At 37.8% G+C, this 116,612-nt stretch overlaps 2 protein-coding genes and 1 pseudogene across 6 annotated transcripts; all 3 read right to left on the minus strand.

Annotated features, from left to right (window-relative positions):
* Positions 1–869: 869 nt before the first annotated feature.
* LOC101118060 (histone H3.3A-like) lies at positions 870–1,338 on the minus strand (annotated as a pseudogene).
* A 16,113-nt stretch (positions 1,339–17,451) lies between these two features.
* CRISP1 (cysteine rich secretory protein 1) lies at positions 17,452–89,663 on the minus strand. 5 transcript variants are annotated; one of them, XM_060403694.1, is made up of 10 exons: positions 89,608–89,663; positions 50,847–50,921; positions 45,695–45,772; positions 34,455–34,522; positions 29,085–29,213; positions 22,884–22,974; positions 21,444–21,592; positions 19,678–19,769; positions 19,404–19,492; positions 17,452–18,167 (listed from the first exon to the last, which is right to left on the minus strand). In XM_060403694.1, exons 3-10 carry the CDS (start codon positions 45,756–45,758, stop codon positions 18,040–18,042), a joined length of 810 nt encoding a protein of 269 aa, XP_060259677.1. In that variant the 5' UTR covers positions 45,759–45,772; positions 50,847–50,921; positions 89,608–89,663; the 3' UTR covers positions 17,452–18,039. The 5 variants fall into 5 exon arrangements, with proteins under 5 accessions (XP_060259677.1, XP_042092906.1, XP_060259678.1 ...); XM_042236972.2 differs by lacking the exon at positions 45,695–45,772; XM_060403695.1 differs by lacking the exons at positions 45,695–45,772; positions 50,847–50,921.
* An 11,019-nt stretch (positions 89,664–100,682) lies between these two features.
* DEFB114 (defensin beta 114) lies at positions 100,683–103,287 on the minus strand. Its single transcript, XM_027959192.2, has 2 exons — positions 103,221–103,287; positions 100,683–100,857 (listed from the first exon to the last, which is right to left on the minus strand). The coding sequence occupies exons 1-2, from the start codon at positions 103,285–103,287 to the stop codon at positions 100,721–100,723; spliced, it is 204 nt and encodes a 67-aa protein (XP_027814993.1). The 3' UTR covers positions 100,683–100,720.
* Between the last annotated feature and the right edge of the window lie 13,325 nt (positions 103,288–116,612).

Genomic DNA, 116,612 nt, shown 5'->3' on the forward strand with positions numbered 1-116,612 from the left:
GTTAATAAAAATTAAAAATAAAGGAACCAGTTTGTCAAAAAACAAAAAATTAAAAAATAAAAGCATGTAGTTTTAGCATAAAGACAGATATATAGTACAATGGAAAAGACAGAAAACCCAGAAATAAACCCTTAAAACATATGACAAAATGATTTTCAAGAAGGATCCTACATCATTCAATGCTATGGAGAAAGACAGTCTTTTCAACAAGTAGTGTTGGACAAACTGAATATTCATATGGTAAAGAGTGAAACTGTACCCTCATTTTATACTGTATTAAAAATTAACTCTAAATGGATTGAAGACCTAAACATAAGAGCTAAACTGTAAAACTCTTAAGGGAAAAGCTTCATGGCAGTGGATTTATTATAATTTTTTTTATAGTTTAATGTATTTTAATAGCAAACTTACAGGAACAGCACAGAAGACAGACAACATTAAAAACATGTGCTTGCATGTAGGCCAACTCAGTTAGAAAAGTATAGTGTATGGATGGAATCTATTGCATGATAAAAATGCTACAAACACCATTTACTTGCAGTCAATAAGAAATTTACTTGTTTTAAAAAAATCCAAATGCTGGCATTGTCCAGAAAAATTTAACAAGTTTATTTATAATTGTTATAAAGTTGAACTGCTGAAACTTGTTCACTGAAACATTTTGACTTTCATTAATGCTTTATGTCCCCGCATTTATATTAAAAATTCACACACAAATGAAAATGGAAAAACTGCCGATACCTGATTTCTGTCCCCTATTTTCCACTTGCAATCATATACCAGGTACCTTTTGATCCCATGGGGAAAAAAAAAAAAATCTAATGTTGAGAACTACCAATAACAGGAAGAAGAGAATTTTTTTTTTTTTTTAAAGAATGAAATGTTTCCCATCATGGATTCTTAAGCATGTTCTCCTCGTATGCGGCGTGCTAGCTGGATGTCTTTTGGCATAATTGTTACACGTTTGGCATGGATAGCACACAGGTTGGTGTCTTCAAAAAGGCCAACCAGGTAGGCCTAACTTGCCTCCTGCAAAGCACCAATAGCTGCACTCTGGAAGCACAGATCTGTTTTGAAGTCCTGAGCAATTTCCCGCACCAGACGCTGGAAGGGAAGTTTGCGAATCAGAAGTTCAGTGGACTTCTGATAACGTCTAATTTCACGGAGTGCCACAGTACCAGGCCTGTAATGATGAGGTTTCCTCACCCCTCCAGTAGAGGGTGCACGCTTGCGAGCAGCTTTTGTAGCGAGTTGCTTCCTTGGGGCTTTACCACCAGTCGGTTTGCGGGCAGTCTGCTTTGTTCGAGCCATGGTATAGAGACCTCCTTACTTACCCCTCTTCTCCTTCCGCTGGAGCTCGGCGAGCTAGAGATGGCAGTGGATTTAACAGTGAATTCCCCTATGAGACCTGAAGCACAGGCAAGACAGGAAAAACAGATAAACTGAAAAGTGAAAAAAGTGAACATGAAGTCACTCAGCCGTGTCCAGCTCTTTGTGACCCCATGGACTTCAGTCCTCCAGGCTCTTCTGTCCATGGGGATTCTCCAGGCAAGAATACTAGAAGGAGTTGCCATTTCCTTCTCCAGGGGATCTTCCTCACCCCAAGGATCGAACCCAGGTCTCCCGCACTGCAGGCAGACTCTTTACCTTGTGCACCATCAGGGAAGCCCCATCAAACCAAAAATTTCTGTGTAAAATGGACATAATAAACAGAGTGAAAAGGCTACTCATGGAATGGAAAACATTATTTGCAAGGTGTATATCTGATACGAGCATATAAAGAACTACTACAACACAACAACAAAAATCAAACAACTTTATTAAAAAATGGGCCAAGGATTTGAATACACATTATTCCATGGAATTTATAAAACTGGTCAATAGGCCCATGAAAAGATGCTCACTATCAAACATTAGAAAGATGTGAATCAAAACCTTAATATTTTGCCAGCTCATACTGTTGTAGCCATGCATTCCGGGAAACAAACTCGCTCAGAAGGACAATGCAGATAGTGGAGTGCAGTTTATTACACCAGCGGGCCCAAGGCAGAGTCTCCTCTTAGCCAAGGACCCCAACCAGCATTTGTGAAAATCTTTTATACCCCATGTGTACGTGTCTGAACCCACCACTCCAAATTCCTTGAGACTTACATAAACCAAGGAAAATACAATCCCAGTAACCCCATCACTCACGTGCTATGTGCTCATGTGCTCAGACAGTCAGACAATTAGCCAATAATCAATAAACCCGAGGTAACACTCCGATAGATACAGAAAAATTTATGGCCTGTCTGGAGGAAGGGGTGATTAGCGTATGTTTTCTCTTAGGTGATGAGTAACCTAGATGTGATCTTCAAGGTTCCCCTGTCTGGAGGGGGTCTTATCCTTCTGTTGTTTTCATAGGCACTAAACACAGAGTTCAGAGTCCATTGGAAAGGTGGCCGAGCATGATCAGCATGAACAGGCCTAAGATGGAGTCCTATGAATTCCTTCTTCAATATCCATAAGAACAGTTACTTTAAAAAAAAAAAAAAAACACAACTACAGAGTATAACGGATGTTGGGGAGGATATGTTGAAACTGAAATTTTGAGCGACTTCATGTTCACTTTTTTCACTTTTGTGGGTGGTAATGTAAATCATGCAGTTCCTGTGGAAAAGAGTACAGTTGTTTCAAAAAAAATTTTTTTAAAAATTACCAAGGATCCAGCAAAAAGCAGGAACTCAGAGACATTTGCTCACACATGTTCACAGCGGCATAATTTCAAAGGCCAAATGGTATAAACAACCCAAATGGTCATTGACAACAAGTGTATAAACAAAAGGTGGCATATTACATAATATGGAATTCATTAAAAAGGATTAATATTCTGATATACGCTACAAAATGAATGAGCACATATTTGAATGAATTTGCTTTATGAAATAAGCTAATCACAAAAAGACAAATACTGTATGTTTCCACTTATATGGGGAACTTAGGATAATCAGACTGATAAATACAGAAAGTAGAGTATACATTCCAAGAACTGGGGCAAGGGGAAAATGAATAGTTATTGTTTCCTGCGGACAGATGTTACATTTAGGAAGATTAAAATGCTCTGTAGATGAATGATCATGATGGTTGTACAATGATGGGAACTGGCTTTATGCCACTGAACATTAATGCCATATAATGGTAAAAATGGTTTGTTTTATGGGAATCTCTGTACAATAAAGGGGTTGTTGTTTTTGTTTAGTCGCTAAGTCATGTCCAACTCTTTGTGACCCCATGAACTGTAGCCCACCAAGCTCCTCTGTCCAGGGATTTCCCAGCCAAGAATACTAGAGCAGGTTACCATTTCCTTCTCCAGAGAATATTCCCAACTCAGGGATCGAACCTGCATCTTCTGCGTTGGCAGGTGGATTCTTTACCACTGAGGCCCCAGGGAAGCCCCAAGTCATATACTGAGGGAACCATATTTCACTGGATTCCAAATTATAAGTCATTTTCAGTTCTGTTCAGTTCAGTCGCTCAGTCATGTCCGACTCTTTGAGGCCCCATGAATCACAGCATGCTAGGCCTCCCTGTCCATCACCAACTCCCAGAGGTCACTCAGACTCACGTCCATTGAGTCAGTGATGCCATCCAGCCATCTCATCCTGGGTCATCCCCTTCTCCTCCTGCCCCCAATCCCTCCCAGCACCAAAGTCTTTTCCAATGAGTCAACTCTTCGCATGAGGTGGCCAAAGTACTGGAGTTTCAGCTTTAGCATCATTCCTTCCAAAGAAATTGCAGGGTTGATCTCCTTCATAATGGACTGGTTGGATCTCCTTGTAGTCCAAGGGACTCTCAAGAGTCTTCTCCAACACCACAGTTCAAAAGCATCAATCCTTCGGCGCTCAGCTTTCTTCACAGTTCAACTCTCACATCCATACATGACCACAGGAAAAACCATGCCTTGACCAGATGGACCTTTGTTGGCAAAGTAATGTCTCTGCTTTTCAATATGCTATCTAGGTTGGTCATAACTTTTCTTTAGTTATAAGTAGTTCAGCAAGTGTAATTTGCAATAAGATGGTAGAATGATTTCAGTTGTTCCCACCTTTTTGTCACATGTGCTTATAGCCAGTGAAACAATGTGTATATTTTCCAGTGCACAGTTTGCCTGTTTATAATAGTGACTATGTTCTCATCTGACGATGTCCATTCCACCTTCAAAAAATAGATTCATAGCAACAGCCTTCAATTGCATTGGACCATGAAATTCGATCTGTCCATTTCGAATGACTTCCAAAAATACACTGAAAAGAGGAAATTGGGCTAATTCTACAAAAATTGGGCATATTATTCAAGGATATTTTCTTGTTTTTATTTAAAAAATACATCACTGATCTTGTAAATGACATCCTATAAGAGAAAGCAAACTCAGTTGTATCTGTCCTGGCAATATTCTCTCCTGTCATGAATGAATTTGTGAAACTCGTGTTTGGAGAGGAGTTGGCACGCAAACTTTGCAATCAGATCAGTATTTTAGTCTGTGCCAATTTCAGGCTGAGCTGGATGGAAAAAGTTGAAAGCAAACCAGAGAAGCCTATGAGTTGTAAAAAGTGAAGAAGAACTAAAGAGCCTCTTGATGAAAATGAAAGAGGACAGTGAAAAAGTTGGCTTAAAGCTCAACATTCAGAAAACAAACATCATGGCATTCAGTCCCATCACTTCATGGCAGGTAGATGGGGAAAGAGTGGAAACAGTGGCAGACTTTATATTTTGGGCTCCAAAATCACTGCAGATGGTGACTGCAGCCAAGAAATTAAAAGCCGCTTACTCCTTGGAAGGAAAGTTATGACCAACCTAAATAGCATATTAAAAAGCAGAGACATTACTTTGCCAACAAAGGTCCATCTAGTCAATGCTATGGTTTTTCCAGTAGTTATGTATGGATGTGAGAGTTCGACTATAAGAAAGCTGAGCACTGAAGAATTGATGCTTTTGAACTGTGGTGTTGGAGAAGACTCTTGAGATTCTTTTGGACTGCAAGGAGATCCAACCAGTCCATACTAAAGGAGATCAGTCCCGAGTGTTCATTGGAAGGACTGATGTTGAAGCTGAAACTCCAATACTTTGGCCACCTGATGGGAAGAACTGACTGATTTGAAAAGACCCTGATGCTGGGAACGATTGAAGGCAGGAGGAGAAGGGGACGACAGAGGATGAGATGGTTGGATGACTCAATGGACATGAGTGTGGATAAACTCCAGGAGTTGCTGATCGACAGGGAGGCCTGGTGTGCTGCAGTCCACAGGGTCGTGAAGAGTTGGACGTGACTGAGTGACTGAACTGAACTGAACTGATGAGTTGTAACAAGGCTGGTGCCTTGAAACCAGCCACTTAGAGGTTTTCATCATGCACGCCCTTGATAGAAACATTTGTTCACTTAGCCATCCACTCATGGTGTGGGCTCCTGAGTGAGCATGGTATTCCAGGGATACCATGGATACCAAGGGTCTGCCTTTCCCTGGGATAAGAAGACCTGCATTGGTAATTCATAGATCTGAGTCCCACACTGTCTCCCTGGTCTACAACTGTGCAGTTTCAGTCCCCTCCTGCATCTCAAGCTCTCAATGGAAAGTGGCCATAACTGCCAGTTCAGAGCAGTTCATGGTATGTAGCAGTCAAATCTGGGGACTCCACCCAAAAATTGTCCCCGCCTTCATCTTCACAACGTCTGTCTCTTCTCTCAAAAATACTCGAACTCTTATTTGAACTCTCCACACCAAGAAAATGAATATAACTTTGAAGAACACAGAAACATGTATACATCCCTTGGCTTTAATACGTTTAAACATCTGCAGTGGCCAACTAATGTCATAGAGCTGCTTCTCTACGTCAAGCAATGCAAGTCTTCAGCAATCCAGGCGATGTAGATTTCTGCCTCACATCAGAAGAATATGAATTTGAGTAATTCAGAAGCCTGAGGTGAACACAGTGTGTCACGAAGGATTGTGGAGAGAAGATGAGAAAGAGCATCAGTATTAAAAGTCAGAGGTATTGTTTCCTGCTTCAATTGTTCCTTCCCTGTCCCTGGCAATATGCCTTCTCAAAAATGCAACCAGGATTAGGAATTCATTCCAATAATTTATAAGCAGTTTTACCTTGGGCGTGATTTTTGATCTCTTTGTATTTCAGTTTCTGCATCTGTAAATGTGACCCACTTGTTCATACTCAAAGTTTGCTCCAAAGATTTAATGAGATACCCCACGCAATACAATTGTGAAACGGTAAATGTGATACTACACACACAATTAATAAACGACAATTTGGATGAGAAGCAAGTACAGTGTTAGTATGTCGATTGACATGTGAAAAGTAAACATTAATAGCGAATACAATACACCAGGATCTGTTATGAATCCTGTATATAAACATTTCCCTTATTATTTCTTTGCAGCAACTCTACAAGGGAGGTGCTCTTATCTCCATTTCAAAAGAGGAAACTGAGGCTCAGATATGTTATCATGCAGATGTCAGCAACAGCTATTATACAAGATAAAGGAGAACCTCTTTATCAGCAGGTGTGGGGCAGTTTATCTACCTAACACTTGTTTTCCCATTGTGTACATCCACTTAAAGAACTGTCACTATCAGTTCAGTTCGGTCGCTCAGTCATATCGACTCTTTGCGACACCATGAATCGCAGCACGCCAGGCCTCCCTGTCCATCACCAACTCCTGGAATTCACTCAGATTCACATCCATCGAGTCAGTGATGCCATCCAGCCATCTCATCCTGGGTCATCCCCTTCTCCTCCTGCCCCCAATCCCTCCCAGCATCAGAGTCTTTTCCAATGAGTCAACTCTTCGCATGAGGTGGCCAAAGTACTGGAGTTTCAGCTTTAGCATCATTCCTTCCAAAGAAATCCCAGGGTTGATCTCCTTCATAATGGACTGGTTGGATCTCCTTGTAGTCCAAGGGACTCTCAAGAGTCTTCTCCAACACCACAGTTCAAAAGCATCAATTCTTCGGCGCTCAGCCTTCTTCACAGTCCAACACTCACATCCATACATGACTACTGGAAAAACCATAGCCTTGACTAGATGGACCTTAGTCGGCAAAGTAATGTCTCTGCTTTTGAATATGCTATCTAGGTTGGTCATAACTTTTCCTCCAAGGAGTAAGCATCTTTTAATTTCATGGCTGCAATCACAATCTGCAGTGATTTTGGAGCCCCCCAAAATAAAGTCTGTCACTATTTCCACTGTTTCCCCATCTATTTGCCATGAAGTGATGGGACTGGATGCCATGATCTTCGTTTTCTGAATGGTGAGCTTTAAACCAACTTTTTCACTCTCCTCTTCACTTTCATCAAGAGGCTTTTTAGTTCCTCTTCACTTTCTGCCATAAGGGTGGTGTCATCTGCATATCTGAGGTGATTGACATTTCTCCTGGCAATCTTGATTCCAGCTTGTGTTTCTTCCAGCCCAGCGTTTCTCATGATGTACTCTGCATATAAGTTAAATAAGCAGGGTGACAATATACAGTCTTGATGTACTCCTTTTCCTATTTTGAACCAGACTGTTGTTCCATGTCCACTTTTAACTGTTGCTTCCTGACCTGCATACAGATTTCTTAAGAGGCAGGTCAGGTGGTCTGGTATTCCCATCTCTTTCAGAATTTTCCACAGTTTATTGTGATCCACACAGTCAAAGGCTTTGGCATAGTCAATAAAGCAGAAATAGATGTTTGTCTGGAATTCTCTTGCTTTTTCCATGATCCAGCGGATGTTGGCAATTTGATCTCTGGTTCCTCTGCCTTTTCTAAAACCAGCTTGAACATCAGGAATTTCACGGTTCACGTATTGCTGAAGCCTGGCTTGGGGAATTTTGAGCATTACTTTACTAGCATGTGAGATGAGTGCAATTGTGCAGTTGTTTGAGCATTCTTTGGCATTGCCTTTCTTTGGAATTGGAATAAAAAGTGACCTTTTCCAGTCCTGTGGCCACTGCTGAGTTTTCCAAATTTGCTGGCATATTGAGTGCAGCACTTTCACAGCATCATCTTTCAGGATTTGAAATAGCTCAGCTGGAATTCCATCACCTCCACTAGCTTTGTTCATAGTGATGCTTTCTCAGGCCCACTTGACTTCACATTCCAGGATGTCTGGCTCTAGATGAGTGATCACACCATCGTGATTATCCAGGTCATAAAGATCTTTTTTGTATAGTTCTTCTGTGTATTCTTGCCACCTCTTCTTAATATCTTCTTCTTCTGTTAGGTCCAGACCATTTCTGTCCTTTACTGAGCCCTTCTTTGCATGAAATGTTTCCTTGGTGTCTCTAATTTTCTTGAATAGATCTCTAGTCTTTCCCATTCTGTTGTTTTCCTCTATTTCTTTGCATTGATCGCTGAAGAAGGCTTTCTTATCTCTTCTTGCTATTCTTTGAAACTCTGCAGTCAGATACTTATATCTTTGCTTTTCTCCTTTGCTTTTCCCCTCTCTTCTTTTCACAGCTCTTTGTAAGGCCTCCCCAGACAGCCATTTTGCTTTTGTGCATTTCTTTTCCATGGGGATGTTCTTGATCCCTGTTTCCTGTACAATGTCACGAACCTCATTCCATAGTTCATCAGGCAATCTATCAGATCTAGGCCCTTAAATCTATTTCTCACTTCCACTGTATAATCATAAGGGCTTTGATTTAGGTCATACCTGAATGGTCTAGCAGTTTCCCCTACTTTCTTAAATTTAAGTTTGAATTTCGTAATAAGGAGTTCATGATCTATGCCACAGTCAGCTCCTGGTCTTGTTTTTGTTGACTGTATAGAGCTTCTCCATCTTTGGCTGCAAAGAATATAATTAATCTGATTTCAGTGTTGACCATCTGATGATGTCCATGTGTAGAGTCTTCTCTTGTGTTGTTGGAAGAGGGTGTTTGCTATGACCAGTGCATTTTCTTGGCAAAACTCTATTAGTCTTTGCCTGCTTCATTCCACATTCCAAAGCGAAATTTGCCTGTTACTCCAGGTGTTTCTTGACTTCCTACTTTTGCATTCCAGTCCCCTAGAATGAAAAGGACATATTTTTGGGGTGTTAGTTCTACAAGGTCTTGTAGGTCTTCATAGAACCGTTCAACTTCAGCTTCTTCAGCATCACTGGTTGGGGCATAGACTTGGATAACTGTGATATTGAATGATTTACCTTGGAGACAAACAGATATCATTCTGTCATTTTTGAGACTGCATCCAAGTACTGCATTTCGGACTCTTTTGTTGACCGTGATGGCTACTCCATTTCTTCTGAGGGATTCCTGCTTGCAGTAGTAGATATAATGGTCATCTGAGTTAAATTCACCCATTCCAGTCCATTTTAGTTCGCCGACTCCTAGAATGTCAACGTTCACTCTTGCTAGCTCTTGTTTGACCACTTCCAATTTGCCTTGATTCATGGACCTGACATTCCAGGTTCCTATGCAATATTGCTCTTTACAGCATCGGACCTTGCTTCTATCACCAGTCACATCCACAGCTGGGTATTGTTTTTGCTTTGGCTCTATATCTGTGTGCAATTACATCACCAACAAAAAATGGATTTTTTTTTTAGAATTGTGTATAAATTATTTAGCTCATCTTTAGAACAACGTTTGGGAGACAAACTGGCTTAGATTTTCAGTTTTCCCTGGCACCCAAAGAAATTTTGTGTATACACTGCCATCTTTTGGTTATTTCCTAGAATTACCGTCATGTTACAGAATTTACTGAGCTATATAATGAAGTAACTCATTAGCCTGGCCCCAGAGTAAGAATGTGGTTTGCAGGTTTTAATCTAATCATACATGAAAATACCTGATTTTTTTTTTTTTGAAAATACCTGATTTTGTCTTGGCTTCATCTGACTGAATGAATAGATATCACATAACACGCTGCCTTTAGGTTATAGCATCACTCAGCTATGGGAATATCATTGTAATCATTAGGAGAGAAATCTTGCCTATTGTGAGAAGGTTACCAAATGAATAGGACTGGAACTTAACTGCCTAACTCACAGATGATTGCTTGAGTGGATACTGTGATGTGCTACTCAGGTTCCTTTCTACAACACAGGATGTACTTCCCCTGTAGCTGGGAGTTACTCACAGACAGCCCTACTGTGTGCCCCTCTAAGAATTAGCTTTGCCCATGAACAGAGTTTCCTCTCAGAGCAGCCCACACATAAGAACTGATAGCTGTGGGAATTGTAACCACCAGGCACCTCTCTCCACGTTGGGACAGCTCTGAAGGGCCATCCCAGTTTTATATTTACCTTGGGATTAGCCGAAGACTCTCTTGTGACTGCCTTCCAAGCCAGCTTCTCCAGGTGTATAATCCTGTTTCTCTCCCTATGTCCACAGGGATGTGTAAATCTGGAGATTTTCCCCCAGTAAGTGTCCTGCCAAGGAATCTCCGTTCCACACTCTGCCTACCTACCTGCAACTTGATATACATAGTTTGCAGTTCAGACCTCTTTGAGGGAGCTCTCCAGCACATTACCTCTGATTAATATTGGAAGGATATTCCTGTTTTGTGTGGTACATCTCTGATTAAAATCACAAGAGAATGTTCATTGTATTTGCTCCAAAGATGTGAATTCTGGCTTGAACAAATGATTCTGTTTAATCAGGTTCAGGATTAGAACCTGATTTTTCTTTCTTCTCTTTTTAGGAGGAGGTGTTTGTGTTTTTTCCTTCACCCCCATTCCTGTTCCTTTAATGTGTTGCTGCTAATTTTATCAATTCCTTCCCATATATGCCCTATGAGTTTTTACAGGACAGCTGATCTCCTATATTCCTTTTGACATGTTACATAGTTTTAAGAATGTTTTAATTTTATCATTTTGTTGATCTCTCAGACCTAATGCAAAGAGCTAACTCATTGGAAAAGACCCTGATGCTGGGAAAGATTGAAGGCAGGAGGAGAAGGGCACGACAGAAGACGAGGTATCACCAACTCAATGAATTTGAGCAAACTCTGAGAGATGATGAAGGGCAAGAAAGCCTGGTGTGCTGCAGTTCATGGGATCACAAAGAATCAGACATGACTTAGCAACTGAACAACATACCTTTGCTCCTTGACACTTGGTTTTATAGCACCTAGTCGGCTCCCTAGGAGGTTTATAGTGGAAAGACAAGTTCTCTGTTTATGGGATGCAAGGGAACTGGGAAATAGACTTGCCAACATTTACTTATCTGGTTGCACCGTCTTAGAATCTGGATGTCTTAATTCTCACAGCATCTTTGTCTCTGGGCTACTGCCCAATGAAGATAAGTCATGAAATGAATCTTGTTAACCAAAAATAACTTGTTAAACAAAGTTTGATATACGGAGGATATTGACTAGCCTCATATTAGCTGGGAGTGTGGCGTTGTGTTCACTCTAGATCTCTCAAATGAGGATCCCAGAGAATGGAGGTCGGGAATGTGTGCTTTACCAAGTTCTTCCATTGATTCTTAATACATTCAAATTTGAGAAGCACTGTCTAATGAAATTAGACTGTCTGTTGGAATTATTGCTCTGTTATTTGCTAACTGTATGATGTGGGAAAAAGTTACTTATGTCCTCTGGATCTCTGTTTCTCCTGAAAGAGCATAGCCTGGTCTGTGAGGACCAGACTTTAGTACAGGCATACCTTGGAGATACTGCAGGTTTGGTTCCAGACCACTGCAATAAAGCAAATATAGCAATATAGTGAGTCATAGGAATTTTTTTGTTTTCTCAGTGCATATAATAGTTATGGTTACACAGCGCTGTAGTTTATTAAGTGTGTAGTATTAGCTTTATGTCTAAACAATGTACTTGTGCATGCGTGCTCAATCATGTCTGACTCTTAGTGACTGTAGCCCACTATATTCCTCTGTCCATGGGATTTCCCCAGCAAGAATACTGGAGTGGGTGACCATTTACTACACCAGGGGATCTTCCTGACCCAAGGATCAAACTGGCATCTCCTGTGTCTCCTATATCTCCTGCACTAGTAGGCAAATTTTCTTTTTTTTTAACCACCGAGCTACATTAAAAATGTACATACCTTAATAAAAAAACATTTTATTGCTAAAAAATGTGACCATCATCTGAGCCTTCAGTGAGTCATAGTAATAATGATACAGATCAGAGTCCTTGGCCTTTCCCCAACCAGTAGAAATTAATAAGTGGCCAGATAAGAAATTCAAGAAAGTGCAAGTGTTAGTTGCTCAGTTGTGTCTGTTTGTGATCCCATGAACTGTTGTTGCCCACCAGGCTCCTCTGTCCATGGAGTTCCTCAGGCAAGAATGCTGGAGTGGGTTGCCATGCCCTCCTCCGGGGGATCTTCCCAACCCAGGGATCGAACTCAGGTCCCTTGCATTGCAGGCAGATTCTTTACCTTCTGAACCAGCAGGGAAGTCCAAGAAATTCAGGCATGGCTTTATTGGGGCCCCTGTTGCAGCAGAGGAGTGAGAACTGACAACAGGTTCCCATGCTCACTCCATGAGATGGGGCAACTTCATTCCTTATAGCAGGTGAGGGTAGAGGTGTGTCCAGGGGTCAGGCTGGAGGAGCGGCTTAGGCTACTTGCCCAACCCTTTGGTGTATTCTGTGCAGAGGGCATGCGCAGTACCCTGCTTTGGCTCCTGACACCCTGTTTTTGCTCCAGGCTCTTCAGAAGTGGCAGCTGGTTCTTTTGCTCTTTTTGTATCATGTCATCCGTAATTTTCCCCAGCAGTCCATGCAGAGTTATTTTGAGTCCCTCACAATTTATTTGTATTTTGTTGCTCAAGGAGACATGTGACTAAGTGCAGCCACCACAGCAAAGCGTCCCAGGTCTCAGACTGTCCCGGCGTGTAGCATCTCCTAGGCCTGGCTGTGTCTGCTGCAGATGTGTTGGTAGGCAGGGTGAGTCCCCAGCAAGGCTGATTCTGAGGCCAGGCCTGAGCTCTGCAGGGGCTCCAGCCACAAACTGCTGGGGGTGGTACCTTGGTGGGCTGGGCTAGACCCCGCTGGGGCAGGAGCTGCTTTGAGGAGCATTCTGGTTCAGTCTAGGGCATCTGCTGAGTGTGGAAAACCAGTCCCAGCCAAGGTTGCCCACTGGGTGTGGCAGGGCGAGAGCTGCTGTGGAAGAGGGCTGGCCAGCGGGGTGGGGGGGGGTGGGTTGAGGGGGGCACATGTGCAGGGGAACACTGGGCAAGGCAGGTGACCCTAGCCTGGTAGATGGCAAATGTCAGAAATGTACCCCCAGAGCCCGACCAGTTAGGCTGAGGGAGAATGAAAGATAAATGGTGCCTGCCAACTCTTGAATCCCTGGAGATAGCTCCAACAGACCCACACTCCTTGGCACTTTCTGTAAAATGAGTCAATGAATTTCCTTCATGTCTGGTGGAGGTGCTTTTCAAACTGCTGCCTCTGTGCAGGGACTTGCGAAGAGTGAGTTTGAGCAGAGGCTCAGTTGTGTATAGCCCTCAGGCCCTTCTGGACATAAGCCCTGTTGGCTTTCAAAGACTGTGTTATGGGGGCTCACCTTCCCACTGCAGGGGTGCCTAATGTGGGGTGCATACCCTTCCTCCTCAGGGAGGACCTCTACCCTTATGCTGTCCTCTCCTGCTCATGGGAGTGGGGGTCCTAAGTAGATTCTGTCTCTTCCCCTCTTACCTGTCTCAATGTGGTTTTTCTTTTTATAGAGCTAGTTGTAGAAGTGCTGGCAACCACATTTGCAATACGCATTTGTGATATAAATACTCAGCAAATAGAACAGAAAGAAACCACTTCATCTTAGTAATGGCCGTGTATTCCCTTCATTTCCATGAGAGACCCCAGTTCAGTTCAGTTCAGTCGCTCAGCTGTATCCAACTCTTTGCGACCCCATGGACTGCAGCACGCCAGGCCTCCCTGTCCATCACCAACTCCCAGAGTTCGCTCAGACTCATGTCCATCAAGTTGGTGATGCCATCCAACCATCTCATCCTCTGTTGTCCACTTCTCCTCCTGTCTTTAATGTTTCCCAGTGTCAGGGTCTTTTCCAATGAGTCAGTTCTTTGCATCAGGTGGCCGAAATATTGGAGCTTCAGCTTTAGCATCAGTCCTTCCAATGAATAATCAGGACTGATTTCCTTTAGGATTGACTGGTTTGATCTTGCAGTCCAAGGGACTCTCAAGAGTCTTATCCAACACCACAGTTCAAAAGCATCAGTTCTTTGGCTCTCAGCTCTCTTTATGGTCCAACTCTCACATCCATACATGACTACTGGAAAAACCATAGCTTTGACTAGACGAACTTTTGATGGCAAAGAAATGTCTTTGCTTTTGAATATGCTGTCTAGGTTGGTCATAGCTTTTCCTCCAAGGAGTAAGCATCTTTTAATTTCATGGCTGCAGTCACCATCTTCAGTGATTTTGGAGGCCAAAAAAATAAAGTCAGCCACTTTTCCCACTGTTTCCCCATCTATTTGCCATGAAGTGATGGGACCGGATGCCTTGATCTTTGTTTTCTGAATGTTGAGTTTTAAGCCAACTTTTTCACTGTCCTCTTTCACTTCCATCAAGAGGCTCTTTAGTTCTTCTTCGTTTTCTGCCATAAGGGTGGTGTCATCTGTGTATCTGAAGTTATTGATATTTTTCCTGGCAATCTTGATTCCAGCTTGTGCTTCATCCAGTCCAGAATTTTGTATGATGTACTCTGCATATAAGTTAAATAAGTAGGATGACAATATACAGCCTTGATGTACTCCTTTCTGGATTTGGAACCAGTCTGTTGTTCCATGTCTAGTTCTAACTGTTGCTTCTTGACCTGCATACAGATTTCTCAGGAGGCAGGTCAGGGGGTCTGGTATTCCCACCTCCTGAAGGATTTTCCACAGTTTGCTGTGGTCCACACAGTCAAAGGCTTTGCTGTAGTCAATAAAGTAAATTAGATGTTTTTCTGGAAGTCTTGCTTTTTCGATGATCCAACATGTTGGCAGTTTGATCTCTGGCTCCTCTGCCTTTTCTAAATCCAGCTTGGACAAAAATTGTGAATGATAAAAATAATAAAAGTTAATACCTAACACAACATGTCAGGATCTGTTAGGAATTCTGTATGTATTTTCCCATACTTTATCCTCACAGCAGCTCTACAAGGGAGGTGCTATTATTATCCCCACTTGCAAATGAGGAAACTGAGATGCAGATATGTTATCAGGTCTATGTCAGCAACAGCTAATCTACAAGGAAGATGAAAGGAAGAACCTCTTTATCAACAGGTGCGGGATGAATAACCTAACACTATTAGAGTTATCTTTTTTTGGTACATCCACTTAAAAGGGTGACCTATTGCCCACAAAGTGTGGAGGCTGTTTTATTTTGTTTTCATCATAGTCTTTTTATGAAAACCATTGAGCTACTTTTTAAAGAATAATTTAAAAATAGCATAACAGTTGTTTTTCCTTGGCTTCAAATGTTTAGTGATCATATGTATATGCTGCCATCTTGTGGTCATTTCCTGGAATTAGTCTTTATGTGAGTAAACTTTCTAAACTGGGATAAATACAGCCTGGTGCAGAGAAAAAAACATGGTTCTACAGCTTTTAATTATTACACACCGCAAGATATATTTCTTTTTTTCCTAGTATGTGTACTTTAGAAAATACATATTTCTATCAAACTATATATCCAACCAGTCCATTGTGAAGGAGATCAGCCCTGGGATTTCTTTGGAAGGAATGATGCTAAAGCTGAAACTCCAGTACTTTGGCCACCTCATGAGAAGAGTTGACTCATTGGAAAAGACTCTGATGCTGGGAGGGATTGGGGGCAGGAGGAGAAGGGGACGACAGAGGATGAGATGGCTGGATGACATCACCGACTCGATGGACGTGAGTCTGAGTGAACTCGGGGAGATGGTGACGAACAGGGAGGCCTGGCGTGCTGTGATTCATGGGGTCGCAAAGAGTCGGACATGACTGAGCGACTGAACTGAACTGACATGTGCATGAATGAGTTGAATTGACAGAAAATATCCAAACATGGTATAAGATTTTCTGGCAAAGAGAATACTAAGGCCATCAAGAAATCTTGCTGTTATGAACAGGCTGCCAAATGCTTAAAACAATGACCTCCAAAGTAAGCACTTGTCTATCTGCATATCTTGGAGCATTTTAAACACATGCTTCCGTATACATCTGCATAGAAATGAGTTTTTATTATAAAGGCTTTAAAATTGAGAATCACGATCTGTTACATTTGCCTGTTGCATTAAGCCAAGAGTTTTAATTTCCTTGTGACCTGAATCCATTTTTGTGCCCATTTGCTCTGCACTACAAACCCAACAACCTAACTAGGTTTTTGCCATCAAGGATGCTCTTTACTACCTTTGCTTTTCAGGGTTTCTGGACATCCATGAGCATATGTGCGCGTGCACACACACATCTGCTTGTTTTCTTTTTTTAAGTGAAAGCAAGTATATTTAAAGTGATACACATTCCATAAACAGAGTATGGGCTATCGTCACATACATTTGTTTTTAATAGAACAATGTATTTGAGTTCCTGAGTCCAGTCTTGACACTCCTCCTGACATAGACCTTGGGTATACCATGAAATTTCAAGTCCACAGGAAAGAGTGCTACTGTGTCAACCAACACTCCTGATAAGCTGGGGTCATTGGAGTGATGTTGGAAGTAGTCAAAAAGTTGCGCTTGTGAAAGATTCAACAGAAACCTCAACGGAGACTCAACGAGGGGAGCTTTCATGCCCTGCAGCGGTAGCAGAGCCCATCAAGAAAAAGAAAGCTCCCGCTTCCTTCCTTCAAAGACTCTCCAATAAAGAGCCATGAACTCTGTTTACTATAGTCCTCCCTAGTTCCTTTCCTCCCTGTAAAGGCATCTTCCTTCCTTGCCAAGTGGGGACTTGCATGTGGCTCCCCGTAGCTGCCCACTCCAAATTGCAATTCTCTGCTGATTCTGAATAAACTCATCATTGCTGGAGAAATATCTGGCAGTGTATTTGTTTCAGTTCAGCACACTATATGTTTGTGTCACACCTACTTGGAGATATTTCTCAGTATGAAGCTCGTTTGGGGTAACACAAAAAATTTTCAGTGTTGAAGTAAAACCATTTCTACTGCTTCTTTCTTTTACTTGGGATGGGAAATGATAAAAACCTGAGAATTGTCTTTTATATAAGCTTTCAGAAAGAAAGCACATTTACCAAAAAAATACCTGAAACGAAACAAAATACCACATATTGTGTTCTCTGTGTAGCCATACACTTCACTAGGTTTCTTTAATATTCCAGTTCAGTTGGAAATAAGGGAAAGAATATCCTCCATGCATGGATTACCCCTTGCATGTAGTCAATGCTGAATATTTATTTTGTTAAATTAAGCACTCACACAGTTTTCTTGCCCTCTTTACAAATGTGTATAGATATGGGAATGAAACAGTGAGACCTTCAAACCACTTCCCATTAACCAACATTTACCTTTCAAGTAATGAGACTGGACTCTTTGTTTGCTTTGTGGATTATTTTAATGGTTGATTTAAGGTAGAAGTGAAGTTAAGGAGAGATGAGTTATTAGTGTGTGTTAATTGTGCAGGGAAGACAAATACCAGGGAAGCTGGAGACCTGGGAAAGCAGGAGAAGAAGTTAAACAGGGAAAGACCCTTCTTTAGCACAGTTTACTGAATTAGTTATCCAATCCATTGAATCATGTCAACCTGAGAACTAGACATCACATGATTTAAATATGAGGCAGGTGTTGAACTCTTTCATATTTAAATCATATTTCACTCCATATTTCATAGTTTTATCACATTTCATCAATCATATTTCACTCCAGTTTTAAGAAAGTTTAAAACAATGTTGCTTCACAATGTATCAGAACAGGAGTGAAGGGCATTGTTGTAAAAATGATCCATGGGATTGCAGAGAGTCAGACACAACTGAATGATTAACACTTATATATGATTAGTGAAAATTAGTATCTCAGGTGTAATTAAAACCAATTGAAATGCATCAGAAGCTGCTGGAGCAAAGGAAGGTCAAAGATGATCCAACAGCATGTTACAGTTGCAAATAAAAAAGGCTATTTTATCTCAGTTTGACACATACAACTAGCTTTGCAGAGTCGTTGAACTGACAGGTGGTTGCAGCCAAGATGTTGAGTTTGTGTATTACAGTTATTGTGTTCATCGTAGTAGATGCAGGGGTTCGCTGAAAGGAAAAAGCAAGGTTACGCTATATTGACTCAAAAACTCATCTCTCAGCTTCTTATGCATTTGTAGGTGAGTAAAAGGCTTAAGAGAAGTATATTCTGTTATAGAGTCAATACTATTAAGTAATACTTATTTTCTTTCTACTCTCATTTTACTTCTATGGCATTTTCCATTCCATTCTAGACATTGCTTTTGTCTCTTGGATAAAAAAAAAAAAACAAAAAACAAAAAACAAAAAACAAAAAACCCTACCCCATTACTCTGTAGCAAAGATAATTAGTAGATATTTTATCTTTCTCCAGCTACATTTATTTTCAGAAATGAGTTACTGAAACTGACAGGGAGAAGAAGAAGGAAAAGAAGAAGAATGACAGAAAAATTGATAAAGGAAAAGAGATTGCATTTTTCCTTGATTTAAAAGCAAATGGAATAAAGTGGTCAGGTGAAGGAAAATAAACCTTTCAGTCTTCCAAATCTGCAGACAAAGGATATTTTTTGGTGGGGGGGGAGGTTTATTATTGCTCCATAAACTTACTGAAAATTAAGTTATAAACATATTCCCATGGACTAGTAAATTATGCCTGAAGGAAACTTCAGAAAAAGACACTTTTTGTTACCTAAGGAAATGAACATGGAATTGGAACCCATTTAGTTAATACTACATTTTAGATAAGATTTACTTAAGAAATAAAAAGATGTACAGTAAATAGACAGTATGATCATCAGCTCATGTCTTCCAATGTGTCCGTGGAAACTTAAAAGTATAAGGATCACCCAGTAAAAAATTACCACTTGCTCTGATAAGTGGACAGGCAGGTAGAGGGGTTATGGCCAAAGAGCAACCTGAGAACCCTGGTAACCTGAAAGCAAGATGTCTAACTTCAGGGCTGCAATAACAGAGCCAAGAAACTCTTTATATAAAGAGCAGAAAAAAATTATATTAACGTCTTATCCAAGATGCCCTTATTATAGGGTGAGAACTTTAAGTTTTAGGATGGAAAGTTGACTTTAGACCTGGATGTTCTAATTTCCAATCCAATAGATTTACTCATTGGTCTTCTGGGTCACTTTGGGAGTGGGAGAAGGGAAATCAGATAATGTTAATTATTCCTTTGGGATGATTGAGGAAAAAGTAATATTATAGAATTTATAATATTATTAAACACTTGATTTTAATGACCCATAGCTCCTAGATCAACGATCAATATTAAGCACACTGAGATGTAAAACTTACTACATAGTTTATCTTCACAGTTATTTGGACAGTCTCCACATGGACTTCCCTTATTATAAGGTACATTCTTCTTGTCAGGATCATTTCCCCTTAAAAAAAAAACAAAGGAGAAAGCGGTCTAATAAAATTCCTTTTTGAAAAATGCAAATAAAATTTTACTCACTCTTGAAAATCTGTTAAAATAATTTAAAACAAATGATTTTTGAGAAACTAGAGGATGTAAGGGAAATGAATTTCTAAAAGTTCTGTGAGACTAAAGCTATATAATACATACTCATGACAATAGTGACAAATGTAGAGATAATGAATTCCTTTATGACATGATGACATGCCACAGCCAACAAGGTAAGAAGCGGCCCAAACAACCTGTAAAGATGAGATCGTTACATTAATACTTTGCTCTTTTGCTACACGATTCCAAAATGAATATTGTTACCCATGATTGAAAATAAACACACACGCTTTTCGGATGCTTTGAGCATGGCTTGTTAGGAGGTCATAGAAACAGAGAGATTCCCACGTGTCTAGATATCGTGCATACATATATGCATTCTTGGGTGCCATCACTGACCCTGACTTATGTGCTTCTTCTTATCAAATCTGTATGGAAAACACAGTAACATGAGGAAGACTGTTTGGTGATTGCATAAAAATTAGAGCATGGCAGCAATCTAGCTTAATCATCAAAAAAGTGGCATGGAAGAGAACAGTGAGTTGGCTCTTGAGAAAAAAATGAGTCAGGTTCTAAATCCATCTCTGCCACTTCCTGGTGGGATGGCATTTACCAGCTTGTTTTATGTCTTTAAATCTCATTTTATTATTTGTAAAATAAAATATAATAATACTAGCTTCTACATCATAGGTATATGGTGGGGACTGAATAAAAAAAAAACTTTCAAGTGTTTGGAAGAAGAAATGTTAAATTACTGCTTCAGAGTAATGGAGCTCATGTTCTTTTGATGGAAATAGTGGGTCTAGTCTACTTTTACCTAAAAGAAAAGGAAAATAGGAGTTTTTGTCTTACATTGTCATATTTTTAGCTCTCTGGGTAATAATTTTATTTTTGTCCTCTGATAGCATAAATTATAAATAAATGGTCTAATGCTATACTATTCTAGGATTCCTGGCACATACCACTGTGTCCAATGATATCAATCTTAAAATAATAATGCTATTGGGATGTCCCTGGTGGTGCAGTGGTTAAGACTGCACTTCACTGCTCGGGGTGTGGGTTTGATCCCTTGTTGGGGAATTAAGATCCCACATGCCACGTGGCCAGGTAAATAATAATAATAAGGAAAAAGAATTCTACTTGCTAGTCTCTATTTAGAAATGTCTGCTTTGCTTTAGAATAAGTGATTAAGTCTATGTTTCTTAAATGTGATATCTCTGTAAGCTTTTAACATTAATCTGAAGTAGGTTTTATTGTGAGTAGATTTTATTACAGATTTTGTGTCACAGCTGAGTCTTCTGCTTCGGGGATAACGCTGTTTTATCATTTGTATTTCTTGCATATTAAGTATTTAAATCTATCCATTCTGGATGAGTTTTGTTAATTTACATCTTGCTGGAAAACAAATCACCTGATTTAGATATTCAAAGTCATTTTTGTAGAATTAATTTATTGTCTACATTGAAGCCCAGTGGTATTTTAAAAATGTGAATCAGATCAAATCATTCTTCTGTTTAATGACTTCTACATTCAAAATACAAGGTAACATTTATAATAGCTAATATGGCTCCAATGATAAGGCCCTTCCCTCTGTGTTCATCTCCTTCAACTCTTGAAGCTATCATGGTTCAGCCTCCTTCTCCAACCCTTTCTTAGTTTTTTTCTAAACTAAAGAAGTCCTTGAACATACCCAGATCCCAGATAATGGTTTCCAAGTATTATTTCCCACTAAAAGTTAAGAAGTATCTTTGAAGACTGTAAATTTGCAAAAAGTGGGTGAATGATTTCCCATGGTTCTTATTTGCCTATTTTCCACACACCCTTAAAGTCACTTAATCAATAGGTATATTGGCCAGCATACAGTTTACCTGAGTGTAATGGTCAGTTGTCACGTCATCATCTTTCAATGTCCATTCCCCATACTGGAAATATTTAGACTCACTGTACCAGGTCCTGATCACATTTGACCATGAGATAGGATAAGATGTCAGATGCATATTTTCTCCACAAAAAGTATCTAAGAGGAGGAAAAAGGACTAGGTTATACTTTACAAAGCTTGGAAACATTTTATAAGGATATTCTCCTGACTATTTTAGAAATGTTTCACTGGTCATCCAAGCACTGTTTGATAAGAGGAGACCAACTCAGCTGTATTTGGCTAACAGTTTTCTTTCTCACTGATGAATAACCATGTGGTGCTCAGGCTTGCTGAAAACTGACAGTAGGAAATGATCTGCAAGCTTGGAAATCAGATCAACCAGCATTTCAGTTTCTGCTGTGTTCAAGCTGATGGTGAAAGATGAAACCAATCAGAACAGTCTATAAGTTGTAACCAAGTCCATGCCTCGAAAGCAACCACACGAAGTCTTCATCATGCAAGGACCTTGGAATAAACATTTGCTCATTTGGCCATCCATTCACTTCTGATGTGGGCTCTCAATCAAACATGACGTTTGGTAATAAACTGCCTTCCTCTGGGGCAGGAAAGACTCATATTGCCAATTCACAGCTTAACAGCATTGAGTAAAGATGCCCCCAAATCTTTAAATACAAAGTGTTGTTAATGTCTGCTCATGTAGGAGACACTAATGGCTTTTCAGGAAACTATCAGTGTTCTACCTAATATATATGCCATGAGATGGGTTTATTTTTGAGCATCTAAACTTGTTCTTATGGGCAGCTCCATAGAGTTGAATATGACTCACTTCTCAAAGATAGCTCTTTCCAAAGTTAAGTATAGTCCCATGGTAATACTGTGAGTAGCTGAAATAACTATGGGCTTCCCAGGTGGCGCTGGTGGTAAAGAATCTGCCTGTCAGTGTAGGAGATGTTAGAGATGCGGGTTACATCCCTGGGTTGGGAAAATCGCCTGGAGGAGGGCATGGAGAGAAACCCACTCCAGTGTTCTGGCCTGGAGAATCCCACAGACAGAAGACCCGGTGGGCTATAGTCCATAGGGTTACACAGAGTCGAACACGACTGAAGTGACTTTTAGCATGCATGCACAAAATAACTACATGGAGTGGGAACCTTCTAGCTATACAGCTTTTCATCTGTTATTATTGTATTCAACTATCCTATGATATTGAGAGCTTTGACTCTTTTCTTTTGGTGATTAGAATCAGGAATTTGAAAATTTGAATATCTGAATTTAAAAATTAGCAGTAATGAAACAGTGTGATGAGTCACAATTCACTGCCATTTATGGGGTAAGTGTAAATACATGCTAGATGACTTAACTTACCCTTACCAAGTTACTGAACAATTCCTGAGGACTTTTGAGCAAAAAGGTGTGTTGTATACCTACTTGTAATTCGCCTCTTGAGTGCATTGCTTTGTACCAATTCACAGTCCTTTGACAACATTCTGGCATTTTGTGCAGCTTCTTCACTCCAATTCTACAAGTGAAATACAAACACATGGCCTTAATAACATTTCTGTGATAAGATTTTAGTTCATTCTTTCTAAAAATCCAAAGCTACCAATATTCTCAATTGTGTAGGCTAACAATTGAATTCTCTTAAATATTTTGGTTCGAAGAGGAAGGCAAATCTTTCAGTCCATTGTTTTAACCCTCGAACTTACAAGATCAAAACTTGATGATAACATTCAGATGTAGCTTCTTTTTCTGAAATATTAGCATTTAAGTAAATGCTTCCATTAAAATAGACAAGTTAGAAATCCATCTCATTATTTATTAATAGTTTTACCTTTGACACATTATTAAATCTCTTTGAATCACAGTTTCTTCATCTGTAAAATATGCCCCATAATTCATACATGATAGTTTGTTCAAAATTTTAAGGTTTTTAATTTGGATAATTCATGCAATACAACTATGATATAATAAATCTTATGGTACATGCTCAATAAATAAGTATTTCTGTGATTAGAAACAAATATAGTGTCACATCACTCCATCTAAATTATGAATAATAATAGCAAGTCATAACTAACATACATGCAAGGATCTGTCACCAATTCTTTATGTGTATGCTCTCATCTTTACTCATAGCAGTTCTACAAGGGAATCACTCTTACTATCCCCATCTGCAAATCAGGAAACTGAGACACAAAGATGCTGCTTAACTTTTCAGGATAATACCATCTATAAGTGGCAGAAAGAAAATTGGAACCCAAGTTCTTCTGGCTCTGGAGCGTGTGCTCCTAACTCTTGATGTGTGTCGATTGTGCTAAGTTGAAGCATTTTGTTGGGGTTTTCTCGAAATAAGATGAAAAGTAGAAAGTCTACGTCCCTTGTTATGGGAGTGTGACAAATGTTCTCCCGGACACTCTCTCATTCTCATGTTATGTACGTCCACTTAAAAGATTGTCCCCAGATCTGCACAAAAGACGTTATTACTGAATGAAAGTTGCAGCATTTCTTGTTTACTATGGGCTTTTATATAAATCATCCAGCTACTCTTGAAAATAATTTTTCAGTGATGCCCTCACTTAGTTTTTCAATATTTTCCCTGCCATTGAAGAAGTTTATCTCATACGCATAGGCTGCCATCTGTGTTAGTTTTATAGAATTACCCCCCAGATTGATGAACTGATTAAATTGTGAGGGTAACTAACTAACTTATTAGCTTAGGGTCAAAGTAAAAATGTGGTTTTTGTGGGGTTTGCTTGTTTCATGCAAGAAAAGATGTATTTCCAGAGTGAAATAAGTCAAAAGAGAAAAACCAGTATCATATATTAATGCATATACCTGGAATCCAGAAAAATGGTAACATGAATTTATTTGCAGAGCAGAAATAGAGACCCAGACATAGAAAACAAACATATGGATACCAAGGGGGGAAAGGGGAGTGGAATGAGTTGGGAGATTGGGACAGACATGGATATGTCTATATCCATATATAGATAGATACACATACTACTATGTATAAATAAAATAGATAACTAATGAGAACTGACTGTAAAACAAGGAATTCTACCCAATACTCTGTGGTGACCTAAATGGGAAGGAAACCCAAAAAAGAGGATATATATGTATCACTGATTCACTTTGTGGTACAGCAGAAACTAACACAGCATTATAACTATACTCCAGTTAAAAAAAAGAAAGAAAGAAAGAAAGAAAAAAAAACTAGCCCTTGAGGAAAGAAAAGGAAAAAAAAAAAGATGTAAGATATATTTCAATGATGGATACATCTAATTAAAAAAGTAGAGATGACATAAAACATCTCATCAGGGCATAATATCTCCTGGCAGTGGGAATAGCATCATTGAACTCACAAATATAAAATCTTGCCTATTCTGACCAGGTTACCAAGTGTTTCAAACTGGAACTTATCTGGCTAATTCATTGCTGACCATTCATTGTGCATGCTAAGATGTACCGCCCATACCCAGATCGCTTTCAGAACTGAAGCACTTATTTCCTCTTGAGCTGAGAATCTTGCCCACAGAAAGCTCTGCTGTCCTTTTTAACACATGTTGTCCTTATTCATGAGCATACTTACTTCCCTAGGGCAGCACATATCTAGCAGCACAAGCACAGAGCTATTGTAACTATAAATGCCACACAAACTCTCTCCAACTCAGGACAAGGTCTACTGAGCTGTCCTAGTTGTCCAGTTTCCCATGGGATTAATGGAGGCTTCTGTTGTGCCTATACTCACAACCCAACTTCTTTGTACACTCTATGCTGCTTCTTTATCCACATCCATAGATCTCTGTAAATCTGGAAATTGTTCCCCAATAAACATCATACATGCTAATCTCCATCTCAGAGTCTGTTTATCTTCTTGTGTAAAGTACCTGAAACCGTAATTACAAACAGTATGTGGTTCAGACTTCTTTGAGGAAGCTGTTTGGGATATTGCCTCTGAGTAATGTTGGTAAGATACAAATGTTTTTATTATACATCATAAGTTAAATCAAAAGTAAGTATGTATGGTTATTGCAGCAAAATTACAAGTTCTGGCTTTAGTAAATGGTTCTGTTTAAATAAAATTCCAACTTTATGTGCAGAAACTTTTGTTTTTCTTTTCTTGAAAATCTTTGCCTGGCATTTGTGATTGGCTTTTCAGCTCTACTATAATTCTATCAGTTCCTTTCTCTCCATACCCTATGCATTATTTACGGAAAAACTCAGCTCCTATATTGTCTTTTAAAATGTTACTCAGTTTTACTGGTACACTTAATTTATCATATTATTGATCTCTCATACCTTTACATCTTAACACAAATATATTAATTTTATAGAGGATGAGATGGCTGGATGGCATCACTGACTCGATAGACGCGAGTCTGAGTGAACTTCGGAGTTGGTGATGGACAGGGAGGCCTGGCGTGCTGCGATTCATGGGGTCGCAAAGAGTCGGACACGACTGAGCGACTGAACTGAACTGAACTGATATATTCAATGCTGAGCTGTAGTCACTCAGTGGTGTCAGACTCCTTGAAACCCCATGGACTGTAGCCTGCCAGGCTCCTCTGTCCATGAGGATTCCCCAGGCAAGAATACTGGAGTGGGTTGCCCTGCCCTCCACCAGGGGATCTTCCCAACCCATGGATTGAACCCAGGTCTCCCTCATTACAAGCAGATTCTTTACTGTCTGAGCCACCAGGGAAGCCCAAGAATATTGGAATGGGTAGCCTATCCCTTCTCCAGGGGATCTTCTTGACCCAGGAGTTGAACTGGGATCTCCTGCATTGCAGGCAGATTTTTTACCAGCTGAGCTACAAGGGAAGCACATATATTTAATACTATGTTATAATATTTCCTCTGTATTTACCTTGAATACACAATAATAAAGTCTCTGAAATCAGAGACTATATTTTCTGTTCACTCTATAACTTCTTCACTACCTCCTAGCTACATTTATTTGCTGATTTGGAAACAGGATTTAGAACCCTGTTTGTCCTAAGGAAGGTAAAGTGTTAAGAGCTGGTCCCTGGAGTTGGCCATTTGTATTTGAATCTGTTTTTATCCAGTACTTAAGACTTTGGATGAGATACCTAATTTCTCTGATGTTCAGATTTACCATCTATAAAACAGAGATGATAGTATCATTTACATCACAAGATGATTGAGAAAATGAAATGAAATAATGCAATAATGCTTCAGCAATACATGAACTATGAACTTCCAGATGTTCAAGCTGGCAGAGGAACCAGAGATCAAATTGCCAACATCCGCTGGATCATCGAAAAAGCAAGAGAGTTCCAGAAAAATATCTATTTCTGCTTTATTGACTATGCCAAAGCCTTTGACTGTGTGGATCACAATACACTGTGGAAAATTCTGAAAGAGATATGAATACCAGGCCACCTGATTTGCCTCTTGAGAAACCTATATGCAGGGCAGGAAGCAACAGTTAGAACTGGACATGAAACAACAGACTGATTTCAAACAGGAAAAGGAGGACATCAAGGCTGTATATTGTCACCCTGCTTGTTTAACTTATATGCAGAGTACATCATGAGAAACACTGGGCTGGAGGAAGCACAAGCTGGAATCAAGATTGCCAGGAGAAATATCAATAACCTCAGATATGCAGATGACACCACCCTTAAGGCCGAAAGTGAAGAAGAACTAAAGAGCTTCTTGATGAAAGTGAAAGAGGAGAGTGAAAAAGTTGGCTTAAAGCTCAACATTCAGAAAACAAACATCATGGCGTCTGGTCCCATAACTTCATGGAAAATAGATGGGGAAACAGTGGAAATAGTGGAAACTGTGGCAGACTATTTTTTCTGGGCTCCAAAATCACTGCAGATGTTGATTGCAGCCGTGAAACTAAAAACTGCTTACTCCTTGGAAAGAATGTTATGACCAACCTAAACAGCATATTAAAAAGCAGAGACATTTCTTTGCCAACAAAGGTCCATCTAGTCAAGGCTATGGTTTTTCCAGTGGTCATGTATGGATGTGAGAGTTGGACTATAAAGAAAGCTGAGCACTGAAGAACTGATGCTTTTGAACTGTGGTGTTGGAGAAGACTCTTAAGAGTCCCTTGGACTGCAAGGAGATCCAACCAGTCCATCCTAAAGGAGACCAGTCCTGGATGTTCATTGGAAGGACTGATGCTGAAGCTGAAACTCTAATACTTTGGCCACCTGATGTGAAGAGCTGATTCATTTGAAAAGGCCCTGATGCTGGGAAAGATTGAGGGCAGGAGGAGAAGGGGACAAGAGAGGAAGAGATGGTTGGATGGCATCACCGACTCGATGGACATGGGTTTGGGTGGACTCTGGGAGTTGGTGATGGACAGGGAGGCCTGGCGTGCTGCGGTTCATGGGGTAGCAAAGAGTCGGACTCTGCTGAGCGACTGAACTGAACTGAATGCAGTAAGATTTTAGAAGAATGCCTTTCAAACTATAATAAGTATAATATGCTGTCAGTTACAATACTCAGAATGCAAAAATGCCTATGCTAGCTGTTGGCTTTTATTATTTTGGGTTCTAAGATGACCAAGAGATATATTTTAAGATTATTTTTCCATTTACTCTTTTCCTCCTTTTTTTGTCATTTGCCTGAGAAAACTGTCCCCTAGGCTCAGTTCCCAGTGCCTGTGTTATTTCTAACCCTTGTTATTCTAGGCTAGTCTGGGGCTAAACAACCAAGTTTAGGATCCCCCAAACCTGAGTGATACATCTGGGATATAATATAGGTGAGGCTAGTCACCTAATACACCTGAGTAGTCCCTGCATTTGTTTGTTTGATAACACTTTGCTCACACTGCAGGTTTACAGAGAAAAGACAATTTTTCTTTTCTTATACGCTAAGTTGCTTTAGTCTTGTCTGACTCTTTGTGACCCTTTGGCCTGTAGCCCACCAGGCTTCTCTGTCCATTGTATTTTCCAGGCAAGAATATTGGAGTGGGTTGTCATTTCCTACTCCAGGGGATCTTTTCAACCCAGGGATTGAACTCAGGTCTCTTAAGTCTCCTGCATTGATGGGAGAATTCTTTACCACTAGTATTTGAAACAAGGAAACAGATTTGCCAATACTGGCTCATCTAGCTTCACCACCAGGTTAGAACATGGGCATCTTGATTCTCAGAGCATCTTAGTCTCTGGGCTACTGCCCAATGAAGACAGCTATGAAATGCCTCCCCAAATGCATTGTTAAAGCACCTGTAGCATCTGCTATACTGATGATACTGACTGGCAGCATCAGCATTATCTGGGAGCTTGGAATGGTATCCATCTCAGACCTCCTGAATCAGACCTCAGAGAGTGGGGCCCAGGGTCTGGTGCTTCATCAAATTCTTCAGCTGGCTCAAGCATACTAGAGTTTGAGAAACACTGTCCTAGGGTCCATTAAGAATGAAACTACACTTTCTGTGACGGATGTGGCTCTGTCACTTACTAACTCTGTGAGTTTGGAAAAGCTACTTACTTCCTCTGAGCCTCTGTTTCTTCTGTTGCATGATAGGTTTATTTGTGAAGACCAGACTTTTAGTATATGGAAACCAAATAGAACTTAATAAAATCTCAGTAAACACCGTTCCTATCATTGGCATCATCATGGTTGCTGTTTAATTAATCTTACCATTTTCAGCATGTTGCTGGCTGGTGGAGATACTCCTCTCCTGAGGATGTTATGTGTAGTAACAATTTCTTCTTGGACAGCCTCCATTTCCGTAAAGAGTGTATCATATGGGACTTTGGATGGTTTTGTCTGTGACCAGAAAATTACTAATTAGTCTTGCTTCTTTTAAGTGGAATTTGTAACACATAGTATATTACTTGTAGACTTCATGAAATAAATTTACAGTTTATATTGAATAAACAATACTCTACAGCTCTTTTCACTCTAAGACATCTCAGTAAGCTAGTTTCCATTGCTCCATTATTAGTTTTGAGGACTTCTGAATATCAATCTGACATTACACAAGTCTACAGAACAGTGCACTATGAAAGGGTTGTTTTTCAGATTTATATTTTGGACCATATTGAGGCATTTTTATTGGGCAATACGAACCATAGTGGAAAATGTTTTGATACTATTATACCTTTTACTGCCTGACTTCCCTTCCTTGGTGCATTCTGCACCCTACCTCCTGCAAGTGTTCTCTTTGCATCCCAAATAAACCACTCACACTTGAATATTGTTTAAAGGTATGTGTCTGGGAGAGTCTAAATATTCATCACTGAGTACAAAACCTTCAGGATCTTCAACTCAGATTGTGCATCTTTGTCTGATTCATACGAGAAAACATTGATATTTGTATCAGCATATGTACATACAATATAGAATTCAAGTCAACTACAAACTAAAATGTTTCATTTTTTTACCTTTTATCCTGTAGCTTACTAAGAAAAACAATTAATGGCTTTATTATTTTAGGTTAGCATTAATTTGTTTAAAGAACATCTTCTTTTATGTGTGTGTGTGATTCACATGTATTTTATGCTATTTTTTTTAAAAGTGAAAAACTTATGTAGTATAATTTGAGTGGTATCTGTGTATTTATCAACTACCACAGGACTATCAACAGTTTCTGAATGGATAGGATTCAGCCATACTTTGCTCAAATATAGTAGTTCTTGTCTTATATTTTATTTAAAAATTTAAGGATATTGGGAGAAGACAAAACTATAAAATCATTACACTTCTTTAGAAACTGTCCCCTGTGGATGTCATTTCTTCAAAAACACACTCATAAGGTACTATTTTTCTGTCATACTGCAAGTATCCTGGACTAGATTAGAGGGATCAAACTGCCAATATCCGTTGGATGATAGAATATGCAAGAGAATTCCAGAAAAGCATTTACTTCTGCTTCATTGACTACCCTAAAGCCTTTGACTACGTGGATTACAACAAACTGGAAAATTCTTAAAGATATGGAAATACCAGACCACCTTACCTGCCTTCTGAGAAACCTGTATGCAGGTCAAGAAACAATATTAGAACCAGACATGGAACAAAAAACTAGTTCCAAATTGGGAAAGGAGGACGTCAAGGCTGTATATTGTCACCCTGCTTATTTAACTTATATGCAGAGTACATCATGCAAAATGTCAGGCTGCATAAAGCACAAGCTGGAATCAAGATTGCTGGGGAAAATATCAGTAACCTCAGATATGTAGATGACACCATTCTTATGGCAGAAAGCAAGGAGGAACTAAAGAGTCTTGTGATGAAGGTGAAAGAGGAGAGTGAAAAAGCTGCCTTAAAACTCAACATTCAAAAAACTAAGATCATGGGATCCGATCCCATCACTTCATGGCAAACAGATTAAGAAACAATAGAAACAGTGACAGGCTTTATTTCTTGGACTCCAAAATCACTGCAGATGATGACTGCAGCTATGAACTTAAAAGATATTGGCTCCTTGAAAGAAAAATCATGACCAAGATAGACAGCATATTAAAAAGCAGAGACATTACTTTGCCAACAAAGGTCCACCTAGTCAAAGCTATGGTTTTTCCAATAGTCATGTATGAATGTGAGAGTTGGACCATAAAGAAAGCTGAGGGCTGAAAAACTGATGTTTTGAACTGTGGTGTTGGAGAAAACTCTTGAGAGTCTGTTGGACAGCAAGGAGATCAAACTAGTCAGTCCTAAAGGAAATCAATCTTGAATATTCATTGTGAGAGAGTAACAGGCAGGAAGGTTCAGTTCAGTTCAGTTCAGTTGCTCAGTCGTGTCTGACTCTTTGTGACCCCATGGACTGTAGCCCACCAGGCTTCCCTGTCCATTACCAACTCCTGGAGCTTACTAAAACTCATGTCCATTGAGTTGGTGATGCCATCCAAACATCTCATCCTCTGTTGTCTCCTTCTCTCGCCTTCAATCTTTCCCAGCATCAGGGTCTTTTCTAGTGAGTCAGTTCTTCGCATCAGTTGGCCAACGTGTTGGAGTTTCAGCTTCAATCAATCCTTCCAATGAATACTCAGAATTGATCTCCTTTAGGATGGACTGGTTGGATCTCTTTGCTGTCCAAGGGATTCTCAAGAGTCTTCTTCAACAGCACAGTTCAAAAGCATCAATTCTTTGGCCTTCAGCTTTCTTTATAGTCCAACTCTCACATCCATACATGACTATTGGGAAAAGGATAGCTTTGACTAGATGGACCTTTGTTGGCAAAGTAATGTCTCTGCTTTTTAATATGCTGTTTAAGTTGGTCATAGCTTTTCTTCCAAGGAGCAAACATCTTTTAATTTCATGCCTGCAGTCACCATCTGAAGTGATTTTGGAGCCCCCCAAAATAAAGTCTGTCACTGTTTCCATTGCTTCCTCATCTATTTGCCATGAAGTGATGGGACCGGATGTCACAGGACTGATTTCATTTAGGATAGACTGGTTGGATCTCCAAGGCTAGGGGTCTCCAAGTGGAGGAAATAGGCTGCAAGTGTCAGACGTTTTTTCTATCTCTCTTTAAGGGCAGGAGGAAACAAACTACAAGTGTCAGATTTTTTTTTCCCTTCTCTATACAAAAGTAAAAGGAGGTTTCTCTTAAAATTCTCTGATCCCATGACGACACCTGGTTCCACGTAAACGTAACTTTTCTCAAACCTTGAGCTAACCAATGCATTTTTCTTATGGAAATGTTTTTCTTAAGCTATGTTAATGAACTACGTATTTACCCTAGACTCTGTCTTCAGATTGGTTCCACCTTAAACTCAGAACCGACTTGACAAACCAGTATGTTTTACTCATACAATTGTTCTCCTAATCTATGTTAATGAAACCAAATATTCGCTTGGAAACTTGCCTTTCTTCAAGAATCATGTCCATCGTCTTATAGCCCTGGGGTGACTCACCTTGTGCCAATATTATCTCAAAATGCAAGTTGTGGGTGAGGAGCCTGGTGCCACTCTGAGTTTTGAGACATTTCCTTTCTCTAATTAGCAGCCTGCTAGTAGCTATATAACATCCTGCTAAAGACTAGCAAGGGGGCACTCTTTCTGCCCCCTTCTGATGTCTATGTCAGAAACTTTCTCTGTCTCTTTTTTACTTTAATTAAACTTGGTTACACAAAAGCTCTGAGTGATCAAGCCTCATCACTGGCCCTGGATTGAATTCCTCTCCTCTGGAGGCCAAGACTCCCTGCGTCTTTCACGGCTCAGCAACAACCTTTCAATTGGAAGGACTGAAGCTGAAGCTCCAATATTTTGGGCACCTGATGAGAAGAACTGACTCATTCAAAAAGACCCTGATGCTGGGAAAGATTGAAGGCAGAAGGAGAAGGGGATGACAGAGGATGAGATGGTCGGATGGCATCATTGACTTGATGGGCATGAGTTTGAGCAAGCTCCTGGAGTTGGTGATGGACAGAGAAGCTGGGCAGGCTGCAGTGCATGGGGTCACAAAGAGTTGGACACGACTGAGTGACTGAACTGAACTGAACTGGGAACCCACAAGAATTTCCTTAAGTTCCATATGATAACTCTCCCTGCTCCTCTTAAAATATGCTGCTTCAGTGAATTTCATGTCATTTAGCTCAAGCTATCCACCTCCAAACATTTACTTTTGTGTAGTGATTTTCCTGTAAATTCCTCTCATTGATAGAAATTGGGTCTCCTGAAATAATTCATCTTGTCTACCCCAAATTCTGCAGTCAACAGGAGTGACAGCAGCATTCACAAGGATGACTCAACCATCTCATATCCTGGGCCCTTGAACTTTAATCTCTTAAACTTCTCTTCTGAGGCTTTTTAGTTTTCTACCATAAAGGTTGCAGCCAATATCTGATGATCACTTCAAAATGCAATACTTTTAACTTACCAGAGGATTGCTGGGTATCAGGCAAGAGCTCCATCTAGTTTCTCGTGGGGAAAGAAGTATGAGGGATAAGATCCAAACAAGCACCCCAGTAATCTAATGTATGTAGATTTTCTTTCATTTATTGAATTAAGCGGCTTTCACTTTTTTCCACTTTTGACTTCTATCTAGCATGTGAAAATATAAAAACCACTCATGTTCTATACCAAAACTATTAACCAGTTCATCATAAAAAATATTTTCAGTACATTGCAATGTAATATTTTCCTTATATCATTGAGATTTTTTTTACAGGTACATATTATTGTATGACTTGTAAAATACTCAGAATTTATTTCTTCTTATATACCATTAAATGTTCCATTTCTGTTCTGTGAATGTTGAAACTCTTGTTTTTAATAAGTAGTGAGATTCAAGCATCATATATTGACTCCATTGCTAACAGCTCCTCACATTTCTCTCCCTGCTGTTGGCATATTTCATTTTTTATTTTTGGTTGTGAAGTGAGGCTTGTGGGATCTTAAGTTCCAGACCAGGAGCAGAACCAAAGCCCCATGCAGTGGAAATGTGGACTCCAAACCACTGGACTTTGAGGGAAGTCCTGGCACTTTTCATTTTATATTTAATTTGGATGTGTTAAATTCTTGTCATAGTCATAAATCAGAAAGCTCAGTTGGGATATTGATGAAATACTTACCTTATCTGGAGAAAAACTAAAAAACAATATTTCCCCCATATTTTCATGGAAAAGGCATGGATCAGCTGTAAAGAAGTAATTCCCACCCTACATTGTTAGCTTTTTGAATTATTCAGAGAAGTTTAATGATGTAGGCATGGGCTTGTGAAGTCAAACTGCTTAGATTTACCTTCAGACTCTGCCACTTCCAAGTTATCTGACTTTGGACACATGACTTAACCTCTTATGTTTGGTTTCTTTCTCTGTATTATGAGATTAAGAATAGTACTTGCCTAATAGAGCTATGGTGAGAACTAGGTGAGTCCTGGGCATGTGCCTGTGTGTGCTCAGCTGCTTTAGTCGTGTCCGACTCTTTGTGACCCTGTGGACTTTAGCTGGCCTACTGGGCATAGCATCCTCACAATAGTGCCTGGAACAAAATAAGTTGTAGCACAGAGTTAGCTCTTATCCTTCTCTCAAAAGTAATCACAAAATATACAATCCTCACATACTTTTATAATCAAAACAGGCAGGCAGCCAGCAGCAACGGCCAGAAACAAGAAGCATTTCATTGTCATCCCTGTAAGAAAAGTAACATAACTTTAGACTATTGCCGACTTGTGGGGATAATGTTTTGTCATAAGTCTTTTTGGGAAACACTTTTACATGCATCTGCATTTTTTATTTTTTTGCAAAAAGAGACCTGCAAGATCAGAACAAAGTTTTAATATGCTAGTCATTGGTACCAAGAGAGGAAGAGAGAACTATGATTGGGAGAATAACAGAAGTTAGTAGTAATCCCTGGAGTCTCTGAATATGTTACATTTTGTGACAAAAGAGAATTAAGGTAGCAGATAAAGTTCAAATTGCTCATCAGTTGACTTTAGAGTTGGGATAGTGTCCTGGCTTATCCATGTGAATTCAATGTAATCATGATAATGGTAATTCGTTTCAGTTGTGCCCAACTCTGTGACCCTATGGACTATTGGCAGCAGGTTCCTCTGTCCATAGGATTCTCTAGACAACAATATTGGAGTGAGTTGCCACGCTCTCCTCCAGGGGTCTTCCCGACTCACGGATTGAACCCATGTCTCTTATGTCCTCCTGCATTAGCAGGTGGGTTCTTACCACTAGTGCCACCTGGGAAGCATATATGAGAGACAGAGGCAGCATCAGTGATGGATGATGAGGAAGGCTCAGTTAGCCACAACTGACTTTGAAGACAGAGGGAAGAACTATGAGCCAAAGAATATGGGCAAGCTGTTGAAAGTAGGCAAAGGCAAGGAAATGAATTCTCCCCTGAAGCTTAGCTCAATGAGACCCATTTGGATTCCTGAGCTCCAGACTATATAAATAGTAAATGTGTACTGTTTTAAGATTCTGAGCTTATAGGAATTTGTTGCAGTAGCAACAAGGAAACTAATATAAACACAGCAAGATTAGATTTGAATTTTCTATTGCTGGAGAATCCCAGGGACAGGGGAGCCTGGTGAGCTGCCGTCTATGGGGTTGCACAGAGTTGGACACGACTGAAGCGACTTAGTAGCAGCAGCAGCAGCAGCATAGCATACTTTGGCCACCTGATGCGAAGAGCTGACTCATTGGAACAGACCCTCATGCTGGGGAAGATTGAAGGCAGGAGGAGAAGGGGACGACAGAGAATGAGATGGTTGGATGGCATCACCGACTCAATGGACATGGGTTTGGGTGGACTGGGGGAGTTGGTGATGGACAGGGAGGCCTGGCGTGCTGCGGTTCATGGGGTCGCAAAGAGTCAGATACGACTAAGCGACTGAACTGAAATGAACTGATAGCAAGAGGGTGTGATGTTGGTGCACATGATTTACATACATGATTTGGAGATATTCTGTAAAGTCTGTTCACTCTATCAAGAGCGGTTGTCATTGTGAGTGGAGCAAATCGGAGTGAATTTTATTTTTGTCTGATACAGGTTGCTGATGCTAGCATATTAATAAATATAGGTTATTAAATTTGGTTGATACCTTCTTTTTACAGTCTGCCAAGTTTAGTTCTGAATCAATCCTGCTGAGTGGGAAGCAGAAGGGGCTGTTTGGTTCTCATTTTAAAGAAGACTTTCCAAGAGCAGGTTAGACGATTTGCACAGAATAATACAAACAATACAGTTTGCCATTGCTGTTAAACTTCCCCTACAAACATATTTGTATGAGAGGAATTTGTAAATCAATTCTTTCAGGGAACATACACACATAAGCAATCTGTCCTTTACTGCATTTTTTTGTATCTTTTTTTTTCCCTTCCTCCGTTTCTGCCTCCAAAATTTTACAAACCCTCAAACTCTAAAATACACAATAACACAGATGAAATATACAACTTATTCTGTTACTTAATTCTCAACAATCCAATAAAGCAATTTTTTTCCAAGAAAAAAATAGAATAAAAATCTTATCAACTATAGTAGGTTGATATATACACACAAGTTAGCATTTATACCCGTTATACTATATCTCTACATCTTTTTCTAAGGGAAAATTTGCGGGGGGGGGTGATGTGAATGCTCATTATCTTAATTGTTATGATAATTTTGCAGATATATACTAGCATGTACCTCAAAAACTGTCATAAAAAGTTTAAGAAATACCAAAAAAATTATTTCACACCAATCAAACAACTGGAATTGATAATTCAGATTTTTGTCTTTCAAGTCTTTTTTCTTATGCATAAATTCAGTATTCAGATTCATCCATAATATGCATAATACATACAAAAATTGTATCCTGTTTCCCCCAGAATTTCTATTATTATATATTCCTTATGATCATTGTTTTGATAATGTGAAATAGCTGTAATTAGCTTTAGATTTTGACTAAGTCTGATTTTAAGCTTTAATATTTTTCTCTACAAGTACTGTTATGTTATTATAAATATTTTAAAACAAATACCCTGCCATTTTTAGGATATTTTTCATAAATTATCATAAGATTTGAGCTTCAGAATTTGAAATTGATTGAAATCTTGCACTTTTTTCTTTTGACATGATATAAAACTAATATTAATCTAAATAAACCTGATACACAATAAGCGCTCAATAAATATTTATTAAATAAATTATATTTTGTATAGTTGAAATAATTGCCTATTTCAGAGCCCCCCCCCACAATCTGTTAATTAAATGTGATATAATAAAAGTCATACTGATCCTGGTGTTAAAATACTAATGATTTGTTCTTAGTTTTCTTATTAGCTCTGACACCAATAAATCCACAAATTCTCTGAAAATCAGTTTGTTTTTGCTTAGAATGAAATCCAGCATGTTGGAGATATAGATGGCTTTCAAATTCATAGAAGTACAGGAGACAACCAACTCTGGAGCTGTAATTTGCTCAGTGAGCTTTATAATCCAAACTTGAAAGCCATGCTATATTACACAACAGGGTTATAATTCTGATAGATAGCTTCTGACAGATAGCTTTTGAAGACATACAGTATCCTCCATATTATTGAAAATAGATAAATAGAACCTGGATATTTTATATACAGATATAGTATCTTCTGTCATAAATAAGTGAAAAATCATTGTTTTATAATGACACAAGGAATTTGATACAATTGATGATTTAATGCTAGCTATTATATCCTGTACAAGAACTGAAAACAACTTATAAAGAAGCTTATCATGACCTCTTGAGACTGTTTAGGGGATAGTCAGTGTCATCTGGGATTATTGTTACCTTAACATGTTGGGCTCCTCCAAAGAACTTTGGTTGATGTTAAGGGCAACTAAGCTAAAGGAACATACACATTTTTGAGCCTAAGTTTTGGCTTGAGTCTATGAATAAGTAGAATGTGTGCATTCAACTTAAAGCTCTTCAGAGATCAAGGTACCAGAAAAATAGGAGGCTACCTTTATTTAAGGTTCACATTTGGAGAAACAGTCAAAACAGAAAGATAAAGGTTAACAGTTGGGAATCAGTGGTATAGTAAGCATTTTAGAATGAAGATTGGATTCAGGTAATTATACATGTATTCTTGTTGGCCTGAAATTTTCTATGAATGTACTGATTTGAGGCTCTGGAGTAGCCCTTAGAGATAGAGTCAGATGCTTGGGTTAAGGGACTAGAAAGCAACAGGCATCAGGTGGGGATTTTGGCAAGCAGTGATTCTGGCAAAATGATCAATGTGCAGAAATAAATAGAACTGGAGAGCATGACTCAGAGGTTGAGCAGAGGTTGTAGGGTGGAAAAAATAAGTGGACCCAGGGTAAGAGACTCTGGGGACCCACTGAGACTTATCCACTGGAGAATTAATGCAGGAAAAGTTTCAGGACCAGGGCCAAACTCCAGGATGATCTAAATGATTCTCTATTGATTGGAGGTCTGAAAATCTTCGTATAAACTAGGCCATTTTAACTATGAAATTCCATTTCCTGTACTTAGGTAAAGGCAGCTTTTCTGAACAGAAGTATTACAGAAGCAGCTGACATATCACCTCACTAACTTTAGCTTCAGTCCCTACTTAACACAGTTATTTCATAAGCAATAGACAATTTTAAGCCCAAACTCTTAAACTCTCTTCTGATAATATTAGAAACTTGATACACTTTAAAAAATTAATTTTCCCTACATTTCTGTTTCAGTTTGTAGGTCTTATTAACAAATAAACAGAACTTGGCTATTTGTAACTTAATTTGGTAGGAGGAAAGATCAAAAATGAAGAAAAACACTAAGGATAACCAAGTCCTGCCCTCTGGCATGCCCTTGGGAATTCATTCTCATATATGGATTAAATTGCTAGACCATGTCCTACTCAGAAAGTACTTACAAGAACAGTCTCTTCCTTCCTTTAATCAAAGAGTTCATAAGAATGAACTCTACCAAATTAGGTCACCAGCCCTTTTTATCTTCTTTACCTCAGTGAATTTGTGAATTTAAAAATAATAACCACCACCAAAAGTAATATACATATAATAGTTTCAGCACTCAAGAAAGTGCCTAATTCTTTTGAGTAATTCCCAAGAGTAAGAATCATTCCAATTTCCGTAATTTAATCAACTTTATAACTTTACGTAGACAGAATATATATTGTTAGCATATAAACATTTTCACTTAATATTACGCCTATGACATTCATCCATGTTGCATGTAAAGAAGTTTATTTTTGCTAATAGCTGGGTAGTATGCAGGAATTAGAATTTATTTATTATTAATTAACATTTGGTTTGTTTTCAGTTTAGAGCTATTACAAATAAAATTTCTATGGACACTTTTCTGTATGCCTCCTGGTACATATTATTATTTACTTTTTGGGGACATAGAAGTGGAATTATTGGGTTATACAATATACATATGTTTTCCTTCATCAAGTACTATAAAATATTTTTCCAAAGGAGTTGTAGAAATATGTACTTTTATGCTTCTATCAGCTTCATATCCTCACCCATACATGGTATTCTTTTTTTAAAAAATACTCATTATGTGTATGTTTCATCATGGTTTTTAATTTGTATTTGTCTACTTACTAATGATATGGAACACATTTTTATATAATTGTCAGCCACTTCCATATTATCTTTTGTGAAGTGTCTGTCAAATTTTTCACTCTGTTATAATTAGGTTGACTGCATTTTTCTTATTGCTTTGTAAGAATTCTCTACATATTCTTGATATAAAATAGTTGTCAAATATGTGTGCTGTAAATCTTTTCTCTTAGTCTGGGAGATGAGTTGCCATTTCCTTCTCCAGGGGATCTTCCCAACCCAGGGCTTGAACCTGCATCTCTTTTGTCTTCTGCATCGGCAGGTGGATTCTTTACCACTGAGACAACTGGGAATCCCACTAGCGGCGCCACTCTAGATAAGTGGACCAGTGTAATACAATAGGATATGTAAACAGGATTGCATAAACTGTTCATGTGTTTTATGGTTTAACTGTTTCAAATCCATGCCTGTTTACTCCTAATGTAAAATCTGAAACTAGCCTGCCTTCAGTTATAAAAGAGCCCGAGGGCCACTGCCTTATGACGGGCTGGTTGCTTTGGAAGCAGTGTCACACAGTTCCTGAAATAAAAGATGCCTGCCTTGGCACTTTAAGATGTGTATAGCCACATGGTATTTGGCCCTACATGAAAATTAATTTCTTCTTAGTCTTGCTGCAAGAAGTTCTGGAGAATGATCTGAATAAGTAATATTACACTTGTATAGTATATCTAAGTTTATTAAAAGCATGGAAATAACTAATATTTAATTTTCTTTTCCCCAAAGTGGTTATACTGTTTTTTCTAAACTTTTTAATTGAAGTATAGCTAATTTACAATATGTTGATTTGTTTATACAGCAAAGTGATTCAGTTTTATATATATGTACATTCTTTTTATATTCTTTTCCATTATAGTTTATCACAGGATATTGAATATAGTTCCCTGTGCTAACAATAGGCTCTTGTTGTTTATTCATTCTGCAGGTACTAGTTTGCATCTTTTAACACCAAACTTCGTCTCTATAGCTCCCCCACTCCCCTTCCTCTTTAGCAATCACAAGTCTATCCTCCAACTAACATTTATATTATGATGAATGGTGTTAAGGCTGCACATAATCTCTTATTTAACATTATGAGGATGCTATTAAGCAGTCATGTATCATTAATCTCAGTTGTCAGATAATTAAACCGACACTTAAAGATATACAGAACTTACCCCAGTTCACACAGTTTGTCAGTGTTATGATGAGAACCAGATATTTGGCTGTACAGTATATTCTTGCCTTTACACAGTACTCCACATGAGAGATTTGCTCTATGAGGAAGTCAGCTCAGTGAAAATGTTTACAAGACAGTCAGAAATTTACAGTATACAAGCGGCATGAACATATAATACTCAGAACTAATCTAGAGCCTGTGAATACTACAAGTCACAATTGTGGATGTGTTTCTTGTTTGTAATCCAGATAACGTCACCTATGAACCTCACCAGTCTTAAACTGCCACATTTAAAACAAACTGCAGAGATTAGCTGCGTGATTTAGTGGGGCCACTATAGATAGCAGGACACGCAAAATGATCCCATGGCCCAGAAAAGAGAAGCAACTTATCGGCTTTCTTTGCATGCTTGCATGCTTGCATCTTAGTAAATAAATATTTAAGTATTTACTAAGATGTTAATATGTGCCATGCCTTCCTCTAGACATAAAGAAACCTAGAATAATCAAATACATAAACTGCTCTCAATCTCCTGAAGTTTGCAATCTATCACCTGGTATAAGGTACATACAATGCATTCATGGCAACTGCACTATAAATGCCAGACAATTTGAAATTCTGGGAATGAAAAGAGAAGCAATCAATTTTCCTAAGGAACATCTTGTACAACAGGAAAGCTGCCTACAATATGAGAACGTTCTAATAAAATTTTGTCTAATAAAAAATGTCCATGTCATTTGTCAGACATGGCATGGATTAACTGCCTTGAAATGTCTGGAAATATTAGATACTAAAGTACTAAATACTCCATATGAGCTAGATAAGGACAAATACATAAGACTTTCAAAGCAAAGAAGGACATTGCTACACAGACAGAAATTATATGTGAGTGTAGAAAATCACTCTGAAACCAGGTATAATCAGATGCTTTTGTTTTATTGTTCTGAAAACTTGGAAAATGTTTGTTTACTTGAGCATCTTGCCATTTATATTGAAGTCTCTATGTAGTATAATATAAATGGAAGTCTGTCTATATATTATACCCTTCCACTTATATTGGAAGTTTATTATCACTTTCTTCTTTGGAAGAAAAAAAACATTATTGTTTAATAAAAATATATTCTTTAGCTCTTTCCTGAACAAGTTCAGGTGAATATCTACAAGGGAACAAAGTAAGGGAGATAAGGTAGATAGTGTATAGTCTTGGATTATTTTGTGTTATGTGTTGAGGTAGGGGAAATGAAATAAACAAGAACAGGGATATGGAAGGCTCTTGAGACAGCATTCTCTGACTTTGCCAAAGAGTTGATAATGAATGCCTGGAAAACAGTTTGTGAGAAAGGATGACTAAATGTCAGTCAAAACTTGCTCACCTCTAGCCATAAGAATTTGTTGTTGTTTCTGGAGATGGATGTTAGTAAGCTGGAAACATGCCAAAGCTTATCTATAATTCTTCTAATATTTTGTAGACAGAGAAATCACATCTCTGAAGTAAAACTCACAAATTATTGAGCAATTTTTTTTCTTTCAGATGGTAAAAAGAAAAGCTGGAAAAAGAATTCTGTTACTTCATCAAACCAGCATGGTTTATAGATTGGAAATGTATGATTTGTCATTTATATCTTGCTACACTGCTGTTTAGAAGGAAGAGTGTTGATTCAACACCAAGTCAAGTGTTTATGGAAACTTAATTGCTTTGGTTTTATCTGTTGGTCCTGTCAACTCCTGGCATTGCTCTACCCAACACAATGCTGTCTGTATTTTTGTCACTGATGTCTTCATAAAGAGTTGCTATCCAGCTTAAAATATGGTTTTAAAAGAATTTGGGACGTGTTGGAAAGCACAGAATAACTTGATTTGCATATGAGTCCCATGTATGGATGCCAGTTGGCTGCTTCATTCACATCTTTCTTATTTTCATACATTGTCCTTTTTCTGTTTAAGCTTCTTAACATAGTATGAAATAATCTGCCATGACTTTTTTTTTCCTAAAACAGAAAATCGAGACACATTGGTCTAACATATGATATAAAAAAAATGATAGAACAGAATAGAATTGGATTTATCACAGAAAATCTTTGGGAGATAGATGAAGACTAATATGTTTATAAGCAAGTGCATCATGTTTATTAAAACATATGCATCTTAAAAAATTTTAAAACATCAATTATTTACTTAATGATTGGCTACCAAAATTTCAGAAAACACAATAATTTTAAAACAGATAAATATAATGAAACAAAAATAAAAATGCCATTTCTTCCTGACATATTTTTAGTGAGAGTGATATTTCTAGCTAATTCATAAACGGGTCATCAATACCATACAATGGATTCAATAATAACTTGAACAGACTAAAAAGGCCTTTTGCACAGAGGAATAAATCTGTGATGAAACACTGGACTGAAAAATCTGGAGTGTAGGTAACTCAGTTTAGTACTGCTCAGTTTGTTAGATGTGCCCACATTCATGAAATATATAATAAATGAACTACAAAACTATATATTTCATGGTTAGAAGAACATAACAGAAAAATTAGACTTGGTGTCCCATGTTTGGATTAGGTTAATGATTGATGTTCTCTGCTCAAGAAGCCTCCCTTTCTGTTCCAGTTCTTGAGCAGATAACATTTCCTTTTCTTTGATCATTCCTTTTGGGAAGTTAGTTGCACAGTTGTGTCCAACTCTTTGCGATCCCGTGGACTGGCCTCCTCAGCTCCTCTGTCTGTGGAATTCTCCAGGCAAGAGTACTGGAATGGGCTGCCATTCCTTTTTTATCTTCTTATAACTGTGCTTCTATCTGCTCTCACACAAAGCAAGACATGTTCCCTTTTATTAGAGCATTTACTTTAGAAAACTTGCAATTGTAAATTCTTTTTCTCCTCTTGACTGTGAAACCTTTAGAATCCAGGAATCTCCTTCTCGAATACCTTGGAACCATCCTTTGAAATGTAACCGTCAAGGAAAATAGAGCCACTGCCTATGGGTTCCTGTGGGAGGATAGATGCCCAATTTCAATCAGCAACAATTAGTAAACACATTGTTGTAAATTAGTAATCACATTGACGGACCTGCCCCCTCATGTCCTCCAGTACTTTTCCATTAGTTCACGCCGGCATTTAAAATCCTCTGTCTTTTAACAGAATCAAGTTCAATCTTTCTTTTCTCTTGCAATATAGTTTCGACTCTTACTGCAATAGTCTCGAATACAGTTTTCCTTGATATATTTTAGCAAATGTCAGGTGAAATTTTTCTTTTCCACTACATCTCTTATTATTCTCCATCAGTTCTTCTTTATTGTTTTATACTCCAGGTGAGAGTTTGTGAAGTCTTCATTTTAAGGAGACATCAGAGAATTGAATTAAGGTGAAGTCAAGAATGCATGGGGTTAGATTAACGTTGAAAATGTCATTATCTTCCTATGACAGCTTTCCTGGTGCTTCCCTGGAGCTTTCCTGGTGGTTCAGATAATAAAGAATCTGCCTTCAATGTAGGAGACCTGGATTCAATCCCTGAGTCAGGAAGATCCCCTGAAGAAGGGAATAGCTACCCACTCCAGTATTCTTACCTGGAGAATTCCATGGGCAGAGGAGCTTGGCAAGCTACAGCCTATGCAATCCCAAAGAGTTAAGAGTTGAGGTGGGAGGGGAGTTCAGGATGGGGAACAAGTGTATACCCATAGCGGATTCATGTTGATGTATGGCAAAACCAATACAATATTGTAAAGTAATTAACCTCCAATTAAAATAAATAAATTTTATATTTAAAAAAAAGTTGAACACGACTGAGCATCTAACACTTTCACTTTCCTACAGGAGCAGAATTTATCCCTCCCAACTTCAGACCTGACAACAGTCTAGGGAGAGAAAGATTTCTTTTATATTCAGCATTAAGAGGAGGCTTGCACTGGCAGAGTAAAAAAGGAAAAAGAACAAGAGGATACAATTATTTTCAAGGAATATTGGGTAGGAAATACTTAAGACAGCAGAAGAAAGATACAAGTCACTTAGAGAATCAGGAAAAAAAGAAAGAGAGATGTAGAGAAATTATAAAATGTTAAATTCAAAAATGCAAAAAAGAAACAAACTCCTTAAGCCTCCTGTAAGTAAATCCCTAAGTTTTGTATATTATTGGTGCACAAAATATTTGAATGCAGAGGTGGGCTCCCCAGCTTCTCAATAGTTAGTAGGAAGATTAATCTTTCTCTCTGGATGCGTATGTAGCCAGAGAAAATAACTCACCAGACTGGAGGTAGCATAACACATAACTCCTATTTACTTCCTCAGTTGCCTCTCTTTCATCAGTCTCCTTTAACCCTGGGAAATGGAGAACTATCCTACATGGGCTATATAGCATTAGTATTCAGTACTTCTAGATCTTAAATTTAGAATATGAATGAAAATATGGCCTCTAACGTCTAGAAGCAAATAATTTGTGACTTATTTTAAGTATTTAGATTCTCTGTTAGGATGAACAGTAGAAAAGCCTGAAGTAAATCTCTAATGTGCTATATTTCAATAATGTCGAATATTTGTGAAAGTACTGAATACACTAGCAAATCCAGAATTCCTCAACAATTTTATATAGCTTTGGGGATATATTTCATATTATTAGTTAACAAATCACTTCCCTCAAAAGGTGGTCCTACCTACTTCTTTGTTCTCACTTGCTTTCTTAAACATTTAGTCTTCATTTGGAAATCTCTGCATTTGTTTGTTGAGTAAATCATTTGATAGCTGCTTCTGGTAGGGGTGGATAAGATAGCACAATGAACATATTTGTATACTATGCAAAATCATTTTTTTTCTCCCTTTTAAAAAACCTGTAAACTGAATTGGCTCTTTTTACTTTATAATGACTTTCCTTGTTTGTTGGCTTTGATATCTTTTATTCTTATGCTCAAAATATTTGCTGATCTATGACTGTCAGCTTATATTTAAGAGTAAAACAACACTACAGACGCTCACTAGGAAGCTCAATCTGTGAGGGTAGAATTAGCAACTGGTAAACTTGACCATAGAGGAATCAAACATCAATGTAGCTTCTCTTTTAGAGACGACCCCAAGATACTCATGGATTTACCTGTTAGTTTGGTAAAGTGCACTGATGCGGAAGAGTCGTTACTGGGATTCTCAACCACAGGCATGGTTTTCTTTGCTTCTAAAGTGAATTCCAAAAGACAATGAAGTTTTAAAGCATATGACCCTTGTTTACTCTTTTCCCCTCCTCTCTTCTGATTCTGTGTTTTCATTTTTCTTTCTCATTCATCACAGCCACTAAGTGATTCCCCATTGGTGGGTGGAAGCAATAATTGATAATTCAGTTTTATCATCTGACCATTTGGTGTTCTTGGTTGATCAATGATATTAATCTGTCCTCCACTAGATGAGAGATGATGGAGAATCCAGTTTGTTAGTCATTTTCAATGATATTTCTGGTTGCCAGCTCCAAGAAGTAAATAAGTTTATGCCTGCTGGGAAGGAATGTGCAAGTCTTTTGTGTCTGTTTACTTGTGATTTGTGGCTGAGGTTGTAGAACTGAAGCTACAAGCTCTCATGCGTTCGTCTGCCTGGGAGCTAGTGTGTCTACAGTTAAGAAAAATCTGACTTTCCTTGTGTCAGTATGAAATGCTTTCCTACATCCAAAAATTACTAGTTAATCATTGTAAAAGGGATGTACACAGCTGTAGAAAGTTGTGCTATGTGGAAGACAAACGCATAGGACAATTAAGGAGATAACTGTATTCAGCCTCTTGTGATAGGGAAACAGGTGGAGATTGCCTGAAAGAAAAGGAGTCTAGAGTTTTATAGAGTCAAGTAAACAAAGGAATCATACACAAGTGTATGAGAGTCAGGAGGAAGGAGGGAAAGTGCAGTATTTCTGAATATGTAAGAGTAGGATAGTCCTTTGTGGCTAGTCTTTTCTTGGAATCAACATATGCTTGGGGATTTCTTGATAGTTGCTACTGTCCAGGAACACAGAATTCAGATACAGTTAATTTCTTCAAACGTTTGTGTTTGACTGTCAATTCTTATTTTTCCACCTTTCATGTTTTTCTCTTTACAAAGGATTTAGTTAATTTTGATTAAGAGTTACAATTACAGCACAGAGAACTCTACTTAATGCTCTGTAGTGACCTAATTGGGGAGGAAATCCAACAAAAATATGGGATATATGTATATGTATAGTTGATTCTGTCTTTGCTGGACAGCAGAAACTAACACAAAATTGTAAAGTAACATTTTTACTATTCTCCAATAAAAACTAACAAAAATAAACAAATGTTCTACACACAAAAATTAAACAATTTATAAACAGTGTTTCTTATTAGTTAGTTACAGACGTAGATCTTCCTTATGGATTGAAGAAATCCTACTTTTTAATTTTTATTTAAAAATTTATGTATTTATTAATTTTGGCTGTGCTAGGATTTTTCTCTAGTTGACATGAGCAGGAGCTACTCTCTAGTTGCAGTGTCTGGGCTTCTCACTGGGGTGCCTTCTCTTGTTGCAGAGCATGAGCTTGGGGCACACGGGTCCAGCAGTTGCAGCACCTGAATCTCAGTAGTTGTGATTCCCAGGCTCTAGAGCACAGGCTCAATAGTTGTAGCACATGGCCTTAGTTGCTCCGTGGTATGTGGGATCTTCCTGGATCAGGGATCGAACCCATATCTTCTGCACTGGCAGGTGGATTCTTTACCACTGAACCACCTGGGAAACCTTTAGATTTTATGGTTTTATCTTTTGTCTGTATCGCTCAACTTTCTGTTTTGTTTTGTTTCTAAAAAACACATTTTATTGCACTTAAGCTATAAGAAAATAAAATTTCTAAGTGAATCAAGCCATAGACACAATCCCTTTAAAGGTTGCTTTTTGTTTGTTTTCTTTTCTGCTGGAGGGGGATGGGCTGCATCTAAGAAGAGACAAGAATGAATCTACTTGAAGAAAGCTACTCTGGTTTTTTCCACATTTATTCTTCCTTTCATAATTAACTTTCTGTCTTAATCTGGTGCTATGATTTCTAAAAGGTAGGCATTTTTTTCTTTTCTGAGTTTGTTGGTCAGATTTTCATCCAACAAAAGGAAGTTTTAAAGGCAAACTTAGTCAAATAGGAAACAAAACATAGAAATCTGGGTTCCATTTTCAGTTCTGTTGCTCCATGTTGTGTGACTTAAATAGTTTTTAGTTGTTTCATCAAAATAGCATAGTCTGTGCCCTGCCAATCATCAATGTATCCTGAACAACTAAACCTTTCTGTGTCTTCATTTCCTTGTTTATAAATGGAGGTACTAATAAAACCTATTTTGGGAGGTTGTTATGATTGAATGAATTAATATCTGTTAAGCATTTAGATCAATGTCCCAGAACATAGTAACGTCTGTATTTTGTTAAATATATAAAAATTAATAAATCTGAAAAAATGAAAGAAAAAGTTTCAACTATTATTGCTAGTAAAGTCTATACAAGGAACAACAGTGACAGAGAAATACATCTGTATGTTATTTTTTTCCCAAGGAGAAATAGAATAATTTTTTCTTCAGGTATCAGTTTATTCTAGACTGTGAAATCACTGTTTTTCAAACTTTGCTGAGTCCCAGCTTGCATCTTTGTTTAAAGGATGAACGTCTTCCTCTATAGTAGAAAAGATTACTCTTTACCTTCTACAGAATGTGCCTAGATAAAATTCCTAGTCTTATCAGCATTATTTTTAATTATTAATAGTTCGTAAAAAAATGGCATTACTCTCTCTCTGTTTCTACAGAAGGTGGGCCTCTGATTATGATGGGATGCCTTGCTCTGGGCTATAAAACTACGTCCTGTTCCAAAGATAGGAGAAGTTTATTTCTCCTTTGGATAAAACCAGTTCACAAACACAGGTAGCATTTGGCTGCCTCCCAATCTTCTCCAACACTTTTTGTGTAGCTCACCCAGCCCTGAGAAATCCTACAGCCCTCATACTTAGTTCTGGTCTCTTCTCCAGGCAAATAACCTTTCCCTCTCCCTTGCAATAGTTTTTCAGTCAAAAGTCTGTCTTTACTAATTCTGGATTTGTTTTCTGTTTGACATAATAAGGTTATCATGATTTTCTCTCTTAAAATTTCTTTAAACATCTCAAATATAAAAATATGGAGGTTTTCCCTTGCCACCACCAAAGGGGAAAATAACCTTTTAATTTAAAGTTTATGGAAAGCTATTGAATTATCTGTTTGGGGGAAGATTAGAACTTAGAATTCTGATTCTGTATATAGATATCATTATGAGATATCTTCTTTTAATTTTTCCATATGTTTCATCTTTGCCTTGTGCTTCATTTCATACCCCTGAATCCAAAGCTCTTCTTATTTAATATCTTTAATTTATAAAATCTTCTATTTTCTGTTGGAAAGGAGTCATCTGCCCTTAGAGATAAAGGAGGGTACTGGAGAAGTGTTTCGGAGATTAACTCTTCTAAATACTTTTTTCCCCTCTAAGTCTTTATTGAATATATTATTATTCAATAAATAATATATTATTATTCAATAAACAGTATTGCTTCTGTTTTATGATTTGGGTTTTTGTTTATGAGATATGTGGGATCTCTGCTCCTCGACCAGGGATTGAACCCACATCCTCTGCATTGGAAGGTGAAGTTGTATCCACTGGACTACCAGATAAATTCCTCTTCCAAAGACTTAATTGATCTTTCTACATTTTATTTACAATCATTTCTATATATTTACCAAACAGGGTTAATGTTTCTAAAATTTCATATTTCTCGCTGATAGTAGTACACTACTGTTCTCATATTTGTTTGTTAATCAAATATATGATAAGCTTATGGTCAACACATTTGTGTTGCAAATATATATATACATTGCAAAAATCTCTAAGAGTTCATTTGCTTCTTTATAACTAGTAAAATATTTTAGTTCTTAAAAATAATTTTAGTATTTTTTAGTATTTTTTAAGCACCAACATCATCTAAACACGAAATGTTATTATACTTGTATCTGCATTTCTGCTGTAACAAACAAGACTGTTTCTCCCACAATTTAAGAAATCACTGATACTATGAAATTGTTATGTCTGAGAAGAAAGAAGAGTGAGCCCTATAGAGGTCTCACAAAGGGCTTCCCTATATCTAAAAGGAGAAATGACTAAGGAATTCCTCTCTTTAGGAGTGGGGGTGAAATGTGCTGTAATTTTAGCATTGCCAAGGAATAGTACAGATGGGAGGCAGAGATAGCCAGGCAGACGGTGCCAAAGCAAGAGCAGCAGCTGCCGGTGAGTGAGAGCTGAGCAGATGGCATGATAGCATGGGCCATGGTTGCCATCAGCAGTGAAAAGTATCAGTTCATATTAGAAGATTCTGGAACAGCTGTCCTGAACCTAGCACAATATAAAGTCATTAATTTCAATGGTTATTTGTTAGTGTGCCTGGTGTTGAGTATTAGGTAAAAACAGCCAATGGCTATTGATCAGAAGGATGCCTCTCTAAGGATACAGTCATTGATTCTTATTTTCAGTTATCTGATTGAGTAAAGCAAGTGCTATTCATTGTATATATACTTGGAGAGATAAGGACACTTAATATTTGTACCAGACAATGTTATTGATATTTGTGGCTGAGTTTTCAAGTACTATCAAAACACATAATTTCTTAATCCTTAAAACCAACTTTCCTTAAAGTATGAAAATCTCAAATATATAAGAAACACATGAAATATTGGCTAAAAAATGCAAATTCCTGGGTTCTTTCCCCAAATGGTTAAAACAGGAATTCTAAAAGAAAAGCCATAAATCTGTCACTAACTTCTCCAGGGATTCTTACGCACACTAAATTTAGAATCCCTATCTTTAAATATAGGGGATAATTAGAAAAATGAATATATAAGTAAGTATATAAAAGTATAGGTACAAGTGAAAGAAATTATTTGTCATTTGTATGTGAGAAGTCAGATGGTATAGTTTTGACTTTAAGTATGGCCAGATCCAGTTGCTCAAATGTTCTTTCTCCTTGAATTTCTCAGTTTCTCAGGTCTGCTTGTCTCTTCAGGAAGGTTTACCTTCCAAAGAATTTCTTTACTCACTCTTAAAAATGACTCTGTTCTGAACTAGCTAATGTTTCCATCCTAGAGAGCAATAAGCCCCAGGTCTGCAGGGAAATGTTATCATAGGTTTGCAAGTGAGTGACTGGTGGGATAAATGAATAGGAATCACTTGAGATATTGAATATAGCTTGACTTAATGCTTACCAGAAAAAGATGGTGGTGAAAAATCAACAGAAAGCAGATCAATCTTCTAGAATGCTACAAAATCTGAACTTTATTCTTGAGAAGAAAAAAATGAAGAGAGTTAATCAGGCAATTGACAGCTTCAGGTAATCATTTTAGAAATATCATCTTTATCACCCTTGTATCCTTAGGTATAAATATTGTTCAAAGATTCCCTGGAATTTTAACAACTCTTGAGAATGGAATTTCTCTTACAGCCCCATCTTACTACCTCAAAATGTGTCCTTAAAATTGACAAAAGGTTAAAAAACATTTTCTAAAGAATTTACTATGGGACTCAGAATTTATAATTCTGCAATATTACTTTTTGAACAAGTGTAGTAAAGTGTATTGTCACATCATAAAAGAAGGGATCAAAGAAAGAATGTTTTTCATATAAGGAATGTATAAATTTGTGCTATGCTAGCACACTTGATTGACCCAAGTCTCTGTAATACGAAAATGTCCCATCTTAAAATTGATTTTTCACTATGTCTTATTCTAACTCTTAGGAAAAAGTTAAAGATTAAAATATGCCAAAAGTCTTTGAATTTGTGACAATATAAGAAAATAGGTCTCCACTGTTGAGGGTCTACAACATATTAACACCTTAGCAAATGTCACTAAACTCTCAACCTTTTTACTTATTATTACCATTATGTCAGTAATGGCTAACTTTATCCTCCATTTCCTGATTTATCAAATGGATATAACACTACTAGCTCAGTTGGTAATGAATCTCTACCTGCAATGCAGGAGATCTGAATTAGATTTCTGGGTTGGGAAGATCCCCTGCAGAAGGAAATGGCAACCCACTCCAGTATTCTTGCCTGGAGAATTCCATGGACAGAGGAGCCTGGCAGGCTATATAGCCCATGGGGTTGCCAAGAGTCGGACATGACTTAGCGACTAAACCACCACCACCCATAGGATATCTGTGAGTATTAAATGAAATAAACACAAAGTAACAAGGCAATAATGTAGGCTCTGTTACATGTAAACTGGGCTTTCCTGTGGCTCAGTGGTAAAGAATCCACTTGCAGCACATGAGACAGCAGGATACTTGGGCTCAGTCCCTGGGAGGGGAAGATCCCCTGCAGGAGGGCATGGAAACCCACTTCAGTATTCTTGCCTGGAGAATCCCATGGACAGAGGAGGCTGGTGGGCTAAGGTCCATGGGATCATAAGCATCAGACAAGACTGAACGATTGGATATGCACGTACAACATGTAAACTCCTGCACTGCTGTGGTTTTGGGAGAAATATGAACAAGCTAGTAAATATCAATTACTAGTTTGTTTATACTTACTAGTTTGTTTATATTCTTTGACCAAGAAGTAACTGTTACCACGTTTGCTCACTGGAGATACTAACTGGTCTCACTTACTTCCGGGGGGCTGAGTAGTGATGGATTATTTGAACACCATTGTCATTCAAAGAAAGTCAATGAAATTATGTTTTGATTTCAAGAAAGGATTCTTATGATATAAATCTTAATTTTACCTCAAATATAAATATAATTATAGGGGTATTTAAGTTGAAGAGGAAAGGTCAATCTAATTTCCAGATGCTTTGTTATATAATTCCATCCTTTATAATATCTTCATTTTTTATAAGAATTCTTACTTTCTAAATGGTCCTCAAATTATAGGTCATTTTTTTTTCAGAAGAAGCAATTCTGATATTTATGTGTGTTTTTATTTTTACAGCTAACTATAAACTACTTGGCTTTTCACACAACATAGTGAGATTTTATATTTCTGGTTTTAAAATCCGAACAGTTGAACTGGCCAAATTAGAGGCCAGAAATTTCTGCCTCTTTTTCACTTTAAGAACTAGGTTTTATAGGTGTCTCATGTCTCATAATTAGCAAAAAGCCACTGGACCCCATTTTTTAAAATAGAGGGTCTAAGTAAAGAATAGCAAAATTGTCACTTTTGATTTTAATTTTAACCATTCTATGTAACACATCGTCATGCATGGGAATTTTTTCCTTTGCCTCTTACGTTGTGATTCTGAGCTTTTCTTTGCTCATGATTTCAAGAGCACATTATGAAACCATGGTTAATGTTTTGCAAATATGTACTCAACATGATTAAGAGCTCATTTTGCCAAGAATCTACCTACTTTGTTACTTTTTCTCAGTACATAAAAACCATAACTAAGGAAATGAGTTTTTTTTATTCTAAGAATTCCTTTAGGAAAAGCTTTTTTTCTGTCAGTGTTCATGAATACTTGCAAATATGCCAAAACTAACTCATGGGAGATTGCTGTTTGTCAAGATATTAGCTCCAAAATGGGTTATTGTCAGCATTTAGCAGATGTGAGGTGATGACACAGTGGCAAGGTCATATTCCCAACTAGACTTGGCATTCCTTTGAGTAATGAAAGCCAAGATATGTTAACTTTGACTTAGGATAGAATATGCCCCTAAAATTTCCTCTTACTAACACATTAGCAGTCAAGGCTTCTGTTCTCTTCTTAAGCCAATAAATATATCTAATCTTAAAGGTAAATAACCAAAGGAATGAACTATAATTAACAAAACTGCATCTTCAGAGGATTTACTTAACAAAGAGGAGCCAGCTGACTTGATGAGTGAAGTTTTTTCTAGACAGAAGGATACGAAACTTGTCATTTTATCAAATCCCGTTGTACTAGAGGATTTGTGCTATTCTCATGGCCAGTTAACCTTGAACTTGTTTCTACATATTTTACGCTTATAGATATATTAGCATGGTTCTAAGAAGTTTACTTATATTAGGGGAACTAATTCCAAAACACCTTTACTAAAATATGATATTTTTCTAGGTTTGCAAAGTGAATTCATCATTTAAAAATACTCATTAATTTTCTCTTCACACTGTAGATATTGATTTAAATAAAGTAAAAGGATTGAAACTAAAAAGTTTATATTTAATGAGTAGACAGTTTCAATTTGACAATGCCAATATATTTTTAAGAAAGCTATAAGAAAATACTACTTTTGTTGTTGTAATCAATTAAGCTTAAATCTGTCCAGAGGGATTTTCTTAGTTACCAACTTGGTAGCATGCTTTTCACTCTTTATTATAGGTCACTCAAAGAATATATTTACCATACATGGACCTAGATGGCAAGATGCGCTGTGCTGTGCTTACTCGCTCAGTCGTGCCTGGCTCTTTGTGACTCCATGTATATAGCCCACCAGGCTCCTCTGTCCATGGAGTTCCCTAGGCAAGAATACTATAGTGGGTTGCCATGCCCTCCAACAGGGGATCTTCCTGACCCAGGGATTGAACCCAGGTTTCCCACATTGCAGGCAGATTCTTTACTGTCTGAGCCACCAAGGAAGCCCAGATGGCAAGATGGAGACTCATTATTTTACCTTTAGTATTAAAGGGTGGCTCAGTTGGTGAAGAATCCGCCTGCCATGCAGGAGATGCAGGTCTGATATCTGGGTCAGGAAAATTCTATATGGGGAAGGGCAAGGCAACTCACTCAGGTACTCTTGAAACAACTGAGCATGCACGCAGGCACCTGTTTTTGTGGGTATACCTGCAATATAAATTTTTCACTCTTCCCTTTTGAATATGTAACAGCTTTGCAAAATATTTTGTGAGCAAATAGCTCAGTTCTTGAATTTTGATTGAAGGGATAGAGAAAAGGCATACGCTTTTAGAGTAATTTTTATGATTGTTTTTGTTGTTGTTTAGTCTCTAGGTCATATCCAACACTTTTTTACTCTATGGACTGTAGACCACCAGGCCCCTCTTTCCATGGGATTTCACAGGCAAGAATATTGCATTGGATTGCCATTTTCTTCACCAGGGGATCTTCAGTCTAGACACCAGCTCTTTGGTGGAAGTCAAAGGGCTATGCTTTCAACTAATAAATTAGAGATTGACATATAAATCAAAATATATAATATTGGAGATTTCTCAGGGGTACAGTGGTATAGAATCTGCCTGCCAATGCAGGAGACGTAAGAGACTCAAGTTCCATCCCTGGATTGGGAGGATTCCTTGGAGGAGGGAAAGGCAACTTGCTCCATTATTCTTGCCTGGAAAATTCCACGGACAGAAAAGACTGGAGGGCTACAGTCCATGGGGTGACAAAAAGTCAGACACGACTGAGCTACTAAGCACACATGGTTAATTCTATTCATTTCAATCACGGTGAATTTCTTCCACCAAATGAGATTTATTCTTTTACTGTAAAGCAAGTTTACACAGTACCTTAATATTTGTGTGTATGTGTATGTGTTAATCACTCAGTTGTGTCCAACTCTTTGCGATCCCATGGAATGTAGCCTGCCAGGCTCTCTGTCCACGGAATTCTTCAGGCAAGAATACTGGAGAGGGTAGCCATTCCCTTGCCCAGGGGATTTTCCTGACCCAGGGATGAAACCCAGATCTCCTACACTGCAGGTGGATTCTTTACCATCTGAGCCACCAGAGAAGTCCTGCTTTAATACTTAAATATATACTTAAATATTTTATCTTCAAGTAGTGATGTTGGTTGAGTATGTAAGCATCAACTTTTCATATTTCATGGATCTTATTTTACAAAAGGCTCTTGTTATTCTTTGATTTGGGTTTTTTCAAAATCAGTGTATTTCTCAAGTAACATTATTTTCCAGTAGAATGTTTGAAATTGGGTTACTACAAATGACACATTTGCATGTAATTTGAACTTTCCCCTCAGCGTGGCAACTAGAAGGGGAAGAAATGGTAGGATAATGAAATAGAAGAGATAGGAAATAGAAAGCAATAATATTCATTATGCTGCTGCTGCTGCTGCTAAGTCACTTAGGTCGTGTCTGACTCTGTGCTACCCCATAGACAACAGCCCACCAGGCTCCCCCGTCCCTGGGATTCTCCAGGCAAGAACACTGGAGTGGGTTGCCATTTCCTTTTCCAATGCATGACAGAATGTTCTTTAAACAAGATAAATAATGATTAAAAGAGTCAGTCTTATAATGTATTGAAAATAAATTCAGTGTGTCTCTCTAATTCTCCTCTTTCTCCTTTGAAACATCTCAACATAGTGGTCAACAAGAAACTATTGTCACCTCAATGATCTCTTATTTCTTACTATCCCAATGTCCTCCTTCAACTTAGAATGAGAACTAGCTTTCTGATGTGTGAAAGTTTGAGATAATGAAAGCAAGGAAGTTAAACTGATTTTGGATATGCAAGCCCTGATATTTTAAAGAAAAGAACAGACCTCTAAGAAAGATCATGGTTGAAAGTCTCAACACAAATCTCCTTTATAAAATCATGTTTCATTAGAAAATAAGCAAACAATGGAAAGGATAAAATTAGGAACAACCAGGAGAAATATTGACACAGAAAATCGCCATGGCATAATCTGTTAAAGTCACTCTTGGAAAGACATTGCTTTACACATGTGGAGTTTCTTGTTTTCTCTATAAGTGAGAAAATTAGTTTTAAAACTATCACCTATAATGTAATCATTTTCATGGGTTTCTCATTTGTTTAAGTTTGTATTCTTTTTCTTAAATTCTTTGTTCTTTCATATTTGTCATTGCATTTGAATATTATAAGAATGCATTTTAATTATTTAATTTAATAAATATTGATAGCATGCTAAGTCTCTTAGTCATATCTGACTCTTTGCAACGCTATGGACTGTAGCCTACCAGGCTCCTCTGTCCATGGGATTCTCCAGGCAAGAATACTGGATTGGGTTGCCATGCTCTCCTCCATGGGATATCCCAACCCAAGGATTGAACCTGCATTTCTTGGGTGTCCTGTGTTGGCAGGAGTGTTCTTTACTGGTAGTGCCACCTTGGAAGCCCAAATACTGATAGAGCTCCTACATATTGAAAGTTGATATACCAGGTTCAGGTGCCCTAAGGGATAGAAAATTCCCCAAAGATAGGATGCTGTGTAGATAAAAATAGCAGATGATTGGCCACAAATGTGACTTATTTTGAGTTCCCACAAAACTTAGCTATGCTCCATACAGAATGTGTGCATCCTCAGTCACTCAGTAGTGTCCAACTCTTTGTGATCCCATGGACTATAGGGAGCAAGGCTCCTCTGTCCATGGGATTTTTGAGATAAGAATACTGGAGGGGTTTCCATTTCCTCCTCTAGGGGATCTTCCCAACCAAGGATCAAACCAGCATTTTCTGTGTCTCTTGCAGTGGCAAGCAGATTCTTTACCACTGAGCCACTTGGAAGCCCTCCATACAGAGTAGATACCCCTAGATACTTGTTGGCTAAAGAAACAAATGGTTCAAATTTATTGCTATACATATTGCCACATTGTCATTGGAAAACTAGCATGGAAAATTTTCAGACTTTGGCACAACTGAACATTTGAATTGTATTACTATTATTACCGCTAATAAGATCAATATAAAAATATTAAAAATAAATGGATTTTTTTCCAATGGAGGGAAAAATTATTCCACCTGTTTCTGAAGAGCATATATATTTCCTCATTTGGTTTCTGCAATTATAAGTTAAATGAACTAGAAAGAAATTTGACTCACCCTACTTATTTTAAATTGCCACCCTACTTATTTAACTTATATACAGAGTACATCATGCAAAATGCCAGGCTGGATGAAGCACAACTTAGCCTCAAGATTGCTGGGAGAAATATCAATAACCTGAGATATGCAGATGACACTACACTTACGGCAGAAAGCAAAGAAGAACTAAAGAGCCTCTTGATGAAAGTAAAAGAGGAGAGTGAAAAAGTTGGCTTAAAGCTCAACATTCAGAAAACTAAGATTATGGCATCCAGTCCCATCACTTCATGAAAAATAGATGGGGAAACAGTGGAAACAGTGGCAGACTTTATTTTGGAGAGCTTCAAAATCACTGCAGATGGTAACTACAGCCATTACATTAAAAGACGCTTACTCCTTGGAAGAAAAGTGATGACCAACCTAGACAGCATATTAAGAAGCAGAGACATTACTTTGCCAACAAAGGTCCATCTAGTCAAACTATGATTTTTCCAGTAATCATGTATGGATGTGAAAGTTGGACTATAAAGAAAGCTGAGCACAGAATTGATGCTTTTGAACTGTGGTGTTGGAGAAAACTCCTGAGAGTCCCTTAGACTGCAAGGAGATCAAACCAGTCCATCCTAAAGAGATCAGTCCTGGGTGTTCATTGGAAGGACTGATGTTGAAGCTGAAACTCCAATACTTTGGCCACTTGATGTGAACAACTGACTCATTGGAAAACACCCCGATGCTGGGGAAGATTGAAGGCGGGAGGAGAAGGGGACAACAGAGGATGAGAGAGTTGGCTGGCATCACTGACTCAATGCACATGACTTTGAGTAAGCTCCAGGAGTTGGTGATGGGCAGGGAAGCCTGGCCTGCTGCAGTCCATAGGGTTGCAAAGAGTTGGACACAACTGAGTGACTGAACTGAACTGAGCTGAACTTATTCTAAATATTTATACTAAAATTTTAAGCTTATTTTTGTACTGAAGAAATAAAGTGCTTAAAAGTGATATTAGATTTTTAAAACTTCAAACTTTTGTGTCAAATATTAATTATAACATTTAAAATATTTTTATAGAGTATAATATTTCATGGGGTAAACAATTTTATAAAACATTTTATAGAATAAAGTATTTTATAAGACAAAGTCAACTGTGCTTTATCGCATTCTCAACATGTTTTTCGTTGGAGAATTATACACTCAGCAATCATATATTCAAGTCTCAGGATCTCTTAAACCCTGGTGGCTCAGACAGTAAACTGTCTGCCTACAATGTGACAGACCCGGGTTTGATCCCTGGGTCGGGAAGATCCTCTGGCGAAGGAAATATCAACCCACTCCAGTAATCTTGCCTGGAAAATCCCGTGGACGGAGGAAACTGGTAGTTTCCCCAATCCAGGGGGTCACAAAGAGTCCGACATGACTGAGCGACTGAACTTTCACTTTCACTTAAACTATGCTCATTGTATCTATCTATTGGTTAATTGATCAATCAATTGAAAGATTCCAATGAGCATGATTTGACACTTTAAATTTTATGTCCATAGATTAAATATATTAAAACTGCAAAATATCCTGTGTACCTGTCTTAAAATTTATATTCCAGGTTTCTCCACACTTGTATCTAAATGCTTTATGCTCAGGTAAATATCCTGCTGTTTGAGAGGTAGCATATTCTGTATTACTTCTAATCTTTGATTTCTATAGAAAACATAACTTACTATCAAACTGTTCAATGCTAGATAAACATTTATTTTTAAAAATCCTTTTTGGAAGCCTTCTGGCAAATACCTTAGAAAGAGTGTACATTAAATTATCATACTCAGAAATACAACATAACAGTTGAAATATTATTGGTACATATTTTAAAAGACATATTGATGGTCAAAAGAAGATTAACTCTTTCTGGGGAGCAGAATGGAATGTAAATGCCAGAAAAAGACCTTGCAGAAGCAAGTCTAAGACTCCACTACTGTAACTGATTCATAACATCACTGTGTTCAGCTCTCATGAGATGTAGCTGTTTCATTTGCTGTGAGGAAACAGAAAACTAGGTCTGCAATTGGAGGCTGGAAATATAATAACTTGGACTCTGGTTAGGATCTGGCAATAATATATGAGCAATACCCTCAACGAGGGTAGCTACAACCCTCCAACCATGAGCTGGGCCAAGTGACACCCTGATTTTCTAAACAGATAGGTTATATTTCCTCAAGACAACAGTACAAAATCAGAAATATAATACTTGGTTCTCATCTGAGAACCCTGGGGTCCTGGAAAAATAAATACAGAGAAATCAAATATGGAGGAGTAAGCATGGAAGGAAAATATCCAACCAGTCAAGAAATTCCTTCCCAAAATATGACTGCCATGAGAAAAATTAATTTAATGGAAGGATCTCAGTGAGCGATCACTTCTGAAGAAACATAAATAAAAGAATAATCTGGAAAGGAATGAACATAAACTGAATATTTTTTTCTAAAAAAATGACTAGCATTCTAAAAATAAACAGAAGGCTATGAAACAAAAACAGTTGGATATGAATCAAGAACTGTTGGATATGGAAAAAGAAAGCATTAGTAATCTCATAAACAAGAAAACTCAAATGTATTATCCCGAGCTTGTAGATGAAATTGTTTGCTCCTTTGAGATTGAATGAATGGAAGTGAACTTTGTCATGAGAGAATCTGAAATTTCACAGGGTTATTATCCACTAAACAACCTCAAATTAGATCCCACCAATAAAGCTTTAATTTTGCCTGGTAGAAAAAAATAAAGAGTTAAGATTCAACATCAAGCTTTCCTGAGTCAATGAAGTATCTTCCTCCTAAACCATATTAATAACCCCTAACCTAACAATACTTTGAAAAGCCCATGTTAGTTGAGTTGCCTGGTGAAAATCAGAGCTGGGAGGGGAAAAGAGCAGTATATATCTAAAGTATTTATTTAAAGCTGAGTAAACTGGTCATATATTAAGATTTCCTAAAACCCAAGATCTTACAGTCACCTACTTGAAAGAGCCACACATCTTAGGCTTCTGCTGAACTCTGACCATCATTTGCTACTTTCAGGGTCCTCCAAGCTCACTGGGCCACTACTATTTGATTTAGACACTGTTTCCGGTGAGGGGTAGGGTGGGGAAGTCATCTGTCAGATGACTACTGGAGTACTATTTTTACAATAAAAAATGTAATGATTGCAATAGCTTAAACGGTTTCAGAACATTTGCTAAATTATTTTATGCATACAGGACTCTACTTAATACTAAATAAGAGGAAATCATAGGTGCAGCCCATTTAGGCCCTCAGGGTCTGGACCGTGTGGTATGTTAGCAATGTTCAGCGAGCCAAGAAGCTGTCACCACCACGATTGCTGGTGCCAAGAGAGGCCTGAGCAGACTGCTCAGTGCTGGCACTCTTCTATTCCTGACAGAGATACTGATGATGACAAGGACACCACTGCTGTTGTTCTGGTCCTTGTCAGAACAAGAAATCACAAGTACGTATCCTTGAAACAGTGTCTCAGTATCTTCTAGGAACCAAATACAAAGCTCTCTTAGGGGATCAGAGACAGGCTGAAGGCTGCAGCTAAGCACTGTAGACACAATGCTTTAACTTCTGTGCTTCTTTCTTTTCTAATGGTAAATAAACACATGAGAATTTGAGAAGAGATTCATCCTTCTACCTAATTCCCCAAATTATAATTCCATCACTAAGTTATTTACATAGCAAATAAAAGATCAGATAGTCAGAGCTTAGGCAAGTATTCAATACTTATAGCCAATAAAAGAAAAAAAAAGTAAAGCATAATTAAGTCAGTTCAGTCACTCAGTCATGTCTGACTCTTTGTGACCCCATGAACTGCAGCATGCCAGGCCTCCCTGTCCATCACCAACTTCCGGAGTCTACCCAAACCAAACCCATGTCCATTGAGTCGGTGATGCCATCCAACCATCTCATCCTCTGTGGTCCCCTTCTCCTCCTGCCCTCAATCTTTCCCAGCATCAAGGTCTTTTCAAATGAGTCAGCTCTTTGCGTCAGGTGGCCAAAGCATAATTAAGGTACCAGTCAAATCTGAGCCAACCTGTTACACAAGAATTGACAATATCCTATCAAGGCAGGCATTTAGCAATAAGAATGTTATGAGTGATTTTTCCGTAACCAGTCAGTTATAAAGTGTATCGCTGAATATAATTGATATTCTTAGTTTTAATACATACAGTTTGTGCAGCATTAAGAGGGTATGTTTTGCAACTTGTCTTCTTAAGATAGTAATGCTCAGTCACTCAGTCACGTCCGACTCTGTGACCCTATGGTCTGGAGCCCGCCAGGCTCCTCTGTCCATGAGATTTCCCAGGCAAGAATACGGGAGTGTGTTGCCATTTCCTTCTCCAGTGGATCTTCCTGACCCAGGGATTGGCCCCTCATCTCCTGCATTAGCAGGCAGATTACTTACCACTGTGCCACCTGGGAAGTCCCTAAGATTGTAGACCAGATAGTATTATTTTTTCACCTTCATGTTAACAACAAAACCTACAGGGAACACCAATCATGATATTGACAAGATTCTGAATTTTTTCAACAACAAAGAAATTTCTGTGCTTTTGCCATTACTTTGTGACCTCCTAATATGTATCAGGAAAATTTAAATACATAAATAATTATATATAAAATACATATGTGTGTACACTAAATAGAAGCTCTGCCTTCTGAGAAAGTATGAATTCTGGATTACTGAGGGGAGTATTTAGCATACTGAGAGGTATAACTGGCAATATGACATGCCCACAGTGAAATTTATTTTCTTTTATTAATTTTAAGGAGAAACTCTTGAATTAAAAGATGAAAGGATTTTCTGAATGGAATTATTTTTAACCCTGTGCCATTCTAATGAATTTAATCACATATTAATAATGATATAATGAAAACTTACTGTGTTCTGGAGGTTGAATATATTCGAACATGTAATTTGTTCTGGGAATAGTAGTCATGGAATGAAGTGAGCAGCCTTTATCTTATCATGATTTGTTATTTGCAATTAGTAAAAAGAAAGAAAAACTTTAAAATGAAAGGTGATTCCTACTTTTTTGGAGTTAAATATATGGTGCTAATTGTAAAGAATCTGCCTGCTAATGAAGGAGACGTAAGAGAGGCAAATTCAATCCGTGGCTGGGAAAGATTCCCTGGAGGAAGACATGGCACCCACTCCAGTATTCTTGCCTGGAGAATCCCATGGACAGAGAAGCCTGGCAGGCTATGATCCATAAGGTCACAAAGAGGCAGACATGACTGAAGCGACTTAACATACACACACATACATATTATATAGAATTCCAGTAACAATAGTACAGACACATTTTTATTACTAATTCACTTTTTTCTTTGTTAAAAGAAAATTTGGGGGAATTTAACTTGTTCTCTTTCTCTTTTCCTTCCTTCCTATCTTTCTTTCTCTTCTTTTACTTTTTATCATGTTGATCTTTCAAATTGTGTCACAAAGCTCATCTTTTGAGGAATTTCATCCTCTTTGAGGAGTTAATAATTTATCATCTTTGCATCATTATACAAATTAACCACAATACAACATCTTTCTCTGGGTAACCTTTGCAACTGTAAATGGTAAAATTGTTTTAGCAGCTTGCACAAATCATTAGTCAGGGAGATTTTAATTAAGTATTAAGTGATAATTGCCCTTCATAAGCAAATTTAGTGTGTGGGATGTAACAGATAAACAGAAAAATAGAAATATTGGTTTCGTTTATTTGGGTTTAATTGTATTGAGGTCTTAATTAGTCACAGATCTTCAGAGGAGCTAGAAAGTATAGAAAAAGATAGTACATGTTGTAGAATAGCTTTTTTTTTTTTTTAATCTCACAGCTAAACAACACTTTTAGGAACATGCTTCTCTTCTTAATGTGAGCCTCATGATGGTGAAAAGTGAAAAATTGACAACTTTGGAGAAATAAGTCTCCCATCCGGAGAACGGGGTCCCAGACTGACAGTGACAGGGCTAAAGTTTTCTATCTCACCTCCACCAGTTCATCTCAGCCAAGCAGGAGCTAACAGCCTCTCAAACGCCTGCTCAGGATCCACGTCCCAAGACCCAGTCAGCTCCTGGCCTCTCTGCAGAGACAACCAGCAAGGGAGCTAATTACTGCCGGTGTGTAATGGAGACCACCTCATCCAGGAGTAGCTGAACTGAGGTCATTTCTCTGACAGCTATCCCATGTCCTGACTGTGAACAGCTATTAACCAGTGAGGACTTGCTCCCAGTAGTGTTCAGGTGGGGATTTACAGGAGAGACCCAGAAGTAAAGACTCCATAATGAATCCCTGGAGTCATCCAAGTGTCCACTAGTCTTGCTGCAGTTCTGAAATGAGATCTTAAAAATCCCTGCAAATTCTTTTTCACTTTACCGGCTGTAGATTATACTCTCTGTCTGGTCCCCATTTCTCTCTGCATAAGCAGTTTTAGGCTTTATTTAAGTGTTGCATTTCCAAGTGTTCATGACTCTGTGCAGGGCTCACCACACATCACTCATGCCTTATTTTACAGGGTGAGCAAGTAATTAGCATCTTTCACAATTAGCTAGGATTTGCTCTGCTAATTTCATTCCCCGATGAAGGTGCTAACTTGGCGTGAAACTGTAATATGTTGGGTGATTTATTAATTCTCCACTGATGGGTGGAAATCACATGTTTGTGCCTTTACTGTTGAGAAAGTTAACAGCATCCATTTGTAAGAGATGGTATTTGAAAAGTGATGTTGGTGTGATTGAATGTGTGAATGTATAATGAAGTCAACCCAGATAGCCTCTTTCTGATTAAATTGTATTAAAATTATGTGGCAGTTGTTTGGAAAGGGACTCTTAAGAAAGAAATATGCACTTATCTTTTAAGAGTGGCTGTCAGTCATGGTGTCTGTCACTGGGGGCTATAGCAGAAAAAGTCATACCTGTTTTTTAAGCAACAAATAGAAGAAACCATACTGATATGAAGACTATTTGCCTAAACAAGCTGTAATATACAACTTTTAACAACACAGGGAGCAAATTCCTTTAACAAATCCCCCAATTAAGAAATTTGACACGTATACTGTTAGATTTACTGTTATGGGTTTCCCTGATCTTATTTCCACTCTAAGCATAAACTTTTGATATTATGGTTGAGAATTCAAAATTTCTTGACTATACTGAAAGCGAGGCTTTTGACAGAACTTCTCCTGTTGTTTCTCCTCACTGATCCTGAGGTTCCAAAAGAATATTAATTGTTTTTAAACAGTTATTTTATCCAGGAGAAATCTGGAGTACATCACCTTAGTTCAGTTCAGTTCAGTTCAGTTCAGTTCAGTCACTCAGTCATGTCTGACTCTTTGAGACCTCATGCGACCCTCTTTGCAGCAAGTCAGGCTTCTCTGTCCATCACCAACTCCCAGAGCTTGCTCAAACTCATTTCCATGGAGTTGGTGATACCATCCAACTATCTCAGTCTCTGTCGTCCCATTCTCCTCCTGCCTTCCAGCTTTCCCAGCATCAGGGTCTTTTTTACAGTGAGTCAGTTCTTCGCATCATGTAGCCAAAATATCAGAGCTTCAGCTTCAGCATCAGTCCTTCCAATGAATATTCAGGATTGATTTCCTTTAGGATGGACTGGTTGGATCTCCCTGCTGTCCAAGGGACTCTCAAGAGTCTTCTTTAACACCACAGTTCAAAAACATCAATTCTTCAGTGCTCAGCTTTCTTTATAGTTCAACTCTCACATCCATACATGACTACTGGAAAAACCACAGCCTAGACTAGAAAGACCTTTGTTAGCAAAGTAATTTGTCTGCTTTTTAATATGCTGTCTAGTTTGTCATAGCTTTTCTTCCAAAGAGCAAGCGTCATTTAGTTTCATGACTGCAGTCACCATCTGCTATCATTTTGGAGTCCAGGCAAATAAAGTCTCTCACTGTATCCATTGTTTTCCCCATCTATTTGCCATGAAGTGATGGGACCAGATGCTATGACCTTAGTTTTTTAAATGTTGAATTTTAAACCAGCTTTTTCACTCTCCTCTTTCACTTTCATCAAGAGGCTCTTTAGTTCCTTTTCGCTTTCTGCCATAAGTGTGGTGTCATCTGCATATCTGAGGTTATTGATATTTCTCCCGGAAATCTTGATTCCAGCTTGTGCTTCACCCAGCCTGGCATTTCACATGACATACTCTGCATATAAGTTAAATAAGTAGGGTGACAATATATAGCCTTGACGTACTCCTTTCCCAATTTGGAACCAGTCCGTTGTCTCATGTCCAGTTCTAACTGTTGCTTCTTGACCTGCAAACAGATTTATCAGGAGGCAGGTCAGGTGATCTGGTCAACGATGAGGAAACTGACATTATGTGCCATTTGGTGAGAGGCTTCAAGAAGAACATTTTGTGCAGTATTCTTGCTCCAGATTAGAGAATCAAATGTCAGGTACTCATTGAAAAGAAATAGCAGAACTCAAGGAATATACTGTTAAATAACTTTTCCTAAATAATTTTGACATAGTCTTTAACAGGATTAATGTCTGGAAAGAAAATGACTGGTTTAGGAATGGTGTCAGATTAAAGGAGACTGAGAGATATGAAAACTAACATGGGTGATTTCCTGTTAGATTCTTGTTGGAGCACATTGCAAAAGAATTTTTTATTGAGAAAATTTGATAGCCCTTGATTATAGACTTTACATTAGACAATAGTATTGCATCAATTTAAATTTAACTTTATAAGTTTACTGTGACTATGTAAGATAGTGTGTTTGTTCTATGAAAATATACAGTGAAAAATTTAGTGGTAAATGGTCATTAGATCTAAAAGTTACTCTCAAGTGATTTAGTAAACAAACAAATAAATAAAATACATATATGTCTACGCACTGTGTGTCTATTAAGAGAAAGTGAAGGAGAGGAAAAGCACACACAGGGAATTATAGCCATTATCCTGTAATCAACTCTAATGGAATATAATCCACAAAAATACTGGATCACTATGCTGTACACTGGAAACTAACATGATATTTTTAGTATTAGTGTCAAGTATACTTCAATAATAAATTAAATTATAAAAAGCATGAATGGCAAGTTGATTTTTTGAACTTTACACGTTGACAAATGACTTTTATTTTAACATCATTCTCTATTTGCATCTTAGGTGGGTAGACAAGTACTTCCAATCTTTTCCAATATCCCTTCAAGTCCTAAGAACATGGAACAACAACCCAAGTGCCCGTCAACTGGTGATCAGATTTAAAACTGGATTCTCTCTATATGTATATACATTAGATATATATATGCATAAATATATAATGGAATATTACTTCACCATAGAAAATAATGGAGTTCTGCCATTTGCAGCAATATGGATACACTTAGAGTATATGTTGCATACTGAAATAAGTCAGACAGAGAAAGACATGTACTGTATAATATCATTATATGTGGGATTAAGAAAAACCACAAATGAATGTATATGCCAAACAGAAATAGACTCATAGATATAGAGAACATTCTTGTGATACCAAAGGGAAGAGGGAAGTGATAAGAGACAAATGAGGAGTATGGGATGAACAAGCTACCATACGCACATTTAAGGAGTGTTCTGTCTGAAATTTTGTGATAGGTAAAAAAGAAATTTCTAAACAAATATCAATGGTTGCTATTCCAAATTAAGCCCACATAATGCATATAATCACAGTATTTTCTCAATATGATATTAATCACAGTGTGCCGTTAAACATCTGAGAATGTTATTTAATCATAATAATATATACATTGGAGAGTGAGATTTAAAAAATAAGATAAGACTTTTCTGGGAGGATAATAAGAGGTAAAAGTTTGGTACCATGCAATGATTCTTTGAGTGTAAGTCTTCATCCATTACAGAAACTAATACATAACATCTAAAACTAAGTAAAAAATGGTAATATAAATATATTATATAGAATATAGAGGTAGTAATAAATCAAACAGTCCAAAGTACCAAGGAATGGAATTTAGGATTGGGAAAGGGTGGAGCAGAGGCTACTAATTTTTATCAAAAATCTAAATTACCATTTGATCTTTTAAGAACATGTACATCTTGCTGGGAAAGATTGAAGGCACAAGGAGAAGGGGACGAGGATGAGGTGGTTGGATGGCATCACCAATTCAATGGACATGAGTTTGAGCAAACTCCAGGAGATGGTGAAGGATAGGAAGGTGTACTACAGTCCATGGCATTGCAAAGAGTTGCAAAGAGTTGGACACAACTTAGCGACTGAATAACAACAACAATAATATCTATCATTTGGATAAAAAGTTTAATTAAGCCCACTAAATATAAAAGTTAAAACAAAAACATAAAAAAGAATTCAGGAGTTATTATGTAGTTATTATGTATTGGAGAAGGGACAGGCTACCCACTCCAGTATTCTTGGGCGTCCCTGGTGGCTCAGACAGTAAAGAATCTGCCTGTAAAGCAGGAGACCTGGTTTGATCCCTGGGTTGGGGAGATCCCCTGGAGAAGGGAATGGCAACCTACTCCAGCACTCTCTCCTAGAGAATTCCATGGACACAGGAGCCTGGCAGGCTACAGTCCATGGAGTCACAGAGTTGGACATGATTGAGTGACATTCACTTCATAATGAGAAAGACAAAGAAGAGGTAGATGAAAATAAGATGAAGGGAGAGTTTTTAGAAAATAAGAGTAATTTAAATGGTTTCATAGAATGAAAGGAAGACATCAGAACAGAGAGAAATGGAAAATGATTGTTGACATGTCAGAGAAAAACTAGGGGATCGACTTTTCCTAGAAATCAACCTCAGGCAGGGGAAGTCCCTCACTGCCTGAGACACTAACAAAGACAGTACTAAGAGGGCAGTTCAGTTTAGTTCAGTTCAGTCGCTCAGTCGTGTCCGACTCTTTGTGACCCCATGAATCGCAGCACTACAGGCCTCCCTATCCATCACCATCTCCCGGAGTTCACTCAGATTCACGTCCATCGAGTCAGTGATGCCATCCAGCCATCTCATCCTCTGTCATCCTCTTCTACTCCTGCCCCCAATCCCTCCTAGCATGAGAGTCTTTTCCAAGGAGTCAAGTCTTCGCATGTGGTGGCCAAAGTACAGGAGCTTCAGCTTTAGCATTATTCCTTCCAAAGAAATTCCAGGGCTGATCTCCTTCAGAATGGACTGGCTGGATCTCCTTGCAGTCCAAGGGACTCTCAAGAGTCTTCTCCAACACCACAGTTCAAAAGCATCAATTCTTTGGCGCTCAGCCTTCTTCACAGTCCAACTCTCACATCCATACACGACCACTGGAAAAACCATAGCCTTGACTAGACGGACCTTAGTCGGCAAAGTAATGTCTCTGCTTTTGAATATACTATCTAGGTTGGTCATAACTTTTCTTCCAAGGAGTAAGCGTCTTTTAATTTCATGGCTGCAGTCACCATCTGCAGTGATTTTGGAGTCGAAAAAATAAAGTCTGACACTGTTTCCACTGTTTCCCCATCTATTTGCCATGAAGTGATGGGACCGGATGCCATGATCTTCGTTTTCTGAATGTTGAGCTTTAAGCCAACTTTTTCACTCTCCTCTTTCACTTTCATCAAGAGGCTTTCTAGTTCCTCTTCACTTTCTGCCATAAGGGTGGTGTCATCTGCATATCTGAGGTTATTGATATTTCTCCAGGCAATTTTGATTCCAGCTTGTGTTTCTTCCAGTCCAGCATTTCTCATGATGTACTCTGCATAGAAGTTAAATAAGCAGGGTGACAATATACAGCCTTCACGTACTCCTTTCCCAATTTGGAACCAGTCCTTTGTTTCATGTCCAGTTCTAACTGTTGCTTCCTGACCTGCATATAGGTTTCTCAAGAGGCAGGTCAGGTGGTCTGGTATTTCCATCTCTTTCAGAATTTTCCACAGTTTATTGTGATCCACATAGTCAAAGGCTTTGGCATAGTCAATAAAGCAGAAATAGACGTTTTTCTGGAAGTCTCTTCCTTTTTCCATGATCCAGTGGATGTTAGCAATTTGATCTCTGGCCCCTCTGCCTTTTCTAAAACCAGCTTGAACATCAGGGAGTTCACGGTTCACGTATTGCTGAAGTCTGGCTTGGAGAATTTTGAGCATTACTTTACTAGCATGTGAGATGAGTGCAATTGCGTGGTAGTCTGAGCATTCTTTGCATTGCCTTTCTTTGGAATTGGAATGAAAACTGATCTTTTCCAGTCCTGTGGCCACTGCTGAGTTTTCCAAATTTGCTGGCATATTGAGTGCAGCACTTTCACAGCATCATCTTTCAGGATTTGAAATAGCTCAACTGGAATTCCATCACCTCCACTAGCTTTGTTCATAGAGATGCTTTCTAAGGCCCACTTGACTTCACATTCCAGGATGTCTGGCTCTAGATGAGTGATCACACCATCGTGATTATCTGGGTCGTGAAGATCTTTTTTGTACAGTTCTTCTGTGTATTCTTGCCACCTCTTCTTAATATCTTCTGCTTCTATTAGGTCCATACCGTTTCTGTCCTTTATTGAGCCCATCTTTGCATGAAATGTTCCCTTGGTATCTCTAATTTTCTTGAAGAGATCTTTAGTCTTTCCCATTCTGTTGTTTTCCTCTATTTCTTTGCATTGATCGCTGAAGAAGGCTTTTTTTATCTCTTCTTGCTATTCTTTGGAACTCTGCATTCAGATGCTTATATCTTTCCTTTTCTCCTTTGCTTTTGCCTCTCTTCTTTTCACAGCTCTTTGTAAGGCCTCCCCAGACAGCCATTTTGCTTTTTTGCATTTCTTTTCCATGGGGATGGTCTTGATCCCTGTCTCCTGTACAATGTCACCAACCTCATTCCATAGTTCATCAGGCAATCTATCTATCAGATCTAGGCCCTTAAATCTATTTCTCACTTCCACTGTATAATCGTAAGGGATTTGATTTAGGTCATACCTGAATGGTCTAGTGGTTTTCCCTACTTTCTTCAATTTGAGTCTGAATTTGGTAATAAGGAGTTCATGATATGATCCACAGTCAGCTCCTGGTCTTGTTTTTGTTGACTGTATAGAGCTTCTCCATCTTTGGCTACAAAGAATAGAATCAATCTGATTTCAGTGTTGACCATCTGGTGATGTCCATGTGTAAAGTCTTCTCTTGTGTTGTTGGAAGAGGGTGTTTGCTATGACCAGTGCATTTTCTTGGCAAAACTCTATTAGTCTTTGCCCTGCTTCATTCCGCATTCCAAGGCCAAATCTGCCTGTTACTCCACGTGTTTCTTGACTTCCTACTGTTGCATTCCAGTCCCCTAGGATGAAAAGGACATACATCTTTTTTGAGTGTTAGTTCTACAAGGTCTTGTAGGTCTTCATAGAACCACTCAACTTCAGCTTCTTCAGCATTACTGGTTGGGGCATAGACTTGGATAACTGTGATATTGAATGGTTTGCCTTGGAGATGAACAGAGATCATTCTGTCGTTTTTGAGATTGCATCCAAGTACTGCATTTCGGACTCTTTTGTTGACCATGATGGCTACTCCATTTCTTCCGAGGAGTGGTGGCTGCGCAGGCACAGGAGGGCCTAGAGGAGCTATCCCATGTTGAAGGTCAGGAATGGTGGCGGTATGGAGACACCCCTCGTCCAAGGTAAGGAGCAGCGGCTGTGCTTTTCTGGAGCAGCCGTGAAGAGATACGCCACGCCCAAGGGAAGAGAAACCCAAGTAAGATGGCAGGTGTTGCAAGAGAGCATCAGAGGGCAGACACACTGAAACCGTACTCACAGAAAACTGGTCAATCTAATCACACTAGGACCACAGCCTTGTCTAACTCAATGAAACCAAGCCATGCCCATGGGGCAACCCAAGACAAGGGGGTCATGGTGGAGAGGTCTGACAGAATGTGGTCCACTGGAGAAGGGAATGGCAAGCCACTTCAGTATTCTTGCCTTGAGAACACCATGAACAGTATGAAAAGACAAAATGATAGGATACCAAAGAGGAACTCCCCAGGTCATTAGGTGCCCAATATGCTACTGGAGGTCAGTGGAGAAATAACTCCAGAAAGAATGAAGGGATGGAGCCAAAGCAAAAACAATACCCAGCTGTGGATGTGACTGGTGATAGAAGCAAGATCTGATGCTGTAACGATCAATATTGCATAGGAACCTGGAATGTCAGGTCCATGAATCAAGGCAAATTGGAAGTGGTCAAACAAGAGATGGCAAGGGTCAACGTAGACATTCTAGGAATCAGCGAACTAAAATGGACTGGAATGGGTGAATTTAACTCAGATGACCATTATATCTACTACTGCGGGCAGGAATCCCTCAGAAGAGGACAGAGATAGACATAAAGAAGTACAGTTGGAATAGCTCATGCTTGATAGACATTTTATTTTTTCTTTGGGTTAGTGAAGAAAGATGCTGAACTAGATTTGAAGATGGCTGGAGGGTAATCCCCAGGTGGCCCAGTGTTAAAGGATCCACCTGCCAATGTAGGAGCCACAGGAGACACAGAGTTTCCATCTCTGGGTGGGGAAGATCCCTGGAGGAGGAAATGGCAACCCTCTTCAGTATTCTTGCCAGATTGAGCACTGATGCACAGAGGATAATCAGGGACTATCCATTTTCTCCAACAGCATGCAGCAACAGAGTATGGAAGAGTAGAGACTGAATCTATCTAAGGTTAGAGTATTTCAGGGTGGGTTGGGCACAGGAGTTGAAAATGCTGGCAGGAAAGTGGTTGAAATTTATCATCAAAGGTAGTAGGGAACCCTCTTACACTGTTGAGGCAAACTAGTACAGCCACTATGGAGAACAGTGTGTAGATTCCTTAAAAAACTGGAAATAGAACTGCCATATGACACAGCAATCCCACTGCTGGGCATACACACTGAGGAAACCAGAATTGAAAAAGACGTGTGGACCCCAATGTTCATCGCAGCACTGTTTACAATAGCCAGGACATGGAAGCAACCTAGATGTTCACAGCAGACAAATGGATAAGAAAGCTTTGGTACATATGCACAATGGAGTATTCAGTTCAGTTCAGCTCAGTTCAGTCGCTCAGTTGTGTCTGACCCTTTGTGACCCCATGAATCGCAGCATGCCAGGCCCTCCTGTCCATCACCAAATCCCAGAGTTTACCCAAACTCATGTCCATCAAGTCGGTGGTGCCATCCAGCCATCTCATCCTCTGTCATCCCCTTCTCCTCCTGCCCCCAATCCCTCCCAGTATGAGAGTCTTTTCCAGTGAGTCAACTCTTCACATGAGGTGGCCAAAGTACTTGAGTTTCAGCTTGAGCATCAGTCCTTCCAATGAACACCGAGGACTGATCTTCTTTAGGATGGACTGGTTGGATCTCCTTGCAGTCCAAGGGACTCTCAACAGTCTTCTCCAACATCACAGTTCAAAAGCATCAATTCTTCGGTGCTCAGCTTTCTTCACAGTCCAACTCTTACATCCATACATGGCCACTGGAAAACCATAGCCTTGACTAGACAGACCTTTGTTGGCAAAGTAATGTCTCTGCTTTTTAATATGCTATCTAGGTTGGTCATAACTTTCCTTTCAAGGAGTAAGTGTCTTTTAATTTCATGGCTGCAATCACAATCTGCAGTGATTTTGGAGCCCCAAAACTCAGCCAATAGAAAGAATACATTTTAATAAGTTCTAATGAGGTGGATGAAACTGGAACCTATTATACAGACTGAAGTAAGCCAGAAAGAAAAACACCAATACAGTAGAATAAAGCATATATTTGGAATTTAGAAAGATGGTAACGATAACCCTGTATGCGAGACAGCAAAAGAGACACAGATGTATAGAATAGTCTTTTGGACTCTGTGGGAGAGGGAGAGGTGGGATGATTTCATAGAATGGCATTGAAACATGTGTATTATCATATGTGAAACGAATTGCCAGTCCAGGTTTGATGCATGATACAGGATGCTCGGGGCTGGTGCACTGGGATGACCCAGAAACATGGGATGGGGAGGGAGGTAGGAGGGGGGTTCAGGATGGGGAACACATGTACACCCGTGGCAGATTCATGTCAATGTATGGCAAAACCAATACAATATTGTAAAGTAATTAGCCTCCAATTAAAATAAATATATTTTAAAAAGTAATAGGATTCTGCTGGAAATAAACTGGGATCGACTTTTTTTGTTTTTGGTGTAGCTCTCCTTTGGTGAAAGAGGCAATCTAGGTCTATTATAAATGAAGATATAGTCAACATTGTTTGACACGATGCCTAGAAGTTATATGTAATCATGAAATAGAGATAATATGGTGAAAATTAAACTATTGAGCAAATGTACTGACCATTGCCCTTTTCTATCAAATATGAACAATTTTGAAGCAAGATATAGTAAGAATCATGTAGGACTTTTTTTATTATTGCAAAAAATTTTTATACTATTTTGACATGTATAAATGAATAATTTTTTCCTGCTGATCTTTCTGTGGTGAGAGATTATGTATGTATGTGTAAGCTTGTGTGCATACCATGTGCAGGTACCATAATTGTGATCTGAAGGCTGGTTATGACTTATGCATGAGTCATAGATTTCTACTGTGGTGCCACTGCCAGCCTTCCCTGTGACACCACTCGGAGCTCTGCTTGCCTCTCTGCCTGACCTATTGTGGCTGAGACACAAGAGGAGTTTCTCATTAAACATGCTCCACAGCTGGAATCTTGTCTGCAGTATGAGCCAAGGGACTCTAATCTTTCGACTGGACTCTACAAGGCTGTCTATTCAGTTTTGTATGCTGCTTAATCAATTGCCGTTTTGGACATAAAGGACATCTGTCTTTGGAAACAAAATGAAATTATTTCTTCTTTGGTAATTTGTTTGAATCCAATTTTTTTCTGTTAATTATATATGTATACATATATATAATCTAAAAGGAGAGGCTTAAATGACTTTTACTACATGCATTATAGAAAAAATGTGTTTTAATCTTTTTGAAATAATGAAAAAAGTTAGTAACATCTCTTTCTCTAAAACATAAATGACTAAAAACAAGGAGAAAATTATAGTATTGAGATTTATCAGCTTTTTTTCAAGATGAAGAATTATAAAAGCTCATAATTCTTAGCTTAAATGCTCTTTTTAGTAAAACTGCTTAGGTTTTATGAGACTTTATTTGCAATAATAAAAATATTCACACACTGTTCAAGCAAGAGAGCTGTTTTTCTTACATTCTATACATTTCATCTTCAAAATAATTTCTGCTTTGCATTTAATATATTGAAGAAAATGCAGGGAATTTGATATCTATATATATAAAATTTCTGTCAATAAATTAACAGATCAGGAAGAATATTTTCAATGCACTGTATGGCTTGATTTTCTTGTCCAGAAAAATAAAATCCAAACAGCGTGAGATGAACCCTTAACTTCGTTTCAGTTCTGATTTCTCTTTCCAATTGTTCCACTGACTTGAATATATTATTTCATACATTCAGACTTCAGTTGTTTCATCTGAACAACTGACAAAGCACTTTCTCCTGAAATACAGTGGTTCCATTCTTGCAAAAGGAAATGACCACTTTCCTATAAATTCAAAGTCCTCTTCTCAGTTATTATCTTAATGGCATCTTTTACAAGTTTGGTGCATTTCGTCCTTCCTGAGACTCCTTGCCAGGGCTGCTTCTCGTGTATACAGTGCTGCCTTGAAACTTAACGGCTTTTGCATCTGTTACTGCTCTTTTCTGGTCCTTTCCCACTTTTAATAACTCCCACTCCTTCCTCAGCCCTACTTCTGAGTGTCCCCATGACACTTCCCTGGATATAGCTGATCAGCTCATGATGGCATCCTCTTTTGTTTCTTTTTTTTCTTTGTATTTACTTTCCTCATTTGTTGTTAAGAATAATGCTTTAGGATAATATTTCAGGACATAGAAGGTTTGCCAGTGGAAAATAACAAAATACAATAAATTAATTGGTTTCTCATGGTGGAAGGAAATAGGTGATTTAGATTTTTAAGGAGATTTCAATAGTTTCCTAAATATTCTAAAATGAGCCAGAAGCACCAGTGAGTTGTTCATTTACTCTTATATCTTTTATTCTCTGCTCACTAGAGTGTATATTAGAAAGAAAAAAAAGATTGATTTCTTTTCCTAGAGTAATTAGAAGACAAAAGCCGGGTTGGACTGAGAGAAATGAAGAGAATCGATACCAATCACTTTCTCAGTTTTTCATTCTCTAACCACAAAGACTGCAGTGAGGTTACTTGTATTCTTTCATGCAGCACTACTTTTTTTCAAAGAGTGGCTTAAGTCAACATGCATACAGTCAATATAAGTGTACTTAAAACTTTAAAAAGAGATGCAGTTTTGATTACACAATTACTAATTCTGTCACTGACTGCAGTGGTTATATTTCCTAACTTCTGGAATAAGGCACATATATCTAAGAAAGTCTTGTTTTAATAAGAATAGTTTGCTTTCTTAATCCTGAATATTTCATTTTTATTTCTAATGCCTTTTCTCATATCTTCATTAGCTCTTTTATAGATGACTTCCAAATTTTATTTCCATCTGCAACTTCATGACTAACATACACACCCTATTACAAAACTATTCAGGGCTTGACTAGCTCACATTTTCAATGTGAGGGTATATGAATTTGAATAATGAGGGTATATGAATTTGAATAATTTATTTAAAGATGGTATCATCACATTCACTCCCAAGAAGGTTCTCCTTCAGATTTTCTACAGTGATGTACTTCAGCTCAACACTTACTCAGTCTTTCGCGCTGAAAAGCATGGAGCTAATTTTGATCCTTTTCCTTCGACTCTTTTTATCTAGTCTGATCTCAAATCATGATATATTTTTCTTCACAATATCCCAGGGAAAACAGATCTGAAACTTGAGGAGAATGGTTACAAGTCCATACGTTAAGAGGAAAATAAAAGAAATAACTGGATGTTCAGCTCATAGCATTCTAAAGATTACAGAATGTCCTTGGAAGAGGTCAAGGGACCATGGGACCTAGTCAGTGAAGAAGAGTAAAGACAAAAGTAAGGAATTGGGTTAATGCAATGTCATGCAAGTTTAGAAAGGAAACTAAACAATATTTGAAATTTTCTAAGATCAATCTTACTATTAGGTAGAAAAGATTGAAGAAAGGAGAGTTTACAGTGATCAGGTGTGTGTTTAGAAAGACAATGAATAGAATGGTTTTGCACTTTTATTTTGTTGATGCAAATTACAGTAATAGGTTTTCTAATGTTACAACATCTTTACATTTCTAGATTTATTAAATTACTCTTTTCTTAACTACATAGCATCTAAATCTCTTTGTAATATTTGACTCTCTTATCCTTTTCTAACACCCTTCTCTTACACCTTCCCTGGTGGTTCAGATGGTAAAGAATCTGTCTGCAATGCAAGAGGCCTGGGTTTGATCCCTGGGTTGGGCAGATCCCTTGGAGAAGGGCATGGCAACCCACACCAGTATTCTTGCCTGGATAACCCCATGGATGGAGGAGCCTGGCATGTTACAGTCCATGGGGTTGCAAAGAGTTGAACATGAATGATTAACACAACTTTTACTTTTCTTTTAATTTTCTCTAAAATTTGTATAAAACATTTGCTTGAAGTTTTCATAGAATTTAGCTATGTTTTTCATTGATCTAGATAGAGGTAATGTGGGTAATTCATTGAGATACCTTGAAGCTGCTTTTGTGGCCTATGTTTACCAATGTAAAGAGGTAAAAATTAAGTCTACACTGGTAATAGTGGAAGACAATACCACTACATAGCTGTGATGTTGTTTAATAACTGCTGTTATACTGAAGAATTGATGCCTTCCAACTGTAGTGTTGGAGAAGACTCTTGAGAGGCCCTTGGACTGCAAGGAGATCAAACCAGCCAATCCTAAAGGTAATCAACCTTGAATACTTATTGGAAGGACTGATGGTGAAGCTGAAGGTCCAATATTTTGGCCACCTGATGTGAAGAACTAACTCATTGGAAAAGACCCTGATGCTGGGAAAGAATGAAGGCAGGAGGAGAAGGGGATGACAGAGGACACGAAGGATGGCATTACCGACTCCATGGACATGAGTTTGAGCAAGCTCTGGGAGAAGATGAAAGTTAGGGGTCACAATGAGTTGGACACGATTGAGCAACTGATCAATAACAATGATATCCTTGGCTAGTGCTCATCCTCTTAGTAGGCTTGGACAAGATTTATTCGAGCTCTAAGGAATGCCTAAAATAATGACTTCCCAAGAGTACAGTTGGGCACTGTTAGTAGTTTGGGGTTCAAAAAAATAATCTGCAATATTGTCCCTTTCCCAAGATACATGAGGTTACAAGAATGCCCCTGAAAAGTGTGCCAGTCCATGACAGAGTACACACATATCCAGGATGCTCTGAAACACTGCTGAAACCCAGGTCTCCCTGAACCTTCCTTCACTGGTCTACTTCTAATGATTGTGACTGAGATGAAAGAGAGGTCAAAGGCAAGGCAAATTCAATTTACCTTTCATAATATTATTTTTTTCTTCTCTAGGAAAAAAAAAAAAGTCCTTTCAGCAGTTTGCTAGAAGCAAAGTCACATTCAGCACAGGGACCAGTATCTAAAGCTGACTCAATCCAGGTGTCCATGGAAACTCATATCTCAGGATTTTCAGAGATTAAAATGCTTATGTCAGAGTTATTTCAGACTTATGCTCAGGAATGTCTTGCTTAAAATTATATACAGCTTAGAATTGAAAGAACTACCAAAAGTCATTCAGTTTAACTCTGTTTTGTGGATAGGAAGACTGAGAACCAGAACAGCTAAATGAAATGCCCCTGCCAATGGCTACAGCACAGTTTTGAGAAAGGAGAATTTCTTACAGTTCAGTTCCAAACTTAACCAAATTTATTTTCTCTTTCTTTTCCTTTCCTTCTGTATAGAAGAGTTGAGAGATCACAGAAAATTACTTTAGAGAAACCCTAAATCTTTTGCCATCTTTTTTCTTATAAATGTATGAGACCATACAGTCAGCCCCTGAACTTTCTAGTTCTCCCTTTTTTACTTTCTTTGACTTCTTACACTAGAGGCTGTTTTATTTCTTTGAGTTTATACTTCAGTCTGATTAAATGTCAATGTGATTTTGAAGTTATGGTAAGTCTGCCTCTTCAGAGAGCTAACAAAGAAGTTACTGACTTGTATGGAGAATAATGCAGAAGGTAAAATATAATGAAAACTTCTATAAAGTTTGCATCCCTAAATTTTCCTGAAATAGAACATTTTTTAAATGGAAAGACTTTTCAAATTGCTAAAATGTATAACCTTATGTCTACTGTAGTACAATGTGATATATGAGCACAGTGAAGCCTCTGATGGAGATTGTGGATGACTGCTCCCACGGCACTCATTCTAGTTCTTTACCAAGTCCAACCCAAGGGAGGCGAGTTGCCCTCCAGCCTTCCCTGAAGTAAATCAGTTATGTAAACAAAGCCCCACTGCTCCATGGCAGCTTCGCTTCTTTCTGTCTTGAGTAATATTGATAGCTATCAACAACCCAGAAGGAAGAGGGAGGGTAGGAAGTGATAAAGGAAGGAAGCTTGAACTAGTAGAAGAAAGAAATCCTCATAATGTAACCTTGGCCAAATCAGTTATTAGTAGTTAGAGGATTCATATCAGTGGAAACACTTTGAACTTAAAATATTGCAATGGCCAGTTAGTGGCAGGCAGCGAGGATCTGAGTTAATACCCTTTTCTGAACATACAGATCAATAGGACATTAGGTAACATGCAAAGTTCCAAAATATCCCTGACTAATACAGTAATACACAGCATTAACATAAAAACATACATATATGTTATATATAATACATATATGTAATTTCAGGGAAATCATTGACAATATACAGATAAGCAAAATTTGTTCCTGAGATGGATATAGTTTTGAGACAGGTACTCTCAGTTTTCCTTAATTTTGCTCTGTATGTCAAATCATGTCTGGAAGAAACGTGAGAAGGAAAAATTAGCTTTGCTAATTTAATGAGGGTTAATTATCCCTAGATAGGGGCATACTTTTGGTTGTGATAATCACATTAGACTGTGTAAGTAGATAAAAATGAATCCAAACAGGGGAGGTGTTTCATCACTAGTCACACACTCCCAGGAATCTTGCATTCGATTCTAGAAGAGAAAGTGGAATACTATGGAAATGCCCAGGCAGTTTCTAGGCAGCAGTGCATGAATGGTATAAGGATGTGAAACCATATTGTATGAAAAAGAAAATGGAGGGTTTAGCAAAAGAAGTGCAAAATATAAGGAGAGACTTTAGAGATGTCTTCAGATATTTCAAAGTTGGACTCGAGAAGGTGATTAAACTTGCTAAATAAAATCTCAGATTCTAGAGCCGAGATGTGAATACTTCAGGGGAAGTGAAGACTCATCACGGGGAAGTGAAGACTGATCACGGGGAAGAAGATTTTTAGATCTCTTAGATCAGCTATCTAAAAGTGAAACCAGTTAATCCTGGAAGTTGAAATGTCACTGTTATTGAGGTTCTTCAAGAACAAGTTGAACAGTTACAAGGGTAACTATTTGGTGGGAACATGTTTGAAAGAATTCAAGCATCAAAAGCAGGATGGACTCAAAACAAAGACTGATATCTTTTAATCTTAAATACTGGTTACAAATAAATGAGCATGAAACCTATTACTCCCACAAAGAACTATTTGTGTTTGATTAGTCAATTTGTATGCCAAAGTGGAAAGAACATGAAGGATACATTTTGTACAACCATTGAACTAAACCTACTGGAACACTTGGGTCTCTAAAATGAATTCTACTGTTAGTATTAGCGTTGTGAGTAAATTTAAATATTATTTACTCTTCTTTTTCATTAGAGTATACTGTTTTACCACATTGTATTATTTTCTGTTATATAATGAAATGAATCAGCTGTATGTAAACATACATCCCTTTCCTCTTGGACTTCCTTCCCACACCTCCTCGCCATCCAACCTACTTAGGTCATCACAGAGCACTGAGCTGAGCTCCCTACTTGCTCTTCTTTCTGAACTCGTGTGTGTGTGTGTGTGTGTGTGTGTGTGTGTGTGTGTGTGTGTGTTAGAAACAGCTAATTAATAATGATTTTTGAGTGCTTGATTTACAACATGCTTTACTGAGTAATAGGGGTATACCAAGAATGTAGAGAGTTTTTACGTAACCTGCTTAATAACCTGTTTACCTTATTTCTCTTCTCTTTTTTATTTTTATTTTCCTTTCTCTGAATATTTAGATACTCCAAACATCTTGAAATTTAACTTCACACTACATATAGATTTTAGTCCAAGTTTTGTCATTTATCAGCTGAATAATCTTGGTAAAATCCCTAATGTCTTTAAGTTTTAGTCCATTTTTGTGAAGGATAATAATAGAACCAACTTCACAGTGGGAGCTCAGTGAGATATGGACATATTCCTTAGCATAAAATAAGTGTTCATCCCGTCATTGCTACTGTTAGCTATTATAGTATTGTTCAAACTCACTGTCACATCTACTCTTATAATCTCTTATTAAACCCTTCTTATTCTGGGTTCATTAGAGTCTCCAACAGACCACTACTGTTCACCTCATTGTCATCACCTACTCTCTTCGGTGGTTATTCTATCTTGATATGGAAAAAATGAACTTTCCACTTCAGTTTAAATCTCTACACATTCATACCTCTACTCTCAACTCTTGCCTTTACATGGGGCGATGGACAAACCTATTTTATAATGTCATTGAGTTCTAGGTGTGTTAGTAGCTCAGTCATGTGCGACTCTCTGTGACCCCAGGGACAGTAGCCAGCTGGGCTCCTCTGCCCATGGATTTCTCCAGGCAAGAATACTGGAGTGGGTAGCCACTCCCTTCTCCAGGGGATCTTCTCTACTCAGGGACTGGACCTGAGTTTCCTGCATTGCAGGCAGATTCTTTACCATCTGAGCCATCAAGGAGGTTGGTAAAACTAACTTATTTAGTCAACCATCTCATTTTAGAGATGAGTAACCTGGGATAACAAAGACAGGTCTGACCTTTTTCAGATAACAAAGCAATTAGTTAATAGAAGCAAGTTAATAACAGAGTAAAGTGCTCCTCTGCTTTGATCCGACAGTTGTGAGTGAATTGAGACTAAGGAGAAAAGAAGAAGGTCAGAATTTGATCTATAGCACTCGGTGGCATATAGGCTGATGTTTTGAGTATCAAAATAGAAATAAATTAAGAAAAAAATAACACTTTTATGTTATTCTGTTCTGAGCACTGATAGTTTTTTTATGTACAGTGCATTATTTAATCCTCTACAACAAAACCAAGACATAGAAACAAAGTTTCTCTTCATTTCTTGACTGAGTCAGTAAAGCTCAAAAAATTATATTTGGCTAATTTAAATACACTAATAAATAGTAGTGCTCCAGTTTTAACCTATGTTTTTATGAATGTAAAATTTGTGCCCTTTGGCTGCTTTTATAGCAATGCTCACTCTTCCCAATCTTGGCTATTATACAATCCTAGTCCTCTAAGGCAAATAAGTCCACTTCTCCTAGGCATGTTCAAGACACTTACAGTGTATTTGTCTTTGGGAGAAGAGATAGGTATAGAAATTAACTAGGTGGGCTGTCACTCTGTGTGGTTTCCTGGACCCTAGGAAGTGTAATTTAAACAACTCTTCATCAGGGTGCTTACCCTTAACTTTATTCTACAAGAAGTTGGATCTCACTAAGAGACAAGGGGCAAGATTCGCCAAGTTCCAGGAACATAGAGAATAATTTAATACCAGAGAGGGAAAGAGTGTGGGCAAAATAATTTTCTCTATGAATATTAAGAATTGCTGGAACCTAAGATTTTTCACTGGTAACTTCAGACAACAGGAAACATTGGAGTGGTATATTCAGTTTGTATGTTATTTCTGCTTAACGCACTATCCTTTCAAAGAGCAAACATTTACAAATCATCATTCAACTTCTTTTGAAAAAAACCACAATTCTCTGGTTTGTGGTATTGGATAGTTTCTGTGTTATAAATACTCCTACATTACCAATTTCAAGGTACCAACATGAATTTGCTGACTGCAGAGTTGAAAGAGATATACACATTATCTTTGGTGAACCCAGTGCAAGTCCTTAGGTGCATAAGACATGGATATATGGATATTTAATATAGGTACCTGAATATTTTTTGGACTTCCTTGGTGGCTCAGACAGTAAAGCATCTGCCTACAACGTGGGAGACCTGGGTTCGATCCCTGGGTCAGGAAGATCCCGTGGAGAAGGAAATGGCAACCCACTCTAGTACTCTTGTCTGGAAAATCCCATGGATGGAGTAGCGTGGTAGGCTACAGTCCACGGGGTCTCAAAGAATAGGACATGAGTGAGTGACTTCACTTTCACCTGAATATTTTATGTGTAAGCATAGAGAAGAATAGTCTGGAAAAATATGCAAAAATTATTTTATCAGTTTACTCTGGAAAGAAGAGTGGGTTTAAGATAGGTCTGACAAAAGATGACTTTCTCACTGTACTCTGTATATTTTTGTATCTTTTCAAAAACATTTTATTAGCATGTATACATAAAAAGTACAGCAACAATAAATTTATAGTTCAGTTTTCATAAACTGAACTCTTCTATATAGCCACTTATCCAGACCCAGAAACAGCATTATCGACACTGTTCGTATTTCTGCCAGTCATTTAGTCTTCAGCATCCCAGGAGTAATCATTATTCTGGTTTTTAACATAATAGATAACTTTGTCTGCTTTTGTAATTTGCATAAATGCTGCTTGTGCTGCTGCTGCTGCTGCTAAGTTGCTTTAGTTGTGTCCAACTCTGTGTGACCCTATGGACAGCAGCTCACCAGGCTCCTCTGTCCATAGGATTTTCCACACAAGAATATTGGAGTGGGTTGCCATTTCCTGGTATAACATAAATTATGCTAGCTACTTAACTCAAATATTCAATGACATAAACATTAATTTTAATTAATGATAATAAAGAATCATTACTGATAATGATAAAATTTTTTATTTATGGTAAATTCTTTTGTATCTAAATTCTTTTCTATAACATTTTTGTGAAATTCATCATTAAACGTAGCAAGAATTCCCTGGCTTTACAGTGATTAGGACTGGAAGCATTCATTGCCCCAGGCCTAGGATCGATCCCTGGTTGGGGAACTAAGATGTTACAAACCATGTGATGCAGTCAAAACAAAACAAAACAAAACAAAAAGACAAAAAACAAACAAAGGACATCATCAAACTTCTCAAAATAGACAATAACAATCAATTATGTTATGTGTCGTTGAAGGCCATTCATTCTTATTGCTGTATAGAATTCTATTGTGTGAATATAATTCAATTTATTAATCATTCCACTGTTGACAGCCTCAAGTTATTTCATAAATGGAGATTGGCTACCCCTACTTCTATTAATCTCTTTCCCATTTTTCTCACTACTCCCTTGGACAGCTTGAATTTAACGTAGCCCCTGAACTCTTTGTATTCTTTGGGATAAAGGCTATTTCTCTCGGAGTCCTTGATGAATATGGTATGTCACCTCTTCAGAGACATTATGTAAGAAGTTTTTAATCCTGGGTCCAGAAATGTCAACAGAATTCAAGGTGTATTAGTACTCAAATGGATTGGAAAAAGGTATCTTAAAAAACAACAACAATAACAACAAAACAGAGATGCAGCTCTATTTCCTAAGAAGTGTTAAAGAGGGAATGCCATCTAAGGGAAAAGGTAATTTTGACTTTGGTCAAGTGAAGGATGAATAGGCTATAATTTTTGTGGCTATATCTTTTTAGATGAATTTTATATCTAGGTGCTTTGTATTTAGGTTTAAGTTAGAAGGCACCAATGTCACTGGGGTTTCCTTCATTGTTCAGTGGTAAAAGATTCACATGCTTATGCAGGAGACAGGTTTGATTCCTGGGTCGGGAAGATTCCCTGGAGAAGGAACTAGAAACCCATTCTAGTATTCTTGTCCAGGAAATCCCATGTACAGAGGAGCCTGGCTGGCTACAGTCTGTGGGCTTGCAAATGGATCAGGTATGATTTTGCGATTAACAACAGCAGCAACCATGTCACTAAGGAGGAATGGCTTGGTGATTTTAATCTGCCAACCAGTATGATGGGCTGTTTTTAACAATTTATGGTAAGGCTAGGGCAAATAGCTGTGGAAATAAATTGATTACAGACTGTTGTTCAACTGTATTACCTGGGGCCTGGATCAGCACTGCTTCAGACCAATGCACAAGAAAGGGTATAGGGAAGAAAGCACAAGAATGAGTGAGAGAGGGAGAAATTCTAATTACTTCCCTGTAGGACAAATGGCAGGTTCAGTCCCCTGGAGATCAAGGAAGACTTACAGAAGATGGCTATGCCTGGTGGTGCACTTTCTGAACAAGTACAAACAGCAGAGATGTGAAGAGAAAAGCTGACAGCCTTACCTGGAAGGAAAATAGGAGGATTCTGGTTTCATGGGTAAGTCTCATATCATTCCAAGAGTCCTACATTCTGTGGAGTCTTGGCTGTGACTATGAGCTAGTGATACTCAGGAATTAATGGTACTATGTCCACAAATAAACCATAATCTGGAAAAGTACTAATGATTTCTACTGAATCCATACTTCACTTATAATGAAACTGAGTCTATGAAAAAGTTGGAAATCCAAAGGAGTTGGTATGGCAGTTCTTGGAATCCCAATGAAAATGTATGTAATAATGAGAAAAAAAATAATGTTTTGATTGTGTCCTCATGATTTCACAACTTTTGTCTAGAGAGGAAATTCTAATACCTTTTTGTAGATTTAGCCACAGTTTGCAAGTGATACTGGGATATAAGACTTCTTTCTAATGACCTCATGCTGGTAGTATTGGAACCTAGTGTTGAGGCATAGAATTACTTTAGAACAGATTCTGAAGCAATAGGTTAAAAATAGTGCTTTTCTATCAAAATGGATGAAATTTTTTGGTCAAATAAAAGGTATATTCTAGAGATGTCACTCTTCCTTCTATAATTCTCCTTGTCTCAACCCAAATATAGAAAGTGTGATGTATCTCACAAATATCTATACCAGATCCTTGCAGAGTCCATTTTTCAAAATTTAGTATAAATGTGTAGCCTAACATACTTATTAAGAGTTTCCCAAATAGAGACATTTTATAAAGCAAAGATACATGCATAAATAATACTCCTTTTATTATGATTATAGCCTTATGATGAATATTGCAGGGAGTTTATTATTCAGAGACCACTTAATAGAAAAAAAATGGAGGAATAGTAAAATTATTTAAACATTTTTTCTATCACAAAGAGGTTTGTGGTTTTGTGTCAGAGAAAAACACCTAGAGAAATAACTCTGAAAGTTTTATTTATTTTTTTTTTCTGGTTGAATTTACTGTATGGATATGTTGCTAGGATAGAACATAGGTAGCAGTATATAACTACATTCCAAAATAAATATATACATTATATAAATTTACTAAGGTTTTATATATTGGAGTTTTACTATTCAAGATTTTCTGAAGATCACATTAACATAATGAATTTTTAATCATCAAGTGTTTTTAGGGTTTCTCATGGATTTAGGATTTCCCTGGTGGCTCAGAGGTTAAAGCGTCTGCCTGCAATGTGGGAGACCTGGGTTTGATCCCTGGGTAGGGAAGATCCCCTGGAGAAGAAAATGGCAACCCACTCCAGTATTCTTGCCTGGAGAATCCCATGGACCGAGGAGCTTGGTGGGCTACAGTCCATGCGGTCACAAAGAATCAGACACAACTGAGCAACTTCACTTTCACTTTCATGTGGATTTACTCTTTTTGATGCCACAATGAGAAAATGTCAATTTTACGATGCAAGACATAATCAGAAGGTTTTTTCATGTTATAACTACAGAGACTATAATCCAAGTATTATTTCATCCAGGAAATTTTTAAAAACTGGTTTTAAAGGGTTTTATTTTATATTATAGGTGCTGTTAAAGCCAAAGGTGGAGAAATAGAAAACTCTTCATAAAAATATAACTATTATCATGTAGTCTGAAGAATGAGCAATTTCACGGCTAAAAATAAGAAAGAATATTTTTAAAAATAAAGCTCAACAAGTAGTCTTGCAGCTCTGTATGTCACCAGATGTGAGGAGCTGATAATGTTAGGAAGAATAGGCCACTGTGAAACAGACAGAATATGTATTCTATACAAATGAGAAATCAGCATGCTTAAGATTGAGAGTGACTTTAGAAATTTTTTTTTCTAAAGATAAGCCTGGTGAAGTTGTGCAGCAACTCCTGCACTGCTGGCCAAAGAGAAGAGGGGCTCCAGACGATCCACGCTGGCATTTAGAATAGAGCAACAGCCATAATCCAAACTTGAAAACTACAAGGAGTATGATAAATCCAGAGTCTGACTGGATTTTGAAACCAGAAACCAAAATTGTCATGAAAAGGAGAAAAATTGTTCTAAAGTGTCAAGGACACAAAAACTAGTAGTGATTTACTAGTTCAGTAGTAAATTTAGGAAACAGGTAAGGGTTGACTACCAAAGCTCATGTAAAGATGATTTTAGAAACAGCAAAAAAGAAAGGCCAGACCTAAACTACAGCTCTGGTAGGAACTGTTGAGAGTAGTTGGCTGAGGCTGTGACTAGGGATACTCTTTTGGGATGGGGGTTGAGGTTAGTGTTCATGGCTTCATTATAAAGTCACTTTAAAAGAACTTTCCACACAAAGCTGAGTTTGACAGTTAACCTCCAATCTGACACTTAAATAACAATGTCAGACTTTATTTTCGGGGAGCTCCAAAATCACTGCAGATGGTGATTGCAGCCATGAAATTAAAAGACGCTTACTCTTTGGAAGGAAAGTTATGACCAACCTAGATAGCATATTCAAAAGCAGAGACATTACTTTGCCAACAAAGGTCCGTCTAGTCAAGGCTATGGTTTTTCCAGTGGTCATGTATGGATGTGAGAGTTGGACTGTGAAGAAAGTTGAGTGCCAAAGAATTGATGCTTTTGAACTGTGGTGTTGGAGAAGACTCTTAAGAGTCCCTTGGACTGCAAGGAAATCCAACCAGTCCATTCTAAAGGAGATCAGTCCTGGGTGTTCTTTAGAAGGAATGATGCTAAAGCTGAAACTCCAATACTTTGGCCACCTCATGCGAAGAGTTGACTCATTGGAAAAGACTCTGATGCTGGGAGGGATTGGGGGCAGGAGTAGAAGGGGATGACAGAGGATGAGATGGCTGGATGGCCTCATCAACTCAGACAAGAGTTTGGGTGAGTGAACTCCTGGAGTTGGTGATGGACAGGGAAGCCTGGCATGCTGCAATTCATGGGGTGGCAAAGAGTCAGACACGACTGAGCGACTGAGCTGAACTGAAGATTGGGCTGCTGAAATTAAATCTAGGAATTACCAAGAAGGATGTCCCAGTTGTCAGTGTGTGCTTCAAGTTCTAGTTCTGAGAGCTGGACTCCGCCTTGCCAAGTGCAGTATTTAATACCTGGCAGAATTCCCTCTCTAGCTTTGTCCTTTCTGCTTCTCATGTACAAAGGAGCCAATAAGAAAAACATTCAAAATACAGCTCTTCATGTATTGTCAGATGGAAATCCAGCTGAGGGAGAGGTGGGAAAACCTCTGAATGGGACCCAAAGCTTCATCTTGTTCTTTGTTCCTATAGTTGGTGGAAAGAGATCTGGCTTTATACCTTGAAAAACTCCCTGATTTGCCATTGCACACAACTCACAAACTGAGAATTTTACAACGTGCTGTATATTATAGTAGTAGTTACTCAACATTTCAACTTTATAAAATCTTTCCCAGCATCAGGGTCTTTTACAATGAGTCGGCTCTCCACATCAGATGGCCAAAGTATTGGAGCTTCAGCTTTAGCATCAGTCCTTCCAATGAATATTAGTGGCTATGTCTTATTTCCAGATGTGGCATCTTTTTAAAGTCCCATGTGTGTATATGTCAATCTTAGTTTCTTAATTCACTATTGATGCACAATTGATACTATATATATATACTAGATAACTAATGTGAACTAACTGCATAGCATGGGGAACTCAATACTCTGTGGTGACAAAAATGGGAGGAAATCCAAAAAATAGGGGTTGTACGTATACATAGAGCTTCCTCCTTTTGCTGTGTAGTAGAAAATAACACGACATTGTAAAGCAACTATACTCCAATAAAAATAATAAATAAATAAAATGCCTTGTGTAAGAGAACAAATGGAACAGTGAGAGACTTTATTTTTGGGGGCTCCAAAATCACTGCAGATGGTGACAACAGCCATAAAATTAAAAGATGCTTGCTCCTTGGCAGAAAAGCTATGACAAACCTAGGCAGCATATTAAAAAGCAGAGACATTACTTTGCTGACAAAATTTCATCTAGTCAAACTGTGGTCTTTCCAGTAGTCATGTGTGGATGCGAGAGTTGGACCATAAAGCCGAGTGCCAGAGAACTGATGCTTTTGAACTGTGGTGTTGGAGAAGACTCTTGAGAGTCCCTTGGACTGCAAGGAGATCAAACCAGTCAATCCTAAACGAAATCAGTCCTGAGTATTCATTGGAAAGACTGATGGTGAAGCTAAAGCTCCAATACTTAGTCCACCTGATGTGAAGAACTGACTCATTGGAAAAGATCGTGATGCTAGGAAAGATTGAAGGCAGGAAGAGAAAGGGATGACAGAGGATGAGATAGTTGGATGGCATCATCGACTCAATGGACATGAGTTTGAGCAGGTTCCAGGAGTTGGTGATGACAGGGAAGCCTGGCATGCTGCAGTCCATGGGGTTGCAAACAGCTGGACATGACTGAGCAACTGAACTGAAGAGAACAAATGCATAAAACTGAAGGGTTGGACTGACTCCTGGACTTCTGCTTGTAGTGAATCAAGTCACATCCCTTGATCTATAATCTGATGAAGATCCTATTTGTTCCATTTCTTTTGTCTCTTTCAACTTCTCATTCATTTTGATAAGTGCTCCTAGCAGTTTGGATACCTTTGAATTGAAGGCTCCTAATAATAATAAATATTTTGGTGTCATTTAGCATTCTCCTGCCAGTTAATAGAGAATTTATATCCAAAATAATAAAATTGTTTTCACAGAACCACCCAGCATATTTTTAAAAAGATATCAGATCCTTAAAAGATAAATTAGTTCCTCAAATGATGCCATGTGACCAAGAAAACAACACATACTGTGCAGGAGTGGTTAGTAATTCAGGCTCATTTATTACTAACCCTGATACTCACTGTGTTTTATTTTTCAGGGATGTTGATTTTTATTTCAGACTTCTACATACAGCAGTTGGCATTTAGCTTTGTGCAGAAACCAACCGGTGTTTCAAAATTGTGGCATGCATGCCTACATTTGCCTCTCTTGAGAAAACAACTATAGGTGTCTTTCATGGCACATTTCACTGTTAAAAGGAAAAAAAAAAAAAGCACATAAACCACTTAGTTATTATATGTGACTTAGGGCCCTGAACATGAAATAAATCAGTTGTTGATATGAAATTTATTATAACATCTGTACATGCTAAGTTTCCTCCCCTCACTCCCTTTACAATAGGGATTTAAGAAGTCATTTGTTTCACTGTTTATCCAACCATGACAGTTTTGTGATTTGTTGTCTGCTCTCTCTGCAATTTTTGGCCAGGCCTGCTACTGGCTACAGCTTAGTTCTCCATGAAAACTTGTAAATAGTTATTGTTAGATCCAGAATAGCTTTGCAGCAGACAATGTATCTTCCTAAGTGTAACCTACCCACCTGATTACTTTTTCCTCTAATTCAAAAGAAATTAAATATTTAAATTTTTTGACTTTACAAGTCAAGAATGGGAAAATCAATTCATGTTGTTTAAATAGCTCTCTTGCTTTTATCTTTAGAACTCTCTCTGATGGGAAGAATGAATAGAATCCTAGCAGGCACTGGGTTAAGAGGGATTCTTGAACACACACAGATCTGAGGCTTTCAGGGTAGAAGGAAACACTGTACTAGTGATTTCATGCATGAACAGCCTCAGGCACACAGTGAAGAAGTATAAAATCGCTTAACATTTCCTTTTTTTTTTTTTTTTCAAAATCTCCTCCTTTATAAAGTACTCAAATTCTCCTTGATCACAACATATACCAATGAACAGAATCATCCATATCATGGATGGAGGACTTGCTGTTTCACCTCTTCAAGAAATGCTTGCATTTTTAAATGAGTCACCGACAGAGGGAGACTCACAAAGTAAAAACATTAAATGTAATGGTGAACTATCAGGTCTCCGCAAAGAAGGTATACAAACAGTGGTCTCCACTCTTCACCTAGAATCTTACTTTATAGGATCCAGTTGTGATGGAGTTGATGGTACTGATAACCTGATATATATCGATGCCCTCAGATTTCAGCAAACTTAAATTAGCATAAGATCTCTGTTACTTTGGATAACTAGGCCATATAGGGAAAAAGTCAAACCCATATTACATTGATTTTTTTTTCCCATATATTTTAGGTCATGTGATATCGCTGTTTCACTGTATAAATTAATGATGTCTCTTTATTTATAATATCTAGAGAGATGTTATTTATTGCTTTTGATGCTGGAGGGAAAAGACATTATCTCACCAGCTTAAAAATGCATCCTCAAATTATACCATCCTACATGAGGGGTGCGAAGCATGTATGTCAACTTAATTGGAATTTACAAATAACAGAAGATGACAGCTGTCAAGCACCAGTATGAGGAAAAGAATAGCATTATTAAAGTGGCAATTCTAAATTAGCATATTTCCACTAGTAACAAAAACAACAAATATCTTCTCTCTAGATAACATCTATTGCATCATATAAAAATTCATATTTATGCACAAGAAGGAATTGCAAATTTTTCAACTTTTAGACGAAACCATGCACATAAACACATCTCTTAGTTTTCTGAAGATACTGAAAATGTCATGATGGTTTTCACATAAGTTTTTCAAAAGCAGATGACATGAGGGACACATGTAAATCATGATCACAGGATTGAAAGTAATATTTTATTACCCAAATGTGGTCGCTCTGTATACTAGTCTTTTCTATTTTAAGGAAACCTTTGTTTGGGATTAATAAAAAGCAAAACCTGATTTTAATTCTGTTTATTCTGAGTTTAGAAAGATGTCATACAATAACAATTCTCATAATTTTCATCTGAGAAATTTTATTTTAATTGCAAAATAGTTCAAGTCATTTGACTCTTTTCTCCAAAATACTTAGGTTTTTGAGTTTTAAATTTACCCAAAGGTAGACTTAACTGTTAGAAAATTTGGTTTCATTTATACTATTAAGGAATGGAGTATAAGTTCAATTAGTAAATTATTGAAATTCTAGGCCACTTCTAAATAAAAATTCCCCATAGTTTTATTTGTTTGCTTGTTTGTTTTGTTTGATTTTAAGATGAATGGAATTATTTTTTGGGTATGTGTTTTCACAGTGTTCTTATATATACAACAAACAAACAAACTTCTTTTTCTATCTTAAGTAGCCCAAAATACGTCAGAACAACCTATCCAATGATCTCTATCAAGACACATAGGGTACACAACTCAAGCACATGAAATCCAACAGAGTAAACTCTGCGTTTTATTCTACAATGGAGGTAAAAGTAGAGTTTCTTCCTCCAAAATGAGGCACCAAGAAATTGCTTTCTTTCTCAGACATTTCAAGACAATGTAAAAGTAATCAAAATGTTTCAGAAGGACATAATCATAGTCGATATTAGGCACTTTGCATATTTGCATATCTGTAATCCTCATGATAATATTATTACATACATGTACTTACTATACTTAATTCATGATATTGTGCTCAAATCTATCATTCAGTGTATGTTAGTGAAAAATGCATTGTTACTGCACAACACACAGTGCCTCACTGTTTCTCAAGGATCCAGATGGTTATACTTTAATATCCTATCTACTTTGTCTTTCTGGATGGCCAGCTTAGACTGAGAACAAAGCATTTGCTTAAGTCCTTAAACTGTCTCCCATAATAATATAACTCACCAGGAACCTTACTTTATAGTAAAATCACAAGTCCTTTCTGTAAGATTTACTTCTGGGACTATCACAAACCACTTTCTTGGCAATTCAGTCACTCTGTCTCTAGCTGACATCAACCAAGACTTATCCCTCTATAAAGATTTCAACCACTCAATTAACTTTTCCAATTTACCTGGTGACAGTGGGGCCAGGAAGAAAAATACAACAAAGAGAAGGACAAGAATCTTCATAACTGAAGAAAGTCAGTTAAGTCAGCAGATCTGAAGTCTTTCAGTAAGAAGGTGGAGAGTGTATCTTTTTATATTTCTCTTCCTACAGTGATATGAATTTAGTCATTCATGTTTATCAAGGTCAACACTCCTGTTTAGCAGTGCCTGGGGCAAAAGTGCTGGACATTGCTACTCCTTTATCTTGATAATATAAAAGGCTTAAGATGGTGCCAGCAGATTATTATGATTCTTAGTAGCTAGTTGTCTAACTAATCCCATATCACTGGAATTTCTTACAGGAGGTCTGAGGAGTATAAATATGATAGTGTGATCTTTTCTTTTTTTATTGCTTAAGAAACTATGCAAAAATAAACCACTGAATTTTAAAAGTAGCAGAATTTTTTTTCTACTCATTTACTACCTTTGCTGTTAGAATCTTTCCTCCTGTGATCTATAGTTACTATTAAAACCCTCTTCATCATTACAGAAATAAATGATTATTTGCTGTCTCTCACATGCAATGTGGATTTTAAAGACATGATAGGTATAAGAGAATTTCACAATGAATACTTGCATTCACACACATCTTTTCTTCTTTCTTCTTTGAAGTTGCTCGGTCATGTCTGACTCTTTGTGACCCTGTGGACTATAGCCTACCAGGCTTCTCCGTCTATGGGATTCTCCAGGCAAGAATACTGGAGTGGGTTACCATTTCCTTCTCCAGGGGATCTTTCCAACCCAGGGATCAAATCCAGGTCTTCCAGATTGGAGGCAGACACTTTAACTTCTGAGTCACCAGGGACACCTATCCACACACATATATACACAGCCAAATAATAATGTGTGTAATGTCATATTTGTAAGGTGCCAAATGATGACATCTTTAATAAATACTTACTAGGAGAATTATTTGAATGGTGTAGGTAAGTAGTTATTTTATATACGGTCATATAAATGAGATATTTAGCTAAAGATCCAAGTCAACTTTTGCTTTGCTTTGCAGTTCTTTTTTTTAAGATCTAGAAGTAATAGGATTATTGGAAAATGTATTCACCATGAAATTAAAAATACACTTACTCCTTGGAAGGAAAGTTATGACCAACTTAGATAGCATATTCAAAAGCAGAGACATTACTTTGCCAACAAAGGTCCATCTAGTCAAGGCTATGGTTTTTTGAGTGGTCATGCATGGATGTGAGAGTTGGACTGTGAAGAAAGCTGAGTGCCAAAGAATTGATGCTTTTGAATTGTGGTGTTGGAGAAGACTCTTGAGAGTCCCTTGGACTGCAAGGAGATCCAACCAGTTCATTCTGAGGGAGATAGGCCCTGGGATTTCTTTGGAGGGAATGATGTTAAAGCTGAAACTCCAATACTTTGGCCACCTGATGCGAAGAGTTGACTCATTGGAAAAGACCCTGATGCTGGGAGGGATTGGGGGTAAGAGGAGAAGGGGATGACATAGGATGAGATGGCTGGATGGCATCACCGACTTGATGGATGTGAGTCTGAGTGAACTCTGGGAGTTGGTGATGGACAGGGAGGCCTGGTATGCTGCAGTTCATGGGGTCACAAAGAGTGTGACATGACTGAGTGACTGAACTGAACTGAACTGATTAAACAGCTGTGTTACTGAAATGCCCAATTTAAAGGCATTCCATTTCTCTAGTCTTAGAAAGCAAGGAAAGTTTCTCCATTGAAGATAAAAAAAATTCAAAAAACCTCCTTATGCTTAATTTCTGAACCAAGGAACCTGAAACAGACTTCCAGATTATCCAGTAGGTGTTATACAGGAAACTGTTGATCTTAGAACCAATCATGCAGCAAATTTGCAAAAATAGTATAGGTCGTCCGAAGGATACTTATTCTTAGGGTATGTTCAAAACCTTGATAATTATTCTAAGCGAATCTGGATAGTTTCAGATTTGATATGACCTTCAGTCCAAAGAATGCTATCAAACCTCTGGTGCTCATCTAACACCAATGTTTTTAGGACATATTTTTCATTTTCAGCACACTAGTCATTGCAGGCATCTTTTAAGTGTCTTTTAATTAACTAATAAATTAAAAGATGCTTGCTCCTTGGAAGAAAAGTGATAACAAACCAAACAGCATGTTAAAAAGCAGAGACATCAGTTTGCCAACAAAGATCCCTCTAGTCAAAGCTATGATTTTTCAGTAGTCATGTATGAATGTGAATTGGACTATAAAGAAAACTGAGCACTGAAGAATTGATGCTTTTGAACTCCTGGTGTTGGAGAAAACTCTTGAGAGTCACTTGGACAACAAGGAGATCCAACCAGTTCATCTTAAAGGAAATCAGTCCTGAATATTCATTGGAAGGACTGAAGCTGAAGCTGAAACTCCAATACTTTGGCCACCTGATGAGAAGAACTGACTCAATGGAAAAGACCCTGATGCTGGGAAAGATTGAAGGCAGGAGGAACAGGGGAAGACAGAGGATGAGATGGTTGGATGGCATAACTGACTCAATGGACATGAGTTTGAGTAAGCGCCAGGAGTTGGAGATGGACAGAGATGCCTGTTGTGCTGCAGTTGATGGAGTCTCAAAGAGTTGGACATGACTGAGTGACTAAACTGACTGACTGAGTCATTGCAAAGGCTACCTTTGCTGCTACAGAAATCATGAAAACTGATTAAAGGAGAAATTAGCATGAGAATAGCAAAAGCACATCTTCTCCATCTACTGTGGGTTCCTTTGGTAGACCTCTTTTTTATCGGGGAAGAGTAATTGTCTAGAAGTTATGGTACCTGACTTCTTTTCCTTATGTTCTGTGTGTGTGTGTGCTCTGCCACTCAGTCATGTCTGACTCTTCGTGACCCCATGGACCATAGTCCTCCGGGCTCCTCTGTCTATGGGATTCTCCAGGCAAGGGTACTGGGATGAGTTGCCATGCCCTCCTCCAGGGGATCTTCCCAACCTAGGGATCGAACCCATGTCTCCTGCATCTCCTGCATAGCAGACAAATTCTTTACCACTGAGCCACTGGGGAAGCCTCTTTCTTAAGTTACTGATTTGTTAAGAAACATTTTGGTCAATTTATTTAACTAGGCTTCTCATCCTTTTCATTGTTGTTGTTCAGTCGTTAAGTCATGTCCAACTCTTTGTGACCCCATGGACTGCAGCAGGTCATGCTCCCCTGACCTCCACTATATCCTGGGGTTTGCTCAAACTCCTGTCCATTGAGTCAGTGATGCTGTCTAACCATCTTAACCTCAGCCAACCCTTTCTCTTTTTGCCTTCACTCTTTCCCAGCATTAGGGTCTTTTCCAATGCTCTTTGCATCAGGTGGCCAAAGTATTGGATCTTCAGCATCAACATCAGTCCTTCCAATGAATATTCAGGGTTGATTTCCTTTAAGATGGACTAGTTTGATCTCCTTTCAATACAAGAGACTCTCAAGAGTCTTCTCCAGTGCCACAATTCAAAAGCAATTCTTTGGCATTCAACCTTCTTTATGGTCCAACTCATACATCTGTACAAGACTAATAGAATGACTATATAGCTTTGACTATGTTTTGATTGTTGAGCAATAAAAGCTAACATTTGGTACTGTTTTGAACTATTTATATATGTTTACTTAAATTATCCTTACCACTTTCTACAAGGTAGGTAAAATTATTATTTCCTGCTTATAAGTGTGGAAACTGAGACATAAGGAGATGAAATAATTTGCCCATCTTGGTACAGTTAATAAACTGTAGTGATTGCAATTGAACCCAAGATGTTAGATGCCAAAGTCACATCCCTTGACTGCCTTCTACACTGTAATGAAAGGTGTGATTAAATTATTTAAATCTCACCAGTGAAAATGTGATTTTGCTCTGATTTCTTTCATTGATTATGACATAGCAAAGATAGAGATGTTTATAAATGTAAAATACTAGAAATTTATGTGATATTATTATTATGAAATCATTGAGATATCTAATCCTGTTAGTATGGCTTTAAAAAAGTAATTTTGCTATTTCTGGAATACCTTGGTTGAACTTGTTAAATATTTTAAGTAATCATATTGCACATCATTTCAACTGGTATTCATAAGACAAAGCACAGCACCCATCTAATAATTTAACTAACAGTCTATCACATGTACTGAATAAAAGTACAATAGCAAAGTCTCTTTGTTCTTCAAAAGAAGAAACTTCTATAAGAACCCAAGAAAGTGAGACTCTCTGTGATATCAGAGTTATAACATTGATTTCTGATGGTTGAGCAGATAGGATCAAGGGCAAGATCTAAAGACAAAGTAACCTAAAAAACAGCACAAAGAAAGATGTACTTTACTAGGTATCAGCATACTACAAAGTTACAGTACTAAAAATAAGATGATATTTTTAAAAAATTGGTCAATTGATCAGCAGACCCACATGTATATTCGTAAATTTGGTTTCTCATGAATACAGCATGTCAAATCTGTGTGGAAAATATGGCACAAATGATGTTGGGATCAGCAAACTATCAGAAAAAATGTGCAAAAACCCATGTCTGCTAACATGCTGAATATTAATAAAATTATATATAATCATATTTAAAAAAATGAAATATATGTATGTATATTTATAATGTGTGCATATAGAATATATAAAAATAAATATGGACATATTTATAATCTTGTCACAGGGAGGGACTTTCTAATTAATAGAAAAGGCCTTAATAGTTATACAAAATATAATATTATTTAATGATATACGCATTTATAATTTCTTTATGAAAGAAAATCCAGAAAAGCTTAGATAAAATACTTACAACATGTAATAACCAAAGGGTTATTGTACATAAACAGTGAGTGCAAAATTATTGTAAAACTACAAATCATTCTAAAGAAAATTAAGAGCTGTTTATGAAAAAAAGCAAGTCATAGGAGAATAAATGAACATAGCCAGTAAACTGACCTAAAATATTTAACTCACTTGGAATTAGAAAAATATAAATAAATGCATTTGTGACATGTTTCATAATCATCTGTTCATATTTTGTTTTTTAAAGAGCAATCAAGACCTGTGGGCTTATTGTGGAAAACTAGGCATGACATCCTGTGTATAAACATTAAAAATGTACTTTGATCCAGGAATTTCAAAAATTTATGCTCCTCTTATTGACAATATGCCAGTACTTCATGATGTCACCTATATGCAGAATCTCAAAAGCAAAACAATTAAATAAAACAAAATGAAAACAGATTTACAGATACAGAGAACAAATGGGTGGTTACCAGAAAGGATAAAGAGGTACAAACCTCGAGTTAGTTATGCAATAAATAAATCACACAGGGAATATAGTCAATACTACTGTAATAACTTTGTATGGAGACATAAGGTTACTAGACATCATAGTGATAATTTCATAACATATGCAAATGTCAAGTCTTTATATAGTCCACCTGAAACTAACATAATATTGTACATCCACTATATTTCAATAAAAATGGGTGTTTAATAAATATCTTTGAAATGGAAAAAAGAACAGGTGGAAAATTGAAATGTCTAGGATAAATGTTCTTATTATTTTCCAACATTTATTGATTAATATCTACTATGGTTACAAGCCTGTTATAAGTTTGAGGAGAGACAAAGTAATAGATATAAACCCTTTCTAAGACTTCATAATTTACTTGAAATCCAGCTGAGAATCCAAGAGAGTGGTATCTCTCGGAGTCAGAATACAGTGAAATATGTTAAGCAAGTCAATACACAGTGCTGCCAATACCTTGGTTGGAGCTCTAAAATTGGGGATAATGTACATGGATCTTTGTTCCTAATTAAAACACCGAATCAGGCTATTGAGAAACTGGAATTCTGGATACAGATCTGCCACTGACTGCAGGCATGAGCTAAAACTAATTTTCCCTTTCCTCAATTTTCCCAATCATGGCCAAGATTCCTTTCCACCCCTAGTAGTGTTTTTCTTAATATGGAGATGTTTCTTGGAAATGATCCCTGTCTGCTCAATTTCAGGATTTCATAGAAGTAGATTTTCTCAACCCCTTCATATATTGCTAATCACTTCATTTGCCCACTGTTAAAGTGAAAAATCCCTCCTAGTTATAGCTGATAAAAACAAATCGGTATGCTCTTCTTCCAAGAGCGTTCATTGTATGGGACTCCACTTTTCTGAACATCCAAAGAAAGGCTGCATTTCTTCCATCTGATTTCTCCCATTCAGATACAGATTTCACAGCAGACTTTAAGCTATTGGTGTTTTTTCCCCCTCCACCCATTTTTATGATAAAGTATGTAGAGATATCTTGTCACCTAGTTTGTTATAATTTTTTCACGCATTTTGGTTTTACTATTATTTGTTCTATTAAAAAAAAAAAAACTGTGTTGCTGGTACCATCTTCCAGAATCCCTCTCCTCAAAGTTTTAAAGTAAATCTTGAGTTATTTGGCCTTATTTCTTATTGCATTCAATGTTGTCAGCTTGTTCTTTATCCTTGAATTTCTTTATATGTGTCTCTCTCTGTTCTCAAATCCTTGAATTGGATACTGTTATCTGGTTCTTGAGCCTATAGAAGTATAGATTCTGGCTAATCTTCTTGCCACTAATAGATACATTCTACTTGAATTCAACATTTTCCTCTGAGGTACACAACACTTAAACCCCTGGTAGCTATATGAAGTCCATTTTGGTACAAATTTTTTAAGGTAGACATTCCCTAGGTTCACCAGATTTTCAATAAAAAAAAAAAAAAAGACAATAATCTTGGGTGTGTAGTTAACTTAGTTCTAAAGAATATGATGATTAAAAATATGTTTGGGGACATTATAGAATATTGATAAAGGGTAGATTTATCCCTTGATTTTAGCTGAAAAACAAATTCTAGTCGTCATGTTTCTCCCCCAACTTTTAACATTTTGTGTTTAGTACTTGTGCTGTGCTGTGCTTAGTCGCTCAGTCATGCCTAATTCTTTGCAATCCCATGGACTGTAGCTTTCCAGGCCCCACTGTCCATGGGGGCTAGGTGTTCTCACCCTCCACACAGCCAAAAATCTATATATGATTATAACCTGTCCTTTGTGTCCACTGTTCTTCTGTACCTTGGTTCCTTGTTATTGGTGGATCTGCCTCCCTAAATCCAACCAAGCAGGATGGTATAGCCCTGTAGCATTTGCTATTGAAAAAAGTTGACATGTAAGTGGACCTTGCAGTTCAAATTTGAGTTGTTCAAGGGTCAAGTGTATAAAGCATTAGATAATATAAAATAAAATGCCTTTTTGAAAGAGAAAAATCTTGGTAGAAGAGCGAAAAGGCCAATAAATATCTCCATGCTCTACTGTAGCTCATGCATCATCTTTTACTTTGGTTTCCTGTCTGTTAATATCAATAATGTGATGAGGATATTTAGACAATTGACAAACTTATAAGTATTAATTTTCACGAACCAAGTTTCTATTGAGATCATGGTTACATTGGAAAATGCTCAGTGGTATAAATTTAGGTAAACCATCAGACACAAAAAAAGTGGTCTGACACTGATGCAAATATAGTACCCACGATAAGAAATTAGCAAAAGATATGCCTCTATCAGGGCTTTCCTCTTGGCTCAGATGGTAAAGAATCCACCTGCAATGCAGGAGACCTGGGTTCAATCCCTGAATTGGGAAGATCCCCTGGAAAAGTGATAGGTTACCCACTCGAGTATTCTTGGGCTTCCCTGGTGGCTCAGATGGTAAAGAATCTGCCTGCAATATGGGAGACCTGGGTTCGATCCCTGGGTTGGGAAGATTCCCTGAAGGAGGGCACAGCAACCCACTCAAGTATTGTTGCCTAGAGAATGCCCATGGACGGGCGGCCTGGCAAGCTAAAGTCCATAGAGTTGCAAAGAGTCGGACATGACTGAGTGATTAAGCACAGCACAGCACAGCATGCCTCTATCAAAGCTTCTAGAGAAAATAAGATAGATCCCACCTCATTCCACTGAACACATAATTAACATCTACGAAGGAAGACAAAAATACTGGTTTATGTATTTATTACAGAGCTTCTAATTGCATTCTGACATCTCTCTGCACTGGGGGCACATGTGATTCCTTTCAGTTCAGTTCAGTTCAGTCACTCAGTCGTGTCCGACTCTTTCGGTCAGAGGTAAATCTTCCTTTTCAAGATCAATCATCCTCGAATGCCCTCTCAATGCAGCAAATCTTACTTGGTGACAAACACAGTTCAATTTGCTTTTCATATCTAGCACAGCGTTTCTTACATTGACCATACAATTTTGAGCATCGTTCAGGATCCACCAAGGCTAGAGTAAAAGAAGAGTAATTGAAATTACTGATTTTTTAATTTAAGGATGTACTATTTGTGATTATAAAAAGTCCTATGTGTACACTGTAACAAATTTACAAAATGCCAAAAAATAAGAAGACACTGAAATATTATATATCCCCATTATACATGTAAAATTGAAATATTCTGAGTTAATACATGATTAGATTGTATGACATATATTGCTCCTCAACAAGATCCAAAAGTTTTAGAGCTACATAATATTCCCTTGAAATTATATATAAGATAATTTATCAATTTTTCAGCTACATAATATTTAGAACTTTATGAGGTTACTTTTAAAATTTATTTTTAATTGGAAGATAGTTGTTTTACAATATTGTGCTGACTTCTGCCATACAATCATGTCAGGTTATTATAAACAAATTCATATTACATATCTTAATCTTTGCATAATATATGTCTATGATAATGGTGAAAGAGTTTGATTCTAGTGTTTTTAGTTTATATATTGCCACCAACAATGTATGTAAATTTTACATCCCCCCAAAATGGCATCCACTGAAATTTTAACTTATATGCCTTTGGTTATTTGTTTTGTACAATTTTTCTTTCTTTTTCTTTATTTTACTGCTTATATACTTTGCTTATTATATTATTGGTATAATTTTTATTGTTAGTGAAAGAAGAGCTGGCTACACTCGAGTACATCCATGTACTCCTTATCCTCTACTGCTTCCTCAGTCTTTTTTCTTTCTACTTCTATTCCTCTTCTTTCATTTCTTGAAATATTGCCATGCAGTCTTCAATGCGATAAGTACTTTGCTTACATTGTTTCTTTTAATCTTTTCAAAACCTTATGAAGTTAAATTACTGTCCGTTTTCTAGTTAAGAGAACTAAAGATTTTACCACAGCTACAAAGGAGATCCAGGTCCTTAATGAAAAACCTGGCCCATTTAATGGCAAGCTCACTATATAAACTATTACAGTATGCTACGTTCACTATCCCTATAGATTATTTTATGCTTGCACTTCCCCTTAAATACTGGCCATTCCTTCATGTTTTAATCAACATTAGTATTGATTTCATCATTTCACAACTAGTCTCTCCAGCATGGTATCACTCTGGAGCAAACACTCATCTGACATCTTCGCAAAGTATTCACTTAGACACTTTTTATTGCTTGCTTTTTACTTTAAGGTTTTATCAATAGTCAAACCACACCATTGTGCAAGTGATATGTACTACTTGAACTCTTTCAAAGCCACTCACTTTGATATCTTGAATTGCCTTTCCTGTTTTTTTTTCCTGTTTTTTTTAAATTTGTTTTTATTTATTGATTGATCTATCAAAGGCCAAACATAGAGCATTCTGTCCATTTCAGCTGGCATGTCATAACAAGAACAAACTTTTAGATCAGATATTTTACCTTTTCTACAATTGCTATTGATTCTGCTGTATTTCCTTTGCTTTTTTGTTAAGGACATTGAAAAACCACTTAAATTCTCTAAGTGGCAATGTGCACAAGCTATTGAGTAGGGAGTTAGTAGTAAAATTCAGATTTTCTAAGTTTGAATTCAGTTCTATTTCTAAATGCATGCTGCACCTTTTGAAATTCCAGCTGTCTAGTGCCAAATTAACACACTTTGGGGCACATATTTGTATCTCCCTTGTTAGAGTCTGAATTACCTCAGTGGCAACACATATTAAAAAGAGCATGCAATCATCACTGGAGCTACATATTTTTATGATTCACTTTTAACTGATTCATAAAACCACTGTTGTATTCCTTTACTAATGCATTAACTAATTCAACTAAGATTTTTGAGGTCCTATTTCTTTACCTGCCTTTTTATTCTCACTGCACCTCATTGCCCAGTATATTTTGAGACTATATCCTGGATCATTTTATGGAGTTTGTTATTGGTATCCCAAGAGATATGTACCTATTCTTAGTCTATTCATATTCCCTGGGGATCAATTTATTATGAAGTCTTCACTGATAGAAGATTAAATAAAGTTAATAAATTATATTCTTAATAACTTGAATATCAAAACAAATCAACACTCCAAGAAGAAAAAGAATCTCACCTTAATTGGCTTATTTCACTTGCATTTTGATTTTCAAATTGAAATAAAGTATACTTATTTTATTTGCATTTTGATTTTCAAATTGAAATAAAGTATATTGGTATAGCACCATTCTAAAATAGGAAACTGAATTTCAATATCACCAAGAGACTTTTTTTTCAAGAGATTTTTTTAATGGAAAAGATTGGATTAGGAACCTACACCTTCTAATTTATAATTGAATATTTCTATTTTTAGCCTGGAGCAATAACAACAAACATATGATACATACAATCACTCTAGAAGCATCTATTACCTGGTAGAACGAAGGTCGCATAACACAGAAAATGAAAAAGATAATAAAAGATCTTCATTCTGTAGAAAGAAGCTACTGAAAGATTTGTTAACAATTAAAACACTTTCTAGAAAGCCAAGAGACATTTACTATTTATAGTGTTCTAGTGGAAGAAAGGCTCTCTTTTTCCGGAAATTGTTTTAATTTTGTGTTCTTATCTCTGCTCCACTGACTAGAGTTGTGGGCAGAACTGAAAACATTTGATATTAATCAGTCTTTAGGGAAGAATCTGTATGTAGAAGATAGTTGTAACATGACATTCTTATAACTGATGGTGATCAATTAAACACCAACACAAATGATCATGCATGGAGTGGGCTTGAGATGTAAAACTTTAGATGTAAAACATATGAGCATTACTGTCAGTTAAACTTCTGATTATTTTTCAAAATATATTCCAATTACTAACCTGGTATGCAAATTCATCAATATGTTCATATATCCAAAATCCTACCTTATATCCAGCCATCTCATTAGCTTCCCCAAATTACTCATTTACCAAAGTCTGGATATTACATCTCACTTTTTCACTGATTTTTATTACCTTTTTTCTTTCAGGTGTGACTTGAATATTTATGAAGCTCTGTTTCTTTCTAGAAAGGTTCGATTAGTTTCCAATTATTTTAAAGTTGTTGGCACAGTAAAATAATAAATATTGAAAAATAACTTGCAATGAATATAATTTCCTACCTTAATTTCCTAATTTTTGTGTGTTCTTGTTACTATAAACATAAGAATTTCTCCTTGTTTTGCAACCACAGAGTGTATCTTTTGTCTCCAGTAAAAAAAAAGAAACAGAGAGAGAATTTAGATGACTTACGCCTTCTCCTCAAATATTTGAAAGTTATATTATATTTTTTTGTAAATAATCTATATGAATCTTTAAGCATTTAAATACTTTATCTTTTCCCCACCAACTTTAGTCACAATATTAATTTTTCTGCATTTAAAGTAGCTGTGTTGTCATATGGTTTTATTTTTTCTTGCATATGTATCTGAGAATAGGATTGCAGAATCAAATGATTACTCCATGTTTAAACTTTTTAGGAAATGTTCAACTGTTTTTCAAAGTGTTTGCACAAATTTACTCATCAGTACTGTGTGGAAGTTCTAATCTCTTCATAGCCTCTCCAATATTTGTTAATGTTTGTTGTTTTGGTTATATCCCATTTAGTGGGTGGGAAGTGATAACTCATCATGGTATTGATTTGCATGCCCAAGATGGCTATTGAGATTAAACATATTTCCATGTTGAGCATTTTCCTTGTTGAACATTTTTATGTTGTCTTTGCAGAAATGTCTATCCAACTTCTAGTCTATTTTATAATCGTGCTTTGTGTTTTTTTTTGTCTGTCAGGGGCAGCAGGGGAGAGGAGCTACTCCACGTTCCAGGTCAGGAGGGGAGGCCTCGTCCAAGGTAAGGAGCAACGGCTGCACTTTGCTGGAGCAGCCATGAAGAGATACCCCACGTCCAAGGTAAGAGAAGCCCAAGTAAGATGGTAGGTGTTGCGAGAGGGCATCAGAGGGCAGACACACTGAAACCATAATCACAGAAAACTAGCCAATCTGATCACATGGACTACAGCCTTGTCTAACTCAGTGAAACTAAGCCATGCCATGTGGGGCCACCCAAGATGGACAGGTCATGGTGGAGAGGTCTGACAGAATGTGGTCCACTGGAGAAGGGAATGGCTGGCTCTAGGTGAGTGATCACACCATCAACATTAGAACAACAGAATGGGAAAGACTAGAGATCTCTTCAAGTAAATTAGATATACCAAGGGAACATTTCATGCAAAGATGGGCACAATAAAGGACAGAAATGGTATGGACCTAACAGGAGCAGAAGATATTAAGAAGAGGTGGCAAGAATACACAGAACAACTATACAAGCGAGTTCTTCATGACCTAGATAACCACAATGGTGTGATCACTCACATAGAGCCAGACATCCTGGAATGTGAAGTCAAATGGGCTTTAGGAAACATCACTAAGCTAGTGGAAGTGATGGAATTCCTGTTCAACTATTTCAAATCCTAAAAGATGATGCTTGAACGTGCTGCACTCAATATGCCAGCAAATCTGGAAAACTCAGCAGTGGTCACAGGACTAGAAAATGTCAGTTTTCATTCCAATCCTAAAGACGGGCAATGCCAAAGGATTTTCAAACTACTGCAGGATTACACTCATCTCACATGCTGCCAAAGTAATTCTCAAAGTTCTCCAAGCCAGGCTTCAACAGTACGTGAACCGTGAACTTCCAGATGTTCAAGCTGAATTTAGAAAAGGCAGAGGAAGCAGAGATCAAATTGCCGACATCTGTTGGATCATAGAAAAGGCAATAGAGTTCCAGAAAAACATCTACTGCTTTATTAACAATGCCAAAGCCTTTGACTGTGTGGATCACAACAAATTGTGGAAAATTCTTCAGGTGATGGGAATACCAGACCACCTGACCTATCTCCTGAGAAATCTGTATGCAGGTCAACAAGCAACAGTTAGAACTGGACATGGAACAACAGGCTGGCCCCAAATTGGGAAAGGAGTGTGTCAAGGCTGTATATTGTCACACTGCTTATTTAACTTATATGCAGAGTACATCATGAAAAATGCCAGGCTGGATGAAGCACAAGCTGGAATCAAGATTTCTTGGAGAAATATCAATAACCTCAGATATGCAAATGATATCACCCTTATGGCAGAAATTAAAGAGGAACTAAAGAGCCTCTTGAAAGTGAGAGAGGAGAGTCAAAAAGCTGGTTTAAAACTCAACTTCAACAACTAAGATCATGGCATCCAGTCCCATCACTTCATGGCAAACAGAGAAAAAATGAAAACAGTTACTAATTTTATTTTATTTTTTTGGCTCAAAAATCACTGCAGATGGTGACTGCAGAAATGAAATTAAAAGACGCTTGCTCCTTGGAAGAAAAGTTATGACCAACCTAGACAGCATATTAAAAAGCAGAGGCATTACTTTGCCAACAAAGGTCTGTCTTGTCAAAGCTATGCTTTTTACAGTAGTCATGCATGGATGTGAGAGTTGGACCATAAAGAAAACTGAGAGCCAAAGAATTGATGCTTTTGAACCGTGGTGTTGGAGAAGACTTTTAAAATGTTTTTAATTTATTATTTTATTGAAGGATAATTGCTTTACAGAAGTTTGTTGTTTTCTGTCAAACCTCAACATGAATTGCCCATAGGTATACATATATCCTCTCCCTTGAATCTCCTTTCCATCTCCCTCCCCATCTCACCCCTCTAGGTTGATACAGAGCCCCTGTTTGAGTTTTCGAGCCATACAGCAAATTCCCATTTGCTATCTGCTTTATATATGGTAATATAAGTTTCCATGTTACTCTTTCCATACATCTCACCCTCTCCTCCCCTCTCTCCATGTCTGTAAGTCTATTCTCTATGTCTGTTTCTCCACTGCTGCCCTGTAAATAAATTCTTCAGGACCATTTTTCTAGATTCCATAGATGTGGATTAGAATATGATATTTAACTTTCTCTTTCTGACTCACTTCACTCTGTATAATAGGTTTTAGGTTCATCCACCTCATCAGAACTGACTCAAATGTATTCTTTTTTATGGCTGAGTAATATTTCATTGAGTATATGTACCACAACTTCTTTATCCATTCATCTGTTGATGGGCATCTAGGTTGCTTCCATGTTCTAGCTATTGCAAGTAGTACTGCAGTGAACAATGGGATACATGTGTCTTTTTCAACCCTGGTTTCCTCAGGGTATATGCCTGGGAGTGGAATTGATGGGTCGTATGGTGGTTTCATTCTTAGTTTTTTATGGACTCTCCATACGGTCTTCCATAGTAGCTATATCAATTTACATTCCCACCAACAATGCAAGAGCATTCCCTTTTCTCCACACCCTCTCCAGCATTTATTGTCTGTAGAATTTTGATGATGGTTATTCTGACCAGTGTGAAGTGATATCTCACTGTAGTTTTGATTTGCATTTTTCTAATAATGAACGATGTTGAGCATCTTTTTATGTGTTTGTTAGCCATCTGTATGTCTTCTTTGGAGAAGTGTCTGTTTAGGTCTTTTCCCACTTTTGATTGGGTTGTCTGTTTTCCTGATATTGAGTTGTATGAACTGCTTGTATATTTTGGAAATTAATCCTTTGTCAGTTGTTTCACTTGCTATTATTTTCTCCCATTCTAAGGGTTGTCTTTTCACCTTGCTTATAGTTTCCTTTTGCCATGCAAAAGCTTTTAAGTTTAGTCAGGTCCCACTTGTTTACTTTTGCTTTTATTTCCATTACTCTAGGTGGTGGGTCATAGAGGATCTTGCTTTGATTTATATCATTGAGTGTTCTGCCTATGTTTTCCTCTAAGAGTTTTATAGTTTCTGGTCTTACATTTAGGTCTTTAATCCATTTTGAGTTTATCATTGTGTATGGTGTTAGGACGGAGAAGGCAGTGGCAACTCACTCCAGTACTCTTGCCTGGCAAATCCCGTGGGCAGAGGAGCCTGGTAGGCTGCAGTCCACAGGGTCATAAAGAGTTGGACACGACTGAGCGACTTCACTTTCACTTTTCACTTTCATGCATTGGAGAAGGAAATGGCAACCCACTCCAGTGTTATTGCCTAGAGAATCCCACAGATGGCAGAGCCTGGTGGGTTGCCATCTATGAGGTTGCACAGAGTTGGACATGACTGAAATGACTTAGCAGCAGCCTAGCACCATGGTATTAGGAAGTGTTCTAATTTCATTCTTTTACATGTAGCTGTCCAGTGTTCCCAGCATTATTTATTGAAGAGGTTGTCTTTAACCCCATTGTATATTCTTGCCTCCTTTGTCAAAAATAAGGTACCCGTAGGTGCATGGGTTTATTTCTGGGCTTTTTATCTTGTTCCATTGGCCTATATTTCTGTTTTTGTGCCAGTACCATACTGTCTTGATGACTGTAGCTTTGTAGTACAACCTGAAGCCAGGAAGGTTGATTTTTCCAGCTCCATTCTTCTTTCTCAAGACTGTTTTAGCTATGTGGGGTCTTTTGTGTTTCCATATGAATTGTGAAATTTTTTGTTCTAGTTCTGTGAAAAATGCCATTGGTAATTTGAAAGGGATTGCATTGAATCTGTAGATTGTGTTTGGTAGCATATTCATTTTCACAATATTGGTTCTTCCTACCCAGGAACATGGAATATCTCTCCATCTGTGTATGTCATCTTTGATTTCTTTCATCAGTGCCTTATAATTTTCTGTGTACAGTTCTTTTTTCTCCTTAGGTAAGTTTATTCCTAGATTTTAATTCTTTTTGTTGCAACGATGAGTGGGATTAATTCCCTAATTTCTCTTTCTGATTTTTCATTGTTAGTATATAGGAATGCAAGTGATTTCTGTGTATTGATTTTGTATCCTGCAACTTTGCTAAATTCACTGATTAGCTCTAGTAATTTTCTGATACTATCTTTAGGGTTTTCTATGTACAGTATCATGTCATCTGCAGACAGTGAGAGTTTTATTTCTTCTTTTCCAATCTGGATTCCTTTTATTTCTTTTTCTTCTCTAGGACTTTCAGAACTATGTAGAATAAAAGTGGTGAAAGTGGACACCCTTGTCTTGTTCCTGATCTTAGGGGGAATGCTTTCAGTTTTTCACCATTGAGGATAATCTTTGCTGTAGGTTTATCATACATGGCCTTTACTATGTTAAGATAGGCTCCTTCTATGTCCATTTTTTTTTGAAGAGTTTTAATCGTAAATGCATGTTAAATTTTGTCAAAGACTTTTTCCACATCTATTGAGACTATCATATGGTTTTATCTTACAATTTGTTATTATGGGATATCACATTGATTGATTTGCATGTACTGAAGAATCCTTGCATTCCTGGAATAAACCCAACTTGATCATGTGTATGAGCTTTTTGATGTGTTGCTGAATTCTGTTTGCTAAAATTTTGTTGAGGATTTTTACATCTATGTTCATCAGTGGTATTGGCCTGTAGTTTTCTCTTTTTGTGTTGTCTTTGTCTGGTATCAAGGTGATGGTGGCCTTGAAGAATGAGTTTGGAAGTGTTTCTTCCTCTGAATTTTTTGAAAAAGTTTTAGAAGAATAGGCATTAGATCTTCCCTAAATGTTTGATATAATTCTCCTCTGAAGCCATCTGGTCCTGGGCTTTTGTTTTTTGGGAGATTTTTGATCAAAGCTTCAATTTTAGTGCTTGTAATTGGGTTGTTCATAATTTCTATTTCTTCCTGATTCAGTCTTGGAATATTGAACTTTTCTAAGAATCTGTCCATTTCTTCCAGGTTATCCATTTTATTGCCATATCGTTGTTCATGATAGTCTCTTATAATCCTTTGAATTTCTGGTTTGTCTGTTGTAACCTCTTCTTTTTCATTTCTAATTTTGTTGATTTGATCCTTCTCTCTTTTGTTCTTGATGAATCTGGCTAAAGGTTTGTCAATTTTGTTTATCTTCTCCAAGAATCAGCTTTTAGTTTTATTAACCTTCATTATTGTTTCTTTCACTTAGTTTTCATTTATTTCTACTTGGATCATTATGATTTCTTTCCTTCTAATAATTTTGGTTTTTGTGTGTGTGTGTGCGTGTTCATCTTTTTCCAGTTGTTGTAGGTGTAAAGTTAGGTTGTCTATTCAATGTTTTCTTGTTTCTTGAGGTATGATTGTATTGCTATACACCTCCCTCTTAGGACTGCTTTTGCTGAGTCCTATAGGTTTTGAGTTGTCATGTTTTCATTGTCTTTTGTTTCTAGAAATATTTTGATTTCCCTTTTGATTTCTTCAGTAACCTGTTGGTTATTTAGAAACGTGGTGTTTAATCTCCATGTGTTTGTGTTTCTTAGTTTTTTTTTTTTCTTGTAATTGATATCTAGTCTTATAGCCTGTGGTCAGAGAAGATGCTTGATATGATTTCAATTTTCTTAAATTTACTGAGGTTTGATTTGTGACCCAAGATGTGTTCTATCTTGGAGAATGTTCCATGTGCACTTGAGAAGAAGGTGTATTCTTCTGCATTTGAATGGAATGTCATGAAGATATAAATGAGATCCATCTCATCTAATGTATCATTTAAAATGTGTTTCCTTATTAACTTTCTGTTTTGATGATCTTTCCATTGGTGTGAGTTGGGTGTTAAAATCCCCTACTCTTGTTTTGTTTTTGTCAATCTCTCCTTTTATGTCTGTTAGTGTTTGTCTTATGTATTGAGGTGCTTCTATGTTGGGTGCATAGATATTTACAATTGTTATGTCTTCCTCTGCTGTTGATTCCTTGATCATTATGTGGTGTCCTTCCTTATCTTTCGTAATCTTTTTTATTTTAAGATCTATTTTGTCTGATATGAAAATTGCTACTCCAGCTTTCTTTTGCTTCCTATTTGTATGGAATATATTTTTCCATCCTCTCACTTTCAGTCTGTATAAATCTTGAGGTCTAAACTGTGTTTCTTGTAGATAGCATATATATAGGTCTTGTTTTTGTATCCATTCAGCCAATCTGTGTCTTTTGGTTGGAGCATTTAATCCATTTACATTTAAAGTAATTATTGATATACATGTTCCTACTGCCATTTTCTTAATTTTTTGGGGTTGATTTCTAGATCATTTTGTTTCTCTTGTATTTCTTGACTATATAAGTCCATTTAACATTTGTGGTAAAGCTGGTTTGGTGGTACTGAATTCTCTTAACTTTTGCTTGTCTGGGAAGCTTTGGATTTCTCCATCGATATTCAATGAGATCCTTACTGGATACGGTAATATTGGTTGTAGATTTTTCCTTTTCTGTACTTTAAATATATCCAGCCATTCCCTTCTGGCCTGCAGAGTTTCTGCTGAAAGATCAGCTGTTAAGCGTATGGAGTTTCTCTTGTATGTTACTTGCTGCTTTTGATATTCTTTCTTTGTGTTTAGTCTTTGTTAGTTTGATTAGCATGTGTCTTGGTGTGTTTCTCCTTGGGTTTATCTTGTATGGGACTCTTTGGCCTCTTGAACTTGATTGACTATTTCCTTTTCTATGTTGGGGAAATTTTCAACTATAATCTCTTCAAAAATTTTCTCACATCCTTTCTCTTTCTCTTCTTCTGGGACACCTATTATTTGAATGTTGGTGCATTTGAAATTGTCCCAGAAGTCTCGGAGACTATCCTCAGTTTCATTCTTTTTACTTTATTCTGCTCTTCAGAAGTTATTTCCACCATTTTATCTTCCAGCTCACTAATTTGTTCTTCTGATTCAGATATTCTGCTGTTGATTCCTTCTAGACTATTTTTAATACCAATAATTGTGTTGTTTAACTCTGCATGTTTATTCTTTAATTTTTCTAGGTCTTTGTTAATTGATTCTTGCATTTCTCCCATTATGCTTTAAAAATTTTTTTTATCATCTTTACTATCATTATTCTGAATTCTTTTTCAGTAGTTTGCCTATTTATTATTTCCTTCATTTATTTGGACTTCTGTCTTTTTCATTTGTTCCTTCATTTGTGTCGTATTTCTCTGCCTTTTCATTATTTTTTTTTAAAACTTACTGTGTTTGAGGTCTCTTTTCCCCAGGCTTCAAGGTTGAATTCTTTCTTCCTTTTGGTTTTCTGCCCTCTAAGGTTTGTCCAGTGGTTTATGTAAGCTTTTTATAGGGTGAGATTTGTGCTGAGTTTTTGTTTGTTGTTCATTTCTCCTCTGATGGGCAAGGCTGAGTGAGGTGGTAATCCTGTCTGCTGATGATTGGGTTTGTATTTTTGGTTTGTTTGTTGTTTAGAGCTGTGCACAGGGTGCTATTGGTAGTTGGGTGATGCCTGGTCTGGCATTACAGTGGTTTCCTTTGTGTGAGTTCTCACTATTTGATACCTCCTAGGGTTGGTTGCGTAAGCTGAAACTCCAATACTTTGGCTACCTCATGCGAATAGTTGACTCATTGGAAAAGACCCTGATGCTGGGAGGGATTAGGGGTGGGAGGAGAAGGGGGCGACAGAGGATGAGATGGCTAGATGGCATCACCAACTCGATGGACGTGAGTTTGAGTGAACTCCAGGAGTTGGTGATGGACAGGGAAGCCTGGCGTGTTGTGATTCATGGGGTTGTGAAGAGTCGGACATGACTGAGAGACTGAAATGAACTGAACTGAACTGAACTGAGGGTTGGTTCTCTGGTAGTCTAGGGTCTTGGAGTCAGTGCTCCTACTCTAAAGGCTCAGGGCTTGATCTCTGGTCAGGAGTGAAGATTCCACAAATGGTTTGTTATGGCATTAAGTGAGAGTAAAACAAATATCTAAAAATGTGAAACCAAAGATGAACCCCAGACAATGGCTGTTACAAAATCAGGCAATAGTAACTAAAAAAAACAGAATATACTCATACACATGTACATCCATGAGCAAAGTGAAAACATTGCAACAAAAATAAAGTACAATAGATTGACCCAGTGAGCAAAGGAGATCAATAATTATATTTAACAGTTAAGAATAAAACTAACTAAAAGCACAAACTGGAAAACAAAACTAAAGCAAGGTGCCAACTGGGGAATAAACAATGAAAAAAAAAGTAACAAATATGTGAGAGGAAAGGAAAGACAGAAAAGAAAGAAAGAATAGATATGCAAAGTTAAATAGGAGTAGATGAAGAGGATTTCTATATATTAAAGATTAACTGCAAGAGGGAAAGAACTGTAGGAAAAGCAAACAAAGGAATGAATGTACAAAAAATGATAGGTTTAAAAAATTAAAATTAAACAGAGAGAGAGAGAAAAAAATACTCCTCAGAACCTCAAAAGCCCAATATAGAGGCAGAGGTTTATAACAACAATAAAAAACATGATTGAGAAAAAAGAAAAAGATAAAAGCTCAAAAGCTTAGTTAGAATTCATAGTGCCAATAAAATCGACAACTACTACAGAGGCGGGAAGAAAAAGAAAAAAAAAAAAAAAGAAAACAAAAATCCAAACGAATATACAGAACAAATCAAAACAAGAATAATAAATGTTTTTCTTTTTGTGAGTAATTTTTTTTTAAAGCTTTTTAATACATGTTTTTCTTGAGTCACTTTTCTCAGAGTCCTTTCCCTCACTGGGAGTCATAGTTCACTTCACCTCCATAGAATGCCCTCTAACACTATGCTGATCTCTGGACCTGGCTGCGAGTGCAGCTCAAATTCTGAGCTGCTCCTACTTTTCTGTGTTCTTGCCTCCAATGTCAATAGCTATCAGACCTAAATAGCTCTCAATAACCTTTTATATATAACTCAGACACAGAGTCTACCTAGTTGATCATGTGGATTTAATCTGAAGCTTGTACAGCTGGTGGGAGGGTTTTGGGTTTTCTTCCTTAGTCACACACCCCTCGGTTTCAATTGTGATTTTATTTCCACCTCTGGATATGGGTTGTCCACTGGGGTTTGCTCCTGAGGCTTCCCTGGAGGACTTAGGTTTGCCCCTGTGAGGGCCAGGTGTGGAGGTGGTGCAGCTGCTTAAGTCACAAGTGTTCTGGCAGCACCAGGTATTCAGGGGAGTTGGCAGCTAGGGCAGCAGGAAATATAGTGCTCTAGAAGGGTATGTTGAAGAGCAGAGACATTACTTTGCCAACAAAAGTCCATCTAGTCAAGGCTATGGTTTTTCCTGTGGTCATGTATGGATGTGAGAGTTGGACTTTGAAGAAGGCTGAGCGCTGAAGAATTGATGCTTTTGAACTGTGGTGTTGGAGAAGACTCTTGAGAGTCCCTTGGACTGCAAAGAGATCCAACCAGTCCATCCTAAAGGAGATCAGTCCTGGGTGTTCTTTGGAAGGAATGATGCTGAAGCTGAAACTCCAGTACTTTGGCCACCTCATGCGAAGAGTTGACTCATTGGAAAAGACCCTGATGCTGGGAGGGATTGGGGGCAGGAGGAGAAGGGGACGACAGAGGATGAGATGGCTAGATGGCATCACCAACTCGATGGACATGAGTTTGAGTGAACTCCGGGAGTTGGTGATGGACAGGGAGGCCTGGCGTGCTGCGATTCATGGGGTCGCAGAGTTGGACACGACTGAGAGACAAAACTGAACTGAGAAGGGTATGGCAACTGTTATTGGCCAATACACGCCAGGACTCTTGCCTGGAGAACCCCTTCCCTGACAGAGAAGGCTGAAAGCCTGCAGTCCACCGGGTCGCAAAGAGTCAGACACTACGGAAGTGACCTTCTGTACATAGACGCAAGACTTTTTTTGCCTGTTGCATCTCTGTCCCAGTGAGAGTTGACCGTGAAGGTAGTGTAGCTGCTTGGCTTGCAGGGACTCTGGAAGCACCAAGTGTGCGGGGACACAGACTGCCTCTGCAGAAGGAGTTATGGCCCTATCAGAGTCTTTTTTCAAGCCTCTTGCAGCTGGTGACCAGAAGGCCTCTTTGACCAGTCTTTCTCCATAACTCCACCCGTTCAGGCACTTAGAGGGCTCCCTTGCCTGGGGTCTTACTCTGTTGATCAGCATGTCAGGCACTAAAGGAGCACCCTGGGTGGGGTCCTACTTTGTACTTCAGTGCATCAGGCGTTTGATGGGCCAGCTTCTCTATTGTTCAGCAGCCAATGCTGGCGTGTGGAGGGAGAGAGGCTATGGTGATGGCTTCACCACTTAATGTGACTCAGCAGTATCGCCTTGCTTCCATGGCTGCCTGGCTTTCCTCCACAAGCATTTCCCACCACAATCTCCTTCGTCACATCCACTCGATCCATCTCTCCACAGTCAACAGCAGCCCTCGCCCTTGGATTGCTCCACAATCCCTAAACTCCAGCTCCCAGCCATTGCACCATCTAGGGGTATGTATGGCTGCGGCAAGGACTGTCTGATTCTCATTCCATTTAGGCTGCCACAGACCAGCTGTTTCATGCTCAGCCTTAAATGTTTCTCTTTTGACTCAGACAATTGCCCCGATGTGAGGCTCGGACCCTTGCTTCAGTTCCCCCATCCACTGAGGGCAAGTCCAGTCCTACTAACACTCCCATTTCCCCCCTAATTCCTTCATCCTACTGAGTTTTGTGTGGGTCTATGTTTTCTTTTCTGCTGGTCAGGTACTCTGATCCCCTCTCAGCTGGTGTTCCCCATGCACTTCTGTGTCTGAAGGTGTATTTCTGATGTATCTGCAGAGAGAGATGTATTCCACATCCACCTACTCTTCCATAATCTTGTTTTTCCTTGGAAAGGACTCTTGAGAGTCCCTTGGACTGCAAGGAGATCAATCCTGTCAATCCTAAAGGAAATCAATCCTGAATATTCATTGGAAGGGCTGATACTGTAGCCGAAGCTACAATACTTTGGCCACCTGATGGGAAGAGCTGACTCATTGGAAAGGATCCTGATGCTGGGAAAGATTGAAGGTGAGAAGAAGGGGATGACAGAGGATGAGATGGTTGGATGGCATCACTGACTTGATGGACATGACTTTGAGCAAGCTTTGAGCAAGCTCCAGGAGTTGGTGATGGGCAGGGAAGCCTCTTGTGCTACAGTCCATGGGGTTGCAAAGAGTTAGACATGACTGAGTGACTGAACTGAACTCAGTTTCATCATTTCAGAATTCCTGGATGTGATTCATTATGTATTATTTCTTTTTCTTTTTTTTTACACATTCTTTGTTTGGAAGTTATACACTGGTTAATATTGGTGTACAACAAATTACTCTCTGAAACTTGATGGCTTAAAACAAAAACATTTTACTATGTTCATCAATTCCATGGATCAAAAATTAACACAGGGCATAATAGGAATCTCCAATAATCTTGCCCGGAGAATTCCATGGACAGAGGAGCCTGGTGGGCTGCAGTCTGTGGGGTCACAGAGTTGGACATGATGGAGTGACTAACATACACACACACACACACACACACATACACACACACACAGAGTAGAAATGGATTGCTTCTTTTCTTCTTTGTCTGGGATATTATTATTTGGGGAGGCATGGAGCCTGGGAGTGAGTTCTCACTGGCTAGCTTCTTCTTACTCCCCCTTGTATTTTCCAACTTTTTCTTAACATACCTAAATGTTATTGCTTGAAATTTCAGAATTTTTTTCTTCTTAATTTTCCCTTAAGTGATTCCCTTAAGTGATTTTCTCATTGTTTTCAATACATATTTGAAATATCTCAAATCTGTATTTGAAGTACATTTTTTCTTTTCTGAGTTTCATACATGTTTACAGTAGGAAAATCTAAACTCAGAATGTCAAAATTTCCTTTAAATATATAACTCTTACTGTATTTCCTAATGAGTGTGTTGTTCATCGATTTCTTCAAGTAAGAAAGCTGAGATCAGTAACCTCAGTTATGTGGATGGAACCACCCTAATGGCAGAAAGAGCAGAATAACTAAAAAGCCTCCTGATGAAGGTGAAAA

This window comes from Ovis aries, chromosome 20 (genome assembly GCF_016772045.2).
Source record: "Ovis aries strain OAR_USU_Benz2616 breed Rambouillet chromosome 20, ARS-UI_Ramb_v3.0, whole genome shotgun sequence".
Lineage (NCBI taxonomy): Eukaryota > Metazoa > Chordata > Mammalia > Artiodactyla > Bovidae > Ovis > Ovis aries.

What these genes read in the sequence shown, in the direction of transcription:
- CRISP1 (XM_042236971.2), bottom strand. Translation starts at nt 45,863, where the DNA reads ATGAAAACACAGAATCAGAAGAGAGGAGGGGAAAAGAGTAAACAAGGG. An exon ending in TGCCTGTTTTGATTATAAAA is followed by an intron (nt 29,214 to 34,454) that starts GTATGTGAGGAT and finishes TTCTGGTCACAG; the next exon opens with ACAAAACCATCCAAAGTCCC. An exon ending in CCAGCAACATGCTGAAAATG is followed by an intron (nt 22,975 to 29,084) that starts GTAAGATTAATT and finishes TTTCACTTGTAG; the next exon opens with AATTGGAGTGAAGAAGCTGC.
- DEFB114 (XM_027959192.2), bottom strand. Translation starts at nt 103,287, where the DNA reads ATGAAGATCTTTTATTATCTTTTTCATTTTCTGTGTTATGCGACCTTC. An exon ending in CGTTCTACCAGGTAATAGAT is followed by an intron (nt 100,858 to 103,220) that starts GCTTCTAGAGTG and finishes CTTTTACTCTAG; the next exon opens with CCTTGGTGGATCCTGAACGA.